The sequence below is a fragment of the Elephas maximus genome, chromosome 1 (genome assembly GCF_024166365.1).
Source record: "Elephas maximus indicus isolate mEleMax1 chromosome 1, mEleMax1 primary haplotype, whole genome shotgun sequence".
NCBI lineage: Eukaryota > Metazoa > Chordata > Mammalia > Proboscidea > Elephantidae > Elephas > Elephas maximus.
Window position 1 is genome coordinate 78,707,160 of NC_064819.1, and position 111,008 is coordinate 78,818,167.

The 111,008-nt window shown below is 39.8% G+C and overlaps 11 non-coding genes across 11 annotated transcripts; 9 read left to right on the forward strand and 2 right to left on the reverse strand.

Moving 5' to 3' along the window:
* Positions 1-15,189: 15,189 nt before the first annotated feature.
* TRNAL-UAA (transfer RNA leucine (anticodon UAA)) lies at positions 15,190-15,272 on the reverse strand. Its single transcript has one exon. It is a non-coding gene; the product is annotated as a tRNA-Leu (tRNA).
* Positions 15,273-21,322: 6,050 nt separating this feature from the next.
* Positions 21,323-21,396, forward strand: TRNAT-AGU (transfer RNA threonine (anticodon AGU)). Its single transcript has one exon. It is a non-coding gene; the product is annotated as a tRNA-Thr (tRNA).
* Positions 21,397-27,972: 6,576 nt separating this feature from the next.
* TRNAV-AAC (transfer RNA valine (anticodon AAC)) lies at positions 27,973-28,045 on the forward strand. Its single transcript has one exon. It is a non-coding gene; the product is annotated as a tRNA-Val (tRNA).
* A 9,111-nt stretch (positions 28,046-37,156) lies between these two features.
* On the forward strand, positions 37,157-37,229 carry TRNAV-AAC (transfer RNA valine (anticodon AAC)). The gene has a single exon. It is a non-coding gene; the product is annotated as a tRNA-Val (tRNA).
* Positions 37,230-53,357: 16,128 nt separating this feature from the next.
* TRNAV-UAC (transfer RNA valine (anticodon UAC)) lies at positions 53,358-53,430 on the forward strand. The gene has a single exon. It is a non-coding gene; the product is annotated as a tRNA-Val (tRNA).
* A 12,732-nt stretch (positions 53,431-66,162) lies between these two features.
* On the forward strand, positions 66,163-66,235 carry TRNAV-AAC (transfer RNA valine (anticodon AAC)). Its single transcript has one exon. It is a non-coding gene; the product is annotated as a tRNA-Val (tRNA).
* Positions 66,236-69,051: 2,816 nt separating this feature from the next.
* On the forward strand, positions 69,052-69,124 carry TRNAV-UAC (transfer RNA valine (anticodon UAC)). The gene has a single exon. It is a non-coding gene; the product is annotated as a tRNA-Val (tRNA).
* A 4,628-nt stretch (positions 69,125-73,752) lies between these two features.
* TRNAV-GAC (transfer RNA valine (anticodon GAC)) lies at positions 73,753-73,825 on the forward strand. Its single transcript has one exon. It is a non-coding gene; the product is annotated as a tRNA-Val (tRNA).
* An 11,398-nt stretch (positions 73,826-85,223) lies between these two features.
* TRNAV-UAC (transfer RNA valine (anticodon UAC)) lies at positions 85,224-85,296 on the forward strand. Its single transcript has one exon. It is a non-coding gene; the product is annotated as a tRNA-Val (tRNA).
* A 4,594-nt stretch (positions 85,297-89,890) lies between these two features.
* TRNAV-AAC (transfer RNA valine (anticodon AAC)) lies at positions 89,891-89,963 on the forward strand. The gene has a single exon. It is a non-coding gene; the product is annotated as a tRNA-Val (tRNA).
* Positions 89,964-107,961: 17,998 nt separating this feature from the next.
* Positions 107,962-108,033, reverse strand: TRNAQ-UUG (transfer RNA glutamine (anticodon UUG)). The gene has a single exon. It is a non-coding gene; the product is annotated as a tRNA-Gln (tRNA).
* Positions 108,034-111,008: the final 2,975 nt, after the last annotated feature.

The following is a 111,008-nucleotide window of genomic DNA, read 5'->3' on the forward strand; positions in this document are numbered from 1 at the left end:
AAACCCGTTGCCATCAAGTCAATTCCGACTCATAGCAATACTATAGGACTTGGTAGAACTGCCCATAGGGTTTCCAAGTAGTGGCTGGTGGATTCAAACTGCTGACCTTTTGCTTAGCAGCTGTAGCTCTTAACTACTGTGCCACCAGGGCTCCTAAAATAAATTCAACTTAGTAAGTAAGCTGTTGCCATTGAGTCTGACTCATAACGACCCTATAGGACAGAATAGAACTGTCCCATAGGGCTTCCAAGGGGTGGCTGGATGATTCAAACTGCTGACCTTTTGGTTAGCAGCCATAGCTGTCAAAAACTGTGCCATCAGAGCTCCCCCTTCAGGATACCAGCCATATACTCGGGGGTCCCTAGGCCACCCTCATTTCTGAGCTTGCTACAAATTCTGGGGTTCCAACTACCCCCTCAGGTTTGATAATTCACTACAATGACTCACAGAGCTCAGGTCAGTTTTATTATAGCAAAAAGTATACAAATCAGGAGAGCATAAAGAAAAGACGCATAAGACAAGGTCAGGAAGAGTCCCAAATGTAGCACTTCCATGTCCCCAAGGACACATCACCCTCCTGGTGCATTGATGTCTATTACCAACCAGGAAGCTCACCCGAGCTTCAGTGTTCAGAGTGTTTATTGAGGTTTCAATGAAATGTAGATGTGACTGACTGAATCATTGACCACATGGCTGAACTCAATCTCCAGCAGTCCCCTCCCCGTCCTATTGGACTGATATCACATGGACCTTTCTGGCATGGCCAGCCCACACCCAACCAGAGTTACTCATTAGTATAATCTCTTAGATGTAGTTGGAAGGCTTCTCTGAATAGCAGAGACTCCAGTCACTCTGGAAATTCCAAGGGTTTAGTGGTTACCTCCCAGGAACTGAGGACAAAGACCAAATTCTTTGGCTAAAGTAATTCTTCATACCACAGCTATTCACCTGCCCACAAGCCCAGGTCATCCAGAAGTCTTTCCAATATTCTAATGTCAGTATGCATTCCTTTCATCCCACCCCATCCCTCCTCAGCCCAGAACCTGCAAACTGCTTGCCACTTCCTGCTCTCTCACTAAGTAACCCTGACATCTCTTTTAGTCGCCTCTGGACTTTGTTCCTGAGCATAAGGTTTCTTCTTACTTTTGGAACAGAAAAAGGCACAACGGATGGCTTTGTGTTGGGTGCCAAAGAAAGCTGAGAAATAACACATTTGCTCTCTTAGCAAGGACAGATTAAACCGTCATAGTGGGGCCAGAAGAGTTTTTGCACTTTTATGATGTCACTAAGCGATTCCACCAATGAGGAGGCAGGATAAACAACCTATATTCTCAGTCTCTTCTCCAACTGTTCCTTTAACTGAAATCGGTTCTTCCACACCTCTTGTACCACTGGACGTGGAGGTGGTAGGTTTTCCCCTTGTTCCTTATTGCCTCCTCCAGACTGTTCTCTCTTCCCTCCTCCATAAAAACTCCTAGCTTTGAAATTTATGTCCTCAGGCTCCACCATCCCTTCCCCTTAGTTTTGCTGTCATCTACAGACTGTTGGGATAATTCCTCTCATTCCTTGGAGATTTATGCTCCTGGATCACTTTCTGCAGGACTACTCCGACTCCTGATGATTTTAGTATCCATGAAGACACTTCCCAGTACTCTGGCCTTTGAATTCCCTAATCATTTGTCCAGGGTCTTGCAACCTCCTCATGTGGTCAAAACTTAGGCGAGTGTTTTCCAATACCTTTTACTTCGACTCACTGTAAAACATTTTTCATCATGACTTCATACATGCATTTGTGTATGTATAATGGATTTGTGTACGTAAAGTAGTGGATTTTAAAACTTTGTTATAATATGTATTTGTAATAGTTTTACAATCCACTACTTTCCTTGCTACTTAAAATTAAAAACATAGTGTCAAATATATATTCATTAACATTTAAATACATTTAAAAAATCCAAAATAAATAGAAAAGCAAAAATAAAAAAGCTGGTTGTGACTTTCAAAATTGATTTCTCAATCCACTAATGTTTTTCTGTTCTAAAAGCTGCAGTTTAAAAAAACTGCTTTAGACCTTATCAGACCCACTCCATAATCTTTTCCTCAAGCATCTCACTCTCTGTCAATCACCTCCTATCCTTCTAACTCACTTCCTTTAGGACCTTAACTCCAACAATGGTTTGACCAACTAAGGTTTATAATTCATTGTTTCTGTCTCTTCTCATATCCTCATTTCTCTCCTTACCTAAATTAGATCCCATGGTTCATCTTTACGGTTACTTTCTTGCATACAGTTTCAACTTACATGCTCCATTATACTTGCTGTGTGAAATTCTAACCCTTGTAAAAATCCACATTTCCATTTATTCATAAATTTTTTTTTTTTTAATTTATACCCATCTGGGTGAAAATGACAAGAAAAACACACACCAGGCTGACTTGTCCACCTTTAAACTTATGGCCATTAACCTCGAGTAGGTCCTTAGTAAAACCCAAAACCCATTGCTGTTCAGTCTGTTTCGACTCATAGCAACCCTATAGGATAGAGTAGAACTGCCCCATAGGCAGCAGCTAGTGGGTTTAAACTGCCAACCTGTCAGTTAGCAGCTGAACACTTAGCCACTGCACACCAGGGCTCCCCTGTAAATCAGCACATTTCCCTAACATTCACTTTCTCACTCTCCTAGATAACTTTTTCACACCTCTGTCTTCAACAACTTCTCTCCCATGCTCACCTCAGCTGACCTTGCTTTCTATTCCTTTAAGACAATAGAAGCAATCAGCAGACATTTCCCACACATTCTCATTATCTCACATATCAATTTACCAGCATATATTGTGCCTTTCCTCCTAATTATTATAGGTTGTTTGTTCATTCTTTTACCTATGGGCAACCCCAGGAAAAAAAGCCCTCTTTCACTCAAATCACCAATATTTTTTTCCTCTACCTTAAAAAATAAAAAGATCTTCTCCTGACCCCACATTCTCCTCCAGTTGCAGCCTCTTTCCCTTTTTCTGAAAGCTCTTCAAAGAGTTGTCTGTTCTCACTATCTCCATTTCTTTTCTTGCCAGTCTTCCCTGAACCCCCACCCCTGCCCTGGTCAAGCTTTTTGTCCCTAGCAGTCCACTCAAATAACTTTTGTCAGGGTTGCAATGACCTTCTCATTGCTGAACCAGTCAGTTTTCATTCTTTGCCTTACTTGTTCTATCAGTAGCATTTGACACAGATGTTTCCTGCTTCTTGAAACATTTTCTTCTCTTGGCTTATGGGACACTACTTTCATTTGGTTCTCTTCCTACCTCACTGGCTACTCCTTCCCAGTCCTCTCTGCTAGTGCTTCTCACCTTTGCACCTCTAAATACTATGACCACTTCTCTTGGGCCACACTTACACCCTGGACGATCTCATTCATTCTTTTGACTTTAACTCCTATCAATTTGTGATATTTCCCAAATTTAAGTCCCTGTGTCTCTAGGCCTGGCTTCTTTCTTGATCTCTAGGCAAATAAATGCAATTACTTACTTAACATCTTCTTAAGTCTAATCTGCATCTCAAATGTGACATGTCTAAAATCAAATTGCTTCTGATTCCCTCCTTCTTCCAACTTGCTTCTTTTATGGTCTTATACATACCAGTAAGAAGCAACTCAGTCTTTACAGATCTGGAACAAAAAGCTTGATGCCATTCTTGATTCCTTTTTCTCTCATACCCCATGTCTAATCCATCATCAAATCCATTAGCTGTGCCAGCAAAGTAAATCCAGAATGTGAGATTGCTCAAATCTTCCACTATTAAGAACATGATCCAAACTACTATCTCATATTGCATCATCATTGCAATAACTTATTCACTGAGTTCCCTGCTTAAACCCTTGTCCTTCTGTACTCTAATCCTCACACAGGAACTCAGTGAGTTCTTAAAATGTAAGATGATGTCATTTCTTTGATCAAACCCTCCAATGGTTTCTCAGAATAAAAACCAAATTCCTTTCTAAAATTACCCACAAGCCCTATATGCTCTGGTTTGTGGCCACCTTTCTGACCTCTAGTACCTTCTCCCTCTCTCAATCCACTCCAGCTGTCATACTGGCCTTTCTTCCTTTGTCTTACCTCTAGTCCACTGGACGTGAATCTCCCAGATATTTGCATAGCTCATTCTCTAAACTTCTTAGGTCTCTGCTCAAATGCCACATTATTAGATCTTTACTGACCATCCTATATAAAATAGTAACACTTGCCACATCTCCCCCACGCCCACCCCGCCCCTCCAGCCTCTGAGTTATCCTTCATTTGTCTGTGGGTTGTCTTCTCCCATAAGAATGCAAGTACCATAGGATCAGGGTCTTTCTTTAACTACTGAATCTCCAGTGTCTAGAGCTGAGCCTGGCACATAAGAGACATGGTCAATAAATATTTTCTGAATGAATGTTAGAGGCGCCATACAGCAAAAACAGCCGTGTCTGGTTGAAATTAAAAGTAAAGAGCTTTTATTGAGAGGCAAGGCAATTTGCAAATTGAAAATCACAAGGTCTAGAGGATTCCGAACTAAGTGATCTGAGGAAGAGGCAGTTTTCAGGGAGTTTTTATAAGAAAGTACAAGGAGCTTCAGTAAAAATTTAGTGACTGGTTGACATTTAAGTAATGGTTACAAAATTGGTTGAGGCTACATCTGATTGGTAGGAGATTACACGTTTCTAATTTTTTTTTAAGTTACAAAGTAATCATTAAATTGGGTACATCTGGCCTTGAAACAATCATAAGATCCTCTTTGTGTGACCACAGCGTTGACATGGGTAATTCTAAGGTTTATCCTGAATAAGCACCTGATCTGAGAATAGTTTTCAACCTAGTTTCCTGAGCAGGGTATATTAAACAAGCAAAACCCCTAAGCAGCAAAATTACTTCTCTAAAATTGTTTACCAAGTAATTTTCTCGAGGTACGGTGGAAAGTTACAGAAATGACAGGCTGCATTCTCAGTGGAGAAGTTACTTTTGAGTCAAAACTTCTGGCCTTAGTATAGCCACCATCTCATGGCGGGAGCCCTAAGTTAATTTCAGGTGCTCTTATTCAGGGAGGAGAACAGGACTGAGCCTCATGGGATAAGAGCAGAGAGCATGGGGAGGGAGAAGGACATGTGTGTCTGTGACTGTGTATGTTGGTGGGGGAAGTTCACTTGGAATAACAGAAGAAAAAAGAGTAAAAATGGGAAGACAATATACTTAAAAGAAGACAGGTAAAGCAGGAAGATAATGAAGTACTAGGAAGGAAACAGAAGCAAATAGTAATGAGAACTATGTGATATGGGAATGGTATAGTGGCCTAGCACCTCAAAACTGTCCCTCTTAACTAATGAAGCTGTGTGCAGAAAGCTGAGGAACAATAGAGTTGTTCTTATTTTTCTATTATTCACTAAAAATTACTTATTTTGTATACAAAGCATTGTCTTGAGTGCTATGGATGACAAAAATTAGAAGTCCTCAGGACATTTCATCAAGGTAGGAAGTCAAAACATTCAGAGAGGAAAAGATAAATATATGAAGCAGTACATGATTAAATATGAAACAGGGCAGTCAACCATCATCATATATGTTTGCACAGGAATAGACCAGTTTAGACAGTGTGGTTGACTTCCAACCCAAGCTTGGGGCTTGAAGGACAGATTTATACTGGCTGATAGGAAAAGGGAGGACCTAGTAGATAGGGAACAGGATGAACAATAGCAAGGGGTTGTGCCACTTTGAAGATGTATGCATACAACAACCATATATTTTTTTGCAAAGCGACATCAGGCACCTAGAATGATGTAGATACTATAGGTACATAGTAGTGCTTAAGACATGTTTCTTTACTGAATGAATAAAGAATATCTGGATGATACTAAATCGACAGTGGGGTAGAAAATTTTGTCTTGAGCACTATGGATATTGGGGCTAAAAAGGACAATTTAATCAAGTGTTAAGAATTGTTTTTGAAGAATGAGAAATATGGAGGGCTTGAGGAAATCTTTCCACTTTCCTTTCTTCTTAGGTGACGCCACTCTGTAGGTGATATAGGATGAAGAAACTGAACAGGGCCATGGTCCTCACCTTTAATTTACTGGCCACTGCTATGCTTTGGTGGGCTTTCCTCGTCTCTTCCTGGGTAGAAATTGAAGTGCCCGGGAATCCCAATGTTTTTGTCAGTGCACTTTTCATTGAGTGTAGTGGTGAGACAATGTGTTGGATTCCCAAACGCAAGCCAAGTAAGTCCTGGTTTAAAAGGGAAGGGCTCTATTATTCAGCCATGAAGAGAAATGAAGTCTTGATACATGCTTCAACATGGATAAACCTTGAAAACATTATGCTAAGTGAAATAGACACAAAAGGACAAATATGGTATAGTCCCATTTATATGAAATATCTAGACTAGGCAAATGCATAGACACAAAGGGTTATTAGCGGTTCTCAAGGGTGGGGAGAGAGGTGCATGTGGTATTATTGCTTAAGAGGTAGTAAGTTTCTGTTTGGGTTGATGAAAAACTTGGAAATAGATAGTGGTGATCGAAGTACAAAATGGTGAATGTAGTTAATTGCCACTGAATAATATACTTAAAAATAGTTAAAATGGCAAAATTTTTGTTATATATATTTTACCACAATAAAATTTTTCAAAAGGGGTGGGGAGGGCTCAATGTCATTACCAGCCTGCAGTCTCAGCACTCATTCTCCCCGTCTCCCTTACAACTACTCCTTTTCATGAACATTTAGAAGCATCTCAAACATAAACATCTGCAATGCCACCTTTAGAACAGGGGACTCTGAAAACCAGAAAAGAGTAGGCTCCCAAAAAAGAAACAATTTATCACTCTCTTTCTTTTGTCATTATTCCCTTGTTTAGCCTACTTCATACTGGGTGGAGTTTTCATGGTCATCAGCCTTCTGCTTGCACTCTGCTTGAACTTTTTGTTGCTGACCTTCCCTCCGCTATTCCCTGACACCCAGAAACAGGTTCTTTTCTGTGCTTTTATCTGCATCATCACAGGTAAAGAGAGGCAGGAATGAATTCTGAAGGTCTTGGCCTTGGGGTGAGGTTGGAGCTTGATTAGCCTCTTGGAAAAATTTCAGGAGGTGTAAGGGGGGGAAAAAAAAGCTAGGCGAGAAAATGGTCTCAAAGGAGAGAGGAAGTGACTATGAAATAATTTTGGTTCACTAATCATAATACTAGAGTAAAGCCTTTAAGTATGAGGATAAGCTAACCAAGTCTCTCTCTCCCCTTTTTGGGGGCTGACAGGTTCTTTTGTGCTCTTCTCTTTACTGATGCACTATATGCAAATATTGGAAGTGGCTCAGGAACCTACTCCAGCAAAAGTCATTTTTAAGCTTCCTTACACCATACTTTTATCCAGCTCTGTCTTATTTCTTCTATCTGGTAAGTGATCATTGAGTTCTGTGAAGTTGAGGAGGGAGAGCTAACCTCCAGCTGAGTATTTTAAGCTTATTTCTCTGGTCTTTCTTTTTGTGGAATAGTCTCAAACAGGGGAAGTTACAGTAATGGTCAATCATCTAAACTTCCTGCTTCCTCTTTGGTTTCTGGGCATGAATATCCCCTGTGATGCTCATCCATGACTTCTTCCTGTTAGAGTGACATTTTTCTTTTTTTTAACTTAATTTCTTGATTTTCTTCTGCACTGCAGTTGTCTGATCCAATATAAATCCCAAAATTGGGGTTGGGAAGCAATCTCTGCACCAAATGTATTTTGAACAAGGGATAGAATGCAGGGTGTGGGAAAGAATCATATCTTTTCCTTGACAAGAGACATTTGTGGCCACATAATTTGTGGGCTTGGGGCAAAATGATAATGTAGACTCTCTTGTTCTAAAATTATTAACCGTTTCAAGACAACAATAGCAAAGCATTAAACTAAGTGTGGGCTCTTCTGACTGCACAGGTTGCATGCCCATAAAGATGGCTTGGACAGTGTGTTTTAGGGTGGTAATAATAACAGTTTAGATAAGTAGCCCGCACTTTAAGGAGCCCTGGTGGTACCATGATTAAGCACTCAGCTGCTAACCGAAAGGTCTGCAGTCTGATCCCACCAGCCACTCCACAGAAGAAAGATGTGGCAGGCTGGTTCTGTAAAGACTACAGCCTTGTAAACCCCATGGTGGCAGTTCTACTCTGTCCTGTAGGGTTGCTATGACTTGGAATTGACTCCATGGCAATGGGTAACTCACACTTTAGGTCTCTGGACCCTGAATGGTCATCACCAGAATCATCAGTGTAATTATTATTTCTCCAGGAGTCCTCTGCTTCTGCAATTTCCAGTGTTTCAGAGCTGTTGGAGTTTTAAAATCTCAACCAAGCCACACGGCTGTCATTTCATTAGAAGAGGCAAAACCGAGCCTAAAACCAAGCATAAAGAATGAACTCAGTGAAGAGGATTTTCCACCCATAATTCAGAAAAACTCAGCCACTCACATTTCCTCCAAGAGCAGTGTCACTCATTTTGAAAAGGCCTAACTTCTTCCCCTTGTTTGCTCATTTATCTTTCTAGAGCCCAGGCTTATAGCCCTGTTTCATGGCAGGGAAAAGTGAAGTGCATGTGTGTGTGTGTGTGTGTGTGTGCGTGCACACACACACACTCATGAGGGAGAAACAAAGTCTTACACTTTGGCTCAAGATTAGGCAGGTCCTCTCCTCTGTCATATCCACAGATCTAGTCACTGGGCTTCCTATTCTGCAGAGGAGTTTCATTTTCTGTAACAAAGCCCTTTCCCTATTTTTTACGTTTAAGTTTTCATAAAAATTCTCTTCCCTCTGGAACTGTTGTGACTGGTAATTTTCCCCCAACAGTCTTACTGCAGCAAGTGTTTCTGGTGGGCACAGCCTCTGTGTTTGGTGGAGAGGCCTTCCTCACACTGGTGTCTAGTCATCTGATTTCACCAGAAGGGCAGTGACCAGTGACCCTACTACACCTGAATACCATTGCTGTGGAAAAGTACTGCATGGGGATCCTAGAGACCAAATTTAAATTGCCTGGCTACAGTCTTATGCACAAGACTCTGGGGTGAAATATTGCCAGCTCCACTGAGAATATCTAATATAGGTAGGTATTTGATTACCAAAAGTGTTGATAGATGATAAACATTTTTAAACAAGTTAGAAATGAATACCTAGAATATTTTAAAAACTACAGAAATTGGACAGGAACATTTTAAGAACAACTTATAAAGGAAGAAAATGGCTTTCTTTTAAGGGGCAAAGGAATTACTATTTATTGAGCACTTACTATTTACCAGGCACTGTTGTGGGGTAGTGGTTAAGTGCTACAGCTGCTAACCAAGAGGTTGGCAGTTTGAATCTGCCAGGAGCTCCTTGGAAACTCTATCGAGCAGTTCTACTCTGTCCTATAGGGTCGCTATGAGTTGGAATCAACTCGACAGCAGTGGGTTTGGGTTTTTGGGTTTATTGTGGTTAAGAGTTATGGCTGCTAACCAAAAGGTCAGCAGTTCGAATCCACCAGGAGCTCCTTGGAAACCCTTTGGGGCAGTTCTACCCTGTCCTATGGCATTGCTGGGAGTCAGAATCAACTCTACAGCAGTGGATTTTTTTTTGGTTTATTATTGGCAGTTCCAACTCACCCAGTGGATCCCCAGGAGAAAGACCTGGTGATCTGCTTCTGTAAAGATTAAAAAAAAAAAAAAAAAACCAAGAAATTCCTATGGGGCAGTTCTACTGTATTACATGGGGTCACTATTAGTTGAAATCTACTCAATGGCATCCAACAACATTGTACATACAGAGTCCCTGGGTGGTGCAAACAGTTAATGCTATCAGCTGCTAACCAGAAACACCTTCGAAGAAAGGCCTGGTGATCTACTTCCAAAAAATCAGCCATTCAAAACCCTACGGAACACAGTTCTACTCTGATACATGTGGAGTCGCCATGAGTTGAAGTTGACTCGGCAGCAACTGGTAATAGCAAAATAAAGAAATGAATAAATTAATTAAAAAAATTAAGTACATCATTTCCTTCTCCCTCCAGCCACAATATACACGCTTTGTTCTCATTCTCTCCTTCAGAGATGCAATGGAAAAGTGGTTTTCAGATTCAACTACTGCCTGGCTCAGTAAACGCGTTTGAAAATAGCCCAATTTTTTTCAGTATGCAAATATGAAAGTGCTAAATGTAAGTTAAATACTGGTAAAATAGAGATCTCCAAAATATAGTAAGTGAAAAAAATCAAACTGTAGAATTGTTGTTGTTACGCACCCTCGAGCCAGCTCTGACTCATAGCAACCCTATGCACAACAGAAGGAAACACTGCCTGGTCCTGTACCATTCTCACAATTGTTGCTACACTTGAGCCCGATCCATCTTGTCAATTCATCTTGTTGAGGGTCTTCCGCTTTTTCACTGACCCTCTGTTTTGCCAAGCATGAGTTCCTTCTCTGGGGACTGATCCCTCCTGATAATATGTCCAAAGTATGTGAGATGTAGTCTCACCATCCTTGCTTCTAAGAAGCATTCTAGTTACATTTTTTCCAAGACAAATTTGTTCTTTTGGCAGTCCGTGGTATATTCAATATTCTTCTCCAACGTCACAATTGAAAGGCACCAATTCTTCTTCGGCCTTCCTTATTCATTGTCCAGCTTTTGCATGCATGTGAAGCGATTGAAAACACCATGGCTTGGGTCAGGCGCACCTTAGTCTTCAAGGTGACATCTTTGCTTTTCAACACTTTAAAGAAGGTCTTTTGCAGCAGGTTTGCCCAATGCAATGCATCTTTTGATTTCTTGACTGCTGCTTCCATGGCTGCTGATTGTGGATCCAAGTAAAATGAAATCCTCGACAGCCTCAATCATTTCACCGTTTATCATGATGTTGCTTATTGGTCCAGTTGTGAGGATTTTTGTTTTCTTTATGATGAGGTGTAATCCATACTGAAGGCTGTGATCTTTGACATTTATCAGTAAAAGCTTCAAGTCCTCTTCACTTTCAGCAAGCAAGGTTGTGTCATCTGCATAACGCAGGTTGTTAATGAGTCTTCCTCCAATCCTAATGCCCTGTTCTGCTCCATGTAGTCCAGCTTCTCAGATTATTTGTTCAGCATATAGATTGAATAGGTATGGTGAAAGGATACAACCCTGACACACACCTTTCCTGACTTTAAACCATGTGATAACCCCTTGTTCTGTTCAAACAGCTGCCTCTTGATCTATGTACAGATTCCTCGTGAGCACAATTAAGTGTTCCAGAATTCCCATTCTCCACAATCTTATCCATAGTTTGTTATGATCCACACAGTCAAATGCCTTTGCATACTCAATAAAACACAGGTAAACATCTTTCTGGCATTCTTTGCTTTCAGGCAAGATTCATCTGACATCAGCAATGATAGCCCTGGTTCCATGCCCTCTTCTAAATCCAGCTTGAATTTCTGGCAGTTCCCTGTCGATATATTGCTACAGCCACTTTTAAATGATCTTCAGCAAAATTTTACTTGCATGCGATGTTGATACTGTTCATAATTTTTGCATTTGGTTGGATCACCTTTCTTGTGAGTAGGCATAAATATGGATCTCTTCAGCCAGTTGGCCAGGTAGCTGTCTTCCAAATTTCTTGGCATAGACAAGTGAGCACTTTCAGTGCTGCATCTGTTTGTTGAAGCATCTGAATTGGTATTCTGTCAATTCCAGGAGCCTGGTTTTTCACCAATGCCTTCAGTGCAGTTTGAACTTCTTCCTTCAATACCATCGATTCCTGATCGTACGTTACCTCTTGAAATGGTTGAACGTCAACCAATTCTTTTTGGTATAGTGACTGTGTGTATTTCTTCCATTTTCTTTTAATGCTTCTTGCGTCATTTAAGGTTTTCACTGGCTAATTCTTTTCAGAAGTAGGCTGTCAGGTCCTTCTTCTTAGACTGCCTTAGTCTAGAAGCTCAGCTGAAACCTGTCTGCTATGGGTGACCCTGCTGGTATTTGAATACCAGTGACATAGTTGCTAGCATCACAGCAACACACAAGCCCCCACAGTACGACAAACTGACAGATGCGTGGGGAATTTTAGAATAATGGGTAAATATTTTATCTTTTGTGTAAAAAGGCAAAATAAGACCATGTTCTATTTGCAAGTATCAAAAAGAAAATCAGGAAGGATGCATAAGAAACTAAGTAGAGGTGGTGATGAGACTTGGGGAGTTGGGGGAGGAGGAGGAAGGGGCCAAGGACGTTTTACTATGTCTTTTAATATTTTTTCCTTTTTGAACCATGTAAATATATTCCAAACCAAAAACCCACTGCCGTCGAGTCAATTCCGACTCACAGCGACCCTATAGGGTAGAGTAGAACTGCCCCATGGAGTTTCCAAGGAGTGCCTGGTGCATTTGAACTGCTGACCTTTTGGTTAGCAGCTGTAGCACTTAACCACTACGCCACCAGGGTTTCCTGTAAATATATTACTCATGCAAAAATATTTAAATTAAGCAAATAAAAAAAAAATCTGTTTCATTCTTACTATGGTAAGTTTGGTGAAAATTGTTCTTCCTTATTTTTTAATCTTGTTTTCTCTTACACTGAATTGATGAAGACAGGATGGCTCAGAGAGAAGTGGTAGGAGTGTAGGTGGTTTTACGATTTCTGTACAAAGACAAAAACAATCCAAATAGCCTTAGGTTTTTTTTCTCCTTAAATCAGTTCCCCACTGAAAAGAAAAGCCACCTGTGGAGTTATGTCTTCTGCCTGCAAAGCCTGGAAATGCAGGGACTCAAGTTTTTGTTTTTTTTCAATGCTGCAGTCATAATGTCAAGAAGCATGCTCAAAAAAATTTAGCTTAAGGAATGAATAATTGGCAATTATTATTACATTATGTGTTAGATATGAAATTGATATGCATATATAGTTATATATTATTACACTTGGAGAAAAATATATATTACACGTGGAGAAAAATATGCTTACTTTAATCTAAAATATGAATATCAATCTTCAAGTATTCATTGAGAGGAAGCATGTTAGAGTCACTCAGGTGAATGACTCTAAAATGAATCCTGCCAATAGCAGGGCCCCAAAAAAGGGAGAGGAAGAGCAAGGTGCTCAGATGGAGAGTGGCCCCCAAACCATGTGTCACCCCATCCTACACCACCCCATTTTCTATTATAACATTTCCATAACCGAAATAAAAAAAGGAATAGTTTTCTATAATCACATTATCACAATTTAGCAGTTTAAACCAGTACGCTTTTATCCACTCAGGTGTGTAGGTGAGAAGTCTGGTCACCAGGTGGCTAGGTTCTCTGCTCAGGATCTTACAAGGCTAAAATCATCACCTGAGCTACATTCTTACCTGGAGCTTGGAATCTTCCAAGCTCTCCTGGTTATGGTAGAGTCCTGTTTCTGTCAGTGGGGTGTTCTCACTTCCTAGAGGGCTCACCTGCATTCCAGTGGTCTCCTCTAATTTCAAAGCTAGCAACAGAGTGTCTCCCTGGCTTCAAATCCCTCAATTCCTCTTATGCATCCAATCTCTGACTTCAGGAAGAGCCCAGTCCCTATTAAGGGCTCACCTAATTAGGTCAGGCTCACTCCTGATAATCTCCTTTTCTTAAAGTCAGCTTTGCCACATAGCATAACCTAATTCACAGTCCAGGGGATTATGCAGGGCTTGCACACCAAGGTGGTGCGGGAGCATCTTGGAGGGCATTGTCGAATTCTGCCCTAGCCCTACTGCAAGAAACAATAACAAGAATTTGGAGCTGAGTAGAATTTGCCAGCATCCTATTTGCCAGGCACTTTCTTAGGTAAGTTATATACATTATTTTCATCGTTGCAACTGCCTTCCATTAGGTAGGGATGACGACCTCCATTTAACAAATGAAGAGTCAAGACTCGGAGAGTGAGAGGGAAAGCCAGAATTAGGGCAAATGACTGCTTAAAGTCCATGCTCTTTCACCTTTTAAAGTCACCAGGCTCTGATCCTCTGTATTTCACTTTAAAGTGGAAAGAATTTAGTGCATTTCAATCAATGCCAATACAGGTTATTAGATAATGGTGTCAGGACTACTGGTATCTGGAAATAATGTAGAGTTGGACCCATACCTCACATATTGCAACAGGAAAAAAACTTGGATAAATCAAAGAATTAAATATAAAAGATGGACATTCTAAAAGAACTCAGAGATCTTAAAGGATCTTGTAGTGAGGAAAGGCGTGTATCAAAGTAAGACACAAAACTGTAAGAAAAGATGGATAATTTTAGCTGCATAAAGATAATTTTCTACATGTCCAAAATTACCACAAAGTTCAAAGTCAAATAACAAACTGGACTACTTCTGACCGATATCAAAGCAAAGATTAATCGACTCATATTTAAAGAGCTTTTGCAAATCATTAAGAGACAGACCTAAAAAATAAATAAATAAGAAAAATGAATAAAGGATACTAACAGAAAAGGAAATACAGACGGCTCTGAAACACATAAAAAGCTGCTCAACGACACTGCAATTAGGGAAATGCAAAATGAACTACATCAAGGGACCATTTTCACGTTTCAAACTGAAAAAAAAAAAAATTGAAAAACTCACACTCTATTGGTGAAGATTCATTCGTGCGTTCTGCTAGATACCGCCCTCTAAAGGAAGCCGCTGGAGTTCTATACCTTCGAGTCGATTCCGACTCCTGGCGACCGTGCAGGACAGGTTAAAACTGCCCGGATTGGTATCCAAGGAGCGGCTGGTGGGTTTGAACTGCAGACATCTTGGTTGGCAGCCGGAACTCTTAACCACTTCACCACCAGGAAGAGCCTTGTAAAACGCTGCGCTTTTCTGCGTACAGCCATTAGGAAGCAGCGAGGGCTCTGGGTGGGTAGTTTTCATCTCCTGAAGACTACAGGGAACTAGAGTTTCTTGGTTGCCTTAGCAGCAAATGACCTCACAGATTCCATTCAACGTGTAACCAAAAGTCTCATTAGGCCGACAGTCTACTTGGGTGTTTTTTCCTTGTGTATAAAAAAAAAAAAAATTTTTTTTTTTTTTTAAGCAATCTGTTGGAATGGTGGTAGTAATTCATTGAAGCACTTACTTGGTGCCTACAGAGGCACTTTCTGTAGGTTTGACGACAAATTTTTCTTAAAGGAGCAAGACAATAGACAAGTTGTTATGTATAATGCCAGCAACTGATATGTACGAAGGATTCTCTAAATGAAAAACTTATCTACCGAGAGTGGGGTTCGAACCCACGCGGGCACTAGCCCATTGGATCTTAAGTCCAACGCCTTAACCACTCGGCCATCCCGGTGCTGTAAGTTACTGTTTGGTAATCATTTCTTTATTAGAAACATTGCATTTGTTGACAGAGATGATTTCACAGTGGTGAGACTTGGGGCCAGGCTTTAAAAAGCCTAGGAAGGAAACAAAGCTTTTTAATGTTACTTGGAGGGAAGTTAATGAAAAAATGTATTTTCGACAAATATTCTCTAAGCATTAATTTCTACCACACATTGTGCTGAGCTTTAAGGAAACACTCAAATATTCCTATTCTTGTAGAATTTCGTTAAAATATGAGGAGGGTTACGATAGCGCAGGAGTCCCTGGGTGGTACAAATGATTAATGCTTGGCTGCTAACCAAAATGTTGGAGGTTTGAGTCCACGTAGAGGTACCTCAGAAGAAAGCCCTGGCTATCTACTTAAAAAAAAAAAACAGCTACTGAAAACTCTATGGAGTACAGTTCTACTCTGACACACATAGGGATGCAATGAGTCAGAATCCACTGGATAGCAACTGGTTTATGATAGAGAAACCACAGAATGTTTTAAATAATGGTGTTGGGACTACTGGTATCTGGAAATAATGTAGAGTTGGATCCATACCTCAATATTACAAGAGGAAAAAACTCGGATAAATCAAAGAATTAAATATAAAAGACGGACATTTTAAAAGAACTCATATAGAGTTCTTTTCTTAAAGGATCTTGTAGTGAGGAAAGGCATATATCAAAGTTTTCTGTGATTTCAGAAAGCGCCCACTTTTCCTGAGTCCCTTCACTTGATCACCACTTAGGTTCAATAGAAGGCATTGCTTTTACTTGATCTGGAAATAAAACATAGTTGGCTCAGGGAGTGCAGGGGTTGCCACCACATTAGCACTACTTTCTACCTCTACTTCACCAAAAGTACTGTTCTATTTTCCTTCAGCACCTTTGCCTGCATTTTGCCTAATGAATTCAAGCCTCTACTCCAGATGCACTGAAATATTGGAGGCATCAGGGTTGGAGCTCAAGGGATATTATATTAAAAGGAACTTCCCTTGGGGTAAATTTGGAAATCTCTAGTAGACACAGAGGTCGTTCATATTTGTGAATTTGATTTTAATGCTTTAACTGACAACCCAAAGTGTCCACAAAAACAACACACTGAGCCCAGTGTGGGCTACACCAAACAGTAAGACCCTACCCCCGAAATTCTAGTGCTCCCAGAAAAGTCAGCCCAAAAAGTCAGGTCTGCAATTGTTACAATGGAGAATCCAAGCTATGCGGCCAAAAGTACCCCCAGGAAGACTATTGTAAATGTAGATTCTAGAACCCCTCTTTTAAAGCCCCTAGCTAAAGAGGTTTAGGGTGAATCCCAAGAATCTTAATTTTACCAAGTGTCCTCAGGCAATTCTCATTCAATATCTGCTGACTACACTCAGTTAAGGATGCTAAAAGCAGTCATTGGGAATTTAAAAATTCATGCAAGAAGTTCCCAGATGAGAAGTTTAGGGTCTCTGGAGGAGACAGAGCTGAAATGAAATCCTGAAGCAGAGATTGGAATATAATTAATTTATATTACAATACTGAGCATCTAGCATGGTCATGTCTTCCTGTTTCAGGTTACCAGGGTCCTATCAGCTGTACCAGACAAGCAAAGAGTGTCCAAGAACAACTCTCTCCACAGTCTCATCAGCTGACGAAGAAAGAGCTCAGCTTTTGTTGGGAATACTCAGGACTGACTGGGTACTGATACACATTTTCCCCTTTGTGTGGTAAGTCTATGAGCAAGAAATAGCTCCCTCAAGTCCTTTGGCTGTCCAGCTGTGGGTTTTGTCTCTGGCCAGTTTGAAGTTCCATTCCTGGGAGAGGAAAGATGGCCTGAGAGATCCTGTCCTCTTCCAAGCTCTTAAGAAAATCCAGGCATGTCAGTGCTGGGGCCAGAAATGGATCGGTGAAGGGGAGGGAGGTGATTGCAGGGTTCTACAAAAAAGCACATCAGAGAAAGAATCCATCACACATAGACACAAAAGTTTTTAGAATATTCTGTCACTGTTATTCTTAACATGGTAGAATCAGCTATGACATTAAAACATATATATATATATATGTATGGTAGACTCAGCACCTGAAACCAGGTAGACTGGCTCTAGAGTCCTTCTATTTACTATTAAACTGCACTACCAAAAAACCAAACCCATTGCCCTTAAGTCAATTAAACTGCACTAAAAGTACTTAAAAAAAAAAAAAAAAAAACAGCTGTCCCTGTGGTGTCTTCTGACTCATAGCAACCCTATGGGACAGAGTAGAATTACCCCATTGGGTTTCTAAGGATTGGCTGGTGAATTCAAACTGCTGACTAAGTACAGTTAACTATTAAGCTATACTATACTATACTAAACTGAAGAGTAAGTTCATAATTTTGTCAATGAGTTACCGTATTCTGATAAATCCTTGCATTCAGATAATTAAATTCATAAATACTGTCTTAGTTTTTTAGTACTGCTGTAACAGAAATACCACAAGTGAGTGGTTTTAAAGAACAGAAATTTATTTTGTCATCGTTCAAGAGGCTGAAAAGTCCCCAGCTTTAGGGGGAGGCTCTCTGTTGGCTCTAGGGGGAAGATACTTGCCTCAGCTTCTGTAACTCAGGCATTCCTCGGTTCCTTGGCGATCTCCCTTACCATCTCTCTTTCCCCCGTTTGTGCTTGCTTGCTCTGTGCATAATCTGCCTTTTTTTAATATCTCAAAAGCCATCAGATTTAAGACACACCCCACTCTGATATGGCCTTGGCAATACAACAAAGAAAATCCTATTCCCAAAGGGATCACATCCACAGGCACAGGAGACAGGATTCCAACACATATTTTGGGAGGACACAATTCAATACACAACAAATACTGACTTATAAACTAGGATGTGGTTGTAGCCAGCCTCTAAGATGGCCTCCAATGCCCTTTACCTCCTGGTATCCAGGACTTGGTGTAGTCCTTTCCCACACTGAATCAGGGCTGGTCCTGTGTGGGCAATGGAATACAATACAAGAGAATACAGTGGAATTGATGGTGTGTGTCTTCTGAGGCTTGGTTATAAAAGTCATTGCAGCTTCATGTGCTCAGTGGGTAGCTGGATACCTCGCTGTGAGGACACTCAAGCAGACCCATGGAGAGACACACCTGGGAAGAAACTGAGGCCTCTTGGTTGCATTCAGGTCCGACCTGTCAACCATGTGACTGTGTTACATTACAAGCAGGTCCTCCCACCTCAGTCAAATCTCCAGATGATTGCAGTCTTAGGCAAAATCTGACTGAAATTTCAGGAAAGCTTCTCCTAAATTTCTGACTCACAGAAAATATTAGAGATAATAAATAATCTTTTTTTTTTTTTAAGCCCAAAGCCAACCCCGTTGCTATCGAATCCTACTCACAGTGACCCTTCAGAACAGGAGAGAACCGCTCCTTAAAGTCTCTAAGGAGCAGCTGGTGGATTCGAAATGCTGCCCTTTTAGTTAGCATCTAAACTCTTAACCACTGTGCCACCAGTGTTCCTCTTTTAAGCCAGTAAGTATTAAAGTGATTTGTTACGCGACCATCGTAATCACATTTTAGTTTTTGAAAGTGGGGTGCTAGTAACAAATACAGCAAAATGTGGCAGTGGTTTAGGGATGAGCTGATAGGTGCAAGTTGGAAGAGCCTCAAAGCCACTGTTACCAGAAGGCCGGTAAGGGCTTAACAGGGCAGATTAACCAGTAAGCAAGGTACACATGGGCTTAATTGGGTTTATTTACTAATCTGTAGTGAACAATTTCATACAGTGTGGCGAAAAACAGGTGAAATTGTGCACTACAGATTAGTAAGTAAGCACAAGTAAGCCTGTGCATACTTTGCTTATTTGGTAATTTGTCCCTGGGCTTAAATATAAAAAGAAAACATTATTTGAACTTGGAAGAAATAAGATTCTTTTAATGAAGTGGTAGAAACATTAGGAACCTTGCTGCCTGCAGTATACTGGAATGTAGAAAATAAACCAATGAACTGGACAATTTAGCTAAAGAGATTCCCAGACATAATTTTGGAAGTGCTGCTTAGCAACTTATTGCAGTTTATAATAAAATGTAAGAGGAAAGAGGTAAGTTAAAGGAAGAACTATTTTAAATACAAATGAACCAGAGCTTGTTGGATTTGAAAGGGAAACCATTATTTCCAGTCTGTCCAGATGGCAAATGATGCTAAAATTAAGAAATGACTTTCAGGCAAAAATCAAATCTAGAGCACTGTTAGAAAAATATAGTCCAAAGAGGAAGTCAAAGATGTAACTGCAAAATCCTTTGTTAAAACCCAGAATGACGTAAGGTGGTACTCAAACAGAAAAACAACCCTCAGAGGATCTTAAGGGCATACCTTAAGATCCTGTCCATTAAATAATAGTTCTACAGATCTTAAGGGTATGGTCAACCCAAAAGGAAGCCCAGCATAGAGAAGGATTTATTTTCACAAGGACTGTGGATGGAGCTTTTGTTTACCACAGGATTGGTAAACTTTTTCTGGAAGGGCCATATACTAAATATTTCAGGTTTTTCGGGCTGTACAGTCTCTGTCACATCTAGTCAACTCTGCTGTTGTAGCACGAAGGCATTCATACTAACTGAATGAACATGGTTTTGTTCCAGTACAATTCTACTTATAAAAACAGATATTTGGCAAGATTTGGCCTATGGGCCATAGTTTGCCAATCTAAAGGAAGAAACTCCAATAACATTCATAAAATCACAAGCTTTTAAAGAGAATTGTAATCCTAAAAGGGATACACTACCATCAAGTCTATTCCAACTCATAACAACCCTATAGGACAGAGTAGAGCTGCCCGGTAGGGTTTCCAAGGAGCAGCTGGTGGGTTTGAACTGCTGACCTTTGAGTTAGCAGCTGAGCCTTTAACAACTGCATCACTGGGGCTCCACAAAAAAAAGGTATAGAACAGTACAAAATGAAAGAAGGACTTTGGACTTAGAATATTGTGGGAAGGAAGCAAACTAAGAAAATTACACAGCTGCAGGCGCCAGAAATTTCCTATTATGAAGAAGGGTAAGTCAGCTCCGAACGTGGACCCAAGAGCCACGGAGAATCACTTCCAGACAGCATTACTGAATCCCAATCAAGCACTAGCATCATGTGCCCGGTTGGATTCCAGAATTGCTGTTGACCAGTATGTCTGTTGTTTTCGCCCCTTTTGAAAGAGTGTGTGTGTTGTGTGTAATGAGGTGATACTATGCCTGTTCCGCCATCTTATGCTGACTGTGTGGGACACAGGTAACTTGTATCTTAAGTACATAGTTGTTCAAATAAAGAAGAACTTTACTTGATGATACTACTCTAGGAATTTCATCCACATCTTCACTTGATTTATATGATGCAATCTTGGACTTGCTCAAGGTCACACTGCTGATAAATGGTAGAGCCAGCACCAGAACTCAGGGAGACTGGCTCTAGATTCCTTCTATTAAGGGACTAAGACCATATTTATGAATTTAGTTATCCGAATTCAAGGATTAATCAGAATATGGTAATCTACTGACAAAATTATGAACTCGCTCTTCAGTTTAGTGTAATATAGTTTAACTATACTTGTAGTGCAGTTTCATAGTTTAATGTTATAAAGGAATCAGATTTGAAGGAGGGGGGTGACTGTATTTTTCGTGTAGGAGAGATGCAATCATTGAGGACCAAAAGTCAGAGAAAAATGAGAATTAAATCCAGGATGTTGCTCCTGATAGTCACTCACTCACTGAATAAACAAATTAAATGAAAGTTTATGATAAGACAGACCCACTTCTACGCATTGGGAATATAATGTTTCTCAAAACCAAGTGAGGCTGTTGTCCAGCCGACAGCTTATTGTCTAGTGACATCCTTGACTTTAGAGCAGCTTCCCAAGGGATGATGTTCTTCTTAGCCCAGGTCTTGTTCTATAGCAGAAACGTTCATTGGTTCTTGCTGAGGCCCAGGTTTATCTTCTTGTTATGTCTCAAGAAAATCAATGGGACAAAAACTGAGATATACAGTTTTGCGAAATAACATGTGACTTCCACCTGCTTACTGTGAGGCTCTGTGGCTTAGTTGGTTAAAGCGCCTGTCTAGTAAACAGGAGATCCTGGGTTCAAATCCCAGCAGGGCCTGTATTTCTTGTGGAAAGCTTGATTTTTTATCTGATGAAGCCTCTAATATTCAAACCTTGAGTCATAATATGTCTGAGGTACTTTGTAGAGGAGGGTTAGAGATGGGAGTTAAAAAATTATTCATGATGAATTACCAAAGTCTGTGCCAGAGGCCCATCACCTAGAGTCAAATTATAAGTTTTCTAATTTTAAACTTTTGTAGCTACTTTCCACACCTCCTAAGAAACTTACAGTTCCACTTAACATTTTTGCTTTTAGTACAATTCAAAATGAAGGTAAGAAAAAAGAGGTAAGGCATACATACTGTATCTACTGAGTGCTATAATAACTGCTTCTTCTTGTATGATTGTAGGCTCTAGAACATCAACAAATATTTTGAGAAGTAGAATAACATGATGATATCTTAAAATAGAGTAAAAAGAATGATTAGTGATAAAACATACAAAAATACTTAACAATTGAGACTGGAGGCAAATGAGACCTGAAGTCTAGGATCATTTCTTAGATTAACATAAAAAGGTAGAAAAAATTGATCACCCTGGACTAGAGTTTCCATATTTTACTTGCTTTTTTCTTTTGATATTTTAGGGCATGTCTTCAAAGTATTTATCACATTGTACAAATGCATCCCCTCATCCTTAATAAAGTACACAACATTCCTTGTCAAGCAAGCATTGGCACTGTTTGTTGTTTCTTGCTCCTGCCTGTCGTGAATGTTTCAACTGGATGATTGCTTCTCTTGTGAGCATTTGGGAGAAAAACCAGTTATATAATTTCTTTATGAAATTATAAAGAATTTCTAGACGGCTATAGCAGAGCACTAAATTAAGTGAAGCATCCTTGGGAACGCATAGGTTACTCCACTATGAAGCTAGACCTGTTTCTTGGAAGGTTGGATTTTAAAGGACACCTTAAAATGGGATGGAATCTAAAGCAATGGTCAGTGATATCAAGTACCTATAGAATGCTTGAGAACTTAAAAGTACTAAATAGGGAACTATTGATACACTATAAGAGTAATTCTTAAAGCTATGGACTTGGTTAGTCTCTCCAACTGTTATCCTTGAGACCCTGGTTTCTAAAGAGCCAATCTTTGTCATTAGTGGGTGAATGCCAGGGTGCATTGGACTGGACAGAGAAACAGCATAGGACAGTCCAGAGGAAGAGATCTTGAAATCAAATTTCTAAGAGCCTGCCTGAGGTTTCCAGGCCCGGAATGTTTGAAGGATTTGGGTCACTGGGGAAAAGGCCTTCTTTGGTCTTGAGTCGTGTTTGATATTGATGGTTTTGAGGTGAAAATAAACATGGTGCAGATATGAAAATGTTCAGAAGGAGGAGACAGTTTTAACTTTACTGAACATGGGACATCCTGTAAACATCCATTTGATTCTTCGGAGGCATCTACTATCTTCTCGGTAGTTTCCGTTAGTGTAGTGGTTAGCATGTTTGTCTTATACGTGAAAAGTCCCTATTTCAAATCCAGGCAGAAGCAAGTCGTTTTCTTAGGATAAATAATGGCTTCCTTAATGCCATATGGACGTCGGTGATGCGCAAAACAGTCAAGTAGTAAATTTTTTTACTATCGTGTGCAAGCGTGAAGTGTAGATAACTAGGTAATCAGTAAGTAAAGACTAGTTGTACCATTTCTTCATAACCCAGCTTATTCTTTTCTCAAACAACTGCTCCTCTTCTCAGTTCCCATTAAATGTAACCTGGCATGGGCTCCTCCTAGACCTCTCCTTCTTTATACCCTAGTCTCCTGTTGTCTTGGAGAGTCCATGCGGCTCTCTCCTCTAGATTCACTGTGCGAAGAGACCAGGTATATTTGGTACTGCGGTATTGCGAATTGGATACATTTTGGGTAATAGATTTGAATGGATCCTGTTGAAAAAGGTAGAAGGTGTGGATGTAAAAGTTGACCACAGGAGGTGTTTCCGTCAGCTTCCAAACCCAAGACCTTTCCATGTGAGATGAGCACAATAACCACTACACTAGGGAAATGCCTCGCTACCAAATGCTACTCTAGTAGACCCAGTCTAAATGTCCTTTATTCATAAGGGCCCATTGCTAAAAATCGTGTAGCCTCTCCATTCAGGCATGCTACTGAGTCATTGTCTACAACTGCACTTTCAAATTTATCCAAATCAAGAACCATGAGGAGATTGGCAGCGTTCAACACCAAAGAGTTGTTAAGTACTGTAAGTAATTTCTCTGAGCATTATACTAAAACCATGACCACAGTCAGAAACATCTCATACATCTTGGAGCTGACCAGGTGTAATGAACTGTATTGTGTCTCCCCACAAAATATGTGTCAACCTGGTTAGGTCATGTGTGGTTGTCCTCCATTTTGTGATTTTCCTATGTGTTATAAATCATAATCTCTGCCTGTGGTTAAAAGGATTAGGGTGGGATGTAACATTCTTGCTCAGGTCACCTCCCTGATCCAATGTAAGAGTCTCCCTGGGGTGTGGCCTGAACCACCTTTTATCTCTCAAGAGATAAAAAGGAAGGGAAAACGAGCAGAGAGCGGACCTCATACCACCAAGAAAGCGGTGCTGGGAGAAGAGCACATCTTTTGGACCTGAGGTTCCTGTGCTGAGATGCTCCCAGTCCAAGGGAAGACTGATGCATCATAAATGCCTTACTCCAGAGCCACAGAGAGAGAAAGCCTTTTCCTGGAACTGATGCCCTGAATTTGGATTGTTGCCTGCTAAACTGTGAGAGAATAAATTTCTCTTTGCTAAAGCCATCTACTTGTGGTATTTCTGTTATAGCAGCACTAGATGACTAAGACACCAGACTTGATATTTATTTCTTGACATGATCAGGGAGACACTGGAGCTCATCCACCTGCATCTCTCAGAATTTCCTCCCACCTTGTCACAGCATCAAAATCATGTAAAGTTCTGCTGAATTTACCTTCCAATTCTATGAAATATCCTTTCCCTCTTTTCTTTACAGGTATCTAGTTCTGGCCCTTGATATTGTTCTTCGCTACTTTCCACACAGCTCCCAGGCTTGATTCTCTAAATCTATTCTGAGCATAAATTGAAATCAAAAAAGTCATTGCCCTTCTTAATATCCCCCAAACACAAACCTTTCTTATTTTCTAATATATGCACCTAAAGTTATAATTTTTTTATCTAAGAACTGTTTTTTAGCAGGTATCCACAAATTTCAATAATACTACTTCCATTATTTTTCCTATCAAACTATTTTTTATAATTTCCTTTCTAATTCCTCTTTTGACTTATGAATTATTTAGAAGTGTGATGTCAATTTCCCAACATTTGGAGATTTCCCTGTTTTCTAGCTTAGTTCTATCTTGGTTAGAAAACACTTTATTATTTCAGTCCTTTAATATTTGGTGAGATTTTAATTGTCCATTAAGGCCCAATTTTTGTGAATTTTCCATGTGCACTTGAAAACAATGTGTATTCTGTAGTTGGGGAGTGTATCTTATAAATGTCAAGGAGATCAAGTTGTTAGGTTAAGAGAGTAGTTCGAATCTTCTATTCCATATTGAATTTTTTATATCTGCTTGTTGTATCATTTGCTAAGAGAAATATGTTAAAGTATGGATTTTTCTACTTTTTAATTCAGTTTTTTTGTTTTTTTACTTTTAATTTTGAAATAAGTACAGATTCACAGAAAGTTGCAAAGATAATACAGAGGAGTCCCTTGTATCTTTCGCCCAGTTTCTACCAATAGTTACACGTTACAACTCCAAGTTCAATATTAAAATCAGGAGTTAAACTTTAATACAATGCAACGTGTGTGCATAGTTCTGTGTCATTTTATCACATGTGTAGATTCATGTAACAACCACCAGAGTCAATATGCAGAACTATTTCATCACCACAAAATCCCTTTCCTTTATAGTCACACACACACACACACACACACACACCCTCCACCATTTCTAACATTTGGCAACCAGTAATTCCATTTCCGTCTATATAATTTTATCATTTAGTGAATGTTTTATAAATGGAATCATACAGTATGTGACCTCTGATGCTATTGTGATTTTCTTTTTTAACTCAGCCTAATGCCCTTGAGACTATGCAAATTGTTTTGTGTATCAAGGTTTTTATTGCTGAGTTGTATTCCATGTTATATATGATCCACAGTTTTCTTAACCATTCACCTATTGAGGTACTAATTCAGTTGTTTCTGATGATTTGCTATTACAAATCTGCTATGAACAGTTGTTCTGGTGTATTTTGAGGCTTTTTTTTTTTTTTTTTGGTTGTTAGCTGATACACATTTAGCATTAAGTTGCTCTTTTATAAAATGTCAATTTTCCATGACTATGAAATACTGCTTTCATCATCATGTAATATCTGTGGTAATACTTTTTTTTTTTTTTTACAGTCTATGTTTTTTTTTTACGTTAAAACAGCCTTATCAACTTTTTTGTTTATCCTTTGAGGGTTTATCGTTCTTTATCTTTTCACGTTACATATGTCTTCTGATTTTTTCTTTTCATTTTTCTCTCTTTTTCTTCAGTTTAGATAACTTCTATTGGTCTGTCTTCAAGTAACTGCTCTTTTCTTTCGCTATAAGCAGTTGGCCTTAAAGCCCATTCAATAAATTATGAATTTCAATATTTCAATTTTCAGTTCTACTGATTTTATTTTTTCTCTTTTGATATCTTCCTTGTTTTTATTCATTTTGTTCATCTTTTCTTCTATTTTCTGTGTCGTGTTTATAACAGTTATTGAAGTCCTTGTTAGTTAATTTCAGGTCATTTTCAGGTCTACTTCTATTGTCTGTGCTTTTGTATATTTAGTCATATTTTCATGTTTTTTTGCATATTACAATTTTCAATTGCATGTCAGGTATTGTGTATAAAAATCAAAGATCAAAAAGATAAAATTTATATTACTTTCTCCCTGAGAAAATAGACTTTCTTTTGTCAGGTCTTTAGTGTAAGAAAAAGTACAGGCGCACCTCCTGAGGTGAAGGAAATATTCTATATCTTGACCTTGGTCTGTTACACACACACATGCACACTCATAAGTATATATTAATCTTGCAGTGGATTGAATGATGCCCCCAAAAGATACAACTACTTCCTAACCTATGAATGTGACCTTATTTAAAAAAAACAGTTTGCAGGTGGAATTAAGGAAATGGAGATGAGATCACCCTGGATTATCTGGGAGAACCCTAAATTCAGAGACATGTGTCTTTATGATAGACAGAAGATGAGAAGACACACCCATAAGAGAAGGCCTTGTGAAGATGGAGGCAGAGATTGGAGCAACCACCACAAGCTAGATGAAGCGAGGAAGGATTCTCCCCTAGAGCTTCCAGAGAGAGTGCAGCCATGCCAACACCTTGATTTCAGACTTTAGGAGTCCAGAATTGTAAGAGAATAAACTTCTCATGTTTTAAGCTACCGGGTTTATGACAATTTGTCATGGCAGCCCTAGAAATTTTATAAAAATTTGTACACTTAAGATTTGTGCATTGTACTGCATGTACATGACATCTTAATTTAAAACAAAAAACCTAGGTAATGTCTACATTAAGGTTAATCATTCATTGAGTAAAAAATAAACTTCTGTCATTAAATTCACGTTAAAATATCATTTTCTTTCTGTGGATGCACTTCTCCAGCCTTGCCCATCTGGTTCATTTATTCCCAGCTGGTCTCATTCCTTTCCACTTTTTGCTGCAATCTAGAACTCCTTGATGTTCCCTCCAAACCTCTCACCTCCATTCTGTCTCCAGTGCTGGAGTTCTCACTCATCTTGTTCTCTCTACACTCAACTCACTTTGTTTTATCTAGTAATTAATGACCTTATCTGTGTATCTTCCCCTAATAATTAGGACTGGGGGTGATGCCCCTTCTCAGTTCTCCTGTTATCCTGTCTTTTGGATATTTGTTTCTGTTGTTTCACTTAGCAATTTAATGATAATTAGCCACTCGTGCAATTTTTAATAAATGATTAATTTATAGGCTACTTTCTAGACTCTCAGTTCCTTCACACAACTTGAATCTCCCTTCAGTACCAAGCATGGGATTGGGCACATAGTAGGCTTTTCAGTAATTTATTTAAAATAAACAAAAATATATGCATATAATAGAAAGGCAACTTGTGTTGCTGACCTGATCTCAGAGGCTAATTGGGAAATATTGGGCTGTTAACAATAGTCCTTCAGCAGGGTCTTAGGACTTTGTCAGGGAAGTCACTCTCCTTTTGGCAACATTTTCAAGACTGATGAGTAGGTTCAAGCACCATCTCTTCGCTGAACAACTTTATAGGTGTTTGCACGTTGTGGGAAAGGAGCAAATTTTCTATCTAGGAGTGTGTTCGTGTGGGGCGCAGATGCGGGGACAGCAATGTAATTGATGAAATGAGTTGAAAAACTAATAGCCAAATACATCCCTAAAATCATCCTTAAATCATGCATTTAAACAGATGATCACTAGGTGTGAAATAGATATAATCCAGAGCTACAAATGTGAATAATACAAAATCAAAATTTCTGAATAGACGTTTCCACGCTGGAGCATGCAGCAGTATGATCTTAAATTCTAAGCAGAAATACACTCAACGTGTTTCCGTAGTGTAGTGGTTATCACGTTCGCCTAACACGCGAAAGGTCCCCGGTTCGAAACCGGGCGGAAACAAGAGTAGAGTATCTTAAACCCGTATTTTGCATCTTGAGATCGTGAATTTCGCGAACGCCAACATGCGTGCTCTCTTTGTCCCGATCCTCACTGAGGCCCGTGTTCTCCCGCCTGTCCCAGCCCCAGCAAGTTGCTGGCACCACTTCCGCTGAAGCTTCACGTGTTCTGAGCAGCCCGGTGGTGGCGACCTGAGTACAGAACAGGACTTTGCTTGTGCAGCGCGGGTGGTACTTGCTCCTTTGGAGTACCAACAGCGGGGCACGGGGGTTGTAAAGGATTTTATCTCAGGGATTTCAAGAAGGAACAGGGTTTCACTTTGAGCCCAGCGGGGAATTGAAAACTCCATTCTCTGCTCTTCATAGCTCAAGCGCAGAAGGGATATTCCACGAAATAGGTAAAGTGGGCCTTACGTGGACTGGGCAGTTATCACAGAAACTGTCCGGAGTATTAAAAAAAAAAAAAAAAAAAAGGATCTAGTCCCTAGCTCATATGGAAGCCGAATTCTTAATCCGGCGTCAATAAGAGAAGGCTCTGATCAACTAATTTGTTTTCTCTTTTACAACGCAAGCATTGTCATTAGCGTCCCTCTAACAAAACAGACAATTCCCTAACTCTTCTTATTTCCCCCTTTCTTAATCCACCCCTTGCAACCCACCCAGTTTCAATAAGCTAACCATCCTAATGGAGAGTTTTTAACAACAAAACCAAACAGCAGCAAAAGCCTCTCAAGAGTCGAAAAAACTTGGCAAAGAGAATGTTCCAGCAGATTCTTGGGTGTATTTTTTGGAAGGCTGAATTTCTATCAGAAGGCCAACACTTGCTCACAGCCCATTGACAGGCTTAATACCCATGAACTTGAAACATCACACTACACACTACACACACACACACACACACACACACACACACACACACACACACACACACACACACACACAGAGTCCTCTCTTTCCTGGGAACGAACAAAATTGCTGTAGGCCCAAGGCAAAAGCTGTATTTCTGCCTCCTCCCCAGGGTCTGGAGCCCCAGTCTGCCCGACAAGTCAGGGCTACTTGAAATTGTACTAACAATTAAGACATGATCATAAACTAAGAGTCTTATCCACATGTTGGGTACTGGGCTTTTTCAGGAGAGAATTACTGAGAAATACACAAAGTTCCTCTTGCAGAAAATTTTAAGATTCTATAAAACAAATTTCCCCACGTTACTGTGAAACTCTAAAAAGGGCAGCCCCACAAAAGATTATAACATTACAGAAAAAAAAAAAAATTAGGTCCTTGATAGCAAAAAAAAAAAAAAGTATTAATAGCAAAGAATGCATTAAACTTGAAAAGCTCCCTACATCTGAAATACCTTCTCTCCTTCTGCCCCTCTAGTTTACTCATTATTTCAGTTTTTCCTCAAAGGTTATCTTCCCCTGGGACAATTTTTCATGCCATGTGAGTTAGATGTCCTTCACTGTTTCCTTTTATGATGATAAAAATAGTATGCATGAATTCGTACATGGGCTAACGATAAAATCTTAGTCTTGAAAATCTAGGTTTTAGATTTTGCAGCACTGGCGTTAAATGAGTTTATTCCTGTATAACCTTTTGACTACCCATTTCTGTTAATTAGTTTTGAGTCATAGTGACCCTACAGGGCAGAGTAGAACTGCCCCCATAAGGTTCCCTAGGCTGTAATCTTTATGGAAGCCAACTTCGGAGCTGCTGGCTGGTTCAATCTTCCAAGCTCTTAACCAGTGTGACACCAGGGATCCTTACCTTTTAATTAGTACTCGACAATTCTACTTCTAAGAATGTTTTTCAGTAAAATTCCAGCTCAGCTCCATCCCAGTTGATGTCACCAAGGTTAGTCATTGTAATAATTCGAGGTAGCAGAGAGTTGGAGACAACCTGGATGTCCATCACCAGAACCAGTAAATGCACTGTAATGGCTACAAACGCTATACTGTGCAGCAGTCACAACTAATGAGGCAGATGTATATGTAGCAAGATGAAAACAGTGTCAAGTGAACACTAATAAAAAACAGATCGGGGTCAACAGCACAATAGCAAATTTAAAAGTCACACAGGTACACATAAAACAGATGAGTGAGGCAGCTGCTGAATGATTAAGCCATGGAGAAAAGCAGAGAATTATCACTGGGTGCCCCTCAGGGCATCCTGTGCTGAAGTCTCTCTGAGCCAAGCATTCCCTCGCAAAAAGTGCAGGTGGTCTCCTTGGGATGCTGGTTTCTAAAGGGCCAATATTTGTAATCAATAGGTGAATGCTGGAGTGCATTGGATGGGCAGAGAAATGGCATAGGAGGATCGTTAACATCTCAGAGGTAAGATTTACAACACATGTGAAAATGACATCAGATGACAAAAGGGTGGGCAATCACACAATACTGGAATCACAGACTAGCCAAGTTGACACATATTTTAGGGGGACACGATTCAATCTGTAATGATACATAACAACCATCGGAGTCACTTTTACTCTCACCTTGGATTTGGGCTTCCTTAATGCCAGACAGGTGTCGTTAATGCACAAAATAGTTGGATAGTGGTTTTTTGTTGTTGTTCATTTTACTAATTGTTGTAAATGGGAACTGTCAAATATTGAGACAGTTGGTAAGTGAGGAGTAGTTGTACCATTTTTTCCTGACCCAAGTTATTCTTTTTTCAAACAACTTTTCCTCTTTACAGGTCCTATTAAATGTTACCTGGCGTGGGCTCTTTCAGGGTGGTTATACCTCCCCTCTTTTGTGTCCTATTCTCCTGTTGTCTTTGAGACTCCCTGTGGCTCTCTCCTTTAGGTTTGCTGTGGGAAGTGACCAGGTGTATTCAGTACTGCAATATTCTGCACTGGATACATTTTGGGTAATTGATTTGAATGGATCCTGTTGAAAAAGGTAGAATGTATCAAAGTAAAAATTGATTGCAGGAAGTGTTTCCCTCTGCTTCTAAATCCAAGACCTTTCCATGTGACGTGAGCACGATAACCACTACCCTAGGAAAACTCCTTGCTAGCCAATGCTGCTCTAGTAGACCCAATCTAAGTGTTCTGTATTCATCGGGGCCTGTTCCTAAAAATCATATAGTCTTCTCTCTATTCAGTCAGTGTCTACAATTGTGCTTTAAAATTGGTCTGAAACAAGCATCGCACCAAGATTCGCAGTGTCCAACACCCAGGAATTGTTAAGTACTGCCTTTAACTTCACTGCGCTTTATAGCAAAGTTATGACCACAATCAGAAAAATTTCAAACATCTTGGAGCTGACCAGACTTGATGTTTATTTCTTGACATGATCACGAAGACACTGGAGTTCATCAGCCTGCATCTCTCAGAATTCACTCCCACCTCCTCACAGCATCAAAAATCATTGTAAACTCCTGCTGAGTTTACCTTCAAACTCTGTGAAACATCCTTCCCGTCTTTTCTTTATGGGTTCTAACTTCTGGCCCTTGATATCTGTTCTTCACTACTTTCCACACAGCTCTCAGGCTTGGCTCTCTGAATCTACTGAGCCTAGCTTGAAATGCAGAACTTCACATCCCTTCTTAAAATTCCCCAAACGCAAACCTTTCTTATCTTCTAATATATGCATCTAACGTTATAATTTTCTCATCAAGAACTGTTTTTAGCAGCTATTCAGAAATTTTCGATAACTTCTACTTTCAATATCTTTCCTTTCAGACTATTTTTTCTGACTTCCTTTTTGATTCCTATTTTGGCTCATGGGCTATTTAGAAGTGTGATGTTAATTTCCCAACATTGGGAGATTTTCCTGTTTTCTAACTTAATTCTATGTGGATTAGAAAACACTTTATTATTTCAGTCCTTTAACATGTAGTGAGATTTTAATTGTCCATTAAGGCCCAATTTTTGTGAATTTTCCATGTGCACCTAAAAAGAACGTGTGTTCTATATTTGTTGGGTATTGTCTTATAAATATCTACTAGATCAATTTGTTAGGTTAAGAGAGTAGTTCAGATCTTCTATTCCATTTTGAATTTTTTATATCTGCTTGTTTTTTTTTTTTAATTTTTTTTTGTTGTTATGTCATTTGCTAAGATAAATATATTAAAATCAGTTTGGATTTTTGTATTTTTAGTTCTTCTTTTTGGTTTTAATCTTGAAATAATTACTGATTTACAGAAAGTGCAAAGATAGTACAGAGGAGTCCCTTGTATCTTTTGCCCAGTTTCCACAAATAGTTACATCTCACAACTTACTCTAACCACAATATTAAAACAAGGACTTAAACGTTAAAAACAATACAATGTGTATGCATAGTTCTGTCATTTTATCTCACGTGTAGATTCATATAACTACCACCACAGTCAACATACAGAACTATTTCATCACTACAAAGATCTGTATCACGCTATTCCTTTATGGTCACGCACACACCCTCCACCATTTCTGACATTTTGCAACTAGTAATCCCTTTTCCATCTCTATAATTTTATCCTTTAGTGAATGTTTTATAAATGGAATCATACAGTATGTGACCTTTGATGTTGCTGGTTTTTTTTTTTTTTTTTTAATTCAGCCTAATGCCCTTGAGACTATCCAAATTGTTGCGTGTTTCAAAATTTTGTGGCTTTTTATTGCCAGGTTGTATTCCATGATATGTATCAACCGGTTTTCCTTTAATTGTGCATTAGGTGAAACTTTACAGCTGAAGTTAATCTCTCATACAAAAATTTACACACTTACTGTTACGTGACACTAGTTGCAATCCCTATAATGTGACAGCACACTCCTTCTTTCCACCCCGGGTTTGCCATGTCCATCCAACCATATCCTGTGCCCTCCTGCCTTCTCATCCTGCCTCTGGACAGAAGCTGCCCATTTGATCTCATGTATGTGCTTGACATGGAACCAGGGATACCATTGCTGATGTCAGATGGATCCTGGCTGAAAGCAGAGAATACCAGAAAGATGTCTACCTGTGTTTTATTGACTATGCTAAGGCATTCGACTGTGTGGACCATAACAAATTATGGATTATATTGTGGAGAATTGGAATTCTGGAACACTAAATTGTGCTCATGAGGAAGCTGTACATGGATCAAGAGGCAGTTGTTCAAACAGAACAAGGGAATACTCCATGATTTAAAGTCAGAAAAGGTGTGAATCAGGGCTGTATGCTTTCACCATACCTACTCAATCTATATGCTGAGCAAATAATCCAAGACGCTGGACTATATGACGAAGAACGGGGCATCAGAATTTGAGGGAAACTCATAAACAACTTGCATTATGCAGATGATACAACCTTGCTTGTTGAAAGTGAAGAGGACTTGAAGCACTTACTGATGAAGATCAAAGGCCACAGCTTTCAGTATGGATTACACCTCAACTAAAGAAAACAAAAATCCTTACAACTGAACCAATAAGCAACATCATGATGAATGAAGAAGAGATTGAGGTTGTCAAGGATTTTATTTTACTTGGATCCACAATGAACACCCATGGAAGAAGCAGTCAAAAAATCAAAAGACACATAGCATTGGGCAAACCTGCTGCAAAACACCTCTTTAAAGTGCTGAAAAGCAAAGATGTCACCTTGAGGACTAAGGTGCGCCTGACCGAAGCCATGGTGTTTTCAATCGCCTCATATACATGCAAAAGCTGGACAATGAATAAGGAAGACGGAAGAAGAACTGATGCCTTTGAATCGTGGTGTTGGTGAAGAATATTGAATATACCATAGACTGCCAAAAGAATGAACAAATCTGCCTTGGAAGAAGTACAACCAGAATTCTCCTTAGAAACAAGGATGGTGAGACTATGTCTCACATAATTTGGACATGTTTTATCAGGAGGAATCAGTCCCTGGAGAAGGACATCATGCTCAGTAAAGTAGAGGGTCAGCAAAAAAGAGGAAGACCCTCAACAAGATGGATTGACACAGTGGCTGAAACAGCAGGCCCAAGCAAAGCAATGATTGTGAGGATGGTGCAGGACTGGGCAGTGTTTCTCTCTGTTGTGCGTAGGGTCACTATGAGTTAGAAGCAACTCAATGGCTCCTAACAACAACAACAACTGCAACAACATGTACTTGAACTAAGAAGCATGGTCTTCACGAGTATTATTTTATCTTTTATAGTCCAGTCTAATCTATGTCTGAAGAGTAGGCTTCAGAAATGGTTTTAGCTCTGGGTTAGGACTAATCTGTTGTTGTACCTGTACCAGGATATTTTGACTACCGTGGCAGTATAATAGGTTCTAAAATCAGGTAGTGTGAGATCGCTCACTTTGTTCTTCTTTTTCAGTTATTTTTCACTTATCCGGGGTCTCTTCCCTTTCCATATGAAGTTGTTGATTTGTTTCTCCGTCACTTTAAACAATGCTGCTGGAATTTGGGTTGGAATTGCATTGTGTCTGTCGATCACTTTGGGTAGAACTGACGTTTCCACAATGTTGAGATTTCCTATCCATGAGCATGGTATGTTTTTTCACTTGTGTAGGTGTCTTTTGGTTTCTTGCAGTAGTGCTTTGTCATTTTCTTTGTATAGGTCTTTTATGTCTCTGGTTAGGTTTATTCCGAAGTATTTTATCTTCTTGGGGGCTACTGTAAATGGTATGGATTTGGTGATTTCCTTTTTTTGAAGTTCTCTTTGTTGGTGTAGAGGAATCCAACTGATTTTTGTATGTTTATCTTGTATCTTTATACATTGCTCAAATCTTCTATTACTTCCAGTATTTCTCTTGCGCATTCTTTGGTGTTTTCTGTGTATAAAATCATATCATCTGCAAATAGAGATACTTATACTTCTTCCTTACCAATTTGGACGCCCTTTATTTCTTTTTCTAGCCTAATTGCTCTGGCTAGGACCTCCAGCACAACGTTGAATAAGAGTGGTGATAAAGGGCATCCTTGTATGGTTCCCGTTCTCAAGTGGAATGCTTTCAGACTCTCTCCATTTAGGATGATCTTGGCTGTTGGCTTTGAATAAATGTGCTTTAATATGTTGAGGAATTTCTCTTCTATGCCTGTTTTGCTGAGAGTTTTTATCATGAATGTGTGTTGGACTTTGTCAAATGTCTTTTCTGCATCAATTGATAAGATCATGTGGTTCTTGTTTTTTGTTTTATTCATGTGATGGGTTACATTGTTTGTTTTTCTAATGTCGAACCTTTCCTGCATACCTGGTATGAATCCCACTTGGTCATGGTGAATTATTTTTTTGATATGTTGTTTAATTCTATTGGCTAGAATTTTGTTGAGGATTTTTGCATCTAAGTTCATGAGGGATATAGGCCTGTAATTTTCTTTTTTTATGGTATCTTCACCTGGTTTTGGTATCAAGGTTATGCTGGCATCATAGATTGAGTTTGGGAATATTTTATCCTTTTCTATGCTCTGAAATACTTTTGGCATTAGTGGCAATAACTCTTCTCTGAAAGTTTGTTAGAATTCTCCATTGAAGCTATCAGGTCCAGGGCTCTTTTTGTTGTCGTTGGGAGTTTTTTTTTAATTACCTCTGCAATTCTTGTCTTTTTCTTAATAGTTTTATTTAGTTTTTCAACCTTGGTTTGTGTTAGTATAGATAGGTAATGTGTTTCTAGAAACTTGTCCATTTCCTCTAGGTTTTCAAATTCGTTAGAGTATAGTTTTTCATAGTATTGTTATGATTCTTTTAATTACGGTTGGGTCTGTTGTGATATTGCCCATCTCATTTCTTATTCAGGTTATTTGCTTCCTCTCCTGTTTTTCTTTTGTCAGTTTGGCCAATGGTTTATCAATTTTGTTGATCTTTTCAAAGAACCAGCTTTTGGTCTTGTTGACCCTTTCATTTTTCTATTCTCTGTTTCATTTAATTCTGCTCTATTTTTAATTATTTACTTTCTTCTGGTGCCCGAGGGCCTCTTTTGCTGCTCTTTTTCCATTTGTTAAAGTTGTAGGGTTAATGTTTTAATTTTGGCCCTGTCTTCTTCATGCAGTTAAGATTTGTGCATTGCACTGCATGTAAAGTATGTCTTAATTGAAAAAAAAAAAAAATCTACAGTCAAGATGACCTCTATATTAAGGTTAATCATACACTGATTTAAAAATAAACCTCCTTCATTACATTCACATTAAAATATCACTTTCTTTTCGTGGATGCTCTTCTCCAGGCTTGCCAGCCTAGTTCATTTATTCCCACTTGGTCTCATTTCTTTCCACTCATTGCTGTAATCTAGAATTCCTTGATGTTCACCTCAAATCTCTCACATCCATTCTGTCTCCAGGGCTGGAGTCCTCACTCCTCTTGTTCTCTCTACATCCAACTCACTTTGTTTTATCTAGTAATTAATTACTTTATCTGTGTAGATTCCCCTAATAATTAGGACTGGGGGTGATGCCAGCTCTCAGTTGTCCTCTTATGATCTCTCTTGAATATTAATTTCTGTTGTTTCACTTAGCAATTTAATGATAATTATCCATTTATGTGCAATTTTTAGTAAATGATTAGCTTATAGGCTACTTTCTACACTTGCAATTCCTTCACACAACTTGTCTTTCCTTCAGTACCCAAACAGGATTGGGCACATAGTGAGTTTTTCAGTGATTTATTTAAAATAATCAAAAATATATGCACGTAATAGAGAGAAAATTTGTGTTGCTGATCTGATCTCAGGAAAGTAAAGAAAGTATCTAGATTATGCTAATTGGGAAATATCACCTTATTGGGCTAGCAACAATAGTCCATCAGCAGGATGCCTTAAGTTTGTCAGAGAAGTCATTCTCCTTTTGACAACCTTTTCAAGACTGATGAGTAGGTTCAAGCACCATTTCTTTGTTGAAGACCTTCATAGGGGTTTGCTCATTGTGGGAGGGTAGGAAACTTCTATCTGGAAGGTTGTGTGTGTGCGGGTGGAGGGCGGTGGCGCTGGGAGAGGGGACAGGGATGTAAGTAATGAAATGAGTTGAAAAACAAACAATAACCAAATACATCTCTAAAATCCCCTTATCCATTAAAACAGATTAATAGTCGTTAGATATGAAATAGATATAATCCAGAGCTACAAATGTGAGTGATACAGAATCAAAATTTCTGGATTAAAATCCGAACTTGGACCATGCAGCCATATACTCTGATATTCCAACAGAAAAAGAACATAGAGCATGTTTCCGTAGTGTAGTGGTTATCACATTCGCCTAACACGCGAAAGGTCCCCGGTTCGAAACCGGGCGGAAACAACAGCTCGGTATTTTATCTCGCGAAAGGTCCCCGGTTCGAAACCGGGCGGAAACAACAGCTCGGTATTTTATCTCCGAATTTTGAATCTTGAGATTCTCCGCCTGAACCCCATAGAATCTGTGTATTTCCACAAACGCACCAACCTTCGCGCTCGCTTTGTTCCCAGCCACTCTGAGGCCCACATCTTCCAGCCCCAGCAAGTTGTTGGCTCCCCTTCCGCTGAAGGTCCGCGGATTCTGGTGGCGACCGGAGGACTGGACAGACTTTGAGCAGTGCGGGTGAAACAGGCTGCTTTCAAGTCCGGGGCGCAGGGGTTTTTCATAAAGGAGATTTTCTCAGGAAATTCTAGGAAGAAACAGGGCTCCACTTTGATCCCAGCGGGGAATTGGAGAGTCCATTCTCTGCTCTTTACAGCTTAAGTGCAGAATGGATATTCCACAAAATAGGTAAGTGGACCTTAAGTAGACTGGGCAGTTATCACAGAAGCTGTCCGGAGTATTAAAAAAGAAAGAAAGAAAGAAAGAAAAGAGCTTTGGCTCTAGCTGGTATGGAAACTGAATTCTTAACCACGGCGTTCATAACAGAAGGCTCTAATCAACTAATTTCTCTTTTACAATGCAAGCATTGTCACTTAGTGTCCCTCTAATAAATCAGGCAATCCCCTAACTCTTCCAATTTTCCACTTCCCTAATCTACTCGTCCCAAACCACCCAGTTTCAATACTCTCTCATCCTAACGGCTGTAAGTTATCTGTTTTAAACACGAAAACGAAACAGCAGCAACAAAAGCATCTCACGAGCAGAAAAAGCTTTATAAAGAGAATGCCTAAGCTGATTCTTGGGTGTGTTTTTCGGAAATAGGAAAAAAGTCCTTTTCCTGTGTTGTACCGTATCTGTATAAAAAGAGAGACATGCTTCCTCACAGAGAAAAAAACCAGCATTTAAAACAAAACTGGCAAACTTGAAGGAGAAGGTTAATGTTGTTTCAATTGTATGGCTTTGGCCCAGAAAACCCACGGACAAGGTGCTATGGTGACAGACTTTCTTTTGCAACCCCTAGAACATCCTAACTCTCTCCAGTCGAAATACCTTCTGCCCTTCTTTCCCTCTAGTTTGCTCCTTATTTCAGTTTTCCCTCAAAGGTCATCTTCCCCTGGGACAATTTCTCATTTCATGTGAGTTAGATGTCTTTCCTCTGTGTCATTTTATGATGATACAAAATAGTGTATGTATGAATTGTACATGGACTAACGGTAAAATCTTAGTTTTGAAAATCTAGGTTTTAGAGTTTGCAGCACTGGCATTAAATGAGTGTTTATGCTTGTATAGCCTTTTGATTATCTGTTGCTGTTGAGTCATTTCTAACTCATAGTGCCCTTCAGGGGAGAGTAGAACTGCACTATAGGCTTCTTTAGGCTGTAATCTTTTTAGAAGCCAACTGAGGAGCTGCTGGCAGGTTTGAACCACAGAGTGCTTAACCAGTGTGACACTAGAGATCCTTGTGTTTAATTAGTACCCAGTAATTCCACTTCTAGGAATGTTTCTCAGTAAAATTTCAGCTCAACTCCATCCTAGGTGGTGTCATGGAGGTTAGTCACTGTAGGAATTTGAGGCAGCAGAGAATTAGAGGCAACCTGGATATCCATCACCAGAGCCAGTAAGTGCACTACAGTGGCTACAGATTTCATACTATGCAGAAGTCACAACTAATGAGGCAGATGTATATGGAGCAAGAAGGGTACATTTTTCAGTGTTAAGTCAAAACTGACAAAAAAACAGCACATGACGAACAGCACAATATCAGTTAAAAGTCATACAGATGTGCACACACACACACAAAGATGGGAGAGATAGCTGCTGAATTAAAGAGCCGTGGGGAAAAGCAGAGGATTATCACAGACCACCCATTAGGACATGCTGCACTGAAGTCTCTCTGGGCCAAGCATTTCCTGGCAAAAAGTACAGGTGGTCCTCTTGGGATTCTAGTTTCTAAAGGACCAGTCTTTGTAAGCAGTCATTGAACGCAGGAGTGCGTTGGACACACAGAAAAACAGCATAGAACAGTAGAGAGTAAGACCTTGAAATAAAATTCCTCATAGCTTGCCTGTGGTTTCCAGGCTAGGAATTTGTGAAGGATTTGGGTCATTGGGCAAAAGGCCTTCTTTGGTCTTGAGTCATGTTTGATATTGATGATTTTGAGGAAAAAATAAACACACTGAAGATATGAAAAAGTTCAAAAGGAACAGACAAATCTTACTTTACTGAACATGGGACATCCAGCAAACATCCATTTGATTGTTCAGAGGTATTTGCTAGCTATGTGGTAGTTTCTGTAGGGCAGTGGTTGGCATGTTTGTTTTACACATGAAAAGTCCCTAGTTCGAATCCAGATGGAAATAAGTCTTTTTCTTAGGACAAATGATGTCTTCCTTTGTGCTGAACAGGCTTTGTTAATCCACAAAATAGTCGGATAATAATTTTTTCCCTATGATCTTAAGTGCGAAATGTCAGATAATGAGATACTCGATAAGTGAGGAGTAGTAGTACCATTTCTTCCTGACCCAAGTTATTCTTTATCAAACAACTTCTCCTCTTTCCAGATTCCATTAAATGTTACCTGGCATGGGCTCCACTAGGGTGGTTATACCTCTACTCCTATATGCTCTGTCATAGATTGAAGTGTGTCCCCCAAATATGTGTATCAAGTTGGCTAGGCCATGTTTCCCAATATTGTGTGATTGTCTACCATTTTGTATCTGATGTGATTTTCCCATGTATTGTAAATCCTATCTCTGTGGGGGTGATGAGATAGAATTATCGGCAGTTACGTTAACGAGGCAGTACTCAGTCTACAAGATTGGACTGTGTCTTGAGCCCATCTCTTTTGAGCTATAAGAGAGAGAAGAGAGCAGAGAGACAGGAGACCTCATGCCACCAAGAGCGCTGCACCCGTAACAGAGCACATCCTTTGGACCTGGGATTCCTGCATGGAGAAGCCCCTAGGACCAGGGGAAGACAGATGACAATGACCTTCCCCCAGAGCTGACAGAGAGAGAAAGCCTTCCTCTGGAGCTGGCTCCCTGAATTCAGACTTCTAGCCTACTAGACTGTGAGAGAATAAATTTCTCTTTGTTAAAGCCATCCACTTGTGGTGTTTCCGTTATAGCAGCACTAGATGACTAAGACATGCCCTTTCCTTCTGCTGTCTTGGAGAGTTCCTGTGGCTCTCTCCTCTAGATTCGGTGTGGCAAGAGACCAGGTGCATTTGGTACTGCAATATTGTGCATTGGATACATGTCCAGTAATTGATTTGAATGGATCCTGTTGAAAAAGGTAGAAGGTATCAATGTAAAAGCTGACTTCAGGACGTGTTTTCCTCTGCTTCTAAACCCAAGACCTTTCCATGTGAGACGAGCACGATAACCACTACACTAGAGAAACTCCTTGCTAGCAAATGCTGCTCTAGTTGATTCAATCTGTTGTTGTTGTTGTTGTTGTTAGGTGCTGTTGAGTCAGTTCCGGCTCATAGCAACCCCATGCACAACAGAACGAAACACTGCCCAGTCCTGCACCATCCTTACAATCGTTCTTATGCTTGAGCTCATTGTTGCAGCCACTGTGGGTCTTCCTCTTTTCTGCTGACCCTGTACGCTGCCAAGTCCTTCTCCAGGGCCTGATCCCTCTTGACAACATGTCCAAAGTACGTAAGACACAGTCTCACCATCCTTGCCTCTAAGGAGCATTCTGGTTGTACTACTTCTAAGACAGATCTCTTCGTTCTTTTGGCAGTCCATGGTATATTCAATATTCTCCGCTAACCACAATTCAAGGGCATCAATTCTTCTTCGGTCTTCCTTATTCATCATCCAGCTTTCACATGCATACGATGCGACTGAAAATACCATGGCTCGGGTCACGCGCACCTTAGTCTTCAAGGTGACATATTTGCTCTTCAACACTTTAAAGAGGTCCTTTGCAGCAGATTTACCCAATGCAAAGCATCGTCTGATTTCTTGACTGCTTCTTCCATGGGTGTTGATTGTGGATCCAAGTAAAACAAAACCCTTGACAACCTCAACTTTTTCTCCGTTTATGATGATGTTGCTTATTGGTCTAATTGTGAGCATTTTTGTTTTCTTTCTTTTGAGGTGCAATCCATACTGAAGGCTGTGGTCTTTGATCTTCACTAGTAAGTGCTTCAAGTCCTTTTCACTTTCAGCAAGCAAGGTTGTGTCATCTGCATAACTCAGGTTGTTAATGAGTCTTCCTCCAATCCTGATATCCTGTTCTTCTTCATAGACTCCAGCTTCTTGGATTATTTGCTCAACATACAGTTTGAATAGGTACGGTGAAAAAATACAACCTCGATGCACACCTTTCCTGACTTTAAACCAATCAGCATCCCCTTGTTCTGTCCGAACAACTGCCTCTTGGTCTATGTAAAGGTTCCTCATGAGCACTATTAATTGTTCTGGAATTCCCATTCTTCACAATGTTACCCAGAATTTGTTATGATCCACACAGTCAAATGCCTTCGCATAGTCAATAAAACACAGGTAAACATCCTTCTGGTATTCTCTGCTTTCAGCCAGGATCCATCTGATATCAGCAATGATATCCCTGGCTCCACGTCCTCTTCTGAAACTGGCCTGAATTTCTGGCAGTTCCCTGTGGATATACTGCTACAGCTGTTTTTTAATGATCTTCAGCAAAATTTTGCTTGTGTGTGATATTAACGATATTGTTCTATAATTTCCACATTCCAGTTGGATCAGCTTTCTCGGGAATAGCCATAAATATGGATCTCTTCCAGTCAGTTGGCCAGGAAGCTGTCTTCCATATTTCTTCGCATAGGCAAGTGAGCACCTCCAGCGCTGCATCTGTTTGCTGAAACATCTTAATTGATATTCCATCAATTCCTGGAGCCTTGTTTTTTGCCAGTGCCTTCAGAGCAGCTTGGAATTTTTCCTTCAATACCATTGGTTCCAAATCATATGCTACCTCTTGAAATGGTTGAACATCGACTAATTCTTTTTAGTATAATGACTCTGTGCATTCCTTCCATCTTCTTTTGATGCTTCCTGCGTCGTTTATTATTTTCCGCATAGAATCCTTCACTGTTGCAACTTGAGGCTTGAATTTTTTCTTCAGTTCTTTCAGCTTGAGAAACACCGAGGGTGTTCTTCCCTTTTGGTTTTCCAGCCTCAGCTTTTTGCACATGTCATTATAATATTTTACTTTGTCTTATCGAGACATCCTTTGAAATCTTCCGTTCAGTTCTTTTACTTCATCAATTCTTCCCTTTGCTTTAGCTGCTCATCATTTGAGAGCAAGTTTCAGAGTCTCCTCTGACATCCATCTTGGTCTTTTCTTTCTTTCCTGTCTTTTCAATGACCTCTTGTTTTCTTCATGTATGATGTTCTTGATGTCATTCCACAACTCATCTGGTCTTTGGTTACTAGTGTTCAATGCATCAAATCTATTCTTGAGATGGTTTCTAAATTCAGGTGGGATATACTGAAGGTAATATTTTGGCTTTCATGGACTTGCTTTGATTTTCTTCAGTTTCAGCTTGAACTTGCATGTGAGCAATTGATGGTCTGTTCCACAGTCGGCCCCTGGCATATGGAGCTTTTCCATCATCTCTGTCCACAGATGTAGTCAATGTGTCTGTCAGTTTGTTGTACTGTGGGGGCTTTCGTGTTGCTGTGATGCTGGAAGCTATACCACCAGTATTCGGATACTAGCAGGGTCACCTATGGAGGACAGATTTCAGCTGAGCTTCCAGACTAAGACAGACTAGGAAGAAGGACCCGGCAGTCTACTTCTGAAAAGCATTAGCCAGTGAAAACCTTATGAATAGCAGCAGAACATTGTCTGATAGTGCTGGAAGATGAGCCCTCCAGGTTGGAAGGCACTCAAAAGATGACTAGGGAAGAGCTGCCTCCTCAAAGTAGAGTCCACCTTAATGACGTGGATGGAGTAAAGCTTTCGGGACCTTCATTTGCTGATGTGGCATGACTGAAAATGAGAAGAAACAGCTGCAAACATCCATTAATAATCGGAACCTGGAATTTACAGAGTATGAATCTAGGAAAATTGGAAATCATCAAAAATGAAATGGAATGCATAAACATCGACATCCTAGGCACTAGTGAGCTGAAATGGATTGGTATTGGCCATTTTGAATTGGACAATCATATCGTCTACTATGCTGGGAATGACAATTTGAAGAGGAATGGTGTTGCATTCATCGTGAAAAAGGACATTTCAAGATCTATCCTGAAGTACAACACTGTCAGTGATAGGGTAATATCCATACGCCTACAAGGAAGACCAGTTAATGCGACTATTATTAAAATATACACACCAACCATTAGGGCCAAAGATGAAGAAATAGAAGATTTTTATCAGCTGCTGCAGTCTGAAATTGATCAAACATGCAGTCAAGATGCATTGATAATTACTGGCGATTGGAATGCAAAAGTTGGAAACAAAGAAGAAGGATCAGTAGTTGGAAAATATGGCCTTGGTGATAGAAATAATGCCGGAGATGGGATGATAGAATTTTGCGAGACCAACGGCTTCTTCTTTGCAAATACCTTCTTTCACCAACATAAACGGCGACTATACACATGGACCTCTCCAGATGGAACGCACAGACTGAATCTAAGTGTCCTATATTCATCAGGGCCTGTTCCTAAAAATCTTACGGTCTTCTCTCTATTCAGGCATGCTACGGGTCGGTGTCTACAATTGCACTTTAAAATTGGTCCCAAACAAGCACCACACCAAGATTAGTAGTGTTCAAAACCTGGGAATTGTTAAATCCTGTATTTAACTTCTCTGGGCCTTATACTGAAACCATGACCATAGTCAGAAAAATCTCACACATCTTGGCACTCACCAGACTTGATGTTTATTTCTTGAAGTGATCCGGGAGACACTGGAGTTCATTCATCTGCATTTCTCAGAATACCCTCTCACCGCCTCACAGCATCAAAATCATTGTAAAGTCCTGCTGAGTTGCCTTCAAACTCTATGAAATGTCCTTCTTCTCTTTTTTAGTTCTGGCCCTTCATATCTGTTCTTCACTGCTTTCCACGCAGCTCCCAGGCTTGGCTCTCTGAATCTATTCTGAGCATAGGTTGAAATTCAAAATGTCATTTCCCTTTTTAAAATCCCTCAGATGCAAACCTTATTTTCTAATATATGCACCTAAAGTTATACTTTTCTCACCAAGAACTGTTTTTAGCAGCTATCCACAACATTTGATACCTTCTACTTTCATTATTTTTCCTTTCAAACTATTTTTTCCAATTTCTCTTGTAAATTCTCTTTTGACTCATGAGGTATTTAGAAGTGTGATGTTAATTTTCCAACATTTGGAGATTTTCCTGTTTTCTAGCTTAATTCTGTGTTGGTTAGAAGCACTTTATTATTTCAGTCCTTTAACATGTAGTGAGATTTAAATTGGCCATTAAGGCCCAGTTTTTGTGAATTTTTCATGTGCACTTAAAAAGAATGTATATTTTGCAGTTGTTGGGTATTGTACCTTATAAATGTCAAGGAGATTAATTTGTTGGTGGAAAAATGTCAAGGAGATTAATTTGTTAGGTTAGGAGAATAGTTCAAATCTTCTATTCCATATTGAATTTTTTTGTATCAGCTTGTTCTATCACTTGCTAAGAGAAATATGTTAGAATATGTGTGGATTTTTCTATTTTTAGTTGTTTATTTTTTACTTTTCATTTTGAAATGATTACAAATTTACAGAAAGTTGCAAAGATAATACAGAGGAGTCCTTTGTATCTTTTGCCCGATTTCCACCAAATTGTTACATCTTATAACTCCAAGTACAATATTTAAACCAAGAGTTAACCATTAATACAATGCAATGGGTGTGCACAGTTCTGTGTCATTTTATCACATGTGTGGATTCATGTAATGACCCCCATAGTCAATATGCAGAACTATTTCATCACCACAAAGATCTCTCTCTTTTGTAGTCACACACACGCATACCCTCCACCATTTCTAACCTTTGGCAACCAGTAAGCTCTTTTCTATCTCTATAATTTTATCATTTAGTGAATGTTTTATAAATGGAATCATACAGTATGTGACCTTTGATGATGTTGTTTTTTTTTCTACACAGCCTAATGCCCTTGAGACTACCCAAATTGTTGTGCATATCAATACTTTTTGGCTTTTTATTGCCAACTTGTATTCCATGGTGTGTATGAACCATACTTTTCTCAACCATTCACCTGTTGCTATTACAAACAAAGTTGCTATGAACAGTTGTGTACAGGTTTTTGTGTGAACATGTTTTCATGTCTGTTCTATTTTGAGGCTATGTTGGATAATATACATTTAGAATTAGTTCTCTTTTATAAAATGTCACTTTTCCATGATTATGAAATACTTCTTTATCATTATGTAATATGTATGGTAAAACGACTTCCCTTAAGGTCTACATTTTTTTTTCTTTTCAATTTTTATTGTGCTTTGGGTGAAAGTTTACAAATCAAGTCAGTCTGTCACACAAAAACTTATATATACCTTGCTACATACTCCCAATTGCTTTCCCCCTAATGAGACAGCCTGGTCCCTCTCTCCACTATCTCTTTTTGTGTCTATTTCGCCAGCTTCTAACCCCCCTACTCTTTTATCTCCCCTCCAGGGAGGAGATGCCAACATAGTCTCAAGTGTCCACCTGATCCAAGAAGCTCACTCCTCACCAGCTTCCCTCTGCATCCCATTGTCCAGTCCAATCCCTGTCTGAAGAGTTGGCTTTGGGAATGGTTCCTGTCTTGGGCCAACAGAAGGTCCGGGGGGCTATGATCTCCAGGGTTCCTGTAGTCTCGGTCAGACCATTAACTCTGGTCTTTTTACGAGAATTTGGGGTCTGCATCCCACTGCTCTCCTGCTCCCTCAGGGGTTCTCTGCTGTGTTCCCTGTCAGGGGAGTCATTGGCTGTAGCTGGGCACCATCTAGGTCTTCTGGTCTCAGGCAGATGTAGTCTCTGGTTTATGCAGCCCTTTCTGTCTCTTGGGGTTGTAATTACCTTACGTCCTTGGTGTTCTTCATCCTCCTTTGATCCAGGTGGGTTGAGACCAATTGATGCTACTTAGATGGCCGCTTGGTAGTGTTTAAGGCCCCATACACCTCTGACCAAGGTGGGATGCAGAATATTTTCTTAATAGATTTTATCATGCCAATTGACTTAGATGTCCCCTGAAACCATGGTCCCCAAGCCCCCACTCCTGCTAGGCTGGCCTTCGAAGCATTCAGTTCATTTAGGAAACTTCTTTGCTTTTGGTTTAGTCCAGTTGTGCTGACCTCGCCTGTACTGTGTGTTATCTTTCCCGTTACCTAAAGTAGTTCTTACCTGCTATCTAATTAGTGAATACCCCTCTCCCACGCTCCCTTCCTCCCCCCTCTCGTAACCATCAAAGAATATTTTCTTCTCTGTTTAAACTATTTCTTGAGTTCTTATAATAGTGGTCTTATACAATATTTGTCCTTTTGCAACTGACTAATTTTACTCAGCATAATGCCTTGCAGATTCCTCCATGTTATGAAATGTTTCACAGATTCATCGCTGTTCTTTATCAATGCGTAGTATTCCATTGTATGAATATACCATAGTTTATCCATTTATCCGTTGATGGGCACCTTGGTTGTTTCCATCTTTTTGCTATTGTAAACCGTGCTGCAGTGAACATGGGTGTGCATATATCTGTTCGTGTAAAGGCTCTTATTTCTCTAGGGTATATTCCGAGGATTGGGATTGCTGGATCATATGGTAGTTCTTTTTCTAGCTTTTTAAGTAAGTGCCAAATCGATTTCCAAAGTGGTTGTACCATTTTACATTCCCACCAGCAGTGTATAAGTGTTCCAATCTCTCCACAGCCTCTCCAACATTTATTGTTTTGTGTTTTTGGATTAATGCCAGCCTTGTTGGAGTGAGATGAAATCCCATTGTAGTTTTGATTTGCATTTCTCTAATGGCTAATGATCATGAGCATTTCCTCATGTATCTGTTAGCTACCTGAATGTCTTCTTTAGTGAAGTGTCTATTCATGTCTTTTGCCCATTTTTTAATTGGGTTCTTTGTCTTTTTGTAGTTGAGTTTTTGCAGTATCATATAGATATTAGAGATCAGGTGCTGATCGTAAATGTCATAGCTAAAAACTTTTTCCCAATCTGTAGGTAGTTTTTTTTACTCTTTTGGTGAAGTCTTTGGATGAGCATAGGTGTTTGATTTTTAGGAGCTCCCAGTTATCCAGTTTTTCTTCTGAATTGTTAGTAATGTTTTCTATACTGTTTATGCCATGTATTAGGGCTCCTAACATTGTCCCTATTTTTTCTTCCATGATCTTTATCATTTTAGATTTTATATTTAGGTCTTTGATCCATTTTGATCTCGTTTTTGTGCATGGAGTGAACTATGGGTCTTGTTTCATTTTTTTGCAGATGGATATCCGGTTATGCCAGCACCACTTGTTAAAAAGACTGTCTTTTCCCCATTTAACTGTTTTGAGGCCTTTGTCAAATATCAACTGCTCATATGTGAATGGATTTTATGTCTGGATTCTCAATTCTGTTCCACTGGTCTATGTATCTGTTGTTGTACCAGTACCAGGCTATTTTGGCTACAGCGGCGGTATAATAGGTTCTAAAATCAGGTAGAGTAAGGTCTCCCACTTGGTTCTTCTTTTTCAGTAATGCTTTACCTATCTGGGGCCTCTTCCCCTTCCATATGAAGTTGTGGTTTGTTTCTCCATCTCATTAAAGAATGTCGTAAGAGTTTGGATGGGAATTACATTAAATGTATAGGTCCCTTTTGGTAGCACAGACATTTTTATGTTAAGTCTTCCTATTCATGAGCAAGGTATTTTTTTCCCACTTCTGTAGGTCTCTTTTGGTTTCTTGCAGAAGTATATCGTAGTTTTCTTTGTATAAGTCTTTTACATCTCTGGTAAGATTTATTCCTAAGTTTTTTTTTTTTTTATAAGGTCTACATTTTTAATGTTAAAACAGCCTTACCAACTTTTTTGTTTATCCTTTGTGTGGTATATCTTCCTCTATCATTTAACTTTTACATGTGTCTTCTCACTTTTTTTTTTTTTTCCCATTTTTGTCTCTTATTAAGTTTGTATAATTTCTATTGGTCTGTCTACAAGTTCACTGCTCTTTGCTTTTGCTATATCTGGTCTGACTTAAAGCCCACTCAATAAATTATGAATTTCAGTATTTTGATTTTTAGTTCTATTGATTTTTTCTTTTGATATTTTCCATGTTTTTATACATTTTGTTCATTTTTTCTTCTATTTTCTGTGTCATGTTAATAATAGTTACTAAAGTTCTAATTAGCTAATTTCAAGAGATGGTCATCTTCAGGTCTACTTCTATTGTCTGTGCTTTTGTATTTTGGGTCATATTTTCATACTTTTTTGTATATTATAATTTTCACTTGTTTGTCAGGTATTGTGAATAAAACTCAAATATCTAAAAGATAAAATTTATATTACTTTCTCCCTGAGATAATAGACTCTTTCTTTTGTCAGGACTCTAGTGAAGGAATATGTAGGCACACTTCCGGAGGTGATGGAAATATTCTATATCTTGACCTTGGTCTATTACACGCACATAAACACACCCATTAAGTGTATATTAATCGTGTGGTAGGTTGAATGATGCCCCTGAAAAGATATGTCTACTTCCTAACCCTCAGAACCTGTGAATGTGACCTTATTTGGAAAAAAAAAAAAAGTGTCTGCAAATGGAATTAAGCATCTTGAAACGAGATCATTCTGGATTATCTGGGTGAATCACAAATTCAGTGACAAATATCCTTATGATAGAAGAGGAGAAGACACACACATAAGAGGAAGCTACATGAAGATGGAGGCAGAGATTGGAGCAGCCACCACAAGCTAGATGAAGCAATGAAGGAGTCTCCCCTAGAGCCTCCAGAGGGAGTGCAACCATGCCAACACCTAGATTTCAGACTTCAGGAATCCAGAATGTGAGAGAATAAATTTCTAATGTTTTAAGCCACCTGGTTTATGATAATTTGTTATGGGGAGCCCTTAGGAATCTTATAAAAATTGTGCAGTTAAGATTTGTGCATTGCACTTCAAGTAAATTACATCTTAATTTGAAAAAACCTAGAAGATGTCTACATTAAGGTTAATCATTCATTGAGTAAAAAATGAACCTCCCTCATTACATTCACATTAAAATATCGCTTTCTTTCTGTGGATGCTTTTCTCCTGCCTTGCCCATCTGGTTCATTTATTCCCATTTGGTCTCATTTCTTTCCACTCTTTGCTGTAATCTAGAACTCCTTGATGCTCTCCTCAAACCTCTCCCCTGCATTCTGACTCCACTGATGTTGTCCTCACTAGTGTTCTTCTCTCTACACCCAACTCTCATTGTTTTATCTAGTAATTAATTACTTATCTGTGTATATTCCTCTAATAATTAGGACTGGAGGTGATGTTCCTTCTCAGTTGCCCTGTTATGATCTGTCTTGGATATTTGTTTCTGTTGTCTCACTTACCAATTTAATGATAATTAACCACTTATATGCAATTTTTAATAATAATGATCAAGTTAAATGCTACTTTTAACTTTCTAGCCCCTCGATTCCTTCATATAACTTGAACCTCCCTTCTGTACCTACCATGGGTTGGCACATAGCAGGCTTTTCAGTAATTTATTTAAAAATGAACAAAAATATATGTATGTAATAGAAAGGCAACTTGTGTTGCCGATCTGATCTCAGAAAAACACAGGAATAATCTAGATTATGCTAATTGAGAAATATCACCTTATTTGGATATCAACAATAGTCCATCAGCAGGATGTCAGGACTTATATTTGTCAGAGCTGTCTCTCTCCTTTTGGCAACTTTTTCAAGACTGATGAGTAGGTTCAAGCACCATGTCTTTGCTAAACACCTTCTTAGGGGTTTGCCTATTATGGGAAAGGCAGGAAATTTCTAACTAGGAGGGTGTGTTTGGGTTACGCTGATGAGGGGGCAGTGACGTAAATAATGAAATGTATTGAAAATGTCAATAGTCAAATACATCTCCAAAATCATCCATATTCAGTAAAACAGATTAATGATTATTAGATATGAAATATATATAATCCAGAGCTACAAACATGAGTGACAGAATCAAAATATCTGGCTAGAAGTTTCCAACCTGGATGAATGCAGGCATATTTTCCACATTCCAACAGACAGCCTCTTGTGCCTGTTTCCGTAGTGTAGTGGTCATCACGTTCGCCTAACACGCGAAAGGTCCCCAGTTGGAAACAGTAGGTTGGTCTTTTAACTCAGTATTTTGCATCTGAGATTCTCTACCTGAAAGCCATTGTATCTGTGTATTGGGTCAAATGCACCAGCTACCCCTGAGCAGTGCTGAGGACCGTGTCCTTCCAACTGTCCTAGGCTCAGAAAGTTGCTAGCTCCCTTTCCGCTGAAGATCCACTGGCTCTGAGCAGCCCAGTGATGTGACCTGAGGACAGGAAAGATTTAGGTTTATATTTTTTATCTGATATTATTTATTTATTTTTTGAATAGGTAACAATTTCAATCTAGAGACTACTCTCCCCGTTTACTGTGTGTTCATAGAGTTTTCTGAAATTCTTTCATTTTTAAAATAGCTAACACATTCCCTTGACAGCCACAATATGTAAAGAAATGCAGTGAACATCACCTTCCTAGGTTTGTTTCTCATCTGCCTGGTCCCCAGAACCCCAGCAGGTTACCATTATCATGAGTATTTTGATGATCTTTGCAGAGATTTTTTTAAAGGTGCACATACAACCTAATTAATACAAATGTTTTCTTTCCCACTGTACCCCACCAGCCCCCTCTGTGCCTTGCTTTTTTCCCCATTTAATATATTTGGAAATCTTTCCAATTATGTACATAAAGATCTTTTTGTGTGCAATATCATATTGTTACACTTTCTTGATGTGTCCTAACTCACTGGACTGCTAATATTAATGTGATAAAAAACAAAAACAAAAAAAAATATTAATGTGATACATAGGTCTTGTCTAATCTTTCAATTACAAATAATGGTGCAGTGAATGATTTGAATATACATACTTTCTTATGTGTGCAAGTACACTTTGTATGCACACTTATGGAATTGCCCATCAAGGGAAATATGCATTTGAAATATTGGTAGATCATGCCCAACTGTTCTCCTCAGGGTCTGAACAGTTTCTTAGTGGGGAGCACACTTGAACAGGATCCTGGCTACACTCAATACACAATACAACTCTTACACACTCCCTGCTACAACTCTGAAGGAAAACCAGGCTATTCATGAGGAATATAGAAGAATGAGCAGTTAAGAATTCTTGTGATGCTGGAATGTTGAGTTTCCACAGAAGATCGATGCTTGCACACAGCCCGTTGACAGACTTAATACCCGGAAACTTGAAAGTACACAATAAACAATCAAAAAAAAGCCCTATCTTCCCTGAGAACAAACAAGATTGCTGTATGCCCAAGGCAAAAGCTGTAAGTCTGTCTCCTTGCCAGAATCTCAAAGCCCAGTCTGCCAGACAGTCGGGGACACTTGAAATTGTACTAACAGTAAAGACATGATCAGAAGCTCAGAGTCTCATCCACATGCTGGGTACTGGGCTTTTTCAGGAGAGAATTACTGAAAAAGCCACTAACTTTCCCAACTTGCAGAAAAACTTAAGATACTATAAATCCAATTTCCCCATGGCACTTTGAAAATCTAAAAAGACAGCCTATCAAAAGATTATGACATTGCAGAAAAAATTTTGCATCATTAATAGAAAAAATATACATGTTAACATCAAAGAACACATTAAACTTGAAAGGCTTCCTCCATTCAAAATATACCCTCACTCCTTCTTCCCCTCTGATTTACTCATTATTTCATGTTTTCCTCAAAGATCACCTTCCACTGGAGCAATTTCTCATGCATGTGAGTTAGATGTCCTTCTGTTTCATTTTATGATGATAAAAATAGTATATGTATGAATCTGTACCTGGACTAACGGTAAAATCTTAGTGTTGAAAATCTAGGTCTTCAAATTTGCAGCAGTGGCATTAAGCGAATGTTTATTCCTGTATTACCTTTTAATTACCCATGCTGTCAATCATTTCCAACTCCTAGTTACCCTACAGGGCAGAGTAGAACAGCCCCACAGGGTTCCCTAGGCTGTAATCTTTTCCAAAGTCAACTATAGAGCTGCTGGCAGATTAGAGCCACAAAGCACTTAACCAGTGTGAATCCAGGGATCCTTGCCTTTTAATTAGTACCCAGGAATTCTAATTTTGGAATGTTTCTCAGTCAAATTTCAGCTCAGCTCCATCTTAAGTGGCTTCACTGAGGTTAGTCACTAGAAATTTGAGGTGCAGAGAGCTGGAGAAAGCAGAAAGTAGGCAGCAGTGGCTACAGATTTCATACTATGCAGCAGTAACAACTAAGGAGGCAGATGTGTACGAAACAAGAAGGGTAGATTTTTCAGTGTCGAGTGAAAACTAACAAAACACAGTATATGATCAACAGCACAATGTGAGTTAAAAGTTATACAAGTCCCCCACCTCCCCCCGCTCCAAAAAAAAAAAAAAACTTTAGTGATAGCTGCCGAATGACTGAGCTCTGGGGAAAAGTAGAGAATTACCACAGGCCACCTCAGGGCATCCTGCACTGCAATCTCTCTGGGACAAGTATTTCCTGGCAAAAAGTGCGGGTTGTCTTCTTGGGACCCTACTTTCTAAAGGGCCAATGTTTGTAATCAGCAGGTGAGTTCCGAGGTGCATTAGACAGACAGAGAAATGGCATAAGGCAGTACAGAGAAAGATCTTGAAATTAAATTCCTTAGAGCCTGCCTGAGGTTTCCAGGCCAGGAATTTGTGAGGGATTTGGGCGATTGGGGAAAAGCCTTGCTTGGTCTTGAGTCATGTTTAATCTTGGTGGTTTTGGGGGAAAAAATAAACAGGCTACAGATATGAAAATGTTCAAAAGGAAGAGACAAATTTAGCTTTACTGAAAGGGTACATCCAGCAAACATCCATTTGATTCTTCAGAGGTAGCTGCCAGATCCGTCGTAGTTTCCACAGTGCAGTGGTCAGCACGTTCGCCTTACACGCGAAAGGTCCCTGGTTCAAACCCAGGTGGAAACGGTTCTTTTTCATACGCTACATTATGCATTCTTTAACGCTAGACAGTCATCGTTAATGCGCAAAATAGTCGCATAGTAAATTTTCACAAATACTGTCATAAGTGTGAAATGGCCGATAATGAGATAGTAAGAGAGGAGTAGTTCTACCATTTCTTCCTGACTCAAGTCATTATTTTCTCAAACAACTGCTCCTCTCCAATAAAAAACAAACAGATCCTAGTAAATGTTACCTGGCGTGGGCTCTTGCACGCTGGTTACACCTCTCCTCCTTTATGCCCTATTCTCCTGTTGTCTCGGAGAGTCCTTGTGGCTCTCCCCATAGGTTTGGTGTGGGAAAAAACCAGGTGTATTCGGTACTGCAAACTGCGCGTTGGATACATTTTGGGTGATTGATGTGAATGGATCCTGTTGAAAAAGTTAGCAGGTGTCGACGTAAAAGTTGACCGCAGGAGGTGTTTCCGTCAGCTTTCAAACCCAAGACCTTTCCATGTGAGACGAGTATGATAAACACTACACTAGGGAAACCCCACCCAGTCTAAGAGTCCTGTATCCATCAGAGCCCATTCCTAAAAATCTTACAGTCTTCCCTCTATTCAGGTATGCTACTAAGTCAGTGTCTACAACTGCGTTTTAAAATTCGTCCAATACAAGCACCATGCCGAGATTAGCAGTGTTGAACACCCAGCAATTGTTAAGAACTGTAACTTCTCTTAGCCTCATGCTAAAACCATGACCACCAACAGAAAAATCTCACATGTCTTGGCGCTGACCAGACTAAACGTTTGTTTCGTGACGTAATCACGGAGACACTGGTGTTCATCCACCTGCCTCTCACAGAATTCACTTCAACCTCCTCCCAGTATCAAAATTGTAAGTCCTGTTGAGTTTACCTTCACACTCTATGAAACATCCTTCTCCTCTTTTCTTTACAGGTACCTAGTTATGGCCCTTGATAATCTGTTCTTCACTACTTTCCACAGGGCTCCCAGGTTCGGCTCTCTAAATTATTCTGAGCACAGCTTGAAATTCAAAACGTCATTCCCTTTTTAAAATTCCGCAAAGGCAAACCTTTCTTATTTAATAATATTTTTAAAAATGCACCTAAAATTCTAATTTTCTACCCAAGAACTGTTTTTAGCAGTTATCCACATATTTTGATACCCTCTACTTTCATTATTTTCCCTTTCAAACTATTTTTTATAATTTCCCTAGTAATTCCGTCGACTCATGAGTTATTTAGAAGTGTGATGTTGATTCCTAGATATTTGGAGAAATTCCTTTTTTTTTTTTAGCTTAATTCTATGCTGGTTAGAAAATACTTTTTTATTTCAGTTAGAAAACACTGTTTTTATTTCAGTCCTTTAATATTCAGTGAGATTTTATTTGGCCATTAAGGCACAATTTTTGTGAATTTTTTATGTGCACTTGTAAAGAATATATACTCTGCAGTTGTTGGGTATCATATCTTAGAAATGGCAAGGAGATCAAGTTGTTAGGTTAAAAGAATAATTCAAATCTCGTGTTCTCTTATTCCATATTGAATTTTTTTGTATCTGCTTTTTCTATTACTTGATAAGAGAAATGTGTTAAAATAACTCTGATTTTTAATCTTTAATTTTTTTACTTTTTAATTTTGAAATAATTACAGATTTACAGAAAGTTGCAAAGATAGTACAGAGGAGTCCCTTGTATCTTTTGCCCCATTTCCACCAATAGTTACATGTTATAACTTTGAGTTCAATATTAAAACCAAGAGTTAACTTTAATACAATGCACAGTGTGTGTATAATTCTGTGTCATTTTACCACATGTGTGGATTCACATAAGCACCACCACAGTCCATACGCAGAACTAGTTCATCACTACAAAGATCTCTCCCCTTTATAGTCACAAACACACCCTTCACCACAACCAGTAATCCTGTTTCCACCTCTATAATTTTATCACTGAGTGAATGTTTTACAAACGGAATCATACAGTACGTGACCTTAGATGTTGATGTGTGTGTGTTTTTTCCTCCACAGCTTTATGCCTTTGTGTATCAATATTTTTTTGGCTTTTTATTGCCTAGTTGTATTCCATGGTATGTATAAACCACAGTTTTCTTAACCATTCAACTATTGAGAGGGATTTTAGTTGTTTCCAATAATTTGCTGTTACAAAGAAAGCTGTTATGAACAGTTAGTTGTGTACAGGTTTTTGTGTGAACATGTTTTCATTTCTGTTCTGATATATTTTGAGGTTATGCTGTTGCATGATACGAATTTAGAATTATATCTCTCTTTTACAAAATGTCACCTTTCCATGATTACAAAATACCTCTTTTATCATTATGTAATATCTATGGGAATACTACTTGCCTTAAAGTCTACATTTTTTATGTTAATCCAACCTTTCCAATTTTTTTTTATCTTTGTGTGATATATCTTTATCATTTTACTTTTACAAGTCTTCCAATATTTTTTTGTTTTTGTTTTTCTCTCTTTTTCTTCAGTATGGATAATTTCTATTGGTCTCTCTTCACATTCACTGCTCTTTTCTTTTGCAGTAGCCAGTCTGTTTTAGAGCCCACTCAATAAATTATGAATTTCAATATTTCAATTTTCAGTTCTATTAATTTCATCAATTTTTTCTCTTTTGATACTTTCAATGTTTTTATCCACTTTGTTCATCTTTTCTTCTACTTTCTGTTTCTTGTATATAATAGTTACTAGAGTTCTTGTTAGCTAATAACAGATGGTCATCTTCAGGTCTACTTCTATTGTCTGTGGTTTTGGTTAATATTTTCATGCTTTTTTGCATGTTGAAATTTTCAACTGTATATCATGTATTGTGTATAAAAACCAAAGAGCAAAAGGATAAAATTTATATTACTTTCTCCCTGAGGTAATAGACTCTTTTGTTAGGCCTCTGGTTTAGGAAAAAGTACAGGCAAAGTTCCTGAGATGATGGAAATACTCTGTATCTTGCCCTTGATTTGGTTATACTCACACACATACTCACACATTAAGCATATATTAATCTTGCAGTGAGTTAAATGATGCCCCTGAAAGGATGTGTCTACTTTCTAATCCTCAGAACCTGTGAATGTGAACTTATTTGAAAAAAGAATCTTTGCAGAAGGAATTAAGGATCTTGAATTGAGATCATCCTGGATTATCTGGGTAAACCCTAAATCCGGTGACAAATGTCCTTATGATAGAAGAGGAGAAGACACACACATAAGAGAAGGCCATGTGAAGATGGAGGGAGATTGGAACAGCCACCACAAGCTAAATGAAGCAAGGAAAGATTCTCCCCTAGAGCTTCAGAGGGAGTGCAGCCATGCTAACAAGTAGATTTCAGATTTTAGGACTCCAGAACTGTGAGATAATAAATTTCTGTTGTTTTAAGCCACCTGGTTTATGATAATTTGATATGGCAGCCTTTAGGAATCTTATAAAAATTTATGCAGTTGAAGTCTGTACATTGCACTGCATGTAAATTGCATCAGATTTAAAAACCTCTAGATGATGTCTACATTAAAGTTAAACATTCAGTGAGTAATAAATAAACCTTCCTCATTACATTCACATTAAAATATCATTTTTTTTTCCTGGAGATGCTTTTCTCCTTCCTTGCCTATCTGGTTCATTCATTCTCATTTGGTCTCATTTCTTTCCACACTTTGCTGCAGTCTAGAACTCCGTGATGCTCCCCCCAAATCTCTCACCTCCATTCTGTCTCCATTGTGGAGTCCTTGCTCCTCTTGTTCTCTCTACACCCAGTTCACTTTTTTTTTTTTTTTGTCTCGTAATGAATTACCTTATCTGTGTATCTTCCTCTAATAATTAGGACTGGGGGGTGATGCCCCTTCTCAGTTCTCCTGTTATGAGTTCTCTTGGATATTTGTTTCTGTTATTTCACTTGACAATTTCATGATAATTAGCCATTTACATCCATTTTTAAATAAACGATTAGATTTTATACTACTTTCTAGAGTCTCAATTCCTTCACACAACTTGAATCTCCCTTCAGTACCTGGCATGGGATTGGGCGCATAGTGGGTTTTCACTAATTTATTTCAAATAAAAAAAACTATGTGCATGTAACAGAAAGGCAACTTGTTTTGCTAATCTGATCTCAGAAAAATACAGAAAGTATCTAGGTTATGCTACTTGGGAAATATCACGTTATTCCGATATCAACAACAGTCCGTCAACAGGATGTCAGGACTTTGTCAGAGAAGTCATTCTCTTTTTGACAACTTTTTCAAGGCTGGTGGAGTAGATTCAAGCACCATCTCTTTGCTGAGCACTTTCTTAGGGGTTTGCCCATTGTGGGAAGGCAGGAAATTTCTGGGGGAGGGGAGGGCGGAGGGGCGATGATGACAGTGATGTAAGTAATGAAAGAAGCTGAGAAGCAAACGATAGTCAAATACATTCCTAAAATCATCTTCATTCATTAAAACAGATGAATAGTTATTAGATATCCAATGAATATAATCTACAGCTACAAATGTAAGTGATACAGAATCAAAATTTCTAGACAGAAGTCCTCAATCTGGAGCATGCAGATATATCTGTCCCTATTCTAAAACTTGAGAAACCAAGTGTGTTTCCGTAGAATAATGGTTATCACGTTTGCCTAACACGCAGAAGGTACCTGGTTCGAAACCGGGTGGAAACAGTGGGTTGGCCCTTTTCAGGTAGCAGGTGGTGGCGACAAGACCTTCCTGGTGCAGCGCAGGTGGGACTGGCTCCCTGGGAGTCCCGACAACGGAACACGCTGGCTTTTCGTAAGGAAGTTTTTCTCAGGGATTTCTAAGAAGGAACAGGGCTCCACTTTGAGCCGAACAGGGAATTGCAGAGTCCATTCTCCGCTCTTTATAGCTCAAGCACAGAAATGATATTCCGCGAAATAGGCAAGCGGACCTAATGTGGATGGGGCACTTATCACAGAAACAGTCCCGAGTATTAAAAAAAAAAAAGAATCTAGGCCGTAGCTGGTATGGAAGCCGAATTCTTAATCGCAGCATCAGTACAAGAAGGCCCTGCTCAACTAATTTCTTTTCCCTTCTACAACGCAATCACTGTCACTTAGTGTCCCTATAATAAGTAGGAATCCCCTAATTCTTCCTATTTTCCCCTTCCTTTCTAGTCCGCCAGTCGCAACACACCTAGTTTAAATAAACTAGCCATCCTAATGGAGAGTGTTTAACAACAAAAACAAAAGCATCTCTGGAGTGGAAAAAGCTTGGTAAAGAGAACGCTCGAGCTGATTCTTGAGTGTTTTTTTTTTTTTTTTGGAAATAGGAAAAAAAAAAAAAAAAGTCCTTTTTCCAGCCTTGTACCTGTACCTATATAGTCAGCTTCCTCACAGGAGATAACAAACAAAAAAAACGACCTTTATAACGAAGGTGGGGGCCTTGAAGGAGATGGTTAATGTTTCAATTCTATGGATTTGGCCCAGAAAACCTACCGCCAAGGTGCTATGGTGAGAGAATTTCCTCTGCATCTCCTAGAACATCCTGGAGCAAATCAAGGCTGTTTCCCCAGGGTGGTGTCTTAGTTTCTTTGTGGTGTTAGAAACACCACAGGAGGGCGGTTTTCAAAAACCAAAATTTATTTCTTCACAGCTTAGGAGGCTAGAAGTCCAAATTCCGGGCATGGGCTCTAGGGGAAGGCTCTGTCTGCCTTCTCTCAGAGATCCTTGCCTCAGCGTCTCCAGTTCTTCTCAGCCTTCCTTGAGGATCTCCCCGTGCCATGTGCCTTTCCTCCATTCGTGCCCACTTGCTTCTGTGCCTAATCTGTTCCTTTTATATCTTCAAAGTGATTGAATTTAAGACAAGTCCTACACTTATATGATCTTATTAACATAACAAAAAAATCCTATTCCAAATGAAATTACATACACGTGTATGGGGTTAGGATTTACAACACATATTTTGGGGGGCATAATTCAATCCGTAACAGGTGGGAATGTGGTGAATACCAGGATGCATTTGACAGAGAAAAGTCTAGGACGGCACCAAGGAAGTTCTTGAAATCAATTTCCTTAGAGCCTCCCTGAAGTTTCCAGGCCTGCAATTTGTGAAGGATTTCAGTCACTGGGGGGAAGGACTTCCTTAGCCTGGAGTCATGTTTGATATCGATGACTTTGAGGAGAAAATATACAGGCAACAAATATGAAAATGTCTGAAAGGAAGAGAAATTATCTTTATCGAACACGTGACGTCCTGGAGAACATCCATTTGATTCTTCAGAGGTATCTATCATCTCGGTGATAGTTTCTGTAATGTAGTGGTTAGAACGTTCACCTTGGTTCCAACATGGTGGAAATGAGTCGTTTTCTAGATAACTCCAAATACTCCAGTCATGGGCGCTAATGCTAAAAATTGGCCTAACGCGAACAGCGTGGGGACGGGCAGTGTCTTCTAGCACCCCTCCGTTGCTGGACTTCGCGGTTTATGAACCAGCTGGTAAACGCAATAGAACAAGGCACGGGCTTGACCAGCCTTCGCTACTCGCAGAGATTGAAGCTCTCTTGTTTCTGAATACTGAAAAGAGTCCCTTTTGAACCGCCTCGGTGCATCTTCTATCAGGCTTTTTTGTCTTTTAAAATTAGTATTATTGATATTATTATTGATTTGTATTATATCGTTTACTTAAGAGTTCTTTACAGGATATTTGTATATATTCCCCCTGCCAGTGGGTGGACATCTTTTGATGAAATTCTTAATTTTCATGTGAGGTCCGATTCATTTAACTTTTATGTTTTTTTCTTTTGTGGCTTTCTAAAAAATCGTCTACTCCAAGATCACAAAGATATTCTATGCTTTTTCCCCCCAGTAGCTGAATTTATTTACCTTCGCCTTTAGGAATATGGGCAAAAGACCTTCCCAGGCACTTCCCAAATAGGATATATCAATGACCAATGAGTATATGAGATGTTGGGATACCTTAATAAAAAAAAAAGTTTGTTTTTTCAACAAGCGTCGACGACTACCAGACAGAAGACATTGGCTGTCTTTGCCAACTTAATTTTCTTGCCAGAAATATTTTCAGAACTCTTCTGTAATGGTCGCGTGTGGGGGGGGGGGGGTGTAAAGGATGGAGGGGGGTGGTGTCTGGGGACTGGAGGATGAAATGGGTTGCAGATTATGGAGATACGATTTCTGCCCTGTGGATCTAAGGAAATACCTCCGCACTTCAAGGGCAACTGTTAAATCTGACTCTTGTCCTCTCCCCCCTCCCCGCCCTTTTTTTTTCTTTAAGTTCCTTCCACCCCCTCCCCCCCCCCCGCCACCCTCCAGAAAAACCCTTAGAGACTTGGTTCTTATCTGGGCTTGATGTAAGCCTTTCAGTTCCAGGCGTTTCCATTGCAGGGTCAGTGTCCACCACACCTTTCCAGGATGCTGGGTGCAACGGGGGGCACTAGAATAGGACCCATCTCTCCAGGAATACTGTCCTCTGAGTTGTGAGCTCAGTCGCTGCCAAGAGCTGGTGGGTACCCGAAGTCACTTCATCAGTGGGGTCAGTGGGAAGCAGGACCGAGATTACCCAATAAGCAAGGTAAAGCTCAGCCCCAATTGTGGCTTTTCACCAATCTGCAGTGCACAATTTCACTTGTCGCCCACCACAAAGATGTGGTGAAACCTATGTGAAATTGTTCACCACAGATTAGCAAGTAAATACAATTAAGCTCGTGCTTACTGGTTAATTCGACCCTGATGGGAATTCCTCCAGGACTCGGAATCCAGCTTCACCCAAGATGGAGGTTCAGAGAGTCAGGATGATAAAAGCTGGAGGACGGAGCCCAAACGTTCATAGAGTTGGGATGATGTCTAGACACAGACTTTGCCTCTTTCACAAAAAGTAATCAAGACGGACCATAAGCCTAAATGGAAGATGCAAAACTCTACAACTTCTAGAAGACAAAGGTACGAGACAATCTAGGTGACTGTGGGTTTGACAATAACTTTTTAGAAACAACACCAAAAATATAATCCATAAAAAAAATCTATAAGTTGTACTTCTTTAAAATTAAAAAACTGCTCTGAGAAAGATACTGTTAGGAGAATGGAAAGCCACAGGTTGGGGAAAATATTCTGATAAATGATTTATATCTAAAATATGAAAAGACCTCTTAAAACTCAATAATAAGAAAACACAACAACCCAATTTAAAACTTGAACAGACATCTCACCAAAAAGAAATCTGCTTCATATGTGGTTGTTGTGTGCCAGTCACCCTACATGACAGGGTAGAACTGACTCACAGTGCTTCCAAAGATTTTCCGCTCACCTTTTAGTTAGCTGACCTATTGGTTAGCAGCCTGAGCTCTTTACCACTTCACCACCAGGGCTGCATATGTCATTAGGGAATTGTAATTTAAAACAACAATGAGATACCACTTCACACCGTAATTAAAATGGCTAAAATCCCAAACACTGACTACACCAAATGCTGGAGAGGATGCAGAGCAACTAGAACTCTCATTCGTGCAAAATGGTACAGTCACTTTGGAATACAAGTCTGGAAGTTTTTTAAGAAGCTAACATAGACATACCCTATGATCTAGGAGTTGCACTACTAGGTATTTACCCAAATGTATTAAAACTACTGTCCACATAAAAAAAAAATAGCTGTACATGAATGTTTATAGTAGCTTTTTTCATAATTGCCCCAAATTGGAAGCAACCAAGGTGTCTTTCAACAGGTGAACAGATAAACTGAGGTATGTCCATACAATGGAATATTATTCAGTTATAAGAAGAATTGAGCGATCATGCTATGAAAAGACATGGAGAAACCTTAAATGCGTACTGCTAAGTAAAAAAACCAGTGTGAAAAACTGACATACTACTCTATGATTTCAACTATATGATATTCTGAAAAAGGCAAAACTATAGAGACAGTAAAAAGGTCAGTTGTTGCCAGGGGTTTCAGGAGGAGGGATTGACAGATGACTAGTTAGAGCACAATAGGGCAGTGAAACTAACCTGTATGATACTATAGTGGTCGACGCATTACATTATGCATTTGTCAATAGCCATGGAATTATACAATACAAAGAGGGAGCCCTAAGTAAACTGTGGACTTAAGTTAATAACATATCATTATAGATTCATCAAATGTAACAAATGCACAGGAACGCAAGATTTTAATAATAGGAGGGGACACATGGGAACTCCGTACTTTCTGTGTAATTTTTCTGTAAACCTAAAACCGATCTAAAAAATAGCCTATTAAAAGAATTTCTTTAAAAAAATTACTTAAATTAAAAAAAAATGAATGGGCATTGTGAACGACAGAATTAACATAACTTTCATTATTTTTCCTTTCAAATAATTTTTTCTAATTCCTCTTGGAATTCCTCTTTTGACTCATGAGTTATTTAGAAGTGTGATGTTCATTTCCCAAAGCTGGAGATTTTCCTCTTTTCTAGCTTAATTCTATGTTCATTAGAAAACTACTATTTCAGTCCTTTAACATGTAGGGAGATTTTAATTGGCCATTAATTTTCCATGTGCACCTAAAACGAATGTGTATTCTGTATTTTTTGGGTGTTGTATCTTATAAATATCAACTAGATCAAGTTGTTAGGTTAAGAGAGTAGTTCAAATCTTCTATTCCATTTTGAGTCTTTTATATCTGCTTTTTCTGTCACTTGCTAAGTTAGATATATTAAAATAAGTATGGATTTTTCTATTTTTAGTTTTTTTGCTTTTAATTTTGAAATAATTACATATTTATAGAAAGTTGCAAAGATAATACAGAGGAGTCCGTTGTATCTTTTGCCCAGTTTCCACCTAACTGTTACTTGTCATAACTGTAAGTACAATATTAAAACCAGGACTTAAACATTAATAAAATGCAATGTATGTGCACATTTTATCACATGTGTAGATTCATGCAACCACTACCACAGTCACTATACGAAACTGTTTCATCACCACAAAGGTCTCTCCCCTTTATAGTCACATGCACACACGCCCTCCATCGCCTCTAACATTTCACAACCAGTAATCCCTTTTCCATCTCTATAATTTTATCATGTAGTGAATGTTTTATAAATTGAATCATACAGTATGTGATCTTTGATGTTTGTTTTTTTTTTTTCTACACAGCCTAATGCCCTTGAGTCTCTCCTATTGCTGTGTGTCAAAGTTTTCTTTTTGTTGTTTTTTGTTTTTTCCTTTTTATTGCCGAGTTGTATTCCATGGTATGTAGGAGCCACAGTTTTCTCAACTATTCACTTAGTGAGGGGCATTTTATTTGTCTCCAATGATTTGCTATTACAAATAAAGTTGCCATGAACAGTTGTGTAAAGGTTTTAGTGTGAACGTGCTTTCATGTCCGTTCTGGTATATTTTGAGGCTGTGTTGTTGGATAATATACATTTAGAATGATGTCTCTTTTATAAAATCTCCCTTTCCCATGATTATGAAATACCTCCTTTATTATTATGTAATATATGGTAATACTAGTTGCCCTAAGGTCTACCTTTTTTTTTTTAATGTTTAAACAGTCTTACCAGCTTTTTTATCTTTTGTGTGTTATATCTTTATTTGACTTCTACATGTGTCTTCTTACGTCTTCTGAATTTTTAAAAAATTTTTCTCTCTTTTTGTCTGTTTCTATTTCTACTGGCCTGTTTCAAGTTAACTTCTCTTTTGCTATTCCGGTCTGCCTTAAAGCCCACTCAATAAATTATGAATTTCAGTATTTCAATTTTCGCTTCCATTGATTTTTTCTCTTTTGATATTTTCCATGTTTTTATCCATTTTGTTCATCTTTTCCCCTACTTTATGTGTCATGTTAATAATTGTACTAAAATTCTTATTAGCTAATTCAAAGAGATGGTCATCTTCAGTTCTACTTCTATTGTCTGTTCTTTTGTATTTTGGGTCATATTTTCACGCTTTTCTGTGTGTTATAATTTTCACTTGTTTGTCAGGTATTGTGAATAAAAATCAAAGATCAAAAACATAAAACTTACATTCTCCCTGAGAAAATTGATCCTTTCTTTTATCAGGACTCTAAAACCCGTTGCTGTCGAGTCGATTCCGACTCTAGTGAAGGAGAAAGTACAGGCACACTTCTAGAGGTAATGGAAATATTCTATATCTTGACCTTAGTTGGTTACACACACACATTAATTATATATTAATCTTGTAGTGGGTTGAATAATGCCCCTGAAAAGATGTCTACTTCCTAACCCTCGGAACCTGTGAATGTGACCTTATTTGAAAAAGGAGTCTTTGCAGATGGAATTACGGATCTTGAAATGAGATCATGCTGGATTATCTGGGTCAACCCCAAATTCAGTGACAAGTGTCCTTATGATAGAAGAGAAGGAGACACACACCTAAGAGAAGGCCATGTGAAGATGGAGGCAGAGATTGGAGCAGCCACCACAATCTACATGAAGCAATGAAAGAGTCTCCCCTAGAGCCTCCAGAGGGAGATTTCAGACTTCAGGACTCCAGAACGTGAGAGAATAAATTTCTGCTGTTTTACACCATCTGGTTTATGAAAATTTGTTATGGGGAGCCCTTAGGAATCTTATAAAATTTGTGCAGTTAAGATTTTTCCGTTGTGCTGCATGTAGGTTACATCTTCATTTGAAAAAACCTCTATGATGTCTCCATTCTAGATGATGTCTACATTAAGGTTAATCATTCATTGAGTGAAAAATAAACCTCCCTCATTATATTCATATTAAAATATCATTTTCTTTCTGTGGATGCTTTTCTCCTGTCTTACCCATTTGGTTCATTTATTCCCATTTGGTCTCATTTCTTTCTAGTCTTTGCGGTAATCTAGAACTCTCTGATGCTCCCCTCAAACCTCTCACCTCCATTCTGACTCTACTGCTGGAGTCCTCACTCCTCCTGTTCCCTCTACACCCAACTCTCATTGTTTTGTCTAGTAATTAATTACTTATCTGTGTATATTCCTCTAATAATTAGGACTGGAGGTAATGCCCCTTCTCAGTTGCCCTGTTATGATCTGTCTTGGATATTTGTTTCTGTTGTCTCACTTACCAATTTAATGATAATTAACCACTTTTGTGAAATTTGTAATAAATGATTAGATTATATGCTACTTTTAACTTTCTAGCCCTTCAATTCCTTCATATAACTTCAATCTCCCTTCTGTACCCACCATGGCTTGGCACATAGTAGGCTTTTCAGTAATTTATTTAAAATAAACAGAAATATATGTATGTAATAGAAAGGGAACTTGTGCTGCTGATCTGATCTCAGAAAAACACACAAGTATCTAGGTTATGCTAATTGGGAAATATCACCTTATTTGGATATCAACAATAGTCCATCAGTAGGATGTCAGGACTTATATTTGTCAGAGCTGTCTCTCTCCTTTTGGCAACATTTTTAAGACTGATGAGTAGGTTCAAGTACCATGTCTTTGCTGAACACCTTCTTACGGGTTTGCCCATTATGGAAAGGCATGAAATTTCTGTCTAGGAGGGTGTGTTTGTTTGGGGTGCGCTAGTATTTTTAGTGGGGGGACAGTGATGTAAAATATTGAAATGTGTTGGAAAAGTCAACACCAAATACATCTCCAAAATCATCCTTATCCACTAAAACGAATTATTAGATATAAAATAGATATAATCCATAGCTACAAAGCTGAGTGACAGGATTAAAATATCTGGATAGAGGTTTCCAACTCCGGCAATGCGGACATACTTTCCACTTTCTGACAACAAGCCCACACTGCCTGTCTCCGTAGTGTAGTGGTTATCACGTTCGCCAAACATGCGCAAGGTCCTCGGTTCAAAACCGGGCGGAAACAACAGTTCTATCTCCTTTTTTTTTTTTTTTTTTATCTTTTAACTCTAAATTTCGCGTCTGAGATTCTCTACCTGAAACCCACAGAATCTGTGTATTTGGTGAAACGCACCAACTATCCCGCTGTCTGTGTCCTGAGCCGAGCTGAGGACCCTGTCCTCCCACCTCTCCCAGGCTAAGAAAGTTGCTAGCTCCCTTTCGGCTGAAAGTCTGCGGGTTCTGAGCAGCCGGCTGATGTCGACCCCAGGACAGGACAGGATTTAGGTTTATAACTTTTTCCCTGAAATGATTTATTTATTTTTCAATAGGTGACTTCAATCCACAGACTAATCTCCCCGTCTACTATGTATTTGTAGAGTTTTCTGAAATTCTTTCATTTTTAAAATAGCTAACACATCCTCTTGACAGTCGCAGTATGGAAAGAAATGCAGTGAACATCACCTTCCTAGGTTTGTTTCTCATCTGCCTGGTCCCCAGAACCCCAGCATGTTACCATTATCATGAGTATTTTAATGATCTTTGCAGAGATTGTTTTAAGGTGCACATACAACCTAATTAATACAAATACAAATGTTTTCTCTCCCACCCTACCTCGCCAGCCCCCTCTGTGCCTTGCTTTTCTCACTTAATATATTTGGAAATCTTTCCAATTATGTACGTAAAGACCTTTGTCTGCAATATCGTATTATTACATTTTCTTGATGTGTCCTAACTCACTGAACTACTAATACTAACGTGATACATAGGTCTTATCTAGTCTTTCAATTACAGATAATGGTGCAGTGAATAATTTGAACATACATAATTTCTTATGTGTGCAAGTACACTTTGTATGCACACTTATGGAATTGCCCATCAAGGGAAATATGCATTTGAAATATTGGTAGATCCTGCCCAGTTGTTCTCCTCAGGGTCTGAACAGTTTCTTAGTGGGGAGCACACTTGAACAGGATCCTGGCTACACGCAATACACAATACAACTTTTACACACTCCCTGCTACAACTCTGAAGGAAAACCAGGCTATTCATGAGGAATATAGAAGAATGAACAGTTAGGAATTCTTGTGATGCTGGAATGTTAAGTTTCCACCAGAAGATCGATGCTTGCACACAGCCCATTGACAGACTTAATACCCGGAAACTTGAAAGTACACAATAAACAATCAAAAAAAAGCCCTACCTTCCCTGGGAACAAACAAGATTGCTGTATGCCCAAGGCAAAAGCTGTAAGTCTGTCTCCTTGCCAGAATCTCAAAGCCCAGTCTGCCAGACAGTCGGGGACACTTGAAATTGTACTAACAGTAAAGACATGATCAGAAGCTGAGAGTCTCATCCACATGTTGGGTACTGGGCTTTTTCAGGAGAGAATTACTGAGAAATTCACTAACTTTCCCACCTTGCAGAAAGAGTTAAGATATTACAAATCCAATTTCTCCATGGTACTTTGAAACTCTAAAAAGACAGCCTATCAAAAGATTATGACATTGCAGAAAAAATTTTGCATCATTAATAGAAAAAATATACATGTTAACATCAAAGAACACATTAAACTTGAAAGCTCCCTCCATTCAAAATATACCCTCACTCCTTCTTCCCCTCTAATTTACTCATTGTTTCAGGTTTTCCTCAAAGATCACCTTCCGACTGGAGCAATTTCTCATGCATGTGAGTTAGATGTCCTTCTTCTGTTTCATTTTATGATGATAAAAATAGTATATGTATGAATTTGTACATGGACTAATGGTAAAATCTTCGTGTGGAAAATCTAAGTCTTCAAATTTGCAGCAGTGGCATTAAGCCAATATTTATTCTTGTATAACCTTTTAATTACCCACGCTGTCAATCATTTCCAACTCCTAGTGACCCTACAGGGCAGAGTAGAACAGCCCCACAGGGTTCCCTAGGCTGTAATCTTTTCCGAAGTCAATTGTAGAGCTGCTGGTGGATTAGAAGCACAGAGCGCTTAACCAGTGTGACACCAGGGACCCTTGCCTTTCAATTAGTACCCAGCAATTCTGATTTCGGAATGTTTCTCAGTAAAATCCTAGCTCAGCTCCATCATAGGTGGCTTCACTGAGGTTAGTCATTGTAGAAAATGTGAGGTAGCAGAGAGCTGGAGAAAGTACACAGCAGTGGCTACAGATTTCATACTATGCAGCAGTAACAACTAAGGAGGCAGATGTATATGAAACAAGAAGGGTAGATTTTTCAGTATCAAGTGAAAACTAACAAAACACAGTATATGATCAACAGCACAAAGTGAGTTAAAAGTTATGCAGGTTCCCCCCCCCCCCCCCCATAAAAAAAGGAAAACCAGTGAGTGATAGCTGCTGAATAACTGAGCTCTGGGGAAAAGTAGAGAATTACCACAGGCCACCTCAGGGCATCCTGCACTGCAATCTCTCTGGGCCAAGTAGTTCTTGGCAAAAAGTGCAGGTTGTCTTCTTGGGACCCTGCTTTCTAAAGGGCCAATATTTGTAATCAGTAGGTGAGTTCCTAGGTGCATTAGATAGAGAAATGGCATAAGGCAGTACAGAGAAAGATCTTGAAATTAAATTCCTTAGAGCCTGCCTGAGGTTTCCAGGCCAGGAATTTGTGAGGGATTTGGGCGATTGGGGAAAAGCCTTGCTTGGTCTTAAAAAAAAAAAAAATTTTTTTTAGGTCTTGAGTCGTGTTTAATCTTGGTGGTTTTTTGGGGAAAATAAACAGGCTACAGATACGAAAATGTTCAAAAGGAAGAGAGAAATTTAACTTTACTGAAAGGGTACATCGAGCAAATATCCATTTGATTCTTCAGAGGTAGCTGCCAGCTCCGTCGTAGTTTCCACAGTGCAGTGGTCAGCACGTTCGCCTTACACGCGAAAGGTCCCTGGTTCAAACCCAGGTGGAAACAGATCTTTTTCATACGCTACGTTATGCATTCTTTAACGCTAGACAGTCATCGTTAATGCGTAAAATGGTCGCATAGTAAATTTCTACAAATACTGTTGTAAGTGTGAAATGCCCGATAATGAGACAGTAAGACAGTAGTTCTACCATTTCTTCCTGACTCAAGTCATTCTTTTCTCAAACAACTGCTCCTCTCCAGGTCCTAGTAAATGTTACCTGGCGTGGGCTCTTCCATGATGGTTACATGTCTCCTCCTTTATGCCCTATTCTCCTGTTGTCTTGGAGAGTCCTTGTGGCTCTCCCCATAAGTTCGATGTGGGAAGAAACCAGGTGTATTCGGTACTGCAATATTGCGCACTGGATACATTTTGGGTGATGGATTTGAATGGAACCTGTTGAAAAAGTTAGCAGGTGTGGATGTAAAAGTTGACCGCAGGAGGTGTTTCCCTCAGCTTCCAAACCCAAGACCTTTCCGTGTGAGATGAGGATGATAATCACTACACTAGGGAAACTTCACCCAATCTAAGAGTCCTGTATTGACAAGAGCCCATTCCTAAAAATCTTACAGTCTTCCCTCTATTCAGGTATGCTACTAAGTCAGTGTCTACAACTGCGTTTTAAAATTCGTCCAATACAAGCACCATGCCGAGATTAGCAGCGTCCAACACCTAGTAATTGTTCAGAACTGTCATTTCTCTTAACATTATGCTAAAGCCATGACCACCATCAGAAAAATCTCACACATCTTGGGCTGACCAGACTAAAAGTTTGTTTCTTGACGTCATCAAGCAGACACTGGAGTTCATCGGCCTGCATCTCACAGAATTCCCTTCACCTTCTCACAGTATCAAAAATGTAAAGTCCTCTTGAGTTTACCTTCAAAGTCTTCCAAACATCCTTCCCCTCTTTTCTTTCCGGTACCTAATTCTGGCCCTTGATAATCTGTTCTTCACTACTTTCCACAAGGCTCCCAGGCTTGGCTCTTTAAATCTATTCTGAGCAGAGCTTGAAATTCAAAATGTCATTTCCCTTTTTAAAATCCCCCAAACGCAAACCTTTATTTAACAATATATGCACCTAAAATTATAATTTTCTCCAGAAGAACTTTTTAGCAGCTGTCCACATATTTTGATACCCTCTACTTTCATTATTTTTCCTTTCAAGCCATTTTTTCTAATTTCCCTAGTAATTCCATGGACTCATGAGTTATTTAGAAGTGTGATGTTAATTTCCCAATATTTGGAGGAATTCCTTTTTTTTTTAGCTTAATTCTCTGCTGGCTAGAAAACACTTTTTTTTACTTCAGTCCTTTAATATTCAGTGAGATTTTAACTGGCCATTAAGGCCCAATTTTTGTGAATTTTCTATGTGCACTTAAAATGAATATGTAATCTGCAGTCATTGAGTATTGTATCTTATAAATGTCAAGGAAATCCAATTGTTAGGAGAGTAATTCAGATCTCCTATTCCATATTGAATTTTTTTTGTATCTGCTTGTTCTATCATTCACTAAGAGTAATATGTTAAAATAAGTGTGATTTTTTAATGTTTAATTCTTTTTTTTACTTTTTAATTTTAAAATCATTGCAGATTGACAGAAAGTTGCAAAAGATAGTACAGAAGTGTCCCTTGTATCTTTTACCCAGTTTCCACCAACAGTTACATGTTGTAACTCTAAGTTCAAAATTAAAACCAAGAGTTAACTTTTATACAATACAATGTGTGTGCATAATCCTGTGTCATTTTGTCACATGTGTAGATTCACGTAACCACCACCACAGTCAACAGGCAGAACCATTTCATCACCACAAAGATCTCTCGCCTGTATAGTCACACACACACACCCTCTGTCACTTCTAACATCTGACAACCAGTAATCCTGTTTCCATCTGTATAATTTTATCATTAAGTGAAAGTTTTATAAATGGAATCATACAGAATGTGACCTTTGATGTTGATGTGTGTGTGTTTTTTCCCACACAGCTTTATGCCCTTGAGACTATCCAAATAGTTTTCTGTATCAATATTTTTTGGCTTTTCATTGCCTGGTTGTATTCCATGGTATGTATAAACCACAGTTTTCTTAACCGTTCACCTATTGAGGGACATTTTAGTTGTTTCCAATAATTTAGTGTTACAGATAAAGGTGTTATGAAGAATTATGTACAGATTTTTGTGTGAACATGTTTTCATGTCTGTTCTGATATATTTTGAGGCTATGTTGTTGCATGATACAACTTTAGAATTATATCTCTCTTTTATAAAATGTCACCTTTTCATGGCTATGAAATCTCTCTTTTATCATTATGTAAATTTCTTTTTATGGTAATACTACTTGCCTTGAAGTCTACATTTTTATGTTAATACAGCCTTACCAATTTTTTGTTTATGTTTTTATGAAATATGCTTATCGTTTTACTTTTACATATCTTTTCTCATGCCTTCCAATTTTTTTTCATTTTTCTCTCTTTTTTTCTTCAGTTTGGATAATTTCTATTGGTCTGTCTTCACATTCACTGCTCTTTTCTTTTGCTGTATCCAGTCTGTCTTAAAGCCCACTCCATAAATGATGAACTTTAATATTTCAATTTTCAATTCTATTGCTTTCATTGATTTTTTCACTTTTGATATTTTCCTTGTTTTATCTACTTTGTTCATCTTCTACTTTCAGTGCCATGTCTATAATTGTTATTAAAGTTCTTGTTAGCTAATTTCAACAGATGGTCATCTTCAGGTCTACTTCTATTGTCTGTGCTTTTGGATTTTGGTTAGTATTTTCATTTTTTTTTTTTGCATACTGAAATTTTCATTTGTATGTCAAGCTTTGTATATAAAAACCAAAGATCAAAAGGATAAAATTTGTATTACTTTCTCCCTGAGATAATAGACTCTTTTATCAGGCCTCTGGTGTAAGAAAAAAGTACAGGCAACATTCCTGAGGTGATGGAAATATTCTGTATCTTGACCTTGGTGTGGTTACACTCACACACATACACACATATTAAGCATATATTAATCTTGCAGTGAGTTGAATGATGCCCCTGAAAAGATATGCCTACTTCCTAATCCTCAGAACCTGTGAATGTGACCTTATCTGAAAAAAGTCTTTGCAGACGGAATTAAGTTAAGGATCTTGAAATGATATCATCCTGGATTATCTGGGTGAACCCCAATTCAGTGACTAGTGTCCTTACGATAGACAGAAGAGAAGACATACATATAAGAGAAGACCATGTGAAGATGGAGGCAGAGATTGGAGCAGCCACTCCAAGGTTGATGAAGGAAGGAAAGATTCTCCCCTAGAGCCTCAGAGGGAGTGCAGCCATGCCAAAACCTAGATTTCAGAAGTTAGGACTCCAGAACTGTGAGAAAATAAATTTCTGTTGTTTTAAGCCACCTGGTTTATGACAATTTGATATGGCAGCCTTTAGGAATCTTATAAAAATTTATGCAGTTAAAATTTGTGCATTGTACTGCATGTGATTTGCATCTGAATTAAAAAACCTCTGGATGATGTCTACATTCTAGATGATGTCTACATTAAAGTTTAACATTCAGTGAGTAATAAATAAACCTCCCTCATTACATTCACGTTAAAACATCATTTTTTTTTTTTCCTGGCGATGCTTTTCTCCTTCCTTGCCTATCTGGTTCATTCATTATCATTTGGTCTCATTTCTTTCCACACTTTGCTGCAGTCTAGAACTCCTTGATGCTCCCCCAGAAATCTCTCACTTCCGTTCTTTCTCCACTGCAGAGTCCTTGCTCCTCTTGTTCTCTACACCCAGCTCACTTTTTTAAATCTGGTAATGAATTACCTTATCTGTGTATCTTCCTCTAATAATTCGTACTAGGGGGTGATGCCCCTTCTCAGTTCTCCTGTTGCGATTTCTCTTGGATATTTATTATTTCACTTGGCAATTTCATGATAATTAGCCATTTATGTCCTTTTATAAATACACGGTTAGCTTATATGCTACTTTCTATCTTTCTAGAGTCTCAATTCCTTCACACAACTTGAATCTCCCTTCAGTACATGGCATGGGATTGGGCGCTTAGTGGGTTTTCATTAATTTATTGAAAATAAACAAAAATATATGCATGTAACAGAAAGGCAACTTGTGTTGCTAGCCCGATCTCAGAAAAATACAGTATCTAGATTATGCTACTTGGGAAATATCACATTATTTGGATATCGACAATAGTCCATCAGCAGGATGTCAGGACTCAACATTTGTCAGAGAAGTCATTCCCCATTTGACAACTTTTTCAAGACTGACGGAGTAATCTCAAGCATCATCTCTTTGCTGAACACCTTCTTAGGGGTTTGTCCATTGTGGAAAGACAGGGAATTTGTACACGGAGACTAGCGGGGGAGCTGAGCGGTGGTGGTGACAGCGATGTAAGTCATGAACTGAGCTGAGAAGCAAACAATAGTCAAATGCATTCCTAAAATCATCTTCGTCCATTAAAACAGATGAATAGTTATTAGATATGCAGTAAGTATAATCTAGAGCTGCAAATGTAAGTGATACAGAATCAAAATTTCTCGGTAGAAGTTGTGAACCTGGAGCATGCAGACATAGCTGTCCCTCTTCTAACATCTGTTCTAACAGAGAGGCATCGGAGCGTGTTTCCGTAGTGTAGTGGTTATCACATTCGCCTGACACGCGAAAGGTCCCCGGTTCGAAACCGGGCGGAAACAGCGGTTTGGCCTTTTAACTCAGTATTTTGCTTTTGAGGTTCTCCATCTGAACCCCATAGAATCTGTGTATTTGGTCAAACACACCAACCCCCGCGCTATCTTTGTCCCCAGCCTGACTGAGGCGCGCATCCTTCCACCTCTCCCAGCCCCAGCAAGTTGCGGGCTCCCCTTCGGCTTGAGGTCCACGGATTTTGAGCAGCGGGTGGTGGAGACCCCAGCACAGGACAGAACCTTCCTGGTGCAGCGCGGGTGGAACTGGCTCCCTGGGAGTCCCGACAACGGGACACGCTGGTTTTTCCTAAAGAAGTTTTTCTCAGGGATTTCTAAGAAGGAACAGGGCTCCACTTCGAGCCGAACGGAGAATTGAAAGTCCATTCTCTGCTCTTTATAACTCAAGCACAGAAATGATACTCCACGAAATAGGCAAGCGGACCTAATGCGGACTGGGTACTTATCTCAGAAACAGCCCCCAGTATTAAAAAAAAAAATTAGGCCGTAGCTGGTATGGAAGCCGAATTCTTAATCGCGGCATCAATACGAGAAGGCCCTGATCAAATAATTTCTTTTCTCTTTTACAACGCAAGCATTGTCACTTAGTGTCCCTATAATAAGCAGGAATCCCCTAACTCTTATTTCCCCCTGCCTTAATCCACCAGTCGCAACCCACCCAGTTTCAATAAACTAACCATCCTAAAGCAGAGTGTTTAACAGCAAAACCAAACAACAACAACAAAAGCATCTCAGGAGTGGAAAAAGCCTGGTAAAGAGAATGCCAGAGCTGATTCTTTTTTTTGTGTGTGTGTGTGGAAATAGGGAAAAAGGTCATTTTTCCTGCCTCGTACCTGTATCTACATAGTCTGCTTCCTCACAGAAACAAACAAACAAACAAACAAACAAAAAACCCGACCTTTATAACCAAGGTGGGGGCCTTGAAGGAGATGGTTAAGGTTGTTTTAATTCTATGAATTTCACCCAGAAAACCCACGGCCAAGGTGCTATGGTGAGAGAATTTCCTCCGCATCTCCTAGAACATCCTGGAGCAAATCAAGGCTGTTTCCCCAGGGTGGTGTCTTAGTTTCTTTGTGGTGTTATAATAGAAACACCACAGGAGGGTGGTTTTCAAAAACAAAAATTTATTTTTTCACACCTGAGGAGGCTAGAAGGAGTCCAAATTCCGGGCATGGGCTCTAGAGGAAGGCTCTCTCTGCCCTCTCTGGGAGACCCTTGTCTCAGCATCTCCAGTTCTCCTCAGCCTTCCTTGGGGATCTCCCCATGCCGTGTGCCTTTCCTCCACTTGTGCCCACTTCCTTCTGTGCCTAATCTGCTCCTTTTATATCTCCAAAGTGATTAAATTTAAGACACGTCCTACACCTATATGATCTTATTAACAAAACAAATCCTATTCCAAATGAAATTGCATACACGTGTTTTTTTTTTGTATAGGGGTTAGGATTTACTACACATATTTTGGGCGACATAATCCAATGCATAACAGGTGGGAATGTGGTGAATGCCAGGATGCATTTGACAGAGAAAAGTCTAGGACGGTACCAAGGAAGTTCTTGAAATCAAATTCCTTAGAGGCTGCCTGAGGTTTCCAGGCCTGGAATTTGTGAAGAATTTCAGTCATTGTGGGGAAGGCCTTCCTTAGCCTGGAGTCATGTTTGATATTGATGGTTTTGAGGAGAAAATATACACGCAACAAATATGAAAATGTCTGAAAGGAAGAGAAATTTAACTTTATCCAACATGTGACTTCCGGAAAAACATCCATTTGATTCTTCAGAGGTATCTGTCATCTCCGTGGTGGTTTCTGTAATGTAGTGGTTAGAACGTTCGTCTTACACGGGGAAGGTCCTTGGTTCCAACAAGGTCGAAATGAGTTGTTTTCTTATGATAAAAAAAAAAAAAAAAGATAACTCCAAATACTCCAGTCATGGGCGCTAAGGCTAAAAATTGTCCCTAGGCGAGCAGCGTGGGGACGCGCAGTGTCTTCTAACACCCCTCTGTTGCTGGACTTCCGCGGTTTATGAACCGGCTGGTAAACGCAATAGAACAAGGCGCCAGCTTGACGGTCCTTCGCTACCCGCAGAGGTTGAGGCTCTTCTGTTTCCTAATATGGAAAACAGCCCCTTTTGAATCACCTTGGTGCATCTTCTATCAGATTTTTTTTGTCTTTTAAAATTAGTATTATGGATATTATTATTATTGATTCTTATTATATCATTTGGAAACCCTCCTGGTGGTGTAGTGGTTGAGTGCTATGGCAGTTAACCAAAAGGTCGGAAGTTCGAATCTGCCAGGCGCTCCTTGGAAACTCTACGAGGCGGTTCTACTCTGTCCTATAGGGTAGCGGTATGAGTCGGAATCCACTCGACGGCACTGGGTTTGGTTTGGTTTATTATATCATTAACTTAAGAGTTCGTTACAGGATATTTGTATCTATTCTCCCCGCCAGCGGGTGAGTATCTTCTGATAAAATTCTTAATTTTCATATGAAGTCCGATTCATTTAAATTTTATGTTTCTTTCTTTTGTGCCTCTTTAAGAAATCGTCTACTCCAAGATCACAAAGATATTCTATGCTTTTTTCCCCTCCAGTAGCTGAATTTTTTTATCTTCACCTTTAGGAATATGGGCAAAAGACCTTCCAAGGCATTTTCCAAATAGGATATATCAATGTCCAATGAATATATGAGATGTTGGGATACCACAATAAAAGAAAAGTTTGTTTTTTCACCGAGCGTCGACAACTACCAGAGAGAAGACATCAATTGTCTCTGCCAACTTAATTTTCTTGCCAGAAATATTTTCAGAACTCTCCTGTAATGGCCCTTTTTGTTTGGGGGGGAGGAGAGTATAAAGGATGGAGGAGGGTGGTGTCTGGGGAGTGGAGGATGAGATGGGCTGCAGATTAGGAAGATAATATTTCCGTCCTCTGGATCTAAGGAAATGCCCCTGCACTTCAAGGGCAGCTGCTAAATCTGACTCTTGTCATCCTCCATTTTTTTTTTTAGTTCCTTCCACCCTACTGTCACCTTCCAGAAACATCTTTTGAGACTTGGTTCTTATCTGGGCTTGACGGAAGTCTTTCGGTTCTGGGCGTTTCCATTGCAGGATCAGTGTCCACCACACCTTTCCAGGATGCTGGGCGGAGCGCGGGGCACTGGAATAGGACCCATCTCTCCAGGAATACTGTCCTTTGAGTTGTGCGCTCAGTCGCTGCCAAGAGCTGGTGGGTACCGGAAGTCACTTCTTCAATGGGGTCAGTGGGAAGCAGGACCGAGATTACCCAATAAGCAAGGTAAGGCTCAGCCCCAGTTGTGCCTTTTCACCAATCTGCAGTGCACAATTTCACCTGTCGCTCACCACAAAGATGTGGTGAAACCTATGTGAAATTGTTCACCACAGATTAGCAAGTAAATACAATTAAGCTCGTGCTTACTGGTTAATTCGACCCTGATGGGAAGTCCTCTAGGACTTGGAATCCAGCTTCACTCAAGATGGAGGTTCAGAAAGTCAGGATGGTAAAAGCTGCAGAACAGAGCCCAAACGTTCATAGAGTTGGGATGATGTCTAGACACAGACTTTGCCTGAAGACAACGTAGGAAAAAATCTAGGTGACTGGGTTTGACTATGACTTTTTAGATACACCACCAAAAATTTAATCCATGAAAGAGAAAAAAATTGATAAGTTTCTTTAAAATTAAAAAAACTGCTCTGAGAAAGACACTTAAGAGAATGAAAAGCCATAGACTGGGAGAAAATGTCTGATAAATGATTTATATCTAAAATATGAAAAAAAAAACCCAGTGCCATTGAAAATATGAAAAGACCTCTTAAAACTCAATAATGAGAGAACAAACAACCCAATTTAAAACTTGAACAGACACCTCACCAAAAAGAAATCTGCTTCATATGTGGTTGCCGTGTGCCGGTGACCCTACATGAAGGGTAGAGCTGCCTCACAGTGTTTCCAAAGATTTTGTGCTCACCTTTTAGTTAGCTGAGCTATTGGTTAGCAGCCTGAGCTCTTAACCACTTCACCACCAGGGCTCCATATGTCATCAGGGAATTGCAATTTAAAACAGCCGTGAGATACCACTTCACACCTTAATTAAAATGACTAAAATCCCAAACACTGACTACACCAAATGCTGGAGAGGATGCAGAGCAACTAGAACTCTCATTCGTGCAAAATGGTACAGTCACTTTGGAATACAAGTCTGGAAGTTTTTTAAGAAGCTAACATAGACATACCCTATGATCTAGGAGTTGCACTACTAGGTATTTACCCAAATGAATTAAAACTATTGTCCACATAAAAAAAATTAACTGTACATAAATGTTTATAGCAGCTTTGTTCATAATTGCCCCAAATTGGAAGCAACAAAGGTGTCTTTCAATAGGTGAACAGATAAACTGTGCTATGTCCATACAATGGAATATTATTCAGTTATAAAAGAATTGAGCTATTATGTTTTGAAAAGACGTAGAGGAACCTTAAATGCATACTGCTAAGTAAAAAAACCAGTGTGAAAAACCGACATACTCTATGATTTCAACTATATGATATTCTGAAAAAGGCAAAACTATAGAGACAGTAAAAAGGTCAGTTGTTGCCAGGGGTTTCAGGAGGAGGGGTTGACAGATGACTAGTTGGAGCACAATAGGGCAGTGAAACTAACCTGTATGATACTATAGTGGTCGACGCATTACATTATGCATTTGTCAATAGCCATGGAATTATACAATACAAAGAGGGAGCCCTAAGTAAACTGTGGACTTTAGTTAATAACATATCATTATAGATTCATCAAATGTAACAAATGCACAGGAACGCAAGATTTTAATAATAGGAGGGGACACATGGGAACTCCGTACTTTCTGTGTAATTTTTCTGTAAACCTAAAACCAATCTAAAAAATAGCCTATTAAAAGAATTTCTTTAATAAAATAGTTAAATTAGAAAAAATGAATGGGCATCATGAATGACAGAATTAACATAACTTTCATTATTTTTCCTTTCAAACAATTTTTTCTAATTTCTCTTGGAATTTCTCTTTTGACTCATGAGTTATTTAGAAGTGTGATGTTAATTTCTCAAAGTTGGAGATTTTCCTCTTTTCTAGCTTAATTCTATGTTTGTTAGAAAACTACTATTTCAGTCCTTTAACATGTAGGGAGATTTTAATTGGCCATTAATTTTCCATGTGCACCTAAAAAGAATGTGTATTCTGTATTTTTTGGGTGTTGTATCTTATAAATATCAACTAGATCAAGTTGTTAGGTTGTAAGTTTAAGAGAGTAGTTCAAATCTTCTATTCCATTTTGAGTCTTTTATATCTGCTTTTTCTGTCACTTGCTAAGTTAAATATATTAAAATAAGTATGGATTTTTCCTGTTTTTTGTTCTTTTTTTGCTTTTAATTTTGGAATAATTACAGATTTACAGAAAGTTGCAAAAATAATACAGAGGAGTCCGTTGCATCTTTTGCCCAGTTTCCACCTAACTGTTTCATGTCATAACTGTAAGTACAATATTAAAACCAGGACTTAAACATTAATAAAATGCAATGTATGTGCACATTTTATCACATGTGTAGATTCATGCAACCACTACCACAGTCAATATACGAAACTGTTTCATCACCACAAAGGTCTCTCCCCTTTATAGTCACATGCACACACGCCCTCCATCGCGTCTAACATTTGGCAACCAGTAATCCCTTTTCCATCTCTATAATTTTATCATGTAGTGAATGTTTTATAAATTGAATCATACAGTATGTGACCTTTGATGTTTGGTTTTTTTTTCTACACAGCCTAACGCCCTTGAGTCTCCCCAACTGCTGTGTGTCAAGGTTTTCTTTTTGTTGTTTTTTGTTTTTTCCTTTTTATTGCCGAGTTGTATTCCATGGTATGTAGGAGCCACAGTTTTCTCAACCATTCACTTAGTGAGGGGCATTTTATTTGTCTCCAATGATTTGCTGTTACAAATAAAGTTGCCATGAACAGTTGTGTAAAGGTTTTAGTGTGAACATGCTTTCATGTCCGTTCTGGTATATTTTGAGGCTGTGTTGTTGGATAATATACATTTAGAATGATGTCTCTTTTATAAAATCTCTCTTTCCCATGATTATGAAATACCTCTTTTATTATTATGTAATATCTATGGTATTACCATACTAGTTGCCTTAAGGTCTACATTTTTTTTTAATGTTAAAACAGTCTTACCACTACTTTTTACCTTTTGTGTGGTATATCTTTATTTGACTTCTACATGTGTCTTCTTATGTCTTCTGAGTTCTTTTTTAATTTTTCTCTTATTTCTTAAATTTGTATAATTTCTATTGGTCTGTTTCCAAGTTAACTCCTCTTTTGTTTTGCTATTCCGGTCTGCCTTAAAGCCCACTCAATAAATTATGAATTTCAGTATTTCAATTTTCACTTCCATTGATTTTTTTCTCTTTTGATATTTTCCATGTTTTTATCCATTTTGTTCATCTTTTCCCCTACTTTATGTGTCATGTTAATAATTGTACTAAAATTCTTATTAGCTAATTCAAAGAGATGGTCATCTTCAGTTCTACTTGTATTGTCTGTGCTTTTGTATTTTGGGCCATATTTTCATGCTTTTCTGTGTGTTATAATTTTCACTTGTTTGTCAGGTATTGTGAATAAAAATCAAAGATCAAAAAGTTAAAATTTATATTACTTTCTCCCTGAGAAAACAGGTCCTTTCTTTCATCAGGACACTAGTGCAGGAGAAAGTACAGGCATACTTCTAGAGGTGATGGAAATATTCTATATCTTGACCTTAGTTGGTTACACACACACATTAATTATACATTAATCTTGTAGTGGGTTGAAAAGATGTCTACTTCTTAACCCTCAGAACCTGTGAATGTGACCTTATTTGAAAAAAGAGTCTTTGCAGATGGAATTACGGATCTTGAAATGAGATCATGCTGGATTATCTGGGTCAACCCCAAATTCAGTGACAAGTGTCCTTATGATAGAAGAGAAGGAGACACACACCTAAGAGAAGGCCATGTGAAGATGGAGGCAGAGATTGGAGCAGCCACCACAAGCTATATGAAGCAATGAAGAAGTCTCCCCTAGATCCTCCAGAGGGAGATTTCAGGCTTCAGGACTCCAGAATGTGAGAGAATAAATTTTTGTTGTTTTAAGCCATCTGGTTTATGAAATTTTGTTATGGGGAGCCCTTAGGAATCTTATAAAATTTGTGCAGTTAAGATTTGTCCATTGCATTGCACGTAAGCTGCATCTTCATTTGAAAAAATCTGAAAGATGTCTCCATTCTAGATGATGTCTACATTAAGGTTAATCATTCACTGAGTGAAAAATAAACCTCCCTCATTATATTCATATTAAAATGTCATTTTCTTTCTGTGGATGCTTTTTTCCTGCCTTGTCCATCTGGTTCATTTATTCCCATTTGGTCTCATTTCTTTCTACTCTTTGCTGTAATCTAGAACTCTCTGATGCTCCCCTCAAACCTCTCACCTCCATTCTGACTCTACTGCTGGAGTTCTCACTCCTCCTGTTCCCTCTACACCCAACTGTCATTGTTTTATCTAGTAATATACACTTATCTGTGTATATTCCTCTAATAATTAGGACTGGAAGTGATGCCCCTTTTTAGTTGTCCTGTTATGATCTGTCTTGGATATTTGTTTCTGTTGTCTCACTTACCAATTTAATGATAATTTTTTTTTTAACCACTTAAGTGCTAAGGCTGCTAACCAAAGGATCGGCAGTTCGAATCCGCCAGGCGCTCCTTGGAAACTCTATGGGGCAGTTCTACTGCGTCCTATAGGGTCGCTATGAGTCGGAATCGATTCGACGGCACTGGGTGCAATTTTTAATAAATGATTAGGTCATATGCTACCTTTAACTTTCTAGCCCCTCAATTCCTTCATATAAGTTCAATCTCCCTTCTGTACCCACCATGGCTTGGCACATAGTAGGCTTTTCAGTAATTTATTTAAAATAAACAGAAAGATATATATGTTATAGAAAGGCAACTTGTGTTGCTGATCTGATCTCAGAAAAACACAGGAAGTATCTAGGTTATGCTAGTTGGGAAATATCACCTTTTTTGCATATCAACAATAGTCCATCAGCAGGATATCAGGACTAATATTTGTCAGAGCAGTCTCTCTCCTTTTGGCAACATTTTCAAGACTGATGAGTAAGTTCAAGCACCATGTCTTTGCTGAACACCTTCTTACGGGTTTGCCCATTATGGAAAGGCATGAAATTTCTGTCTAGGAGGGCGTGTTTGTTTGGAGTGCACTGATGGGGGGACAGTGATGTAAAATATTGAAATGTGTTGGAAAAATCAACACCAAATACATCTCCAAAATCACCCTTATCTACTAAAACAAATTATTAGATATAAAAATAGATATAATCCAGAGCTACAAAGGTGAGTGACAGGATTAAAATATCTGGATAGAGGATTCCAACCCGGGCCATGCAGATATATTTTCCACTTCCGGACAGAAAAGCCATAGTGCGTGTTTCCATAATGTAGTGGTTATCACGTTCGCCTAACACGCGAAAGGTCCGCGGTTCGAAACCCAGAGGAAACAACATTTCTAACTTTTAACTCTAAATTTTGTATCAGAGATTCTCTACCTGAAAGTTGCAGAATCTGTGTATTTGGTGAAACGCACCAACTATCCCGCTGTCTGTGTCCTGAGCCGAGCTGAGGACCCTGTCCTCCCACCTCTCCCAGGCTAAGAAAGTTGCTAGCTCCCTTTCCGCTGAAGGTCTGCGGGTTCCAAATAGCCGGATGATGTCGACCGCACGACAGGACAGGATAGGTTTATAACTTTTTCCCTTAAATGATTTCTTTCTTTTTTGAAAGGTAACTTGACTTCAATCCACAGACTACTCTCTCCTCCTCTACTATGTATTTATAGAGTTTTCTGAAATTCTTTCATTTTTAAAATAGCTAACACATTCTCTTGACAGCCACAGTATGGAAAGAAATACAATGAGCATCACCTTCCTAGGTTTGTTTCTCATCTGCCTGGTCCCCAGAACTCCAGCAGGTTACTGTTATCATGAGTATTTTAATGATCTTTGCAGAGATTTTTTTTAAAGTGCACATACAACCTAATTAATACAAATACAAATATTTTCTCTCCCACCCTACCCCGCCACCCCCCTCTGCGCCTTGCTTTTTTCATTTAATATATTTGGAAATCTTTCCAATTATGTACATAAAGATCTTTTTGTCTGCAATATCATACTGTTATATTTTCTTGATGGGTCCCAACTCACTGAGCTACTAATATTAACGTGATACATAGGTCTTATCTAATCTTTCAATTACAAATAGTGGTGCAGTGAATAATTTGAACATACATAATTTCTTGTGTGTGCAAGTACACTTTGTATGTACACTTATGGAATTGCCCATCAAGGGAAATATGCATTTGAAATATTAGTAGATCCTGCCCAATTGTTCTCCTCAGGGTCTGAACAGTTTCTTAGTGGGGAGCACACTTGAACAGGATCCTGGCTACACTCAATACACAATACAACTTTTACACACTCCCTGCTACGACTCTGAAGGAAAACCAAGCTATTCATGAGGAATACAGAAGAATGAACAGTTAAGAATTCTTGTGATGCTGGAATGTTGAGTTTCCACCAGAAGATCGATGCTTGCACACAGCCCATTGACAGACTTATTACCTGGAAACTTGAAAGTACACAATAAACAAACAAAAAAAGCCCTGTCTTCCATGGGAACAAACAAGATTGCTGTATGCCCAAGGCAAAAGCTCTATGTCTGCCTCCTTGCCAGAATCTCAAAGCCCCAGTCTGCCAGACAGTCGGGGACACTTGAAATTGTACTAACAGTAAAGATATGATCATAAACTGAGAGTCTCATCCACATTTTGGGTCCTGGGCTTTTTCAGGAGAGAATTACTGAGAAATTCACTAACTTTCCCAACTTGCTTAAAAACTTAAGATACTATAAATCTAATTTCCCCATGTTACTTTGAAACTCTAAAAAGGACAGCATAGCAAAAGATTATGACATTGCAGAAAAAATTTACATAATTAATAGAAAATATACATGTTAATATCAAAGAACACATTAAACTTGAAAGGCTCCCTCCGTTCAAAATACCTTCTCTCCTTCTTCCCCTCTAATTTATGCATTATTTCAGGTTTTGCTCAAAGATCACCTTCCACTGGAGCAATTTCTCATGCCATGTAAGTTAGATGTCCTTCTTCTGTTTCATTTTATGATGATAAAAATAGCATATGTATGAATTTCTACATGGACTAATGGTAGAATCTTCGTGTTGAAAATCTAGGTCTTCAAATTTGCAGCAGTGGCATTAAGCCAATGTTTATTCTTGTATAACCTTTTAATTACTCATGCTGTCAATCATTTCCAACTCCTAGTGACCGTACAGGGCAAAGTAGAACAGCCCCATACGGTTCCCTAGGGTATAATCTTTTCTGAAGTCAATTGCAGAGCTGCTGGTGCATTAGAAGCACAGAGCACTTAACCAGTGTGACACCAGGGACCCTTGCCTTTCAATTAGTACCCAGCAATTCTGATTTTGGAATGTTTCTTAGTAAAATTCCAGCTCAGCTCCATCATAAGTGTCTTCACTGAGGTTAGTCATTTTAGAAATTTGAGGTAGCAGAGAGCTGGAGAAAGCAGTAAGTACACATCAGTGGCTACAGATTTCATACTATGCAGCAGTAACAACTAAGGAGGCAGATGTGTATGAAACAAGAAGGGTAGATTTTTCAGTGTCGAGTGAAAACTAACAAAACACAGTATATGATCAACAACACAATGTGAGTTAAAAGTTATACAGGTCCTCCCCTCCATAAAAAAAAAATAAATAAATAAAACCTGAATGACCTCTGCTGAATGACTGAGCTCTGGGGAAAAGTAGAGAATTACCACAGGCCACCTCAGGGCATCCTGCACTGCAATCTCTCTGGGCCAAGTAGTTCTTGGCAAAAAGTGCAGGTTGTCTTCTTGGGACCCTACTTTCTAAAGGGCCAATATTTATAGTCAGTAGGTGAGTTCCGAGGTGCATTAGACAGACAGAGAAATGGCATAAGGCAGTACAGAGAAAGATCTTGAAATTAAATTCCTTAGAGCCTGCCTGAGGTTTCCAGGCCAGGAATTTGTGAGGGATTTGGGCGATTGGGGAAAAGCCTTGCTTGGTCTTGAGTCATGTTTAATCTTGATGGTTTTGGGGGGAAAATAAACGGGCTACAGATATGAAAATGTTCAAAAAGAAGAGATAAAGTTAGCTTTACTGAAAGGGTACATCCAGCAAACATCCATTTGATTCTTCAGAGGTCGCTGCTAGCTCTGTCATAGTTCCCATAGTGCAGTGGTCGGCACGTTTGCCTTACACGCGAAAGGTCTCTGGTTCGAAGCCAGGTGGAAACAGTTCTTTGTCACAGGCTAAACTATGCATTCTTTAACGCTAGACAGTCATCCTTAATGGGCAAAATAGTCAGATGGTAAATTTTTACAAATACTGTTGTAAGGGTGAAATGCCCGATAATGAGATAGTAAGAGAGGAGTAGCTCTACCATTTCTTCCTGACCCAACTTATTCTTTTCTCAAACAACTGCTCCTCTCCAGGTCCTAGTAAATGTTACCTGGCGTGGGCTCTTCCACGATGGTTACATGTCTCCTACTTTATGCCCTATTCTCCTGTTGTCTTGGAGAGTCCTTGTGGCTCTCCCCATAAGTTCGATGTGGGAAGAAACCAGGTGTATTCGGTACTGCAACATTGCGCATTGGATACATTTTGGGTGATTGATTTGAATGGATCCTATTGAAAAAGGTAGCAGGTGTCGATGTAAAAGTTGACCGCAGGAGGTGTTCCCGTCAGCTTCCAAACCCAAGACCTTTCCGTGTGAGATGAGGATGATAATCGCTACACTAGGGAAACTTCACCCAATCTAAGAGTCCTGTATCCATCAGAGCCCATTCCTAAAAATCTTACAGTCTTCCCTCTATTCAGGTATGCTGCTAAGTCAGTGTCTACAACTGCGTTTTAAAGTTCGTCCAATACAAGCACCATGCCGAGATTAGCAGCGTCCAACACCTAGTAATTGTTCAGAACTGTCATTTCTCTTAACATTATGCTACAGCCATGACCACCATCAGAAAAATCTCACACATCTTGGGCTGACCAGACTAAAAGTTCTGTTTCTTGACGTCATCAAGCAGACACTGGAGTTCATCGGTCTGCATCTCACAGAATTCCCTTCACCTTCTCACAGTATCAAAATGTAAAGTCCTCTTGAGTTTACCTTCAAAGTCTTCCAAACATCCTTCCCCTCTTTTCTTTCCGGTACCTAATTCTGGCCCTTGATAATCTGTTCTTCACTACTTTCCACAAGGCTCCCAGGCTTGGCTCTTTAAATCTGAGGAGAGCTTGAAATTCAAAATGTCATTTCCCTTTTTAAAATCCCCCAAACACAAACCTTTATTTAACAATATACGCACCTAAAATTATAATTTGCCCCCGAAGAACTTTTTAGCAGCTATCCACAAATTTTGATACCCTCTACTTTCATTATTTTTCCTTTCAAACCATTTTTTCTAATTTCCCTAGTAATTTCATCAACTCATGAGTTATTTAGAAGTGTGATGTTAATTTCCCGATATTTGGAGGAATTCCTTTTTTTTTTTTTTTTACTTCAGTCCTTTAATATTCAGTGAGATTTTAATTGGCCATTAAGGCCCAATTTTTGTGAATTTTCTATGTGCACTTAAAATGAATATGTAATCTGCAGTCGTTGAGTATTGTATCTTATAAATGGCAAGGAAATCAAGTTGTTAGGTTAAGAGAGTAATTCAGATCTCTTTTTCCATATTGAATTTTTTGTATCTGCTTGTTCTATCACTCGCTAAGAGAAATATGTTAAAATAAGTGTGGTTTTTTAATGTTTAATTCTTTTTTTTTTACTTTTTAATTTTAAAATAATTGCAGATCGACAGAAAGTTGCAAAAGATAGTACAGAGGGGTTCCTTGTATCTTTTACCCAGTTTCCACCAACAGTTACATGTTATAACTCTAACCAGCTCACTGAGATGAGTTATAATGCTAAGTTCAAAATTAAAACCAAGAGTTAACTTTTATACAATGCAATGTGTGTTCATAATCCTGTGTCATTTTGTCACATGTGTAGATTCACGTAACCACCACCACAGTCAACAGGCAGAACCATTTCATCACCACAAAGATCTCTCCCCTTTATAGTCACACACACACACCCTCCACCCCTTCTAACATCTGACAACCAGTAATCCTGTTTCCATCTGTATAATTTTGTCATTCAGTGAATGTTTTACAAATGGAATCATACAGAATATGACCTTTGACGTTGATGTGTGTGTTTTTTTCCCACACCGCTTTATGTCCTTAAGACTATCCAAATAGTTTTATATATCAATATTTTTTGGCTTTTTATTGCCTGGCTGTGTTCCATGGTATGTATAAACCTCAGTTTTCTTAACCATTCACCTATTGAGGGGCATTTTAGTTGTTTCCAATAATTTACTGTTACAGATAAAGCTGGTATGAAGAGTTATGTACAGATTTTTGTGTGAACATATTCTCATGTGTGTTCTGATATATTTTGAGGCTATGTTGTCACATGATACGACTTTAGAATTATATCTCTCTTTTATAAAATGTCACCTTTCCTTGACTATGAAATATCTTTTATCATTATGTATTATCTATGGTAATACTACTTGCCTTGAAGATTACATTTTTATGTTAAAACAGCCTTACCAATTTTTTTTGTTTATGTTTGTATGAAATATCTTTATCGTTTTACTTTTACATGTCTTTTCTCATGCCTTCCAATTTTTTCATTTTTCTCTTTTTTTCTTCAGTTTGAATAATTTCTATTGGTCTGTCTTCACATTCACTGCTCTTTTCTTTTGCTGTATCCAGTCTGTCTTAAAGCCCACTCAATAAATGATGAACTTTAATATTTCAAATTTTCAATTCTATTGATTTCATTGATTTTTTTCACTTTTGGTATTTTCATTGTTTTATCTACTTTGTTCATCTTTTCTTCTACTTTCAGTGTCATGTCTATAATAGTTATTAAAGTTCTTGTTAGCTAATTTCAACAGATGGTCATCTTCAGGTCTACTTCTATTGTCTGTCCTTTTGGATTTTGGTTAATATTTTCATGCTTTTTTGCATATTGAAATTTTCATTTGTATGTCAAGCATTGTATATAAAATCCAAAGATCAAAAGGATGATATTTGTATTACTTTCTCCCTGAGATAATAGACTCTTTTATCAGGCCTCTAGCGTAGGAAAAAAGTATAGGCAACATTCCTGAGGTGATGGAAATATTCTGTATCTTGACCTTGGTATGGTTACACTCACACACATACACATACACACACGTTAAACATATATTAATCTTGCAGTGATTTGAATGATGCCCCTGAAAAGATATGTCTACTTACTAATCCTCAGAACCTGTGAATGTGACCTTAGCTGAAAAAAGTCTTTGCAGAGGGAATTAAGGATCTTGAAATGATATCATCCTGGATTATCTGGGTGAACCCCAAATTCAGTGACTAGTGTCCTTATGACAGACAGAAGAGAAGACACACATATAAGAGAAGACCATGTGAAGATGGAGGCAGAGATTGGAGCAGCTGCCCAAAGCTAGATGAAGGAAGGAAAGTTTCTCCCCTAGAGCCTCAGAGGGAGTGCAGCCATGCCAAAACCTAGATTTCAGAAGTTAGGACTCCAGAACTGTGAGATAATAAATTTCTGTTGTTTTAAGCCACCTGGTTTATGATAATTTGATATGGCAGCCTTTAGGAATCTTATAAAAATTTATGCAGTTAAAGCTTGAGCATTGCACTGCATGTGAATTGCAACTGAATTTAAAAACCTCTGGATGATGTCTACATTGTAAACATTCAGTGAGTAATAAATAAGCGTCCCTCATTACATTCACATTAAAACATCATTTTTTTTTTTTTTCCTGGAGATTTTTTTCTCCTTCCTTGCCTGTCTGGTTCATTCATTCTTATTTGGTCTCATTTCTTTCCACACTTTGCTGCAGTCTAGAACTCCTTGATGCTCTCCCTGAAATCTCTCACCTCGTTCTGTCTCCCCTGCGGAGTCCTTGCTCCTCTTGTTCTCTCAGCTCACTCCTTTTTAATCTAGTAATGAATTACCTTATCTGTGTATCTTCCTCTAATAATTCAGGCTAGGGGGTGATGCCCCTTCTCAGTTCTCCTATTATGATTTCTCTTGGATATTTGTTTCTGTTATTTCACTTGGCAATTTCATGATAATTAGCCATTTATGTCCTTTTGTAAATAAACGATTAGCTTATATGCTACTTTCTACAGTCTCAATTCCTTCACACAACTTGAATCTCCCTTCAGTACATGGCATGGGATTGGGCGCATAGTGGGTTTTCACTAGTTTATAGAAAATAAACAAAAATATATGCATGTAACAGAAAGGGAACTTGTTTTGCTAATCCGATCTCAGAAAAAATACAGACAGTATCTAGATTATGCTACTTGGGAAATATCACATTATTTGGATATCGACAATAGTCCATCAGCAGGATGTCAGGACTCAACACTTGTCAGAGAAGTCATTCTCCATTTGACAACTTTTTCAAGACTGACGGAGCATCATCTCTTTGCTGAACACCTTCTTAGGGGTTTGGCCATTGTGGAAAGACAGGGAATTTGTATGGGGAGTCTAGCGGGGGAGCCGAGCGGTGGTGGTGACAGCGATGTAAGTCATGAACTGAGCTGAGAAGCAAACAATAGTCAAATGCATTCCTAAAATCATCTTCGTCCATTAAAACAGATGAATAGTTATTAGATATGCAATAAGTATAATCTAGAACTACAAATGTAAGTGATACAGAATCAAAATTTCTCGGTAGAAGTTGTGAACCTGGAGCATGCAGACATATCTGTCTCTACTCTAACATCTGTTCTAACAGAGAGGCATCGGTGCGTGTTTCCGTAGTGTAGTGGTTATCACGTTCGCCTAACACGCGAAAGGTCCTCGGTTCGAAACCGGGCGGAAACATGAGGTTGGGCTTTTAAGGCAGTATTTTGCTTTTGAGGTTCTCCATCTGAACCCCATAGAATCTGTGTATTTGGTCAAACACACCAACCCCCGCGCTATCTTTGTCCCCAGCCTGGCTGAGGCGCGCATCCTTCCACCTCTCCCAGCCCCAGCAAGTTGCTGGATCCCCGTCCGCTTGAGGTCCACGGATTTTGAGCAGCGGGTGGTGGAGACCCCAGCATAAACAGCATCTTCCTGGTGCAGCGCGGGTGGGACCGGCTCCCTGGAAGTCCCGAAAACGGGACACGCTGGTTTTTCCTAAAGAAGTTTTTCTCAGGGATTTCTAAGAAGGAACAGGGCTCCACTTCGAGCCGAACGGAGAATTGAAAGTCCATTCTCTGCTCTTTATAACTCAAGCACAGAAATGATATTCCACGAAATAGGCAAGTGGACCTAATGTGGACTGGGCGCTTATCTCAGAAACAGTCCCGAATATTAAAAAAAAGAATCTAGGCCGTAGCTGGTATGGAAGCCGAATTCTTAATCGCGGCATCAATACGAGAAGGCCCTGATCAAATAATTTCTTTTCTCTTTTACAACGCAAGCATTGTCACTTAGTGTCCCTATAATAAGCAGGAATCCCCTAACTCTTATTTCCCCCTGCCTTAATCCACCAGTTGCAACTCACCCAGTTTCAATAAACTAACCATCCTAATGCAGAGTGTTTAACAGCAAAACCAAACAACAACAACAAAAGCATCTCAGGAGTGGAAAAAGCCTGGTAAAGAGAATGCCAGAGCTGATTCTTTTTTTTGTGTGTGTGTGGAAATAGGGAAAAAAGTCATTTTTCCTGCCTCGTACCTGTATCTACATAGTCTGCTTCCTCACAGAAAAAAACAAACAAACAAACAAACAAAAAACCCGACCTTTATAACCAAGGTGGGGGCCTTGAAGGAGATGGTTAAGGTTGTTTTAATTCTATGAATTTCGCCCAGAAAACCCACGGCCAAGGTGCTATGGTGAGAGAATTTCCTCCGCATCTCCTAGAACATCCTGGAGCAAATCAAGGCTGTTTCCCCAGGGTGGTGTCTTAGTTTCTTTGTGGTGTTATAATAGAAACACCACAGGAGGGTGGTTTTCAAAAACAAAAATTTATTTTTTCACACCTGAGGAGGCTAGAAGGAGTCCAAATTCCGGGCATGGGCTCTAGAGGAAGGCTCTCTCTGCCCTCTCTGGGAGACCCTTGCCTCAGCGTCTCCAGTTCTCCTCAGCCTTCCTTGGGGATCTCCCCATGCCGTGTGCCTTTCCTCCACTTGTGCCCACTTCCTTCTGTGCCTAATCTGCTCCTTTTATATCCCCAAAGTGATTAAATTTAAGACACGTCCTACACCTATATGATCTTATTAACAAAACAAATCCTATTCCAAATGAAATTGCATACACGTGTATAGGGGTTAGGATTTGCAACACATATTTTGGGCGACATAATCCAATGCATTACAGGTGGGAATGTGGTGAATGCCAGGATGCATTTGACAGAGAAAAGTCTAGGACGGTACCAAGGAAGTTCTTGAAATCAAATTCCTTAGAGGCTGCCTGAGGTTTCCAGGCCTGGAATTTGTGAAGAATTTCAGTCATTGTGGGGAAGGCCTTCCTTAGCCTGGAGTCATGTTTGATATTGATGGTTTTGAGGAGAAAATATACACGCATCAAATATGAAAATGTCTGAAAGGAAGAGAAATTTAACTTTATCCAACATGTGACATCCGGAAAAACATCCATTTGATTCTTCAGAGGTATCTGTCATCTCCGTGGTGGTTTCTGTAATGTAGTGGTTAGAACGTTCGCCTTACACGGGGAAGGTCCTTGGTTCCAACAAGGTCGAAATGAGTTGTTTTCTTATGATAAATAGATAACTCCAAATACTCCAGTCATGGGCGCTAAGGCTAAAAATTGTCCCTAGGCGAGCAGCGTGGGGACGCGCAGTGTCTTCTAGCACCCCTCCGTTGCTGGACTTCTGCGGTTTATGAACCGGCTGGTAAACGCAATAGAACATGACGCCAGCTTGACGGTCCTTCTCTACCCGCAGAGGTTGAGGCTCTTCTGTTTCCTAATATGGAAAACAGCCCCTTTTGAATCACCTTGGTGCATCTTCTATCAGATTTTTTTTGTCTTTTAAAATTAGTATTATGGATATTATTATTATTGATTCTTATTATATCATTTGGAAACCCTCCTGGTGGTGTAGTGGTTGAGTGCTATGGCAGTTAACCAAAAGGTCGGAAGTTCGAATCTGCCAGGCGCTCCTTGGAAACTCTACGAGGCGGTTCTACTCTGTCCTATAGGGTAGCGGTATGAGTCGGAATCCACTCGACGGCACTGGGTTTGGTTTGGTTTATTATATCATTAACTTAAGAGTTCGTTACAGGATATTTGTATCTATTCTCCCTGCCAGCGGGTGAGTATCTTCTGATAAAATTCTTAATTTTCTTATGAAGCCCGATTCATTTAAATTTTATTTCTTTCTTTTGTGCCTCTCTAAGAAATCGTCTACTCCAAGATCACAAAAATATTCTATGCTTTTTTTCCCACCAGTAGCTGAATTTATGTACCTTCACCTTCAGGTAAGTAAGTGAGATATTGTGATATCTCACTAAAAAAAAAAGTTTGGTTTTTCCACAAGCGTGGAAGACTACCACAGAACAGACATCAACTGTCTCTGCCAACTTAATTTTCTTGCCAGAAATATTTTCAGAACTCTTCTGTAATGGTCGTGTGTGTTTGGGGGGGAGGTGTAAAGAACGGAGAGGGGTGGTGTCTGGGGAGCGCAGGATGAAATGGGTGGCAGATAAGGGAGATATTTCAGTCCTCTGGAACTAAGGAAATACCTCTGCACTTCAGGAGCAACTGATAAATCTGACTCTTGTCATCCTTTTTTTTTTAGTCCTTCCACCCCACTGCCACCCTCCAGAAAGACCTTTAGAGACTTGGTTCTTATCTGGGCTTGACAGAAGTCTTTCGGTTCCGGGCTTTTCCTTTGCAGGGTCAGTGTCCACCACTTCTAGGATGTTGGCCGCAGCGCGGGGCACTGGAATAGGACCCATCTTTTCAGGAACAGGGTCCTCTGAGTCGTGCGCTCAGTGGCTGCCAAGAGCGTGACTTCAATGGGGTCAGTGGGAAGCAGGACTGAGATTACCCCATAAACTAGGTAAGGCTCAGACCCAATGGTGGCTTTTCGCCGATCTGCACTGCACAATTTCACCTGTCCCTTACCAAGAAGATGTGCTGAAACCCATGTGAAATTGTTCACCACAGATTAGCAAGTAAATACAATTAACCTCGTGCTTACTGGTTAATTCGACCCTGATGGGAAGTCCTCCAGGACTGGGAATCCAGCTCCACTCAAGATGGAGGTTCAGAGAGTCAGGACGGTAATAGCTGGAGGACAGAGCCCAAACTTTCATAGAGTTGGGATGATGTCTAGACACAGACTTTCCCTCTTTCACAAAAATTAATCAAGATGGACCATAAACCTAAATGTAAGATGCAAAATTCTACAACTTCTAGAAGACAACGTAGGAAAAAAATCTAGGTGACTGGGCTTGACGATGACTTTTTAGATACAACACCAAAAATATAATCCATAAAAGAAAAAAATTGATAAGTTGGCTTCTCTGAAATTAAAAAACTGCTCTAAGACACTTAAGAGAGTGAAAAGCCACAGACTGGGAGAAAATATCTGATAAATGATTTATATCTAAAATATGAAAAGACCTCTTAAAGCTCAATAAGAAAACAAACAACCCAGTTTAAAACTTGGACACCTCGCCAAAAAGAAATCTGCTTCATATGTGGTTGTTGTGTGCCAGTGACCCTACAAGACAGGGTAGAACCGCCCCCCCCACCCGTGTGTCCAAGGATTTTCTGCTCACCTTTTAGTTAGTTGAGCTATTGGTTAGCAGCCTGAGCTCTTAACCACTTCACCACCAGGGCTCCATATGTCATTAGGGAATTGCAATTTAAAACAGCAGTGAGATACCACTTCACACCTTAATTAAAATGGCTAAAATCCCAAACACTGACTACACCAAATGCTGGAGAGGATGCAGAGCAACTAGAACTCTCATTCGTGTAAAATGGTACAGTCACTTTGGAATACAAGTCTGGAAGTTTTTTAAGAAGCTAACATAGACATACCCTATGATCTAGGAGTTGCACTACTAGGTATTTACCCAAATGAAATAAAACTATTGTCCACATAAAAAAAAATAACTGTACATGAATGTTTATAGCAGCTTTGTTCATAATTGCCCGAAATTGGAAGCAACCAAGGTGTCTTTCAACAGGTAAACAGATAAACTGTGTTATGTCCATACAATGGAATATTATTCAGTGATGAAAAGAATTGAGCTATCATGCTATGAAAAGACATGGAGAAACCTTAAAAGCATACCGCTAAGTAAAAAAACCAGTGTGAAAAACTGACATACTATATGATCTCAACTATATGATATTCTGAAAAAAGGAAAACTATAGAGACAATAAAAAGATTAGTTGTTGCCAGGAGTTTCAGGAAGAGGAGTTGACAGATGACTAGTTGGAGCACAATAGGGCAGTGAAACTAACCTGTGTGATACTATAGTGGTCGACACATTACATTATGCATTTGTCAATAGCCATGGAATTATACTACACGAAGAGGGAGCCCTAAGTAAACTATGGACTTTAGTCAATAACATATCAATATAGATTCATCGACTGTAAGAAATGCATAGGAACACAAGCTGTTAATAATAGGAAAGGACACACGGGAACTCCGTACTTTGTGTAATTGTTCTGTAAACCTAAAACCGATCTAAAAAATAGCCTATTAAAAGATTTTGTTTAAAAAAAAAAAACTAGTTAAAAAAATAAAACCATGAATGGGCATCAAAGGCTTGAAATCCCACACGGACCTCGGTTTTTGCCATTAGTGGATCAAGAGGACTTACACCATTCTTCCGATTTTGCATATTCTCTTTATCATCTAATTGATGAGTAAATTTAATTGGCTGTCCCTTACGTTAAATCTGACCATATTTCAGATTCTGTATGTTTTGAAACAATACAGGATAGAGGCAGAAACTAGTATTTTTTGAGTCTGATACAAATGACTCATTCTAAACATCTTTATTTTTAGAAAAGCATTTTCAATTAAGCAGTGATATCAAACTTCTGCTTAGTGTAAAGAATGAAAGGATTGCATGTAATAAAGCAGGAACTCTTTAGAGGAGTTTTGTTATAAAAGATGAGAAATAAGATATTAGCTGGTGGAAAAAGTGGGGTTTAGAGATAAATTTTAAAAAGATAGTGACTTTGCTAGAAGAGTGTAAAAGGGCAGAGAGGCAAAGAGGCTGAGATTACAACAATCCAAATCTTTCTCTTCATGCTGGCAGAACAGAATGGAAAGCTGAGAGGGTGGGCTATTACCCAAAACAAAACAAAACAAAACAAAAATGTTAGAGGATTCTCTTTTTGAGAAACCTTCATTTTATCAGGGGATGCAAAGTTGTTAATTATTTTGACTTGGTGATATATAATTATGACAAAGAGAAGCACAAACTCCTATGACTACATAGTACTAGATTTTTTTTTAAAAAAGGATTTAGCCATGAATAATATTAACTGTTTCAATTTCATAATATGAAAATTATTTCTAGTTGTGTTCTTGTTTTGCCTTTCTGCATTGGTATGAATTAAAACATTTTAAAGATATTCATATTTTGTTTAAGAAATTTTTAATTGTAATGAAAACTAAATTTGGAAACAGAAATTAAAGGAAATATTTACCTATATTTTTCATAATAAAATAAATTATATTAACTACCATTGCATACACTGAGTAACCGTTTCTTCTTGCTTTGTTGTTAGCTGCCACCAAGTTGTTTCCCCCCTGCCATGGTGACTCCATGCACAATGGGACAGACTGATGCCTGGTCCTCTGCCATCCCCATGATCGGTTGTGGACTGGACTGTGGTGATCCATAGCATTTTCATTGGCCGTAGGTCACCAGGCCTTTCTTCCTAGTCCATCTTAGTCTAGAAGCTTAGCTGAAACCTATGCAGCATCATAGTTATAGTCCGCCAATGACAGATGGGTTGTGGCGCCCATGAGATGGGACAGTGGTTGTTCAATGGTAGAATTCTCACCTTCTATGCAGGACACCTGGGTTTGATTCCTCTCTGATGAACCTCTTCTTGCACACTACCTACATAAAGTGATGCCAAGTAAAATTTTGTATGATTGTTACATATCCATTTAAACTTAATCTATAATGTACTTTCCAGAAATCCTAGAGATCTACATCCCATTGCTGTCGGGTTGATCCTGATTCATAGCAACCCGAAAGGCAGAGTAGAAATGCCCCTCAAGAATTTGCTGCCTTATTTTGGTTAGAAATCCAACCAAAGGAGAGAGACTTTGAGATGGTTATGTCAGAATGTGGGTGAAAGGTGTGATCTCAATAAAAGGGCAGCTTTGGGTCCAGATCTCTTCGGATGCAGCTAGGAGTCTTCAGAATTGGATGCCTGAGAAGAGGTCCTCAATTTCAGAGATTAGTTTCAATTTTCTGCTTTTTTAAAACAGCTCAATGGAAGTCATTTCAAAGTGGGATGTATGCTTGCTGTTGTGGAGGGAGTTTACACAGCACCATATGTAAGTAGTTGAGGTTCTAGGGGGCGTAGCAGTTGTCTCACACACATCTCTTTTATGGAGTGCCTCTGCCCCCTTACTGGACGCCTCTTCTTTCCCCTCAAAAAAAAAAAAGATAACATGGATTTCAGGGAACGACATTCCTTGAGTTGAACTGAAAGAAGTCCAACTGTGAGGACATTTTAGAGTAATTTTTAATGAGGACTCCAATGGGCTCCTCCTAAAAAATGCAGGTATCTGTGCCACATTGCAGGGCCATTTAAAATTTTGTTGAAGTTCTTACCCTTTCCTTTAAATGAGGAGTCAAACAGTCCCAAGGGTCATTGTATCCATTGCTGGCTGTATTAATTACTCCACTGATTCAGTTGCAGTGCCACTGAATATTCTGTTATGTGAAGAATAAACTGTAAAGTTAGTGTACAACAACTTGTATATAAAATAAAATAGGAAGGAGAGAGAAGAAAACCAATGATTGGCATATACAAATAAACACATACACATAACAAATAGAAAATAAGCAAGATTACTACAGTTCTTATCTGGTAATTGGTTATGAAGTCCTAACTGATATCAATGGCTTTCTTCTTTTATTCTTCTCAGCTAGGGCTGCTGTTGGCTGAGTCGATTCTGACTCATGGCGATCCTTTGTTACAGAGTAGAGCTGCACCCTGTAGGGTTTTCTTGGCTATAATGTTAATGGAAGTAGATCACCAGGCCTTTTCTTTTGCAGTACCACTGGGTGGGTTCTAAACACCAATTAGTCAAGCCAAAACCACTTTCACCACCTACCCAGTAAAACCCAGTGCCGTCGAGTCGATTCCGACTCATAGCGACCTTCGCCACCTAGGGACCTTGTAAGGGTAGTTTAGCTCCACCAACATGTAAGCTGATCCTGCCCCCAACCCCACAGCCAGAACTTGAGCCAATCAGGGTTCTTCACCTGGTGAAGTTGCCCAGACCTTCATTCCCCAGTGTCTGAGTCCTCAGTCAAGTCTCCCCCCAGTCCCCTGCCCCCTACTCTGTAACACATCGGGTAGCCGTGAATCATCATCCACTTGAAGACAACTAACAACAGTTTTCCATTTACTTTTACTATTGGGGATGGAATACCAAGAAATACCCTATAGAATCCCTTCTTTTGAGACATAGTATCCCTTATCACCAATGTGTAGAAGCAACCTGATAGCACCTTAGTAACCAGGAACATGTTTTAAGTCTCCCCTCCTACCAAAGACTGCTTTGTTTCCTGGCCTCAACTTCGAGTTGAGCTGGATTCTGAATGCTGGGAAATTTCAGGGAGAAAGATGTTTCTTGTAATGGCCTCAGTACCCAAACCACAGACCTTTCTGTACACACCTGTGGTAATCCCACCTTAAATCCCCAACCCCATCCTGCCCCACCCAGAGCATTGTGTCAAGTGGAACTTAGCCTTCCATGGGAGAGAGGCTCCTGGCAGCGAGAGAGGGCCATGAGCATTTCCATCTGAGGGGAACGCACCCAGGTTGGGAAGTCTAAGATCAAGCCCTGTGAAAACCAAGTTCCAGGGTGTCTGGGGCAGAGATGGTAGACACTAGGAGGGAAAGGACAGACACAGGAGTCAGGTAATTAAAAAGTCTCTGGCTGGCAGAAATCTGTGTAGTTAAGAGCAAGAAAGTTATCATATTCATCTTTCCCCACTTCCCCGCTCACTCCACTCACACATCCCCACTTCCCCCATTGATGATTTCTGAAAACACTGGTCAAGCAAGAATAAATTTGGCAGAGATTTCTGGTGTCTTAAAATTGACACTAGAGGAGCCATTGCCACTTGGTTTGCAGGTGCAGTCCTTCTCTTTCTTAGTGGAGGACTAACAAGTCTCGCCCCAGCTGTCAGGATTCCACTGGCAGGGTGCAGGCAGTAAACTGTAGAGTTATGTGTGTTTCTATCAATAGGCAGAAGCCCCTTGGGACCTACTGAAACAAAGTAGCAGTGTGGCCAAAATGCTGAGGTCAGAACAGACTTCTCTTTACATGTAGAGAATGGAAGAGAGAAGGTTAAAGTTCTTTTGGTTATTCCAAATGTAAATCTATATCCCAGTTCAAGTACAGAATCCCTGATGGAAATCTAAGAGCTGACTTTCAAAGACTGAAAGTTTCCACACGGTTTTGAACCCATGACCTTCCTCTTGGTACTCAAACGTACTAACCACTGCACTACCAAGACCCACCGTATGAGATGTCTTAAAACCAGCCATTGAAAATCTTATAGAGCACAGTTCTCTGACACACATGGGATCGCCTTGAGTCAGAGTCAAGTTGAAGAAGATGGGTTTAATCTTGCTATTGGGTGGAGGCTTGGAAGTTCTACTCCTGATGCTGGAGAGGCTTTTGCACATATCGAAAACCTCTCCCTTCCCCCGGTCACTCACAGAGAAAGCAGAAATTGCAGCTGGAGGTTCAGAAGCAAGAGGATGGGGAGCTGGGCTACTCATCATTCCAAACAAAATCACTTGGCATGGTGGGTGTTTCAGGACAAAGACTGGCAGCTCCGGGGGCCTGGCAGACCTGTCAGCTTGAGAGGTCAGAGGTGGGCTGGTGGTGCCAGTGACTGGTGATGTGGGAGTAGTAGGAGTCAACAGGATGAAAGCAGCTAGTGACTGTGATTCTGAAGAGGTGCCTGGAAGGGGCTCTGACAGTGAGGATCCAAGTGGAACCAGCAGACCGGCGCCTTCAGAGGCAAATGAGCCACACCGGTTGCCTCTCCAGTAGATTGTGGGTAGGCCAATGGACCTGCAGACACTCGCATTTTAAGCTTTCCAGCTGAAGGTTTGTGCCCTGGGTTGGAGTTGCCGCTGGTGAGAGACTTAGAAAGCTGAATATCAGGCCAAGTGTCAGTGACAGGGTCTGTGGTGGCCTCAGTCTTATTCTCTCTGGCTTTGTTGCTCCTCTGGAGGCTGGCTTTCTTCTCCAAGGCCAGGGTGTCAGCGCGGACAGAAAAACCAAGCTGGGGTGGGGGTGGGGGTCATGGTCAGCTGACTCCAGGGCTGTTGGCAGCAGCAGAATCTAATTCAGCTGCCCAGAACTTTAGGTGCTCTTGGCACCCTTGTCTGATACCAGTAAGGTTGGAGAGTGAGATAGAGGTCCTTCTCTCCTCTTTGCTACCAGCTGTACTGGCTGCATTGTTAAAGTGGAACACTTTCTCCTCCATAGCTCTAAGAAATCTCCAGCGGTAGAGGAGATTTCCTAATGGTAGGAGCTCCTAATGGTAGTTCTTTTTGAGCTGGTCAAGGAGATCATGAAGGACAGGCAGGAGTGGAGGCTTCTCTTGAGGGTCCCAGACTTGGGCACAAAGAAAGGGCTCAATTTTTGACTAAGGGAGGGATAGTCCAGTCTCGGGGCTCCTCTTACTGTCCAGGATTTCAGTGAATATTGGGTCTTCCACCTTCACTCTCCCTTTCTTGCACTCTCTGAGAGCCCTCAGCACTTGCCACCTTTGCACAGAGGTCTGGGGACTTCTGAGAGGGTGGGGACCCTGCAGAGGGGATGGGGGGGCACTCTTTGCTCAGGAGGAGCGATCTTAATTGTCACCTGGCTCCACATTGCCCTGGGGTGCCGAGCTGACCAAAGTCTCAGCCTAAAGCAACTTTCCCGGGGGTCGGAAAGGGCCAATCCCGGTCGCCATGAGTCAGTATCAACTGCACAGCAACTGACAACTTAAGGAATTCTGGGAATGTGCCTCCCTGCCTCAGTGAGCACCTACGCGGTGGGATGGGCGGGATCCCCGTCTGGCGACCTCCTGGTGGCTGTACGTGGCGTGGCGGAAGTGACGCGGTAGACGTACTGAATCCTCTGAATACTGCAGGGGCCAGACCTGAGGGATGCCGCACACACTGGTCTCTCAGGCGGGTCAGTGCACATCTGGGCTGGGGGCCAGGTCCTGCCTACCCGGAGCGGTGTGACAGTTCCCGCCTTCGAGCAAGGTTGTCTGTGCACGCGGCCAGAAGCGCAGCGCGCGGTGTCGGATTGACCGTTGGGGTCCTGGCGTGAGGACCGAGCGCTGGTCTCCAGGAGCTCGGAACCCTCCTGCCGCGGCCTCGCCCCCGCCAGGTCAGCGGCCCGCGGACTCAGGGGACACGCGACACCTCGGCAGCCGGGACACGTAGGCCACAAGGTTCCTTCCGAGGCGGGGAGCTCCGCCCCCTACGCTGTCCGCTGCAGGCTTCCGTAGCGTCGTTAGGCGGCGTGCGGCCCGGGCTCACCGAGTCGCGCGGAGCAGAAGCGAGCGGGGGCCGGGCTGCGCCAGGTCTACACGGTCAGGGAACCCGAGCAGGCCGGTCCGCTCCAGGTGCGGAGCGCGACCCAGCACCTCAGGGTGGGCGTGAGCGTCACTTGTGGGAGCTCAGGACTGGCAACCCAGGGACCGCGGGGCTGGGGGGAGGGGGCGGGTACGGCTGCGACGGACAATAGCAGCGCTGGAGGCCGAGGAGACTGGAGGCTGGTTCGCAGCCGGGCAGCCGCAGGCTCAGGGGTCCCCGCCGTGCCCTGTAGGTGCCCCTCTGCCACTCAGAACACCGGGCTCGAAACGCGTCACCTCCTCGCCCCACTGGCGTCTTCCACAGGCAGAATCTGAGCGGCTCACCCCAGATACAGTGACCGGCATCCGGCGGGGCCACCGTGGCTCTGAGGCGGCGGCCAGGATGTTTCCTCTATTAAAAAAAAAAAAAAAAAAAAATAGCCAAACCCGTTGCAGTGGAGTCGATTCCGACCCCTAGCGACCCCGTAAGATGGAGTAGAAGTACCCCCATAGCGTTTCTAAGCAGCGCCTGATGGATTCGACCCGTCGTCCTTTTTGGTTAGCAGCCATAGCCTTTAACCCCTACCCCACCAGGGTTCCCGTTTCGTCTGTACTGGCCAGCTCTTCACCCACGCAGTCCCTTCAGCCCAGAAGGACATAAGTACCTGGCGGGGCCCACAGATGGGCTGTCTGTGGCTGTTTGCAGCTCTAGAGGGGTATGAACGCACTTTTTGTTCAGCAGATAGGGTATTTTAATGGGCTTACTCGTAAAAGTCACTTTAATCTACTAATTTTATTATTAGAAGGACTCGTTTTAGTATGTGTTTAAAAGCTATTTATGCCTGAAGTTGTTAGAATGAGACTGCCCCAGTTTAGTCTTTTTTAGTATAAATTTTTACCCCTAAAATAGATTAGACTATATATATATTTTAATTAATTACTTCGTTGTATTAAAATATTTGCATCCAAGTAAGTGTCTCCCATGCCCCCAGTCTTTTGCACTTTAAAGTATATCTGGAGTAATCTTTTTTATTACTAATTAATTATACCAAACCAAAACCAAACTCTGCCGTCGAGTGGATTCCGACTCATAGCGACCCTATAGGACAGAGTAGAACTGCCCCATAGAGTTTCCAAGGAGCGCCTGGTGTGTTCTAACTGCCGACCCTTTCGTTAGCAACCATAGCACTTAACCACTGCGCCACCAGGGTTTCCGCAATTAATTATAGGCAATTCAGTTATTTTCTTTTAGAATCTCATTTTAAGTATCCATTGCTGTAAATCAACTAGATTTATCTTATCTTTTTTCTCTGGTCTTTTTCAGTTCATTAGTATTTATTTGCATTGTACTAAGCATGTAATTTATATACGTTATAATTAACTGGGTTTCATTTAATGGTGGCAATAGCAATATATCAAAATAAATCCGTATGTGAGTGGATATGGGTAAATCATATTCATTCAGTGACATTACCAGATTGGTGTCACCCAGTATAGTAACTCATGTTGTCACCCCCCCCCCATGGAACTCCTCCCATACCAGACCATACAGAATCCTTAGTAATATATTTTGTAGTAATGTTACTCGTAAATTATAATTCCTGTATATCTCTTGGAATTGTTATGGTTGTGTGTCAGCTTGGCTGGGCCATGAGTCTCAGTGTTTTGCCAGTTATGATGTAGTCTGGAAGTCGTGTAATGATGTAATCACTTCCATGATGAGATCTGATATAATGTGATCACCTCCATGATGGGATCTGCTTTAAGTAGCCAATCAGTGGAAAGGAAGTTTCCTTGGGGGTGTGACCTGCATCCAATGTATGTGGACTTTCTAGTAAAGCTCACTGGCTTTTGCTGTGACCTGGATCCTGCATTTAGCGTGTCAGCATCTGACTTCCAGTTCTTGAGACTTGGGCCAGCAGCCTGCCCTCCTACCTGCTGATCTTGGATTTGTCAGTCTTTGCAGTGGTGAGCCAGCAGCCTGCTATCTGACCTGTGGATCTTGGGTTCATCAGCCCCTGCAGATACATGAGTCAGGAGAAACCTCCAGTCTGACACCTGACCCACAGACTTGGGACTTGGCAGCCTCTACAGCTGTGTGAGCCATTTCCTTGAGATAAATCTCCCTCTATGTATATATATCTTTACTAGTTTTGCTTCTCCAGAGAACCCAGCCTAAGACATCACTCCTTCATTTCCTTTAATTACTACTTCATTTCTCAAAAAAGTTATTAATACAGGTTCACAAATACTAATTACCACAATATTGTAGCTAAAACACCAGAAAATTTGACAAAATCAGTGATTGTAAAAACACTGGCAACAATGACAACAGGGCGTGCTTGTAGTGTGTGCAGATGAAATTACGTCACTGTAACTAGGTAATAATGACAGTTCTGACCAGAGTGCATTAAACTAAAAAACCAAACCCATTGCCTTTGAGTTGACTGCAACTCATAGTGACCCTATAGGACAGAGTAGAAGTGCCCTGTAAGGTTTCCAAGGAGCAACTGGTTGATTTGAACTGCTGGTTTTTTGGTTAGCAGCCAAGTTCTTAACCACTACACCACCAGGGCTCCAGAGTACATTAGAAGGTTCAAAAAGTAAATTAGCATAGAGTTTTAGCCTTGTAGTTATTTTGACATATGGAAGCTGGGCTTATGAAAAATGTTTTTGTTGTTAACTAACTACAGGGACATTTTTATAAAAAATAATAAATTTCTGCTGAAACAGTACACGAAATTTTATAGACAGTACTTATGGTGTCACTCCCTCTGACAATGTCACCCAGTGTGCTCTGCACCTTCCTAGAGATGACACTACACACGTGTTGTAGCTTGTTATGGGGTCATGAGAGCTGTTCATGAGTGACATCTTTGTGCAGAGCTGCCTCCCTCTCAAGCCTGGTGAGGCATGAGATGAGCAGGGTTCAAGACACTTGTTTGCAGAAATGACACCCTTGGGCACAGTCACAGGGCCTTTCTGTCAGCCCTTCACCGAAACCTGCACCACTGTCAACCTGTGGGCCAGGTCTCCCAAGCAGGGCCACACCTGTGCACACCATCCCCACCCACCCTGTCCTCCTTCAATTACATATCTTTTTTTTTTTTTTTTAAGTTTATACCATGGCCATATTTCAAACACCAATATCATAAAGATCTGTGTTATCTTTGTTAGTCCATTCTATCCCTGTACTGTAATTTATTTGATTAAATCCCACTTGTTGAACAGTCAGATTGCTCCCATTTTTTCTTTCTCATAAAGATGTCTCTCTGAACACACCCAGCCCTATGCCTAGGGCCCTACCATCTGTTGTCTTCCCTCTCCAAGACTGACCACCTGCTTAGATGATCCTGTTGGTGCCTGGCCAATACACCCAAGCTCGGCTCTGACTGGTCCTAGATGAACTGTTCTCAAGCTGACCACTGTAATAATGAATTTTAAGAAATAATAAATTATGGAAAGTAGATTTGCTGAATCTGCATCAGTTAGTGAGGTAAATGGGGCTGAGTTTTCTCAAAGGAGTTTATATATCCATGGATACTTTTTGCCCCCTAGAACTTTAAGGGCTCAGTGGGAATCAATTGCAAAAAGACAATAGGCCAATAGTGTGGAGCTTAGAAAACTATATATGTAATAACAGGCATGTGCATTATTTGCAGTAGAATCTGTAACATATCCCCACTAAAATGAAATATAAGAAGGGCATAGTCCCAGTAAGTAAACGGGTAGCTAAGTGGTTAAGGAATGACACAGTGCAAGAAAGACATGCCCTGGTAAAATCCAAGATCGATTTATCGTATCCCAAAAATGTTGGCAAAAAATGATAGTCAAATTTCTTCTCTAAACTCAAACGTTCAAGGGAATACAAAGCACTGTATTATCACAGGTTTATGCCATTTCTATACTAAATGATGCAACAGATTTTTTCAGAAGAAAATAAGGAAATTTTTGCTTCCTCATCTGCAAATTTATGTAAGATAACCAACTGGATCTGAACCCTGTGCCTTGATTTTAAAGGGCTTCTCAGACATCAATATTTCCGTTGTATCTTAATTTATTCCAGAGAATTTTTACATTCCAATGCAATGAATTATATTAGTATTTGTCATGGATTGAATTATGTTCCCCACAAAATGTGTGTATTAACTTGGTTAGGCCATGATTCCCAATATTCTCTGGTTGTCCTACACTTTGTGATTTTATGTTAAAGAGGATTAGGGTGGGATTTTAACAACCTTACCAGGACAAATCCCTGATCCAATGTAAAGGGATTTTCCATGGGGTGTGGCCTGCACCACCTTTTCTCTCTCAAGAGATAAAAGAGAAGCAAGTAGAGTTGGGGACCTCCTACCACCAAGAAGGCAGCACCAGGAGCAGAGCATGTCCTTTGGACCTAGGATCCCTGCACCTGAGAAGCTCCTTGACCAGGGAAAGATTGAGGAGAAGAACCTTCCTCTAGAGCCAACAGAGAAAGTCTTCCCCTGGAGCTGACACCCTGAGTTTGCACTCGTAACTTACTAGACTGTGAAAGAATAAATTTCTCTTTATTAAAGCCATCCACTGTGGTATTTCTGTTATAGCAGCATTAGATGGCTTTAGATGACTAAGACAATATTCCAAAGGGATGAGACGTGTGGTTTCTTTTGAAAAATTCAAGAAAGGTGGATTTTACAAGGAAAAGTGGTAAAGAGAGAACCTGAGGCACTCCTGACAGATGTGTCCACCAAGAGGTAAAATATGAGAAGGTAAAACTGAAAGTTGTACATTTAGAAACTGGTATTTTAAAGAGATTGTGTGACCACTATTGACTCCAGGATGCAGACCACCTAGTAGAAGGGGCGACTGGTTGGTCTGCATGACCACCACAGGGGGGTCTTAGGCATGGATTCACAATCAAACTCATAGACACAATAGACTATCTCTAGGTTTACTTAGTCTTAAGAACCCATATAAAATTGGCAACACAACATGAACAGGCCTTGTGACTCTGGTGCAGCTTCTGATAATAATTGCTTTATACTTGGATGGGTGATGTCAATCCATTGTGAAGTGATGGAAAAACCAGTCAATCTGAAAACCAAATGTCTTACCCAATGTTATGAATTGAATTGTGTCCCCTAAAAGTATGTGTTGTAAATCCTAACTGCTGCCCATTGTTATGATCCAATTTGTGAATGGGTTGTGTTATGTTAATGAGGCAGGATTAGGTTATGTTTGTTATGTTAATGAAGCAGGATTAGGGTATATCTTGAGTCAATCTCTTTCGAGAGATATAAAAGATTAAACAAGCAAGCGAGTGAGCAGAGATGGGGGAAGAGAGATGCCAAGCCACATGAAGATCTCCCAGGAGCAACAATTCAAAGAAACAAGGACCTTCCTTCAGCACTGACAGAAAAAAAAAGCCTTCCCATAGAGGTGGCACCCTGAAGTTGGACTTTCAGCCTCCTAAACTGTGAGAAACTAAATATCCGTTTGTTAAAGCTACCCATTTGTGTTATTTCTGTTAGAGCAGCACTAGATAACTAAGACATCCGTGTCTTATCCATTTCAAGGAACATGAGAGAAAGAGGGAGGTAAGAAGGAGAGAGGAGTAACATGAAAAATATCTATACTGGTTAAATATGAAAAAAGAAAAGCAATGGTTCGTAATGAACATTCTGGTCAGTTTTATGAGGTTAGAAAATGAAGTAAATGGTAGGACTTTGGAGATGACATACTGCTCTGACTCAGATTGTCAGAAAAATTTAAGGATATCATCAGTAGAACAACAAATACTGTTTCAAATGTAATTAAGAGAAGGAATCTTATACAAGAATTTTATGACCACATTAGTAAACCTTCAGCTGCAATTAAAAAAAGATGTTTCTTGAGTAGATTCATTTTCTTTTTTACACAGTCATCTTGTTGCAAATGAAGTTACTAGTGGGCTGTAAGACCCAGAGAATAATCCCTAAGTGGGGAGGAAGAGTTTACAGTCAACAGTGAAAGAGAACTGTGAACCTTCTGAAAAGCTTTGTAAAATTTCGAGTGTTTGGATCTGTTATGGATTGAATTGTGTTCCCCAAAATATTTTGTAAATCCTAACCCCTACACCTATGGTTGGAAACCCTGGTGGCGTGCTGGGTATGAGTTATGTCTGCTAACCAAGAGGCTGGCAGTTTGAATCCACCAGGTGCTCCTTGGAAACCCTGTGGGGCAGTTCTACTCTCTCCTGTACAGTCGCTATGAGTCAGAATCCACTTGAGGGCAATGGTGGTTTTTTATACCTGTGGTTATAATCCCATTTGGGATTGGATTTTCTTTTTATGTTAACGAGGCAATATTAGTGTAGGGTGTGTGTTAAATCAATCTGATTTGAAATATAAAAGCATATTGAGCAAGCAACCAAGCAAGCAAGCACAGATAGGGAAAGATAGATGCTATGCCACATGAGATCTCCAAGGAAACAAGAAACAGAAGCTGAAAAGAGACAAGGACCATCCTCAGAGCCAACAGAGAGAGAAAGCCTTCCCCTGGAGTCAGGGCCCTGAGTCCAGACTTCTAGCCTCCTAAACTGTGAGACAATGAATTTCTGTTTGTTAAAGCCATCTATTTGTGGTATTTCTGTTAGAGCAGCTTTGGGTAACTAAAGGAGGATCTAAGGCACTTTTCTAGGGGAATGTATTCACCTCTCAATTAAAAACCCAGTATCAGTGGTCTGATGCTTAAGGTGATCAAAACTTAATTGAATCTCTTCGCACAGGTTCAAACCTGGCAGCTACAACCCGGTTCTATGTTTTGGTAAATGGAAATTGCTGGCTAAGCACTTCCCTGTTCCCACCATGCAGACAACAAACGGTTCTTAAATCATCCTCATCCTGGTCTCCTGACTTGTAGATAATTCTCTGAGTGACTTGTACAGCTGCCTTTAAAACAAACCAACCTGTTCGACGCTATAGGTCAGAGTAAAACTACCCCATAGGATTTCCAAAGAGCAGCTGGTGGATTGGAACTGCCAACCTTTTGGGTAGCAGCCAAGCCGCAAATCACTGCGCCAGGGCGCCAAACTTGTAAGGTCCCACCGAGACTTGAACTCGGATCCCTGGATTCAAAGTCCAGAGTGCTCACCATTACACCATGGGGCCACCACACGGGGTAATTTACTCGGTGTGAAAAGAACCGTTTCAGGAAATCAGTGTGGGCTGGGCGAGTCACCACCTGGTTTTGCGCCTTACCAGTGTCTACGAGGCGACGTCTCCTTCCGAATTCGGTGTTTCTTTCTGTACATTCAGAAAGACCTGTCCTGCTGGAACATAGCGCCCAGTCGAGCCGCGAAAACGCTGTTAAAGTGACAGAGCTGCTCGCCTGCGTTTGTGCAGGAGGAGAGGTCTGCCCACCAATTAAAAAAAAGCAGTTGCCGCGGTGTCTGTTCCAACTGAAGGCGACCCCATGTGTGTCAGAGTAGAACTGTGCTCCTTAGAGCTTTCAATGGCTGATTTTTTGGAAGTTGGTCGCCAGGCCTTTCTTCTGAGGTGCCTCTCGGGGACTCGAGGCTCCAACCATCATCAAAGCTCTTTCCTAAATTTCTCTTGGGACGTCACAGTCCGAGCTGCTAACGAAACAGCAAGAAAACTGACTCGTAGAATTTCACAGCCTGCAGCGGATAGGAATGTGCAAGGCATTGGCCGAGAAACATCTGTAGGTCCATCCGGCACCCTCACTGGGAATCTTTCTTGATAGCAGATGGGGAGCACGGGACCCTGCTTCAATTCCGGATACGGGAAATTGCAGATTTTCTCCAATCGCCCCCTCTAACCTTCCACCGAAGAAGCTGCCCATACCCTCATCACTCCCTTTATTATAAATACCCTGTGGCACAAAAAATTCTCTCCAGCCTTGTTGTCCAAACACACTTATTTCTGTTTCTGGTAAATATTAGTTTTACTGAAGTAATTTCTCTGAAATTCTTACTTTACCTTTCCTCAAAAGCACCAACTCTTTTGTCTTTTACGTGAAAGTTTATGGCACCAATTAGTTTTTTGTTCAAAAATTTTATCACAGATTGTTTTGTGACATTAGTTGCAATCCCGGCAATATGTCAGCACGCTTTCCCTTTCCACCCTGGGTTCTTGTCCATTTGTCCAGGTTGCCTATCCCTTCCTGCCTTCTTGTCTTTGCTTTTGGGCAGGTGTTGCCCATTTCGTCTTCTATACTTGATTGAACTAAGAAGCACTTTCCTCATCTGTGTTATTGTTTGTTTTACAGGCCTGTCTAAACTTTGGCTGAAAGGTGGATGTTGGGAGTGGATTCAGTTCTGAGTTAGGGTGTCTGGGGGCCATAGTCTGGGAGATTCCTCCAGTCTCTGTCAGACCAGTAACTGGTCTTTTTTTGTGAATTTGAATTTCGTTCTACGTTTTTCTCTTGCTCTGTCTGGGACCCTCTACTGTGATCTCTGTCAGAGTGGTCTGGCCTCAGGCTTGTGGAGGCTGTGGTTCATGTGGTCCAATAGTCCTTTGGACTAATATTTTCCTTGTGTCTTTGGTTTTCTTCATTCTCCTTTGCTCCAAATGTGATGGGACCAACAGATGTATCTTAGATGGCTGCTCGCAAGCTTTTAAGACCCCAGAGGCTACTCACCGAAGTAGGATGTAGAGCATTTTCTTTATGAACCATGTTATGCCAAATGACCTACTAGGTATCTCCGGAGACCATGGTCCCCAGCCCTCAGCCCCAGTAACTCAGTCCCTCAAAGTGTTTGGATGTGTCTAGGAAGTTTCTATGACTTTGCCTTGGTCAAGTTGTGCTGACTTTCCCTATATTGTGTGTTGTCTTTCCCTTCACCAGAGTTAACACTCGTGTACTATCTAGTTAGTGATTTCCCCTCCCCATTACTCGCCTCTCTTGTAACCATCAAAGATTTTTTTTTCTCTGTGTAAACCTTTTCTTGGTTTTTTATAATGGTAGTCTCATACAATGTTTGTCCTTTTGTGATTGACTTATGTCATTCAGCATAATGCCCTCCAGATTCATCCAAGTTGTGAGATGTTTCACGGATTCATCACTGTTCTTTATCATTGCATAATATTCCATTGTATGCATGTACCATAATTTGTTTATCCATTCATCTGTTGATGGGCTTGTAGATTTTTTCCATCTTTTTGCTGTTGTGAATAATGCTGCAGTAAACATGGGTGTGATGTCTATTCGTGTGATGACTCTTATTTCTCTGTGTTATATTCCTAGATGTGAAATTGCTGGATTGTATGGTATTTCTAGCTTTTTAAGGCATTTTCTAAGCATCATATTGTTTTCCATAGTGGTTGTACCATTTTACATCCACCAGCAGTGCATATGAGTTCCAGTCTCCCTGCAGCCTCTCCAACATTTGCTATTTTCTGTTTAGTGCCTGTAATGTCGGGGTGAGATGGTATCTCACTGTCGTTTTGGTTTGCATTTCTCTAATGGCTAATGATCTCGAGCATTTCCTCATGTGTCTGTTAGCTGCCTGATCTTTTGCCTTTTAGAAGCGAGGCAGCATTCTGTTAAACATTGTGGACATGAAATTGAGCAGTGCAAGTGAAGCGCATGCCTGTGTCTCCCTGCCTGTAAAACTGAGATAAAGGTATCTTCATCAGATTTAATTGTGTTGAGTAGCAAGTGACTAATGCACTGCTTGCAGCATGACAAGTACATCCTTCCACTTTCTCTCTTGCTTTCCAATGAAAAGACGAGTCTAGGACCACAGGCCTGAATGCCTTGAGATTTTCGGAAAAGCCTTGGCAGAGAGGACCAAGAAGGCTAGAGGAGTCCTAGCTTTTGGGTATAAACAGTTTTTCCATCCAGATTTTTGTCCGAAGGAGGTTGAGTTCAGATGGGGAGGCTCCTGAGCCTCTGGAGGCTTTACACTAGTGGAGTGAGAGGTCAGTGAAAAGTTTGCCCTAGGAAAGAGGAGCTGGGGCATTCAAGGAAGGTGATAAATCTCATCTCTGTAAAGTATGTGGGGATTCAGTGTGGTAATAATAGTCAGTACTCAAGACTTTGAATCTAGTGGTCCTAGGTCAAATTCTGGTGGAAACTGACTCTGTTTTTCTCAGATTCAACTTGTCCACAAGAATCATTT